Source organism: Sarcophilus harrisii, chromosome 3 (assembly GCF_902635505.1).
Source record: "Sarcophilus harrisii chromosome 3, mSarHar1.11, whole genome shotgun sequence".
In the NCBI taxonomy this organism is placed as follows: Eukaryota; Metazoa; Chordata; class Mammalia; order Dasyuromorphia; family Dasyuridae; genus Sarcophilus; species Sarcophilus harrisii.
In genome coordinates, this window is record NC_045428.1 from 551,095,982 (window position 1) to 551,220,934 (window position 124,953).

Sequence of the window (124,953 nt, forward strand, 5' to 3'; positions counted from 1 at the left end):
CTCCCTGAATGTCCTATATACCCAGTCAACAGCTAGAGACAGAATAAAGTAGAGATAATGAATCTAGGGAAGGCTCTAGCACAGAACACCAGAACAAAGGGCAACTTCAAGGAATCAATAAGAATGAGTCATGTCTTGTCAGAGTTCACCTCCTGTTAAGGAAAAGGAGATCTGTTTTCTCTGAGCTGTGCCAGTCGCATAGAGCTAGATATAAGGGGAAAGTTCCTAATCCTTAGAATCGTACTGAAGGAGAATGGATGGCTTTAGAGGTGGTGGGTTCTCCTTCAGAGAGAGGTTCAGGGTATGGTTGGGACAAATGATTTCTAAAGTCTCTTTGAACTCAGAGAATCAAGGACACTTGTCACAGAAGAAAAATAAATTCAAAGAGTGGTATGATCTTGTAAGAATGGCAGGAATGCTAAAAACAAAACAAAAGAAAACAAAAAAAACCATTCCAGACTAGCTTCATTTCCATATCTGAAAGAGCTCCTAGCCTGGTAAAGGTAGGCATAGTATATCTGGATTTCAGCAAGCTATTCCTAACATTTTTGTGAACCACTCACAGAGATGTCAGCTAGATAAGCTTTACAATTAATGGGATTCATAGTTGTTGAGTGATCAGATTAGGGAGAAAAAAAAGTCTAGTAATATAGAATTTGAGAGGTGGAAAGAACTTTAGGGGTCATATAGTTACATTTATCTATGAAAGGAATCCCCAATATAATACACCCGATAAGCAGTTATCTAGGCCCAGATTTCTTTTTCATTCAATGGCATTTTATTTTTCCAAATACATGTATATCTAGTTTCAATATTCATTTTTGTAAGACTTTGTGTTCTAATTTTTTTCCTTCCCAAGACAACAAGCAATCTTATTTAAGTTAAACATAAACATATTTCCATATTTGTCATGTTGTGCAAGAAAAATCAGACAAACTCAATTGAGTCTGTATCCCAAAGAGATAATAAAAAAGGGAAAAGGATTCACATGTGCAAAAATGTTTGTAGCAGCCCTTTTCGTAGTGGCTAGAAACAGGAAACTAAGTGGATGCCCATGAATTGGAGAATGGCTGAATAAGTTGTGGTCTATGAATGTTATGGAATATTATTGTTCTGTAAGAAATGACCAGCAAGATGATTTCAGAAAGGCCTGGAGAGACTTAAAGGAACTGATGCTGAGTGAAGTGTGCAGAACCAAGAAAACAAGCAACATCATCATGTGATGATAAATTGTGATGGACTTGGATCTTTTTACAATAAGGTGATTCAGGCCAATTCTAATAGATTTGTGGCAAAAAGAACCATCTGCATCCAGAGAGAAGACTATGGAAACTGAACGTGGATCACAACATATTTTCTTCTTTGTTGTTGTTGTTTGTTTTCTTTCTTTTTTTTTTTTTTTTTTTGTAATTTCTATTTTTCCCCTTTTTGATCTGATTTCTCTTGTGCAGCATAATAAATGTGGAAATATGTTTAGAAGAATTGCACATTTAACCTATACTAGATTACTTGCTGTCTAGGAGAGAGGGAGGGGGAAAGGAAGAGGCAGGAAGAAAAATTTTGAACACAAAGTTTTGCAAGGGTGAATGTTGAAAACTATCTTTGCTTGTATTTTGAAAAATAAAAAGTTGTTATAAGAAAAGAAAAATCAAATAAAAAAGGAAAAAAAACAAGAGTAAAAAAAAGCAAGCAAACAAAGGTGAAAATACTACGCTTTGAGTCACATTCAACCTCCATTGTTCTCTCTCTCTGGATTCAGACAACATTTTCCATTCTAAATCTATTGGAATTATTTTGAATTACCACATTGCTGAGAAGAGCCAAGTCCATCACAATTGATCATCACATAATCTTGCTGTTACTATGAATAATGTTCTCCTGGTTCTACTCCCTTCACTCAACATCAGTTCATATAAGTTTTTCCAGGATTTTCTGAAATCAGCCTGCTCATCATTTCTTATAGAACAATAATACCATTACTTATCTAGCCATCCCCCAACTGATGGGCATCTCCTCAATTTCCAATTCCTTGCCACTTCAAAAAGAGCTGCTGCAAATATTTTTGCACATGTGGGTCCTTTTCCATCTTTTATCTCTTTGGGACACAGACCCAGTAGTGACATTGATGGATCAAAGGATATGCACAGTTTTATAGTAACTTTGGTGTTCCAAATTACTCTCCAGAATGGTTGGATAAGTTCACAACTCCACCAACAATGCATTAACGTCCCAGTTTTCTCACATCTCATCTTTTCCTGTCATCTTAACCAATCAAAAAGGTGTGATTTTATTCACACAATTTTCACACAAAGACAACAATTTCAAAGTTGTGTTAACTTGAATTTTTCTAATCACAAGTGATTTAGAGTATTTTTTTCATATGACTAGAAATGACTTTAATTTATTCATCTGAAAATTGTATTACATATTCATTGACCCTTAATCAATTGGAATGATTTCCATTCTTATAAATCTGACTCAGTTCTCTATGTATTTTAGAAATGCAGTTTTACTTTTTAGAACTTAATGTTAACCTGGAGGGAGGTTTTTAGCAGTGTGCTCCAGAAACCTGTCCTTATGGTCAACATTTTTATCAGTGGCTTGGAAGAAATGATATGCTTATCAAATCTGAAGATAAAACTATGCTAGAAGAGAGGGCTAACATGATGGATGACAGAAGTGGGGGTCCAATCAAATTTTGGTAGGTCAAAAAAATTAATTGAAATTTATAAGATATAGTTTTATTTCTCAAAATGATTGTGTGTGTGTGTGTGTGTGTGTGTGTGTGTGTGTGTGATTCAGATCTGTGTAGGAAATTCTTAGTACAAATCCTCCAGTCATGTAGATTGGCAACTAGTTTATCACTTATACCTCTAGGAATTGTCTGCAGGTAATTAAAATATTAAATGACTGGTTAAGAAGCTGGTTATTCCTCTTATTCCCATAATCACACAATGGACAGGAAAGACATGATCCCAGGTCTCTCTAATCCCAAATTTGGCCCTCAAGAAGGTTAAACGTAAAACTCTATACTCGGGCTCCAAAATCAACTGCACAGCTGTTGTTTGGCCATTTCCAACTCTTCTTAACCATATTTGGGATTTAATTGGCAAAGGTATTACAATGGTTTGCCATGACCTTCTCCAGCTCATTTGACAGATGAGGAACTGAGGCAAACAGAGTTAAGTGACTTGTCCAGGGTTACACAGTCAAGTAAGCATCTGAGGTTGGATTTGAACTCGTCCTTCATCTAAGATCTCCAAGAAAACGGATGGTCCTCAGGCTCCTCACCGACTGTCCTTCTAGACAAGCTGAGCAAAGGCCATGTGAAAGGACTCCAAGGAAGGCAGCAAAGACCTCCGTTTTCTTTAAGCCTTTCCTGTCTCTGTCAGATACAACCATGGAAGCCCGCATATGGCTTGAGCTGGATATCCCAACCCTGAAGACAGTACAATGCTACCTAAATGTCTAACTAGATCCAAATGGAGACTGGAGGCTCATAGCCAGTCCACAAACCCATCTGGTGTTCCATCTAAGCCTCATTGCCATAATTTTAGATTTTGCTTTCATATTACATACAGAGAATAAAAAGTGAATAGAAAATAATTTTCCATGGATGATACTTTGACGTTGATTTTTTTTTTCCCTGATAGTCACTGAAAATAGCAGTGTAGTGTTCTTTGAAAGAGAAAGGCTACACTAGACTGGATTTTCCATTTCCAAATTACATTACTCATTCTAAAAACAAACCCAAAAAAATTTAAAAATTGATAGTTTCTTGGGTTCACATTTATTTTTGTGATTTTACTAACTTTTCAAATCTCTTTTAAAAATGACACATTACATTGCAAATGCAGCTAGGTGGCGCAGTGACCAGAACATTGGGCTTGGAGTCGGGAAGCCCTTAGTTTGAATTCGGCCTTAAAATTATTGGTTGTGTGGTCCTGGGAAAGTCATTTAACCTAAGTTTTCTCATTTGTAAAATGAAGACAATATTATCACTTACCTCAAAGGGTAATTGTGAGGATGCAATAACATATGGGAACCTCAAATAGATCTATAAATGCTAGCTATTATCACTAAATGGTGACACTTTACACCAGTGTGGCAATTTTCTATTTATGTAAATAATGGAAAGTTAAAAGACATAATAGCATATAATTTTGATATTCAGCATTAGCAAATAAACAAGAAGGGAATCCATTTCGTTTTTCTTCTCCATCAGAATATAACTTATTCACGTAAAAAGCCTTCTCCAATTTGAATTTAAATTTTTTCCTCAATAGTATTTTATTTTTCCAAATACATGTAAACAGTTTTAAATGTTTATTTTTTGTTAGACTTTGTTTTCCAAATTTTTTCCCTTCCTCCCCTTCCCCCCTCAAGAAAGCAAACAATTTGATATAGGTTAAAACATGTGTAATCCTTTAAAATCTATTTCCATATTTGTCATATTGTGCAAGAAAAAAATCAGACCAAAAGGGAAAAAAACTACTAGAAAGAAAAAAAACAAACCACAAAGTGAAAAATATTCCACATTCAATCTCCATAATTCTCTCTCTGAGTGCTGATAGCATTTTCCATCCCAAATCTATTGGAATTTTGACACTTTCTCCTAGTTCTCATACTTTTAGAGGCTTTCCATCTTTGGACATTCATGGAAATTAGACTGTTTTCTGAAGTTACAAGATTGAGATGTCCTGAAGGTAGGACTTGGCAAAAGATTGGTTATTCAAATGAGAGTGGTGAGAGAGAATATGGAATCAAGAATGGCCCATAGCTTATACCCCAAAGAGATACTAAAGAAGGGAAAGGGACCTGTATGTGCAAGAATGTTTGTGACAGGTCTCTTTGTAGTGGCCAGAAACTGGAAAATGAATGGATGCCCATCAATTGGAAAGTGATTGGGTAAATTGTGGTATATGAATGTTATGGAATATTATTGTTCTGTAAGAAATGACCAGCAGCATGAATACAGAGAGACTTGGAGAGACTTACACGAACTGATGCTGAGTGAAATGAGCAGAACCAGGAGATCATTATATACTTCAACAACGATACTGCATGAGGATGTATTCTGATGGAAGTGGATTTCTTTGACAAAGAGAAGATCTCAGTTTCAATTGATCAAGGTTGGACAGAAGCAGCTACACCCAAAGAAAGAACACTGGGAAATGAATATAAACTGCATTTTTGTTTTTCTTCCCAGGTTATTTTTACCTTCTGAATCCAATTCTCCCTGTGCCACAAGAGAACTGTTCGGTTCTGCACACATATATTGTATCTAGGATATACTGTGACCTATTTAACATGTATAGGACTGCTTGCCATCTGGAGGAGGGAGTGGAGGGAGGGAGGGGAAAAATCGGAACAGAAGTAAGTGCAAGGAATAATGTTGTAAAAAATTATCCTGGCATGGGCTCTGTCAATAAAAAGTTATTATAATTATAAAAAAAAAAAAAAAAAGAATGGCCCATAGATTTTGAGTTTGGTGACTGGGAGGATAGCAATACTTAACCCACAGCTTCTTATACTATAGGGTCTTATAACAACGTGGAGATCGCAAGATTATTGTTTGGTTCAGAAATGGTGAGGGGTCACCATTTAATAAAAAATTTGGAGAGCTCTTTAGAAGCAAAGCAAAGTTTATTATACATTCTCGTGAGAAGGGGTCCCATCGAGCAGATAATCGATGGGAGGAAACCCCGTCGGGGGCAGGGTCAACACTTTTAATCCCTCACGCAAATACCCCCTCCCACCATTGACCCTCATCCTTATTGGCTGAGGATCTTACATTCTAAACTCGGGAACTACCCAAGAATTTGAACTTGGCCTATTAGTACATAGTTGCCCATATTTCACTGAAATAGGGAGCCGCTGATGTCATGGGAGGATAACAAGGGGACTTAAGTATGCACTTAGGGGATAGCAGGGAGGGGACTTATGTATGCCCTTGACTCGATACTTAAAGTCCTTCAGGCCTACTCAAACTCTGAAGTAGATGAAGCCTTACTCAATTTTCACAACTGTCTTGAAAGATCTTATTTCATCTCGTTCAGTATGATTTATTATCAGTAAATGTTTAATTTCTATACTTATACGCTCAGGATCACATAAAGATATCCCAGGCAAAAAGGGATCATGAGTGGGAAAAGTTTAAGAAGCCCTGCCCTAGACATGAGAAAAATTGAAAATTAGGTAGGATTTAGGAGGGAAATGTAATGGCTTAAGTTTTGAACATGTTGACTTGATTTGACTTGAATATGTTTGTAGGACATGACCAATAGGCAGTTGGAAATAAAAAATTGGAGGTTAACAGAGAAGTTACAGCTGAGCAAGTAGATTTGAAAATCATGATGAGATCACCAAGTGAAATAATATAAATGGAAAAAAAGAGAGCCCTGGACAGAGCTCTATGGGAATACCCATACTTCACAAGTGTGACTTGGATGAAGATCTAGCGAAGACAAATTAGAAGAACTAGGAGAGAACATTGTCATGAATAACTGGAAAAAAGAGAGATTCTTACTCTTGAACTCTCTTCAGCTTTTGATACTTTCCCTTCCTTCTAGATGCCTTCTCCCATGGCTCTCACTTTTTTCTCTATTTGTCTTACTATTCAATTTGCACTCAAAATTCATTAATTCTTTTATGGGGGGTGGGGAGGGTCAAGTGACTTGCCCATCATCACACAGCTAATAATTAAGTGAAACTGAATTTGAACTCAGCTCTTGTGCTCTATCCCCGTCATCTAGCTGCCCCAATTCATTTGTTCTTTATGTAGTGATGGATCATAAGTCTCATCATGAATCTTATGGATTTGTAGTTAGTCATTAGTTCCATCGATTAATGTTTATAAATCTTTTATAACAGAAAAATACTTTTTTTTATCTATGAAACTGACTCTAAAGAAGACAGATTATCATTTGCCGAGATAGGTAAGCTTTTACTTTGTCAGGCTGTGGTCCAGCCCTCCTAAACCAAATCTCTATCTTCCCATCTTTGAACCTCTCCCTTTCCAGCTTCCCCTTTTCTATTGTCTTCTCACGTTAGAATGTAAGTGTCTCAAGGGCACTTTAATACAATGCCTGATAGAATGAATGCCTAATAAATATTTTATCTCTATATCTCTCACTCTCTCTCCGGGTTCTGTCTGATTTGCTACCGAAACTTTCCATTATCTCCTTCAATAGAAGTAGAGCAATTAGATGGCTCAGTGGATAGAGCACTGGCCGTGGAATGGGGCAGGCTCATTTTCATGAGTTGAGTCTAGCCACAGACACTTATTAGCTGTGTGACTGAGCAAGGCATTTCATCCTGATTGCCTCAGTTTCCTCATCTGTTAAATGAGTTGGAAGAGAAAAAATGGCAAACCACTCAGTAACTTGGGCACTGAAAACACTGGGCCACAAATTAGAGGGAATATTATCTCCTTCAATTAGAAGGAGAGCTGCTTCCCCAGCATTTAGCATAGTACTTTGCATATAGTAAGTGATTCACAAATGCTTTTTCTCTCATTCACTCGGTATTGCTTAGTGTATTTCTGGCAGTAATTCATTTACCTGGATTATGAAATATATGTTTACTTGTTGACTTTCCAGTTTCTGGGTTTATTTCCTCTTGGCAGCTCACACCTTCATTGGGCCTCTGTTTCCTCATCAATAAAATAATAGGATTGGAGTAAGTGACATATAAGGTCCTATTCAGCTATAATTCCATGACTTTTCGGATCAGCCATCAATCAAATATTTGTTAAGCGCTTACCATGAGATAACTTATGTTTAAGGCTTTGCAAACCTTAGCGTGCTCTGTAAGTGCTAGCTATTATCTTTGAATGATAGGACTTTTAACACTGGTACTATATGTAGCCAGGCAGAAATAGAGACAAATTGGGGAAAACCAGACGACCAGGGTCAGGGAAGGGCACAGATGCTCAGATTTACTGGTCTAGAGGATAGGATATATGGAGAGGAGTTCCTTTCCAGCTGAATGGAGCCATGTGGTTGAACATCTAAGGACTCTGACCATAGCTTTTCCCTTTCTCCAGGGGAAGGTCAAGCAAGTATTCCTTCCCCCCCTCCCCCACCAGTGGATTAATTAACATTTTATTCAATGGAGCTCAGTCTTTGATTGGGTGGGGATGAGTGGACTGAGTCTTGAAAATACTGAATTTCTTATCTTTTCAATTCCTCTTTCCTCCTGGGGAAACTAGGCTCCTCCCCATGATCTTATGGATCACCTCTTGCTGAGCTTTCTGATTCTTTCCTTTAGCCAAAGCCACTCCCCCACCTAGTTACCATGGAAACATGGAGAATGATGTCACCCTGTTGGTAGAGCTCCCGGAGATGGAGTCTGGGCAGGGTCTATTGCCTTGCCAGATGTTGCCTTCACATCTGGGAGTAATCCAAGGGCGATGATTGGGTGGAGGAAGCAGACAGAGCTCAAGCCCAGGATGCTTTGGCTCTGACTCCCACCCTCTGAAAACATCCACTTGCTCTGAAAACCCAAGAAGAGTAAGGGAAGAAAAAGGGACGAGCAGAATGATGGAGATTAGGAGCAGGGGAAATGGGCACGAGCATGGGGGTGGTGGTGGTGAAGAGGACATGGAGACAAGGGAAAATGGGGTGGGGAGGACATAGAAATAGAAGAGAGGAAAGGACGAAACTGGGGGGAAGGGGAAGAAGGGAGAGGAAATGGAGAGCAGAGGGTTGGAGATGCAGGGGTAGATGGGATGAGCTGTGGTCGGCCTGGAGACGCGCTTATTTCTCCAAACCTTCTCCTTTTGGAGAAAAGCAGACACTGTCGATTTAGCAGACATGGAAACACACTCCAAGGAGTAGGGCCCTCAGCAGGGCAGAGTTAGGATTAGAACCAATTCCTTGGACAAAAGTTCCACCTTGGGAAGGCCAGGACTCGAGTCTGGAGGTGGGGAGGTTCTATGGAGAGTTCAGGGATTCCTTTTGACCCCTGAGACACCGGGATCACTTTCTATTGGAACACTCGGAGCTCCAGAGTTGACCTTTAGAGTCCTCTAGCCCTCCCCACCCTTCGGATTTTACGGATAGGAAACTGAATTCCAGGGAGTTTCCATCTATCGAGCATGCGGTGTTTTTAATAGATTCAGAGATAAGAGAGCGTGGAACAATATGACCAACAAGGACAAATGCCGCAGGAAAAGAAAGACCGTAGAGAGGCGGCTGGATTTGGCTGTCGGGAAGTCGCTGGTACTTTGGACAGAGCAGTTTTAATGGCGTGGTGGCGAAGGAAGCCAGGCTGGGGGGCCAGAAAATAAGGGGCGAGGAGTTTGCGGAGGATGAGACAGAAGGAAGGGTGGGGTCTGCGGATGGGTCTGAGGAAGCCGTTGGTGGAAGGGATTGAGGCTACAGGGTCTTCGCCATCCCCAAGTTCCCTTTCTCTTTGGGGAGGATTTAGAAATGGGGAAGGATCAGGCCAAGGCATTTCTGTACAAAGGGCGGGCAATGGGGAAGGAGCGCGGGTCTCCCTCCCCATCTCCGCAGCCCAGGATCCCCCGCTGTGGGGCTCGGGGGTCCGCATCCCCAGGGGCGGGGTGGGCCCGGCTCCTTTCCTGGGCAGCCGAGAGCAGAGGCCGAGGGGTGAGAGCCTCTCGGGCGGACCAGTCTGGGGAGCGGAGCCGGTCCCGTCCGCCCTGGGGCAGGGGGCGGGGCCGGGGGACTAGGTGCTGATTGAGGGGCCTGACGCAGGTGTGCTGGAGGGGCGGACTCCCCCGCTCTCCTTTCCACCGCGCGGGGCGTTAGCCTGGGAGCCTCCGAAAGAACGGGAGGGTGGGGCACCAGAGCAGCCCCCTCCTTTTCCCTCCCCCAGGCGCTTCTGCCCAGCCCGCCCCTCCCCCAGCTTGCGGCCCGCAGTCCCCGCCCGCTTGCCAGGGTCTTCCTATTTCGGGAGCCTGTCTCCCGGGCTTTCTTTCCATCATGTGATTCGGAGGGCTATTTAAAGAGACCGCACTGGCGGGCGGCTCAGAGCCCGAGCCTCTCCGCATCCCCACTCTTCTCCCCGCCCGCGGCTAGCCCAGCCCAGCCCCGCGCACCGGACCCCGCGCCTGCAGCCTCCCAGCCCGCCCGGCCCCGCGCCCCAGCCTCGCTCCTCCGGCCCATCACCATGGCAGACGCTTTCGCTGGCACCTGGAAGCTGATTGACAGCAAGAACTTCGATGAGTACATGAAGTCCATCGGTGAGCAGGGAGGGGCGGCGGCGGGACTGCGGAGGGAGGCTCCCGCTCCATCCTCCGGGGCTGGCCGGGAGAGAAGCCGGGGCTGGGCTGCGGCTTCCCGGGTCCCCGGGCGCCCGGGGTGCCTTGGAGGACGGCAGGGGACGCGGCGAGGGATGGGCTGAAGGAATCTGTGACTAGAGGGCTGGGAGAAGGCAGACAATGGTCCGCTGCAACCGCGCTGGCTGCATCGGCGGGACCCCAGCTTTGCCCCTCTGAGCCCTGGGGGAGAGGAGCTAGGGATGGGGCATGGGGGGGGGGAGATGGGAGTGCCGCAGGGTATGGGGGAGATGCTGAGGGGCTGGGGGGAACGCCTAGGAGGGAGAAGGGGGGGGTGCTGCAGGGTGGGGATGCAGAGGGAACGTGGCCAATGGCTGGCGGGTGTGCGTGTGGTGAGCGAGGCGCGCCCGAGGGGACGGATCTGTCCATCTCTCCGATCCGCTCGCGCCGTGCTCCGCAGGCTGGAGCAAGGGAAGGACGGCCCCGGCAGTTCCAGCCTTGTCTCCAAAGCAGACACCTTCGTAGGTCACCCAGAAGGGCTCTCCTTGAGCACTGCTTCCACGCTTGACCTTGTCGGGTGAACGCATGTGCCTGGGTTAATCATTGGCACCGAGTGCCTGTCCAAGAGAGGCACAGACCCACAGACTTGCCAGCCATACGGGTCTGCCACCGCCTGGAACTTCTCCCGGCGGGGGTGGGGAGGGGGGTCCCAGCTCTCCTCCTCAGGAGGAACCGTGCCTGGGCTAAGGAGCAAGGTCAAGGCTGGTCGCCCCCGGGGGAGAGGAGAGGTGGGGAAGGGGGCAGCCGGAGGGAGGAAAGAGCCGCGTACTTATGTTGCAGTGCTTCTCAGCTGTCTCCCAACCCATGCCCGACCCTTAGGATATTTCCCAGGGTTATGCAAAGCAGCAAGTTTGCCTATTAGTCCAGTTACATTTAAGGCTAATTTGTTCTCTGTAGAGAGGGTCAATCTGGCCCCAGGACTTTGGAGGTCAAAAGCTGGAATGACTTTCATTAGAGGCTCAGGACTAATCAGTGCCGGAGTCTGGAGTTTTCTGGACAGATAGTCATCAATTCTAGGGCCTTCTGATCCCGTGCTTAACTCTCCTGACCTTGGGAGCTCAGGATGGAGGTTAAAGGTAACCTTCCCTTCCCTTAACTCTCTGATGTTTTAGGCTATACAGAGGAAGAATTCACTGATCACCTTTGTAGGTCCTTTTCCTCTCTGTTGGAGGGATCTGGCCCAATGACCCAGAACTCCCCTCATCAGCTTATTCCCCTCACCAAATCAGGCCTCTCCTGACATCCCATCCTTTTTAGGATCAGAGAACCATTCTTTGGTACCGAGGAGAGTGGGGTTGGGAGGAAACAGAAGTGAGGGCAAAGAATCACTTCAAATATGGGGATGTGCCATTTCCTTTTAGTCCCGATTGACCCTCTGGAAAGCATAGTTGTATAGGAGGAAGAAGGGCAAGATTCCCTGCATTTGCCTGGCTCTTCCAGTTGGTGGGGAGGGGGCATTCCCAGGCCTCCTAACCCCACCTTTGGTTAGCATTCCCTGTTGCAGGGACAAATTTCTGCCCAAAAATGAAGGAGGCCCTCTGCGCCTCACCCTCCAAATCAACTACTTCAGTCTCCAGATAGTGAGGATTTTTGGTCTCTGCCTTCTGGCCGCTGTCTTTTGCCCAAGCCCGATCTGTGGCTGTTCAGACAACTCAACAAAGCTGTACTGGGAAGCTACCTCCCAAAGGAATGGCTGTCATTACCAGCCTTGGACCAGACTCACAGCTCTCAGAATCAGTTGTTCCAAGGAACTGGGAAAATCAGAGAGAAAAGAATAGGGAAGAGGGTCAGTTCTCTGGGAATTTTCCAGAAGCTGGACTGCAGCTTTTACCCTCTTTGGAAGAGGAAGAAATTCTAGCAAGTATTCCAAAGCATTTTACAACTCAAGCCTTTTTACAGGGAGCAATAGGGTCTCAGTGTGCCTTGTTTTGTGTGTGGGAACATTCAAACCTGGGATTTCATCAGCATTGGGAAATTCCTTTGTGGAAAGGCTAGAAATGGAGAGACTGGACTTGAACCCATATATCTCCCTGATGTGGAGGCCAGCCCTCTATTTACAATACTATCTTAGAGACAGGGAAATGTTTTTTGGGTGTGGGTTTTTGTTTTTGAGGCAATCGGGGTTAAGTGATCATGCAGCTACTGAGTGTCTTGAGTCTGGACCCTCTTACTAGGAGGCCCATGCTCTATCCCACTGCACCACCTTCAGGAAGGGGGAAACTGAATTAAGGGTTGGAGAAAGGCAGTTTGGGGCCTTTATCCTCCAGTCCAGGGCTCTTCTACCTATGATCCCTTTTCATCTAAGAAATTTTTACATGGTCCCAAGTATATAAAATAGGCATACAAATCAAACATTGACTGATAATACATCATAATTTCATGAGCCTCTCCCCCCCCCCCCTTCCACATTCAGTTATACAATCCTCACAGGGGTCCCACACTTTAAGAAGCTGCACTCTAGTCGCGCACTCTTTGGCAGGAACATGCTTACTTCAGAAGGTTCGCTAGGTGTCCAGGGCTCTTGCCTCAGATTTACAGTGCAGCTCCCCTGTGAAGTAGCTTTGAGGTCCACCCCTCCCTTCTCCCCACTCTGACTCCAGTGTTAGTCACACGGAATCTTTTCAGGGCCTGGGCCCATATCCAGAGGCCCTCACCCCTCCACCTGCTTTGTAGCTTATCGGTATGGGATGGGGGAAAGAACATTGAGCTACGAGGCCGGACACCAGGGTTCTGTTGCAAAGATCTGTCAAGGTTTCTTTGAAACTGGTTTCATTTGCTTCTCCCACTAGACTTTAACCCCCTCTTTTCTGGACCTGAGTTAAAAATCTGCTCTTAGACACTCACTAGCTGGGTGACCTTCAACAAATCACTTAAGCCGTTTCAGTTTTTTACACCATAAAATGGAAGTAATCCCAGAGTTGCTCTGAGCATGAAATGAGATATTGGTAAAGTACTTAGCACATTTCCTGACATATAGTGCATACTACACAAATAAAATGAGGGGTCATTATTATAATAAGAATAATAGTGAGGCAGCTTGGCCAAGATGACTTCTCATATTCCTTTAGATTCTGGGGACGGTTTTCCAAGCCAAACTGTATTGTAGGGGAAATAAGTCACTATAAACTTCATATCAGAAGTCGACTGTCTTCTGAAACGTTGGCCAATGATGGGACAGACTCCAGGACAGACTTGCAGTTATACAACTCGCCTTTATCTAATGGTGCTTTAGGGTCTGCCACTGGTAGCATAAGAATTGTTAATCTTTTTTAAAGAGGGAAAAGGGAGGCTTTGGGAAGTTGTGACTTTGCTCAGTTACAGTGCTCTTCGATGCCAGCCTTCTTTTCACTGTCAGGGAGAGAAATGAGCAAGTCACAGGGGGGGCGGGGGGAACGTGTGTGTGTGTGTGTGTGTGTCTGAGAGAGAGAGAAAGCCCATAGCTTTTCTTTCTTTTTTGCTAAGATAATTGGGATTAAGTGACTTGCCCAGGGTTACCCAGCTAGGAAGTGTTAGGTGTCTGAGGTCAGATTTGAACTCGTCCTCCTGACTTCAGGGTTGGTGCTCTCTCCACTGCACCCCCTAGCTAGCCCCAGGTCCATAGCTTTTTAATGACCTTTTGTAGTAAAAGTTTTGTGTACCGGGAAATCTTTGCCACCAGGTAGTCCAGCTTGGGAAACATTATGTTACTCTGACACTCATTCTTAGCTCTGATATTAAACTGGGAGACCCATGTCACGCATCACATGGAGGCGGGGTTTATAATGCCTGCTCCAATGTCTCACAAAGCTATCTGTTAGGGCCAATTGAGGTAGTGTGGTCTAATGGCTATTGCTAGATTTGGAATGAGAAAGACCTGGGACCAACCGAGGTTTAAATGTCACTGATATTAACTGGCTGTGGGATCTGGGACAGTCATTTCTCTTCTCCCTGTTGCCTTATCTGTAAGATGAAAGCATTTCTAGCATCCACCTCAACCTTGCCTGTGAAGCACAGAGGGAGATGTTATAGAAATGTCATTTTGGACAATCGCTCTATCCATTATGATGAAGGCTCTGCTTTGAAAAATTAAAATCCCACGCCACTTTTCTGATCAATTAGAAAGCAGCACGACCCAGCTTCCCTCCCTAGTCCCACTTACCTAAGGCCACTGAGGGCTCCTGCCCATCAGCCGAGACGCCACTCCATCTCACCGTTGGGGGCCCTGTAGTCCACAGGGAGGGGGAATACTGTGGGGTGGTGAGATGGCCTCAGCATGTGGTAATTAGGATGGGCACCTCTGAGAGACTCCTGGGAAGAAAAGGTTGGGGGAGGAGAGGATCTTCAGAGGTGGCAGGAGAATGGCTGCTCAGGGAGGCAGGATGTTTCTGGTTGGGGGCATTCCATTTACAGAACATGAGAGAAGCAAGGTCCAGACCCCACTTTCCTCTTCCTCCTCTCACCCCTCAGTTGGAAAGAGCAAGTGCTTTATTGAATTGGAAAAAGCCCTTTAGCTTCTTGTCCTAGCTCTGACACTATTTGGGGTGTATGCTCCGGATCTTTGGGATTTCATCTTTGAAATGGGGATAATACCCACTCTTCTGATTTACTTGTATTAGGATTTTTTAAAAGGGAAATTATAAAGATGAAAGGGATTAAAAAGGTTTTAGACTGAGAGCAAGAAGCAGTTTTGGAGGCTAAGTCTAACTCTCACTTTATGGCTGAAGAATTGAGACACAGGATGGCGAGTATGCTGCCCAAAGTGATTAATGCAGTCTACAGTCACATGGTCCGGGTTTGAACCCAAGCCATAGGACTTGGTTCCTGTGATTCCAAAGGCATTTTTTTGTTCCGATGATTATTCCTGTCATTAGGGTGGGGTTGGTGTTGTACAGGCATCTCTACTTTTTGGTGAAGATTCAGAGAAGACTGGTCCTTTCTACCCAAGGAGTTTCATACCCCTGCCCTGTGATTAGTTGATTTTTAAAATCAGAATTACTGATGCCAATGTCTGACAATTAGCTGTATAACCCAAGGTTTGGGGGGGGGCTAAGCCTATTTAGTCCCTCATTCTTCAGACCCTTCATCTTCCCAGGGCCAAAATGGGTAAAAGCAGCAGGTTCTTCCTGCCCCTGGCCTCGAGCGCCCTTCGCCGAGCCCAGCGTCCTCTCCCTCCCTCACCGATCTCTCTCTTCCCACCCCTGCAGGTGTTGGCTTTGCCACAAGGCAGGTGGCCAACATGACCAAGCCTACCACCATCATCGAGGTCAACGGAGACAACATTACTATCAAGACTCAAAGCACTTTCAAGAACACTGAGATCTCCTTCAAGCTCGGAGTGGAGTTCGATGAGACAACGGCCGATGATAGGAAGGTCAAGGTGAGCCAGGCAGCCAGGACGTGGCCGGCATTTCTATCCAACTTGGCTCTGAAATGCTCAATCTCTGGTTTCAAGCAGTTCCCCTCCCCACGAGGAACTATCTTTGTTTCTAGGAACTTATTTGCAAAAAGGAAAAAAAAAAAAAAAAAAACAGGTATGAAGGAAAAAGTTTTTGGACTCGATTCAGAGCAGGAAACCTGGCTTTAAGCTTTGGTCCGATCCACTTGCCAGCTAGGTGACCTCAAATAACTTGCCCCTTCTAAGCTTGTTCCCTCATCTGTAAAATGGGCATGACATCTGCCGCAGACACTAGCTGTGTGACCCTGAGCCAGTCATTTAAACCCCATGTCTACTCTCCACGCCCACGAAAAAAAATGAGTCTACTATATTATGTGAACAGTGTAGAGGAAGGACTGTAACGTGTTATAAAAATGTAAGGGAAGCGATTTCCAGGGGACCAGGAAGACGCTGTCATGGGGAGCAGGAAGCCAGGTTCCCATTCGGTTTGCTGCCATCCACCCAATACTTGCTTATGGTGGACAGCTAGGCAATTTCAGGCAACTCATCAAACCTCTTTGAGTCAGGAGTTGAGGAGTTTGGCCCGCTGCCCAAAACTCGGGACCCTTATTTAGCCAGGCACCCAGCCCAGACTGCGTAAGTGGATGGCTCTTTGTGGTCTCTCCAGGCTCAGCTGCTTTCCCCTTCTCCCCCCTCCAAGTCTGGCCATTGACCCTGAGAAACTATTTCCAACATGTCAGCTGATGGGCAGGAACTGCAAGGTCCCAGATAGGGTGTCCTTCATGGCTCTCTGGGTGACCTTGCACGCCAACCCCTGTCCCCCCAAGGTCTTTGCCAAGCCACTGCAGCTGGCCCTAATAGGGCTCACTCAAGCACTTGGGGGGACGCTTCATCTACTTCTGGGGGTTTTCCAGCTCCTTCTCTTTCCCTTCAACCTTGTCACTTCCCCTTCAACCATCCAGGTCCGAACCCTCCTCCCCTGCCCCCCCTCTCAGCTGCCATTGGGTAAGGAAGGAACAGAAACTGGTTTCCCCTGCCATACAGAAAGGAAAGCTGATACTCAGATAGGAAAGAGCCTTTTCCAAAGTTCCAGGATATATGTGGCAGTATCAGGACCAAAGTAAGCTGCATTTCTAGTTTTGTGGCTTATTGAATCCACGACACCCTGGGAAGCACTTATAACTTCCATTTTACAGATTAAGAAACTGAGGTTCAGAGACTGTTGTGCTACAGGTTGGTTAGAACCTGACTTTGCACTCTGGTCTCCTAGCTCCTACTCTTAACATTTCTCCCTCTCTCACAGGGCATACCCCACTCCCCACAGGAATGGGTTTGGAACTGGGATCCCCAACCTTTGCGGGAGCACACAGACCCCAAAATTGTGGGTGGTGGTTCTGCCTTTTTTTTTTTTTTTTTTGCTGAGGCACTTGAGGTTAAATGACTTGCCCAGGGTCACACAGCTAGGAAGTGATTTGAACTCAGGTCCTCCTGACTTCAGGGCTCTATCCACTGCGCCACCCAGCAGCCTCCCTGCACCTATTTTTGAGCCCATCCAGCCCCTTGTCCAGTGCTGTCAGCCCAAATAAAACAGCCCCAAGACACCAGGTCCTATGGAGAGCAAGAGTCAACTTCCTACTTACTCAGGACTGGGAATAAGAAGGGGCAACCTTTAAAGAGAGCACTGAAGAGGGGATGTTAAATGTATTATTGACTCTCATCTGGCTGGCCACATTGCCAGGGTTAATGGACAATTCCAGTGACCCATACCCATAAAGTGGACTAGACAAAATCCCAGCTCAGGGTGTGGCGAGAGTGACCCTAAGCAGCCTGGAGATGGACAGTAATGACGGGGTCACACATGTGCTCCTGGGAGCAAACAACCCTTCCACCACCGAGGGCAGAAAAGAAACTGAGGTGGGCAGTGATTAAGTGCCTGGCCCAGAGTCCCTTGTCTGGGTTACATGGGAATGGTCACTTCCCTAGCAGCTGTTTCCTAACAGCATCTGGCTCCTGGGGCTGTTGCAAGGACCGAATAAGACATTTAGGGAGGGCTCCTTGCCCTCTCCGGGTGACTGAGCCTCCCGCTGGCCCCATGCACTGTGGGGGGCAGGTGATAGCTTATATCTGCCAGCCCTGAATCTCATCTCTGCTGCCTTCTCTCCCCAGTCCATTGTCACAATGGATGGAGGCAAGCTGGTCCATGTTCAGAAGTGGAATGGACAGGAGACCACCCTCACCCGGGAGCTCCAGGATGGAAAACTCATTCTGGTAAGGTGGGAGGGGAGGGGGCCATCTTTCCTGGCAGTAGAGGCAGCTCCCTTGTGTAGCCATCACCCCAGCTGCCTCTGCAGTCTCAGTGAGGTTTCAGCCTTCACTGAGACACAACACACAGGAAGAGGAGATTCTAGTTCTCCTGTACCTCTCTTTAGTCAGAGAAAGGGACTGGACTTAGAGACAAAGTCCAAGGTCAGATGTTGAGGGGAGGGCAAGGCAGTTAACCTTATTTCTTGGCCTGCTTCTCCACCTGTAAAACAAGTTTGGACTCGGTAGTCCAGATGGCCTCAGACGTCCCTGCAACACTTAAGCCAGTGTTCCTCAGATCAGGGGCCTTGCATTCAGTTCTGGGCACCTAACCCGTTCTGAAATCCCGTGGTTGACATCACTTAGAGGTCTGTTTACAGGGTACTCTGCATACATTAGCTCACAGAATCTGAACTGGGGGTAAAATAAGTTTTTACCAATTTTACAAATGAGGACACTGAGGCCCACAGAAGTGATTTACCTATAGCAACATAGTGCCATCAGCAGGATTCAAATTCAGTGCTCCTAACTCTGCACGCAGTATTCTTTTCAGTGTCTGTGGGCTGTGCAGAGCAACCAGAAAGTTGAAAAGTTTGAAATCTTTTCATGAGGAATGATTAGAGAAATTCGTTTAGCCTGAAATAACACCTAGAGGAAACATTTCAGTCTTGAAATATTAGGCTGCCATGCTGAAGAATTTACTTTATTCTGCTTGGTGTCAGAGGGGAGCATCAAGATCAGCTAAAAGACAGATTTCTCTGCTTCCGATGTAGGGACTCGAGCCATGATGTCCTCAACATAGGGAACTCGGACAAGCCACAGTCTTCCAAGCAGGTGGGGAGGTGGGCCTTTCTTGTGCAGCTTAGTCCTAGATTGCTGTCTGGAGCTCGGAGAAAACAGGTGGCTTCTCAAGATCCCAAACAGGGTCATAGGAGAGATCTGAACCCACCTCTTCCTGGTTATATTATACCGCTTCTCTGCATTCAACTCCATCAGTAGAGGAAGGAATTTTTCAGCAATAGAGCTGTCCCAAAATGGAATGGGCTGCCGTCTCAGAAGCTGTGATCATTTAGAGAACAGGTCATGCTTCAGGCAGGTGAGACTAAAGGAGCTCATGGCTTTCTTGAAACAGGGCCAGGTTAGATCCCACACTTGAGATGCTCTGCCGGAGAGGACTCTGAGCTTATTCCAAATGTACCAGACAAGATTTTCAGGGGTTTCATAAATACCTAAAAAACAAGGCAAATGTCTGTCCTCCCTGTACCATCCGTCCTGGCTGGGAACACCCACTGATCAGAGGAACTGTGGGCTGCACCATCCTTGTGGTGGTCATCTCATCTAGACTGGGGCAGAGCCCTCTGATCCTGGTGGCTGGGCGAGACTATGCCCCCTGGTTCCAGCCCTGCTGGCTGCCCCTGCAGGTTACTTTTCCATTGGGTCTCCTTGTGTCACATTGGTTGTTGCCACAGGGCACAAGTGGGCAGAGGAGCTCTTTCTTGGTGTGAACTATCTTCTGGTACTCTTAAGGTTTGCCTAGAAACAATCCCTTCTTTGCTCAGTGTTCCTGGCTGCCTGCCTGCATTCCCACCATGGGAGGTGAGGAATGCTGTCTCTATCCTAAGAAGGGGGTGGGGATCTCCCACATTTTAGAAGAGCTATGCAGGACTGGAGACTTTCAGGGTATGAGAGGACTTGGCTCCACTCTCTTAAGGAAGGGGGTAAGGGACCAGGAAAAAGCAGAGAGAACAGCTGAGTAGAAGGGAGCCAGTCTTGGCATTGCTAGGCTTTTCCCAACAGGACAGCTGTCCCATTCCTTGGACTAGAAAGGAAGTCCAGTATTTTATCCCCTTCCTCCAGCATTCTTAACAATGTTCTTTCCTTTTAGACACTAACCCATGGCAATGTAGTCTGCGTTAGGACCTATGAGAAGAACACAGCTTGAAGCCAGCCCACCTGTTCACTGTCAACTCCTCTGCCGACGGCTACCACTGAACTCAACACCAGATTGCCTCATTTCTGCACCCCGTCCCCCTCCCCACCCCAGTGTTTTGTACCAATTGACTCTGGTCAAGGAACCCTCCAGAAATGGAAAACATGGTGCTGTCCTGGTCCTGATTGAAGCCCATTCTGTATTTTTTTTAAAACTGCATCTGATGGCTGGTCCCAAGCCAATAAAGCAGATCCCACAGTCAGTCATTCAGATACAGCAGCTGCTTTACTGCCTTTGTCGTGGGGGTTGGGGGAATGGGGAGGGTTCCATGAGCAAGGCCTATCTTTGCCAAAGAGGCTGCTGGGGCAAGTCAGACGTTGGCCAAGTTGGTCTGAAGCCAAGCCCAAGTGGCAGTGATTCCAAGCCTGATGCAGCTGAAGCAAGACCACTAACAGATAGGCCCAAGGAGAAAGCAGTCAATCTCTTTTTTCCCTATCTACAGCCCTTTCCTCCTTCCCTTCACTGCTTACCCTTTCTTTACCTCATCACAGAATCATAGGTGGAAGGGGCCTCCACACTGGGAAGTTCCTCTGTATCCCCAACAAGGGACAATGTCTGGAGACAGACCTGCTCGAGCAGTCCACTGTATTCTGGGATGGTGCTCAGAAGCCTTTCCATACATTAAGCTGGAGTCTGCTCATTATGTTCACCCATTGGTCTAGACAGGGACCGTATCATCACCCCTTGAGGCTTCTCTTTCAGACTGACTTATGCCAGGATAGCAGGCTTAGCTCCAAGCCTTGTATCGGATCCTTCATCCTTAGTGGCCCTTTAGCCTTCTATTTCACTGGTGGGTAGAGAGACATGAGCAATGGCTGTGGCTTCTGCCTTGAGGGCTCAGACTTCATAGGGATGTGTTAACAGAAGGCTCTAAGCAGATCCTATGTAGGAGTTTTGATTTTGGTTTTTGTTTACCCCTTTGAACCATGCCGGTGCAATGAAAGATGCACTACTGCCATCTTCCTTCTGCACACTACCACGTACCACCAGAGAATGGAAGTTATTTGATAATTACAGGGGAAAACTTGGGGAATTCTATGAAGGTTGGCTGTGGGACAGGGACCTGCTAAAACTCCTCCTCTGAAGAAATCTTCATGGAAGGACCAAGCAGGGCAGACCCTGTAAATTATCTAGCTATGAAATTTCAGAAGATACTAAGTTTTTTAGAAACTCTTCACCTTCAAAAAAAAGGTTTTGTTTGGGAGATCTTGCCTAAGCTGGGAATGCAGCAGCCACTGGTGGGCCCAATCCAACTATTGATAAGCACAGGAGCTCATTTCCAACCTAGGTGGGCTCACTTCCTTAGGCAGCTTGGTGATCCTGGGGCTCCCCACATTGGTACCTGACAGTGTGAATACCTGACTGGCTGGGACCCTTCTGCAGCTCAGGAATTTCAGAGATCACATGATCCACCAGCTTCAGCCTCCCTATAAGCAGATAAGAAGTGGGAGGTGGGGGCATGATACCCAATCCAGGAAATGTTAAAACACCAAGCCAAAGGTTCCAGTGCTGCCAATGGAGAGAGGAAATTTAGAAGTCATGGCTCTCCGCCACTCGCCCCACATCAGTGAGTGCTGAACAATAGCCCTGTATGTTTAATCACCTAAGGGGATGAGACCACAAGTTCTGAAACCTTGCAGTTTCTTCCCAGAATCTGGCTAAGCTGGTGCCGTCTGACCTACTGCTGTTGAGGGAATATGAGCACCAGAAGGGACTGGTCTGCCTGTTGCCAAGAAGAAGCCCTCTGGCTCTGGCCTGGAGGCAGAAGAGCTCACTGACTGGCTCAGCTGGAGGTGGCCATCTGTGCTCCAGCCGGGGGTTCAAAAAGCATATCTCTCCCTGCAGCAGTGTCCATGGCCAGGAGTCTACAGCTAGCCCTCAAATCTTGAGGCTGGGCCAGAGGAATTGGACAAAAGAAAAACGTTAGCTTCAGGGGTTAACATGGCTTGCTGGGTCAGGAAGCTATCCTGACACTGTCCAGAGCAAGCAAGACTAATTTGTGGAGGATACAGCCCTCAGTGGTAGGGTGGGGCAGGGAGTCAAGGTACTGGTGAAGAAGGCTCCCTTGGAGGGTAAGGAGTAAGGAGTTACTCCTGGGTCTTCTTCCTGTGCTTTTTTTTCTTCCTCTTGCTGTCCTTTGCCATGTGTCTCGACTTCTTGCTGGCCGATGGACCTTCACTGCTGTCAGAGTCTGAGCTACTGGATGAGGATGCCTTCCTGCTCTTGTGTTTCTTTTTCTTTTTCTTTTCCTGGTTAGAGGGGATGGACAGAAGACAATCATATTCATATCAGTGACTGGCCATATCTCTAAACACCACCCCTGTAAATAACAAGAGTTTACATTTATGTCGATTGTGGTTTATAAAGCACTTTATGTATGTTATCTCACCTGATCTGGATAACATTCCTGGGAGGTTGGTGGGGAAGGTTTTAGCCCCAATTTGCTGAAGGATAAACTGAGTGATGCTCAAAGAAGGTCAAGTCACATAGCTTGAAAATGGTAGAGCCACAGCTTGGATCCAGGTCCGATTTAACACCCAGTGTCTTTTCTACTATATCATACAGTTCTTAGGTTTCCCAGCATCAAAGCCAAGAGTAAGGAGAGGCACATGCCACATGGCAGGAGCGAGGATACAGTGACTTTATAAATGGATAATTTTGACACCAGAAAATTCAGCTGTTTGTGATCTGAAGAGATCTATTATGGGATAAGTGAAATTGGAAGGGTTGCCCTGCCAAGTCAGAGCTTGTGGGGATAACAGTAATAATGTGATAATGTGAGCTTGGGAGGAGAAAAGTGAAGGAAAAGGAGGAGGAGGAGGAAGATGGTAGTTTCCAAATGTCCTGGCTGTGATCAAGACATTCCTAGGTCTCAGGGTACTGGTGACTGCTTTCAAGATCATCAGCCTTTGTGTTCTTCCCCTTTCCTCCTCCTCTTCCCTCTCCCCGCCTCTCCCCCCCCAGGCACTGGACTGGGACACTGGGACACAGCACAGAATATCAGATGAGCTTAACACTTTGGTTGCTCTGGCTGAACTTTCTTTTTTATTCTTCATTAATGCAACTATGTATTTAACCAGGAGCTTTGAGTCACTTTATCCCCCAGATCCTTAGGATCCCAAATGGGAAAAAGGGCTTCAGGATTAAAACGGCTCCCTTGTGCCTAGAACAGTACTGACTAAATCTCTTCTCTCACTGGCTTCTCATTGAGAAAAGCTGGTATGAAAGCAGGTACGAGGGTGCTAAATCATACTGACCAAAGGCTGGGAAGGGGGTTAAATGAAAACGTTTACTGCACAGTGAATGAATTTCCATGGGGCTGGGGCAAAGGGGCCAGAGATATGGCCCTTGGAATCTACCAGTACCAATCTGGGTGGGACAAAAGGGCCACAGGAGAAAGTGAAAACAGCCAACTCTGACACTTAATACTTCCTGGGTAACTTCCTAGAACACTGAAAGGAGGACACCCTGATGAATCGGGGCTCAAAGAGGTTCCAGGGTTCAGCCCTTTTGGTGGGTCACCCAGAATAAATAAGCAAGCCAAAGTGTAGGGTCTGGTGACATCCATTGGGATAGATGGGGGAAAAGGTTGGTCTCCTACCCATGGAGTCAAGGCTGCTACTAGGGGAGAAGAGGTGAAAGACTCAGGAACTAGGAATAGTTTTGGTGGCTTTGAGCAAATGCAGAAGATAATGGTGAAAGCAAGTTTTCTCTGGGTTCCCATTCTGCAGCAGAGGCCTGGATCCAACAAAGACAAAGCAGCCCTCCACTAGGAGGAGGTGTTTTCACATGGTTTGGCAGAGATGGAGAACAAAGAGGAGTAACTTAAAATATACTAGCATAGTAGGAGGTTGATTAAAAACTATAAAAATTTAAAAAGGGAAATCAGAAGGAAAGTTTATTGACTATCTATCCTCCATAATACTACATCATGGAAGGCAATAGTAAGTGAAGAGTTAAAATGACTTCCTGGGTTGTGAAGGGAGGAGGAAGGAGGAAGCAGAAAAGAAGAGATGAAAGCATTTTCCGAATCACTTCCACAAAGGCATTCCAGGAAAAACAAAGTCAGGGAAGAGGAAGTACTAGGGAGGCCGAGATCTGACCTTCTGGCCTTATTTATTCCTTTGTAATTTCTGAGAAAGGCAACAGGATTGGGAAAAGGCCTACACCTAATATATTGGCAAACCTTTGATTCTGAATGGGAAAAGGGACCTCACCTAACTTAAGGTAGTGGCTAAACATCTTAAATAATGACTTAGGGGTTTAGGAAAACAGAGGGTTATCTTTTAGCTAGGATCTGCCTGTAAGTCAACAGCTGACTATCAAGTGAATGCTAGGGACAGAACAAAAAAGAAAGGCCCATTAAATAACTATTTCCTGAGACTAAAGGGGGAGACAAAGAAGTTTATAATCCATTTGGAGAGATTAATATACAAGAGAGGAGGCAAGTGCCAACTTAATGGCACCTTAATATGCTTCTACCCCTTTTCTCTGTTCACACACACCTCCATCTCTTCTCACTGGGGATAAAGCCCATCACTCCTATGTAGGTGCCTCTATTTCAGTTCTCCCTCATCTTCCCTAATCTTGAGCCCAAACCCCTGCAGACTGATGTCAGATCAGATCATGAGGCTACTTATGCTGACTTAGGAAAGGTTGGTTTCAGTGTTGTAGTCTCTGAGAGAACAGCCTTTCTGCTCATTAGCAGATGATAGAGCCCTGGACCTGGAGGCACTTACTGTGTGACTCTGGGCAAATTATTTTGCCTCTGTTTGCCTCCATTTCCTCAACTGCAAAATGAGGATAGTAATAGCACCTGCCTCCCAGGGACCCTCTGAGAATTAAATGAGATAATATTTGTAAAACACTTTGCATAATTAGTTGTAAAACAACTGATTAGGTAACGTAGGCCAGCTGGTCCTAAAATAATAATCCTCTCTAAAGAATTCCCCACAAGATACCATAATGGGAGAGAGCATTCTGAAGACATTGTTGTCTGAGACCACTGAAAGACAGAGCTTAGCCTGGAGTCCAAAGAAACAGAAAGCTGATTCTTGGTGCCTCGGAATGGCAGGTGGTCTCATACATCTTTGTGAATTGCTAAGGGTAGGTATTCTTTCCATGGATGCAGGGCACAAAGCTCTCTGTTTTAGAGTTGAGAAATTCATTACTCAGCGAGAATAGCTTCCTAGCACCCCATCTCTCCTGAATTAAGTAACATAGTTCTTAGAGACAGATACACAGTATGAGTCTAGGCCCATCCTCAAATCCTTCTTGGCTTGAGCTCTACTAATGTGTTTGGAAGGGCCCCTCCAGCCAGAAAGAAGCAATGGAGCAGGGCCTCCCCACCGGCTCTGTGTGCATTAAGGTGAGAGATGGAGAAGCTGAGTATGCTCTCTCTCTTTTTAAGGAATGTCGAAGGAAGTGGCAAGCCAGAGATCCATATACAGCTTCTCTCCAGGGCTCTTGCACCCGAGATTTAGATCTGGAAAGAATGGCAGCACCTTCACTTTATAGATGAGAAAATAAAAACCTAGTGAGGGCAAGTGATGTATTCAAGTCACAAACATGCCTGGAATTGAAGCTCAGAGGCCCTCTGTTACAATCCTTCATGTTACAGATATGGAAACTGAGGCTCAGAGATGAAGTGGTTTGCCCAAGATTACAGAGGCACGTGTCCATGGTTGGTTTAGGACCCAGGCCCTCACTGTACCTCTCCTCATTGTCACCCTCACTGTCTGCCAATGTTTATGGACTTGTATTTCATATGGTTTTTCTCTGACTGGGTTTCAGGATGAGCAGGAACAAAGGGCTATGATGGGGCCTCTCTCCCCACAGTTAGGCTTAAGTATTTCTGGCATCATAAAGATTGCTTGTAATGTTAGGATTAAAATGTGATGACTTCTCAGCTTTTAAAGCTCCTTTACATTCTGTCTCAGGATACAAGCAGCACACTTGGCTTCTCCATCTCTAAACTTAGGAGGGGCCCTTCCAAACACATACTCCACTTGCCCTCACTAGACCTCCTCAAGAGCTGCTCCCCTGCTAAACCCCAGGACACAAAGAAGTGGGGGATCATCAGAGGGCAGCAGCTGAGCTGCAAACAGAAGCAGGAGGGTTCTAGATGAGGCTTCAGAGACACCCAAAGCAGCTGGTTTCTGGTCCTGGTGAGGAGTCCTCCCAGAACAAGAGATTTGGGGGTAATGTAGGAGGAGTTCATAGCCTCCTATTCAGCAGCTAACTTCTGAGGGTAGAGTCTGAAAGGAGGGCACTGCTTCGGCCATTCTTCTGACTTAAGACACAAATTCCAACCGAATAGTCTGGTCAATGCCTGATGTGTTAGGAGATATCCTGAACAACAAAGGCTGAGTCCTGCAGCCTTTCTTCCTTCTAAAATTAGAAAGGATATTCGCCTCAGCAAAATCCACATTGAATGTGGAACTAAATATTGAACAGAACCACCCCTGACCAGAGTTACGGGGGTAGGTCTCAGTGGCCTGTGTGAGTGCTTCAAACAAGGGACTCTTTGAACATCCTGGTGGCTTCCTTCTGACTCTTTTGGGAGCCCTCCCTGCAGGAGCTCTCAGCTCACTCAGGTACCAACCCGGGCCTCTCTCCTGGATGGACACCACCTGGCACCAATTTCTCTACATTCTATGTTCTACTCTGAAGTAATTCAATTAACATTTATTAGTACTTAGAGCACTGTGCGAGGTAATGGGGGGAAGGTGGTACTAATGTTTCCTGGAGAAGGTAGCATTTGAGTTGGGGTTTTAAAGGAAGGATATGAATTCAAGGAGGCCATTCTCCCCATTACTCCAAAAGCTCCTTCTGCAGTCCTCATTTTCTATTGAGCTCCAGACCTCCTACCTTCTAGATTCTCTCTGGAAGTTCCATAGGCCCTTTCTGTGTATTTCCCCCAAAGCTTCCTGGAAGCAGGTAATGTCTCTACTTTTCCCTTTGTATCCCCAAAACTAAGCATGATTGATTGACAGCGAGCACTTAATAATAAATGACTTTCCCTTTTATTCATTCGTTCATTTATCTCAAATGTCTAAAACATGTCTAAAACAGAACATGTCTTCCCCCCTAAAACCCAATCCCTTCCTAACCTTTATTTCTGTCAAGGACACGGTCAGTGACCTCAAGATGGAGCTCCAAGGCAGCCTCGGCCAAAGGAAGCTGGTGGCAGCCTTGTATGTAGCTATCAAGAGGGCTGATGTAGCACAATTAACCTGTCTACAACTGGATACCCACAGGAAAGATGTGCTTCAACAATGAGATGCAGACCGATCATGCTTTGTAATGGGCAAAAAGAAGAGATGACAATCTTGCTCTATACTTGGGCCTGACCACTGGGCTTTACCATCTGGCTAGCCACCATGCCCTCCTTAATGTTCTGTCTCTTCCCTATTAGATGAGCAGGAATCATCTCACTTTTCTATATGTGTCTCCCCAGGGCTCACTCTGGTGCTCTGCAAATACTTCAATACTGCAAGTGCTTTCAAAGCTGACTAAATGGCTGATTAGATGACTTCCCCTCTCTCACAGAGATGTCTAGCTTCTGTCACAGAACACCAGGAATACAGGAATTGTTGTATCTCTGTTTTATCCATAGCACCTAGCATAGGGCCTGGAATACAGCACTTAATAAGTATTCTACTCACCTACCTACCTACCTACCTACCTACCTACCTGCCTGCCTGCCTGATAAGACAACATTCAGATGATTCCAGTTTTCAGAGATTGCCTCTAGTCAGTGAAAATGGGAGCGTGTTGTCTTGTATCACTCTTCGCAGTCCACTTTCCTTTTTCTGCTGGTGGTAAGATCTCTGTGAACCCAGAGATCCAGACTCATCCCTGCCTTCCTTTCACTTTTGGCTTTATTCTCCCAATCTCCACCCCCATTGCCACTGCCTGAGCCCAGGCCCTTACCCCCTGACTGGTCTTACTCTCCTTCCAGGCTCTCCCACACAACTCTCTGATCATGAAATTCTCTTGCAAAACCTTGTGATGTTTCCTCAAAGACAAGTCAATTTAACACCCATCTGTTAGGAATCTTTGGTACTAGTCTGTCCTTGTGCTGACAGTAGAAACGATTGAGTTTCAGATGGCATGGTGCCTTGGCCACAACTGCTAAGTGTCTAAGGCTGGATCTGAACTTCTAGCTTTCTAAGTCCAGGTACACATTCTGTCTGCTGTGCTGCCTCTCTCCACTGAACAGCAGCTCTTTCTCCTGAAATCCCCAAACATTTGCTCTTCTTAAGCCCAAAATACTGCCTCTTCATCCCTTGCAGGGAGAATGAAGACAATTTATTTAGCACTCCCTTTCCTTCTCAATTCCACACCAAATTACCTCTCCATCAACCTCAAACTCTTTTCTCCTTTTTTCCAATCTCTGGGAAGGGAGTGGACCTTTTCGTGGCAATTCTAACCCCTCTGCTTGGCCCCTGTCCCTATCCTTTCCCATCTCCTCCCAGTAAAATGCTCTTTCAATCACCCCCTCTTTCCCTGGCTCAGAAAGTTAGAGACACTCTCTTTGCCCTTAAGATAAAATACAAATTCCTCCCCTTTTTTTCCCCTTTTGGGGAGAGAAGTTTTAAAAAATTCTTTGCCCACTTTTCCAGGCTACATTCCACACAGGACTCCCCTTAATCCTAAATTGGCCGACTTCTTCGTCTCCAGATATAACATTCCCTCTTGTGCTACTGTGTTTTTTGGAACCTCCTACTCCCTACCAAGTTCAAACCAAGGGCCATTTTCTTTAGGAAGCTTTTGCTGATTTCCCCAGTTGTTAAAGCACCTTCCCTCTACTCCTCCAATCATTACATATTTATTTTGTAAATTGCCAGTATTTACTTATCTGTGAATATCTTGTAAATCTCCCCTACCCAAAGAGAAATAAACTCCATGAGGGCAAGGGCTATCTTACTTTTATATCTGAATCCTCTGCACCTAGTACAGAATAGGCTTTTATTAAATTTTGGTAGATCAACTGGTTGTTCTTTCCACTATGCCACATTTCAGTCACAGATTGGTGGCTGCCCCATCCTGGCCACCACTGCTACTTGCAGGTCCTCTCTCTGCTGCCTTCACTCAACCTCATTTCCTTTGAAGCTCACCTATCCAGATCCTCGTCATGGTCATCTGCCAATCCACAGTTCATTCTTTCTGAAGGTATTCTGTCTCATAGCCTTCTCTATCAAAGTTCCTGCCTGATTGTTAATGCTGTAAAGTTACCCATGTATATATCCTGTAAATAAAAGGCTATTAAATTAAAAAAAAAAACAAAAAAAAAACAAAGTTCCTGCCTGCTTTTTTGAGCACTTCAACACATATGTTGATGTCCTCTCCTACAATTTCCAATTCCTGGATCTTTTCAACTCTTAAGACCTAAACTTTCATACCACCTCAAACACAAAGAGATGATCATGGCTCCAGGATCCAGAGCCCTGAAATTCATCAAACTCATCAATGGCAGAGGTAAAGCCAGAACTTGAATTTTCATTGTTTAATGATAAACTTAAATCCTCACTAGATGGGTTATTATTTTTAAAATATCCTGCAGGTAGAACAACATCGACCTTTCTATAAGTGAGAAGTTCCTCAGTGCTGAAAAAGAGAAGGGCCTCCTCTTGGGCTCTGGTGCTTCCTGCCTGGTCTGCCTAGAAGTAACTAATGGAGAGAGGAAGGCAGCACCCACCTTCTTTCTTTTCCGGGAAGTATTTTCCGTTTGTACAGATTTCTCCCCTCCCTCAGTTTCTGCCGTTTCTTCTTCTTCCTCTTCAGGTACTAGGCTGTATTTGGTGCCTCCTGGTTGCATGAAACAGTCCTTGGCAAAATGACCTGTGGGAAAAATGTGGGAAAGGTAGGAGAGGAAGCTGGCCCTTCCCTCCCCACTCTAGTTGGCAAGTGAGTCTTTCCTGAGAACCCTAGAGGACACATCCAGAAAAGGAAGTCAGAAGCAATGGTCTAATCAATGGATGGGCTCCTATATTTCTTATAATTCTTGAAGCCTGAGAAAACTGGACAGAGAGGCTGGGCTTTGACTTTGGAAAAGGCAAGAGCCATTTGGATAGTGGCATCTCTACCCCTCCATTAGAACTGGAGATTTTTGATTTTTAAAGAAGTCTTTTGGGTCTTCTAGCAATGGAAAGCTACAAGTGAGTATGAGGTGTCTCCGCAGAGGAAGATGGGGGTAAGAAGTTAGGTCTAGATTCTGTTTTAGCCATTAGACCTGGAAAAGAAGATCCCAATCCTATCTCTGGGGGACAAAAAACTAAAACACTAATCACTAAAGAGCATGGTTACCTCCTCTGTTATGGCATAATTCTGCTTCCCATTATTCTACTTTGCCTCCTTCCATGCCTGTTTTCCTTCTTGTTCCGAGTTTGTAGATACTGGCACTTTGGATACATAATTGTCACTGCTAGGACAGCCATATACACGAAATGAAAGGGTTTCTTCATGCCTTCTATCACTCCCCTGGGGAATTACATTAGCCAACCCCTAAAGCCACAAAGAAACCACTCAGAGCAAGTCAGCCTCATTAGCTGAAATAGGAACAGTTGTGGTATAATGCAGGGATTTAATAGATTTCTAAGGGGACCATGGGACCATGGACAGATTTCAGGGGATTTATGAAGTTGGATGGAAAAAAGATTACGTCTTTTTATTTGCCAACCTCTAACTGAAATGTAGCTTTTCCTTTAATTTTAGAATTCCCCACATTCTCCAAACCTAAACAAACAGAAAATGAAACATTCTTCTGAGGCCCATAAACTTTTTCAGCCTCTTAAAGAGCCTTGACTCTATTAAGAGGGTTAAAAGTCCCTGTTATAAGAAAGGAGAATTAGACTCAGGCTGGAGGACCCAGTTCAAATCCCAGCTTGGCCACTGGCTCACTGTGAATTTGCTAAAATCAGTGAATCTCTAGGACTAGGAATTTCCTCTTCTGCATATCAGGGAAACAATACTTGGTCAACTATCTCTCTCCTAGGACTGTTACAAATTCGAATTAGAATGAATATGAACATACATAAGTTTTTCCCAGACCTCTAAGGTCATTACACTAGGTAACAGTTAGTGAAGGGTTTCATCTCCATGTGGAGGAAGACTTTGTGTCTATACCATAAAGCCTTAGAGTCCACTTGGAACACTGAAAGTTAAATGATGGCTAGGGTCACACAGCCAGTTTATAGCATGGGTAAGTTTGCACCTACAGATTTTCTTGATTCCAAGCTTAACTCTCCATATCAGATATTATTATTACTTAGAATAAAAATCCAACATGAAATTTTCTCGGATCTAAGCCATGTTCACACTCCCTCTGAAGAGGTCAAAGAATCTTCTCTTTCATAGGTCAATTTTCCCTTCTTAGAACTGACATGTTGGGACATAAATATGTCAGTAGTCACCAGAAAAGCCAAAGGGAGGAGAAAAACAACAATTATTTGAGAAGGATGAGCGCTTGAAGTAAAAGTAGAAGAGTTGACAAATTCAATTAACTTTGAAGGTCAGAAACTGACAGAGATAAATGCTGGAGGGGCCAGGAAAACAGAAACACTAATGCACTGTTAGTGGAGAGGGTGAACTGATCCAACTATCTTGGAGAGAAATTTGGAATTATTCCCAAAGGACTATAAAACTGTCCATATCCTTTGATTCAGCAATGCCATCATTAGTTGAATCCCCAAAGGATCAAAGGAAAAGGAAAATGACCAATTTGTATAAAAATATTTATAGCAGTTCTTTTTTTGACAGTCAAAAATTCGAAAATGAGGGGAAGCCCATCAAGTGGGGAATGGATAAACAAGTTGTGATCCATGGTTGTGATGGAATACCATTGTGCTATAAGAAATAATGAGCAGGATGCTTTCAGAAAAAAAAACAGGAAAAGACTTATATGAACTGATGCAAAATGAAGTGACCAAATCAGAACAGATGATGATCAACTGTAAAAGACAATTTCAATCCATGACAATTCGAAAGGACTGATGATGAAAATTGTCTCTACTTCCAAAGAGAGAATTGATGAAATCTGAATGCAGGTTGAAGTATAATTTTCTCACTTTATTTTTCTTGCCATATTTTGATGACATGGCTAATATGGAAATGTTTCATATGACTTCATCTGTACTGAAATCTTGCCATTTTGAATGGGGGAAGAGCTGGAGGGAGGGAGAATTGGAATTCACAATTAAAAAATGAATGTTAAAAAAAAAAAGCCAAAAAGGGAAGATAGTGTAAAAACATAGCTCTTAACTATGTGTGTAACTTGTGCAATGATGAAGAGAACCATCTATATCCAGAAAGAGAACCATGGGAACAGAGGGTGGAACACACCATAGCATTTTCACTCTCTCTGTTATTATTTGCTTGCATTTTGTTTCTTTTTTCTCAGTTTTTCTTTTATTTCCTTCTCGATTTGATTTTTCTTATGCAACCGGATAACTGTGTGAACATATATACATATATTGGATCTGGCATGTATTTCGGCATATTGGCATGTATTGGAATGCCTGCCAGCTAGGGGAGGGGATGGCAGGAAGAAGAGGAAAATTTGTGGCAGGGGGTTATGCAGGGGTCAATGTTGGAAAAATTACCCATGCATATGCTTTGTGAATAAAAAGCTTCAATAAAAATAAATAAATAAATATGTATGTAAAACTAGAAGGAACTTGAGAAAACGAATTAGATGGAAAAATGGCATTCTCAATGTGAGAAACTGTTCAGAACCTGGAATTTCAGCAGTTTAAGAAAAAAGTGAAGAATAAAAAGTGTTTTCCTGGAGAAGGACTTCCAAGCATGAGAGAGAGAAAGAGAAAGAGGGAAGAAAGAGAGAGAGGGAGAGAAAAGAATCCCAGAGAAAGAGAGGGACACAGAGAGGGATGGAGAGAAGAGAGAGAGGGATGGAGAGAAGAGAGAGAAGGATGGAGAAATTCAGATAGAATATAAGCCCTCCCTACCTTTGCAGCCACATTTCTTGCAAGTTGTGTTCAGGACAGCTTCAAGGATAATCTTCTGCCCTGTATAATCCTTGAAGGACCTCTTCCGCCTTTCTTCTTGGCTGAAATGAAGCAAGATCAACATTAGCTGTGGTTCTCTCAATAGAATGAGTTGAAAGAGCTTTTGTAGATTCTAGTCTCTCTTTACTATTGATTTGATGGTAGAAGACAGAGACAATGCGACCCATTTTGCTCAGGCTTAAGGAGACCAACCTATCTCAAGCAAAATACATGGTAGGGAACAGGCTAGAGAGAGGTCTTGTGGGAGATGTAGGTGATGAGTTTCATACCAGGAAAGCCTCTACAATCACTTCCCAAGACAGAATGATATGGGCACAAGTGTCCTCATCCTTATTTTTTAAAGTGTGATTACTAAGCCACTGAAAGCTCTCAGCACCTCAGCCCAGTGCATCTCATCACAGGAGAGATGTTCCCCAATGAAATATAGTTAAAAATCATTATTTATGAGACAAAGCTACTTGTTTTATGGGTCTCATTTGAATGGAGAATAAAGTTTTTTGTTGGTTTTTGTTTTGTTTTGGGTAAGGAAACTTGAAACTCTAAACAACAATTAAAGAGGATTTTGGCAATTTAACTCTTATTTAATCATGCACTCAATCCCTGTGCTCAGCATTCTGCTTCAGATCTCCTCAGATTCCTGTCCTTTGCCCTAGGACATACAGGAATGAGATCAGATGTCTGGTATGGACCCACAGGAAATAATTCTCTCAAAATAAAAAGTAAAGCCTAGCTCACTCTGAATACAAACATAATTTCCAGGTCTCTATTTGGGTAATTTATTTACATTTCCCTGGACCTCGGTTTCAACTAATTAATCAACAAATATTTATGGACACTTACTATGTGCAAGGCATTGGAAATAGAGATACAAAGAATGAAACAAATTTTTTGCACTTGCTTAGCATTTGCTTGCATTTGCAAATCGTAGGTCAAAAAGTATTCAGTACAACCAAATTAAAAACTCTGGATTTTGATAGATTACAGGTCAAATAATTTCTCCCATATAATACTCAATTCAATCAAGCAAATATTCATCTCCTCAGCCCTAGACAAATTGGACATCTTGCTATTTTCCAAACAGACCAGCTGATTTCCTGCTTCTATCCCTTAGATGTTCCTATTGGAAATGTAGTTTTATGTGCTTAGATCCCCAAACAGTTCAAAACCCAACTAACAGTCCCTCCTTCATGATTGCCCTAGTTAGATGTTTGTTCTTAACACTTTTTCTTTACTACCACACATCTCTCTCAGAGTTTGAGATCATAAACTTCAAGAGTAGGGACTTCATGCTTGCTTGCCCAGAGGAGGATCTTAGATAAGATAAGTGTTTGCTGAAATGCTGCTGTTTACAACAGGCTACATGAGAAAGAAGCCCCCTGCCTGAACCCTGGGGGTTCCTTCCCATTTTCTGCCATTGTGTTAGGAAATAAAGGGGGTCTTTTATCTTCTTTGCTTTGCCCTTGTGTAAGGGCGTCTCTGGTAAACCTCACTGCTTCATGAGGCTGCCTCAACTATAGCTCTAGGAAGGGAAAGTGATTGATGAGAATGCAGTTAACACATAGGCAGTTAGCCTATGTGTAAATCATGCCCCCAGAGTTTTGAGTTATAATGGGTTTCTAGTCTAACTGGCATGTAATCTGCCAATATCCAGTATTACCAAAAAATGGAGAAATAGGAAAATCATCAGGAGGCACGTAAAAATCCCTAAACACAAAGCAATTTAGCCACAGTATTATCAGTAACTAAAATAACCAAATGGATCTCTTGAGACAAGGAGTTGGTGGGACTACTCAGCAAAGGAGCAATCCTACCCATGACAAGGGCAGATGACACAGGTAATAAGAGACTGGGGATTGGAATTCATGTCCTCTGACCAGAAATCAGTGGGATCAGTATATTGCTCCAAAACTGGCCAAAAAGCTCTGATGCTTCAGAGCATCTTCAAACAAATTGCAAAGAAGACCCAGGAAAGGCTCCATTGCAAAGTACAAATGCTAATAGGTATCTGGGTTTTAACTTTCATTCTCTTAAGAATCAGGGAGAGGGCAAGTATTCTGTGTCTCCCTTTCCTTGATTCTTAATGTAGGCTGCCCAATGTTCTCCTTATTTTTTTTTTTTTTTTTTGGAGGGGGAGGTTTGGTAAAGAAACCTGAAGCTTGGAATCCATGTACAGATTTCAGTGTAGTTATAACTTTGGATGGGATGGATGGGAAAAATATTACATTTTTATTTCAATATAATTCTGTACATTATATTTCATGTATTTAAAAAAATTATTCTGAGAAGGGTCTACAGACTATAGTCTGCTCAAACAGTTCAGGATACAAAAAATGGCAAAGGATCCTGGTCCAGGAGGATGTCTAGGAGTAACATTAAAAACTTAACTACCTAAGTAACTATAAGGTCAAACCCCATAAGAGTCCAAAAGACAGAAGGTAATAGCATATATGAGTGCTCCCCAAACAGGGTGAAAAAAATTTGTTTTACTCCTAAAGTCAGGAGTGCCACTACACAAGTGTACCTCAATTCCCTTCCTGATGGTCTAATCTCCAAGTCATAGTCACAGACACAATTAGTGTCCATAGGATAGATATAGAGCAGGATCACAAAGTCAAATATTGGTCAACAAGCTAATTCAAAAGACAGAAAAGAGCTCAAAAAGGTTGAGTGGGAGGCTAATTTTTTCTGACCTAATAAATCATTCAACTTACTCAGTAATGATATTGTTGGGGTCAAGGTCTTTTCCAGTCCCTTGGTTGACAACTTTCATGGAAAGGGATAGCTTAATCTTGTCATCTTTCATCTGTAGGAAGCAAAAGCAGAGTCATCAAAAAGAGCTCATCTACATCAAGAGATTTGCTAGTGAAGGTGATAGCCTGCAAATTACTTGGCAAAGTACATTCACCTAAGTCATCAGCATCAAAAGCATCCACTGAGTGTATATCGTGGTGGTAGGGCACTGCTGTCAGTGTGGAGGTTGGGGGAGTTATGCATAAAGAAACTCAAGAAACCACTTCTGTCTCCCAAGAACCTATCTTCTAGTTGAAGAAACCAGACATATAAAGCTGTTACTAAGAACTAGGTTTTGAAGGTAGAGGAGAAGTTAGATGAATGGAGAGGAAAAAGGAAGGCATGAATTTCAATAGACTTGGTATGGTAAATGCCATCCACTTCCAGAGGGAGAACTATGGAGACTGAATGTGGATTGAAACATAGTTTTTTCAACTTTTTTGTTTTATTTTTCCCTTTTGATCTGATTTCACTTGTACATGACACATATGGAAATGTTTAAAAGGACTGTACATATTAAACCTATCTTCCATTGCTTGCTGTCTTGAGAAAGGGGGTAGGGAGACAGAGAAAAATTTGGAACACAAAGTCTTACAAAAACGAATGTTGAAGAAAATAAGATAAACATGCAAGAAAGGAAGGATAACATGAACATGTACATAAAGTGGGATGACTACAGCAAGTTTAGAAACAAGGATGAGACTAATCTATCTAAAGATGTAGGGTCCTGCAGGGAAGGAGAGGTGAAGAAGGTTGGAAAATAGGAAGAGAATAAGACATGTGTTCTCAGACACGGTCAATGTCTTGATTTCGTTTGCTTCATTATACATATTTGTTATAAGGGAGGTTTTTGGTTGATGAGGATGTGGATTAGCAGCTAGTGATGGAAATGAAAGAAAATCAGCAATAAAACATTTTTTCAAATGTACAGAAGAAAGAAAAAAATATGGATGGGGACACAGTACTACTTTGTTAAATAAATATCTCTATATAGATATATTTAAAAATTATATGGAATAGAAATGTATGGTTTCTTATACAATCTTCTACCCTGTCTTTGGCATTTTCAGATGTTTGCTGATGACGAAATTTACATTAGAAAATAATTTTTTAAGAAAAAGAAAGTATAATTAGAGGTCTAGAGCTGGAAGGGACCCTAGAAACCAACTGGACCAATCTCACTTTAAAAATAATTTGAGGGTCAGGAAGGCTAAGTTGCCCAAAATTATGACACCGAGGGTAAATATCAGAGTTAGGATTTAAACCCAGGTCCTTAGACTCATAAGCCTGTGCTCTTTACATGCTTCTTAAGTAAAGAGCAAGCATTTATATATTCTTCTGCAGATAACTAAGAAATTTTTTTCTATCATTGTCAAGACTTTTAGTTGCCAAGGATTGGATAGCATCTGGTCATACACATTAGGTCTGCAATGATAACCAGTGAATTTGGAATCAAAGAGCCTGGATTTGAACACAGACCATACTGATTCCTACTTATATAGAAGCCTTCAGCAACCTCTCTAGGCCTGAGTTTATCATTTGTAAAATGAGGGGGTTGGCCTTCAGGGTCTCCTAAGATCTCTTTTAGCTCTAAATTGAGGATCCTAGGATCTTGACTGGGGTCAACTTAGCTCAAGGTGTCTAGATTTATTGTCTGTCCTCCACAATGGGCACTCTGATACCACTGCCTTGTGATCTCACGATTCCTTTGTGTCTGTCTGGTCTCAATATAAGTTTGCCTTGAACTCTTTGAGCAAGTATCCTTTAAAAGAAGGCCCGGTATAAATATCTGACTATTGACTTACATCATCCAAACCTAGACAGAGTCAGTTGTAAAATGGGTTGTCCTGATAATGCTTAGGTCCATGACAAAAGCTGTGAGAATGGCAGCAAATACTCATTTATCTACTTCCTGGGGATAGGACAGACTAGTGACTTTTTTTCTTTTTTTTTTTTTTAAGCTAACAGAATTCACTATATATTTGCAAAACTTTTGGAGTTTTGGCTGGATAAAGGGGAAATGGACTAAAGAACATTCTGAGATTCCTTCAAGCCTAGAGAGTCAATGAATGTCCAAGTTAAGTAAGTATACCCAATCCTTCTGGTGTGGAAACGGAAGCAGCTTTGGTGAGGCTGGAAAGGAGACAACATCATAGTTGCATAGCTCAAAAGCAAAATCACCCACTCTGAGAAGATGACCAGTCTGTCAGCTTCAGCTGAGAATCAAGTCATCATTCTTCCTACTCCTTTATATTCCTTCCCACTTGCAGACAAGGCACAGAATTTTACCTCCCGGCCAATAAGCTTCACCCACACTTTGTCACCGACGTCCACTATCTCAGAGGGCTTGTCCACTCGACAGGATGACATGTGGGTTCGATGGACCAGGCCTTGAAACAGAAAAAGGGAAACATTTAACATATGCCTGGTACCTGATCACTAGTCAAGGGGGAAATCACAAAGGAAAACCAATGTAATCTTATACATGTGCATTCCATGATCACAGAGGAATCCAGAGAAAAGTACAAGGCCCCAAAGCCAAACCCCTGCAAGAAAAGAATTTTTAAAAATTAATATTATTTGTTTTCACATCACCTATATTTCCCAATGCATCCCTGTTTTCTTCCCAAAAAGCCATCTTTTATAATAAAGAAAACCCCCCAACATTTCAGCAAAATTAACCAACATATGATTAAGTGTGATATTATATGCAGAGTTCTAGAGTCCCGTAACTTTGAAAATAAATTGAAGAAGGCATTTTATTATGTCTTTTCTTTGTGACTGATTTGCTTATTGTAGTTTCACCTCATTCAGCTTTGATGACTTTGCTTTAGTTTTTAAAATTTTTTTTTTATTTTTTGTTACATTTTGAGTTCTAAATTGGCTGCCTCCCTCCCTCCTCATTCCAAAGAATGATACCATTTTAATCACACACACACACGTAAAAAATACTATATGTACTTCTACTTCTCTGAAAGTAAATAGTATCTTCTTTCATAAGTCCTTGGTAGTTGATTTGAATAGTTATAATACTGAGAATAGCTTAGTTAAAACTAAATTAAAAATTTTTTGTTATATTTTAAGCTCCAAACTGTCACTTTAGTTCTTAGCATTCACATTGCTATTATTTTGTATACTGTGTCCTTGGTTCTGCTTACTTCACTTTGCATCAGTTCTTTATTCTTTCTATATCTTTGTATCAGTATCTCTTTCCAGTACTCATCAGTTTCATTACTTCTTACAGAACAGTAATATTTCACGACAGCCCTGCCCTACCATCTTTTTAACTAGTCCCCAGTAAATGAGCATCTACTTTGTTTCCAGCAGAGAATTGTTAAGAACTGCTTTGTTTAAGCTTTTGATACTTAATCTTGTTTATACACCTGAGGAGCAGGCTTAGCCCACTCACGGGTGTAATAAACCCTTATTGGTACAAGGTGTCCTACTTGAGTGCCTATTAAAATGCATTCAGACAACTTGAAGAAATTCTTGCCATTTTTCAATCCAGACACAAAAGAATTTGCTACACTGATATAAAGGATCACCTGACTGTGCAATACTCTGTTAAGGTTAATTTACTTCACAACTTCCATCAGTAATGGAATAGAAAGAGAATGAATCTAAAATGTTAATCCACAGTTCCAGGCAGAAAGCTGTCCAAATGAGAGTCCACCCTTATCTATTGTTTTTCAGTCATTTTTTCAGTTGTGTCCAGCTTTTTGTGACCTAATTTAGGGTTTTCTTGGCAAAAATCTTCTTCAGTTCATTTTACAGATGAGAAAACTGAGGCAAAAAGGGTTAAGCAACTTGCCCAGGATCACACAGCTAGTAAGTCCCTGAGGCCAGATTTAAATTCAGGAAGATGGGCTTTCCTAACTCCAGGATCAGCACTTTGTGCACCATGGCATCATGTAGCTATTAACTCTTATCTTTAGGGCTCTCAGTTACCAGAGAAATTGCCACTAACTGAATGCAGTATTGTTGGAACTCTCCCACTGGAGAAATATGGCTACTTTTATCCCAGTAGCTCTACTTCAACATCCATTAAGGTAGAAACTCCTTGAAGTCTGCGACTCTACCTCTTTGAGATCTGGCAACTCTAGAGTGGAAAAAAAAAAGGGTCATATACCCAACAACACAAAAATAATTGATGGGATGGAAACAATGCTGGAAAAGATGAGCTTTCCCAAAGGATTAGCTAAAGAGTGATTTCTTAGTCCAGTCCTGTGAACATGGTACTTAGTTTCTTTGTCTATAAAGGGAATCATAACAAACTGAGGAAGTAATTACTCAGTGACAAAATAAATCAGTGGCAGACCAAAGGATTAGGATTCATTGACTTTCTAGTTAATTGCTCATCTCTTAAGAGTCCAGCTGTCCGGTCCCAGAGATTCACCCCTAAGCAACCAGATTTGGATGAATGAAAAAGGCACCTTACTTCAAATCTGTGCTGTAAATTAGCTCCCTAGAAGCTAGCTCTTCTCTAAAAAGTTCTTTTCTCTCCCAACTGAACCAACAACTTGTATCAGGACCAGTTCCTCCAATGATTCCTCTACATATCAGGGCAAGACAGGTAAGGAGGCAAGAGACAACAGTGGCAGGTGGATTAAAAGAATAGTTTTTCTTCAAATTTAAGAAAGCTTTGGACTAAAGTTTCAGCTCATTCAATTGTAGTAGGGGGGAAAAACCCTGAGAAAATTCATTCTTGCTCACTGATTGCCTACCTTAGGAAAGCTACTGGGAAATGGGTTCTGGACAGAGTTGACATGTTCTGCTTAGAAGCCCTCAAATTCAGGTGTAAGCAACATTATTCCATCAATTAAAAGGAAAGAACAAAGTTTGTAGGGGAAGAGCCCTGTGGAATCATCAGTTATATTCAAGTCAGATCTTGTGCTGCAGAACCTGTCTGATGGAGAAGCCTCATGGCAAAGCACCAAGTATAAATGGGTCGAGAGCTTGGGTTTTACTTCTAATTCAAATCCTGACATTTGTAGAGTAGTCTGCTGTTTTCAAAGTGCATTCCTGCCCCACATCTTGACTGATTCTTTACTATTGTGAGAGATAAATAAGAAGAGACAACGTGGCCTTGTGTTAAAGAGCACCATGGAGGGAAAGGGGAGTCCTGAACTTCCAATCATGACTTTGCCACATTCACTAACAGAGTGAATGATGTGTCCTGCTTCAGCTATCTTAGATCAGTTTTTGTATAGACTCATAATAGCTCACATTTATATAATGCTTTAAAAAGTGATTTACTAACAATCCAGAGACAAAAGTAGTACAAGTATTACTGTCCCCATTTTATAGAGAATTAAGCAATTAATCAACAAGAACTGAATCAGGAATAACAATGTACCTGGAACTTTGCTAAATGCAGAGAAGTTAAGAGGGGCAAGATGGCTGAGGAAATGAGGCAGGCCAACCTCACTCCCTAGCATAACTACACCAGTGAAGAAAGGGGAACAGCACTAGACCAAGTGGTAACAGGCACATTAAGGAGAAAAAATTGTGAGGGGAAGCCCAGGGATAGAGCCAGAGGCCTGCTGGCATTGGGTCCTGCCAAGAAGTCTGCTAGAGACTTAGGCAGGAAGTATGGACAAAGGAAAAGTCTAAAACTGGGCTGCTCTGGCTCAGTACTCAGGTTGGGGAGCTTTTCAGTCCACAGAAAGAGCAGGGGATGATAACTATCTAGTTGTTCAGTTTTCATCTTGGAGAAGACCAATGACATTACAGGTGATGTCTTGACTTGCTTGAGATTTTTATTTAATGAGACAGACTTGCACAAAGTCATCAGTCTCATTGTTTTACCGCAAGTCCAGTGATAAGACAAAAGTCAAGATGATCAGTGATGGCTCAGAGAATGATCTTGATGTCTTTGATGTCTGACCAACTTCTAATCACTCCGCACTGTCTGCTTTAGCCATTTTCAAGGAACAAAATGTTCTCATCTGCTCTTTCTGCCAGGGAAAGTTTGCACATTCCTGGGGTAGCCATCCCCCAACTTACTGATGAGTTTGAGATCAGCCATCGGCCGAGATGGTTTACCATGGACTGGTTGCTGGGCACATTGCAGCTTCTTGGAGCCACGGATGAGAGTTGAGTGTCAAGTGGACACCAGAGGTAGATGAGCAGCCCTGAAAAGTGCTCAGCAAACCCTGACACCAGAGGTGCTAGTCCTCCCTGAATATCCACACATTTTGTATACTAGCTGTCTACTAGGACAGGGAGGAAGGACCAAGGGCAAGATGGCATTCTGTACCTCTGATCCACGTAGCCTTCAATGCACTGATAGAGCTTGTCTTTTCAAGTTATGACCAGGGACAAGCCTATAGTTGAGTTACCTAGACCACTAACTGGTTTTGGGTAACTACAAAGTTTGGTCCAAGAAGCCAATAATCAGACTAAGTCCTTGAATAACCTTCTTAGAAGGCTGGTGAAAGACTGGTGAGCTGCCATTGAGATCCTTGATGAACAAAGCATCAATATCCATATGAAACAGCAGCAGGACCCAAAATAATATAGCTCAGACTCAAATATAGCTCCACCATTCTTTCCAGAAGAGCAGAAAATCCAGACCTTATACAAAGCTTCAATTTAGGATGGAAAGCTGGAAAAAGAATAAATAACAGAAGACACCAAAAATAAAGAAATATTATGGATTCAGGGATGCCCAAGACACAAATTCAGGAGGAAAGAATAATTCTACAAAGTCTTAAAAAAAAAAGTCTTAAACAAAAACACAACTTGGCTATACGAAATTCCTTGAAGAAATGAAGCAAGAGTTTACAATTATCATAGAAAGGGAAAAATTTAAGAGGATAGGATGAATGTGAATGGGATGTTTATGAGCAAAATAGAAGAGAATAACAAAACAAAGAAAGTAGAATCCCAAAATATGCTATTTACAAGGAACACACATAAAACATAAAGATTCACAAAGAGATAAAAATAAAGAACTTGAACAAAATCTGTTAAGCCTTAGCTGCCCTCAAAAAAGCAGGGTTACAATCTTAAGTTCAGACAAAGCCATAGCATCTAGGATATATCATAGGATCTAAGCTCAAATCCTGGCTCAGACACATAACATTTTCTAGTTGTATGAACCTGGGCAAGTCATTTAACTCCAATTGTCTAGCTGGGGGGAAAAAAAGATAATTGGGGGAGGACAAAATAACTTAATCCTAAAGAACTGGTAGATCAAAGAATAAATCTTAGAAACAAGAGACAATTTCATAAAGGAAAAAAAAAAGACAACAATGACCCGAAACAACAAAATTTTATAGATGCAACCAAAGCAGTCCAAAAGGAAAAATGTCTATCTCTAATGACTTTTATCAAGAAAAGAGAGAAAGAATAATTTAATAAATTATGCATGAAATAAAAAAAAAAAAAAAACCTACGGAGAAGTTAAATGTTTTGCCCAAAGACTAGTAAGTAGTAACATTAGGACTCAAACTGTCATAAAAAACAAATGAGGTCGAGGATGTGCAATGCCTGCTAAAGGTAGAGTGTGACTGTTATTCTTGATGCCTGTGCCCAGGCTGCCTCTGTCTGGGATGTCCTCCTTCATCTTTGAAGCCTCTTGGCACCCCACTTTCCTCCAAAGTTCATGTCCCGCCCCCTTGTCCAACAAAATTTTTCCTGATCCCCAGACAGCTCTTCATTCTTGACCTTGATTTTGTTATTATTTTGAATATACTCATATGTACATACTGTTTTCCCAACAGTCCTGTATGCTCCTTAAGAGTAAGAACAACTCAACGTTTGTGTTTGTAGGGGCAATTCCTAGCACATAGCAGGTATATAATAAATGCTAATTGATAATGATTTTATTTCTAAATGTGAGATAATCATCTCCAATCCATATTCCAAAGTAAGATGACAATATTCCAGTTGGTACTCAGAAAGGCAGCCTGCCATCCTGAGAGGGTCAAAATTATTCAATTTTATTTGAGACTTGTCACGGTTTGAATGTTCTAAGATATCCAACCATGACAACCAGAGGCCTTTGTGATGTTTATCAGCTGTCAGAAAATTCACTGCCACAACTAGGATAGAATAGGATAAAAGGTAGTGGAATGAATTTCTCATTTCAGAAACATACCTTGCTTTTTGCAGCCTGGAATTTTAATAAAGGCTCCATATTCTGTCACTGTAACAACCTGACAAAAAAAAAAAAAGAAACATGTTCAAAATTTAAAACTCATTATCTTTCCCCCAACTCTTCCCCATTTCTGAACTTTCCCCTAATTATAATTATATATTTATAATTATCAAGGACACCATTATCCCCAGGCACTCAGGCTTCCAATCTAGGTGCCATCTTTAAACTCCTCACTCTGTCCCAAGCCTTTTACTCAATCTGTTGTCAAGTCCTCTCCCCTTTGACACTGCCATCTCTCTGGGACAGGTCCTCATCGCTTCAAGCCCAGACTATTGCAATAACCTGCTGGTGGGTCTGCCTGTCTCAAGTCTCTCCTCATTCCAGTCCATCCTCCATTCAGTTGTCAAATTAATCTTCCTAAACTATAAATCTAATGTTATTCCCTTATTCAATCATCCAGTGGCTCCCCATCCTTCTAAGACAAAACCTTGTGTTTGGATCAGATATAAAACCCTCTGTTTGGCATTCAAAGTCCTTCACTACCTGATCCTTTTCCACACTTATTATACCTTACTACTTAATCACCATGCATTCTATGAGTCACTGATACTGGCTTCCTTGCTATTCCTACAATAAGACACTGTTTCCCCACTCCATGTATTGTAAATGGCTATTTTCCACGAATTGAAAGCTCTCCCACCTCATCTCTGTCTCCTCATTGCCTTCAAATCCCATTTAAAATCCCATCTTCGTTAAGAAATCTTTCCTCCAATGAAGCAATGGATGCCAGAGTGCTCTGTAATCATAAAACACTACCGAAATGCTGGCTAATAGAATACTTGCTATGATGCTTCAAGGACCTGATTTCATCAAAATACTCCTTCCACCAAGACAGATTATTACACAGTCTTTTCAGCTTAGATGATGGTGTTTGTGAGTTGCCCTAGACAAAAATGTCATCACCCTGCAGTCAAACTGGTGATGAACTTCTAACAATTAGACTAGGCCTTAAGTCAAAGAGACAAAATCTATTTTTGGAACCATATTCAAAGTCTTTCCAGCTTAGTACCCATACCAGAGATTATGCTCTACAAGCTTAGTCTTCAAGAACCTAAGGGCCATTTCTGCACCATGAGGAAGCACATGAACTGTTATTAAATAAGAGTAAAATATGCAATTTAAAAAACTTGTAGGGATTATTCCTTAGTAACAGCCTTGTTCTTCTCATGTAGATGCCCACAAAATAACAGAGTATGAAAGCTGGCAGAGTTCTAGGACCAGGAACTGAGAAACATTCAATTAAAAATAAAACAAAAAACCTCACAAGACAAATGCCTATCAAATGAGTGAATGAATGAACTTTACAAAGCATTTTCCCATCAACATTTTTATTTGCTCACAAACAAGGAATTAGGATGAAATTGAATTTTGTAGCTAAATCAATCAGTAATCATTTATGAAGTGCAAAGTATATGTCAGACACTGGGAATACAAAGACAAAAATGAAGGAGTCTCTCCCCTCAAGAAGCTTACATTCTGTGGCAAAGATAATATTTAAATGTATACAAAATATTTACTAAATAAATGCAAAAGTTTTTTGGGTGCAAAATGACAGAAGATACTAATATCTAGGAGATCTTGTAGAAGTTTGAAGGGAACAAGGGAGTCAGCCTTTGAGGAAGAAAAGAAGAAGAATGTGAGTCAACAATAGGCAAAGGTAGGAAGATGGAAAATGGAATGTCCTTCAAGGATCAGGCTAGGGGAAAACATAGTAGCACAGAGATGCCATGTGCTTTGTCTATGGTCACAAAATCAATTGGCCTGACCCCAGATCCTGACTACTCACCTGGAGCTTCTCCCATCCCCAGTTTATTAATCTTAATTCTAACACAGCTAAAATGGCATGTTGTTAAGATTGATGGATTTAGAGTCAAAACCCCAAGATTCAAATTGCACTCATCACTTTCAGGTTTTTAGACCTTAGTTTCTTCACATGTATAACAAGGTTGGACAAGGTAGCCTAAAAGATGTCTTCCACTTCTCAATCCAAAATCCCACAGTGAAAAATTTTCATTCTTCCCATTTTCTAGTGGATCTATATTGATCAAGAATACTTGGTCAATGTTAGAACTCAGAATTCTAAGCTCCCAGGCTTAGGTTTTATTCAGGGGCCCTGAACATACTTCCAATGAAAAAGAAATTCATATCATCCAGTAGGATTGGGCAGTTATTACTTTTGTCAAGTCTTGGGGTTTCATTAGTGTGGGAAATCCTTCCAGACAAAATTGGAACTGCAACTTCCTAGAATGTTTCCTGGAGAACAAACAGAAAGGATCTGTCTTCTGAGTGCTGTTCTGTCTGATAACTCCAGTCAAAGCTTGGACTCTGCTGCTGTGGCTTTCAAAAGTCCAAGAGTCCCCTCCATGCGACTACAAAGCATCAGAGGATGCCAGAGGAGATGCTACTGTTATAGGATTTTCCCCACAAACTAAGTGCCCAAGACAAAGACAACACTTTGCCATTTTATTGCAAGAATGCCAAACATTCTGGGGAGGTCAAACAAGACCCTTTTCTTTAAAAAAGAGAGGAATTTTCAATACACAAAACAGGACAGGAAAAAGGATTATATATGAAACACAAATCTCTATGAGCAGATAACTTTTAAAAAAGCATATAATAATTCAACATTTTACTTCCATATCTTTTGGCCATTTATCTAATGGTGCTGTTATTCACATATGTTTGAATCAGGTCTCTTATATCTTAGCTAACAGGCTTCTGCCGTAGAAACTTGCTACAAAGATTTTTTTCCTAAGATATTTCTCTTTTAACTTTAACTGCCTTGATTTTGTTGGTGCAAATTTTCCAATTGTATGTAATCAAAACAGTCCATTTTATCTTCTATGATCTTCTCTATCCCTTGGCTTGCCATGAAATCTTTCTCTAGCCATAACTGAGAAGGGTATTTTTGTCCTTGATCTTCTAATTCAATTATGATTGATCTTTTATATAATGAGATCCATTTGGATTGTTTCAGTCTATGGCAGGGGTCCTCAAACTTTTTAAATAGGGGGCCAGTTCACTGTCCCTCAGACTGTTGGAGGGCTGGACTATAGTAAAAACAAAAACTTTGTTTTGTGGGCCTTTAAATAAAGAAACTTCATAGCCCTGCGTGAGGGGGATAAACATCCTCAGCTGCTGCATCTGGCCCACGAGCGTAGTTTGAGGACCCCTGGATGAGATCTTATTCTACATCTAATTTCTCACAGGCTGCTTTCCAGTTTTTCTAGCAGTTTTTATTGGATTTATTAGCTTCATTATGTTATGTACCTAACCTGTCCTTCTGATCAATTTTTCTATTTTTTAACTACCATTAAATGGTTACCTTGAGGCATAGTTTGAGAGCTGGTATTGGTAGGCCCTCTTTCTACTCTTTTTTTTTATTACTTACCTTGAGAATCTGGACCTTTTGTTCTTCCAGATGAATATTACTTTTTCTAACTCTCTAAAGCAATCCCTTGGTAGTTTGGTTTGGCACTAAATTACTAAATTAATTTGGGTAGCATTGTTTTAATTAGATTGTTAAGACCCACCCACAAACTTTAGTACTATAGGGAGTGTTTTGTAGTTGCATTCATCCCTACTCTTTCTAGGACCAACTGCAGGTATTAAGAGTAACATATACCTCAGGAATCTGTAAAAAGAGATGGTAAACACTACATTGTTTTAACAATTCTTTAAAGGTTACAATTATTTGAAGCTTCTGCTAAAGTACTACTCTAAAACCTCATCATGAAATGGAGACAATCTTGATATCTGTAAGGAGATGCTAACAGAGTACAATCAGATCATGGTAGAAGAGCCTCAAGCACAGGCTCAGGCATGTACTCTATTTTCTATTGTCCAATAATCGGCCTTGTTAAATCTGGGGAGGCCAAGTCAGGTTGCCTGACACCAACAGGTTTACCAGCAATTAATCAGTACTTTTGGCCAAGACAAAACTCACAGAGCAAAGTTGCTGATCTGTCTTGACTTTAGTCTTAACATTTTAGATATATCCCCAACAAACCAAACCACTTTTTGGTTTTCAAGCAGCTTGGTCTCTGGGCAGTATACTGAAGCTGCCAGTAAGTAGCACAACTGCTGGGAATCAGGAATTAGCCACACAAATTTCTTCAAGGATAATTGACCTCAGTTGGCAAGAGCAAGCCAAAAATTGAAAATTTTACTATTGTCTTTTCTTCTGCTCCCTCTCAGGTTCCTTTCATTCCAATTGAAAAGATTTGCCCATGAGTCCTTTCTGTTGTTGGTAATGTTTCCAGCACCATTCACCCAATTACAAGTATGTGCTTCCAGTGGTAAAAGGGATTTTAGAAGTCTCCTTGCCCAGTCTCTGCCTAAATACGAATGTCATTTACAATGTCTGCAATGATCATCTAAGTTATCTTTGAAGATATTCTGTAACAAGGAGCACTTTACTTACCTGGGCAGCCCATTCTAATTCTGAATACCTCTGAGTATTGGTCTCAGTCTAAGTCCTCCCCTTTACCATTTTCTTTCACTGCTTCTAGTGTTCTGCCCTCTAGAATTAAGCAGATCATGTCTCTAGAATAGCCCCTTTTAAATATTTGAAAACAGGTAGCTTGTCTCCCAAGTGCCTTCTAATCTAAAGATTCATACTCTCTTCAACTAAAACTCAGAATGATTTTGAGGCCCTATAGATCCTGGAAGATCCTCCTTAGATTCCTCCACTTGACACTCAGAAATGAGTGCAGGATTCTAGATGTGAACTACCTAGTTCCAGAGGCAGAGATCCCTCATTCCAGACCACAATTCCCAGAATATAGCCTCAGGCTGCATCTGGATTTTTGGTGGTTGGCCAGATCACTCTGGGGACTTATTAAGTGTGAAGTCTATTGTACCACCTAAGTCTGTGTCATATAACATATGACACCCATCTTGTGCTTGAGCAGTTGATTTTTTAAAACTCAGGTGTAGGATTTCACATTTACTCTATTAACTCTCATCTTATTAAGAAAGGCACAGAAATGAGTGCTGGAAAGTCTTTGTAATCAGGAGAAACTTTGGTATAACACTTACTTCCATGTGAACATAGCCATTTAGGCTGTCTTTCCTTACTATAATGAATTGCTGATCTATATTGTTATTTTAATTGTTCATGTTTTTATAGCCTATCTCTCCTACTACAATATACCCCAAGTCTCTGAGGTAGGAGCCTGGGGTTCCCCACAGCATTTAGTACAGGGTTGAGCACAAAAGAGGCATTTTGTAAAAGAAAGAAGAATGACTATTCCTGGGTAGTCCCTGGGTAGTTCCAGGCTATCCAAACATCCTCAACTCAAATTGTACTGACTTCAAGTTACAACCTTCAGAAGGGGGGAAGCAATTTGACACTTCCCAGGCATGCCCTGCTCCATGCATTTCATATACAAATATCTCATATTAAAGCAGAAAAAGCTGTCTCCTGGCAGTAGCTTCATTGAGGACTGGTTCCCAAAGAGTGGGATACACTGTTCCTCATTTAAGGCAGAACTTGACATGCAAGTTTCATAGAGGTTAGTGTCCCTGCCTCATCTATTCACTGGGACTACGTGCCTCCAAGGTCATGACCTGGGGGCTCCAACACCAGGAAAAGCAGCACTGCTTGTTAAGTGTGAAGCTGACAAGAAAGCGTGAGAGTCCGAATTTACCAATATCCAAAGGGCTGTAATGTCTTTTTTCTTACAAACTTTTTTATACCAACTTCCTTTTTAATGTTGACCAGGATCCCTGTATGTGTCTTCTACTGTAAAGTATTAATTCTAATCTCAGCAACTATCCAAGTCATAAAGACAATTGTTTTCCTTCATGTCTGGCTTAAAGATTTTTAGATATAGATCAAGAACTGGAAGGGACCTTAAGAGGCCACTGTGTCCAACTCACCCACACCATTTTACAGAGGGAAAAACTGAGGCACAGAACACTGAAGTGACTTGACCAAGGTCACAGACCTACTAAGTGTCTCAAGAAGGATTTTTAATTCAGGTCTTCCTCAGTCGAAGTCCAGCATTCTAGCTACACATAATGCAGAAAGGATGCCAACAAAGAAACACATCAGGAAATCAGCTTCTCCAGAAAAACCGAATTTCCAAAGAACAGAAATTTGGGCACACCTCTCCTCTGAAGATAGTGTAGAGGTCAGGCATATCATCCAGAGTCTCACATCTTCCAGGATTCATCCTCAATGCTCTTGGGCTTCTGAATTCTTCTTATAAGCAATCAAGCCTTCTGTTTTACTAGAAAAAGGACAGAAAACAATTAGATATATTTAACCTAATGATAGATAAATGAGTTGCTAACATAACAAGGTGGTTTCAGTAGAACTACCCAATTAGGTTTAACTCTCCTAATTCAGTGACTTAAATCTTGATCTTAGTGGGAGCTAAGATCTAAACTATCTATCTAAACTATCTATAGAGAAATTCAGTGACTTAGGATGTCCTTTTTGATTTGTATGGGACCTACAGGGAAGTCTCCTCATTGAGGGATTATTGGGGATTTAAAAATTGTCAAATAAATAAAAGGTGTGCTAATTATTTCTAGTCCAAGGAGACTACAAGTGGTTGAAGATTCATAAGAGGGAAACCAAAACCAAAACCAAGGGACTTAACGGAATTAAAAAGGTCAGTATGTAACTAGACTAGTCAAAGTCAGCAAAGATCATCTGCTACAGAATTGAATGGGGCCTTGAAGATTATTTAAACCAGTTTATATTTAATTGAAGCCCAGAATTTAAGAGACTTGTAAAAAGCTTTTATTTCAAGAAATCAACAGATATCAAATACTTACTATATATACAACTCTATGAAGAAAAAGTGCTGCACAGATCTGTGCAGCAATACCTCCCTGTTCTACAGACTAAGGAAAGAAAGGACAGATAGGAAACTGTTAAAAGTGTGTGGCGTTAAGACTAGAAAGAGTTAAAGAATAAGAGAGATCAGCAGGATTTGGAATAATGAGAGATGACTTCCTGAAAGAGATGGGACTTGAGTTCAGCCTTTGAGTACCCCTGCCACAGAAAGTCTATAACCTGGTCTAAGGATAAAAGGCCCTAACACAGAAATTACTTTGTACTTTTTGTACAGATTTGGTTTAATTTTTTTTTTTTATGGTTTCCTTTTGTTATTACAATACATTCATTTCCTATATCTCTTTTTCCATCCCTTGCAACAAAGGCAATTTTTAAAAAGCCAACTAAAAACAAACAATATGTCACATATCCAAAAGTAAATGCAATATTCTATATCTGTTGTCCCTCTCATCTGCAATGAAATGAGGAACATTTTCTAAACTCTTCTCTAGATCTAAGCTTGGTCATCAAAATTATTCAATGTTTAGCTTTTGACTGTTTCCCCCCCTTCATTGTTTATTTTGTTTCCCTAGTTCTGCTCATTTCATTTGACATCATCAGTTCCCATGAGTCTTCCAAGTCTCTTTGAACTCTTGCTATTCATCATTTGTTACAATGTAGTAATATATATCCCAAAGAGTTCATAAGAAGGGAAAGAGACCTGTATGTGCACGAATGTTTGTGGGAGGTCTCTTTGTAGTAGCCAGAAACTGGAAACTGAGTAGATGCCCATCAATTGAAGAGGGGCTGAATAAATTGTGGTATATGAATAATATGGAATATTATTGTTCGGTAAGAAATGAGCAACAGGATGATTTCAGAAAGGCCTGGAGAGACTTAACATGAACTGATGACGAGTGAAACGAGCAGGGCCAGGAGATCATTATATACTTCAACAACAATACTATATGATGACCAATTCTGATGGACCTGGCTATCTTCAGCAATGGGATGAACCAAATTAGTTCCAATGGAGCAGTAATGAACTGAACCAGCTACGCCCAGAGAAAGAACTCTGGGAGATGACTCTGAACCATTACATAGAATTCCCAATCCCTCTATTTTTGCCTACCTGCATTTTGGATTTCCTTCACAGGCTAATTGTACAATATTTCAGAGTCCAATTCTTTTTGTACAGCAAAATAACGGCTTGGTCATGTATATTTATGGTGTATCTAATTTATACTTTAATATATTTAACATTTACTGGTCATCCTGCCATCTAGGGGAGGGGGTAGGGGAAAGGAGAGGAAAAATTGGAACAAAAGGTTTGGTAATTGTCAATGCTGTAAAATTACCCATACATATAACCTGTAAATAAAAAGCTGTAGTAATATTCTATTACATTAATGTACAATAATTTACCTAGTTTTTCCACAATAGATGGGCACTTACTTTATCTCAACATTCATTTTTATAAGATTTTGAGTTCCAAATTTTCTCTCTCCCTTCTTTTTTCTCCTCCCTCCCCAAGATAGTAAGCAAAGATAGTAGATTATACAGTACAATTATTTTAAACATATTTCCATATTAGCATGTTATGAAAGAATCAGAACTAAAGGGAAAAACAACAAGAAAAAAATATGAAAATAGTATGCTTCAATATACATTCAATTTCCATAGCTTTTTTTTCTGGTTGTGGATAGCATTTTCCATTATGTCTTTTGTAATTGTCTTGTTTAGCTCAATTGCTGAGAGCTAAATCTATCATAGTTGATCGTCACACAATGTTGCTGTTACTTTGTTTCTAAGTGTTTGCGGCTATGCAAAGGACAACTATGACTACTGAGATATAGGTGGAAACTTTCTATCATTGAATTTGGGCACGTGCATAATAGTGGAATCTTAAACACATTAACTACATTTTTTTTTTTTTGCACAATTTCAAATAGTTTTTCCAGCACTACTGGAAGAATATACAGCTCCACCAACATTATATTAAATGATCTGTATTTTCACAGTTTCTCCATTATTGACTACTCTCTTGTCATCTTTGTCAATTTGGTATGAGGGGGGAAAAGAGCTGTTTCAATATATTTTTCAAGTTAGTGATTTAAAACAATCTTTCTTTAGTTATCAATAGCTTGTAATTCATCTTTTGAAAACTATTTTTGCCCATTTGCTTCCTGGGGCACTAGATCCTACATATTTTTAATTCCTTATATACTTTGGATATAAAACCCTGAGATTATTCAGGCAAAGTTTCCTTTCTGTGGAAGGTGGAATATCATGCATGGGGAAGAGCAAATAAAACACAGTAGAAAAGAATTTAGAGGTTATGAGGGAGAGTAATGTGAAATCAATCTACAAAAAGATTAGAGCCAAACCCCAAAGGATTTTAATTGCCAGGTTGAGGATTTTATATTTTATCCTTGTGGCAAGGTAGCTGTAGTGTAATGGAAAGAGCTAGCCTACAAACCATGAAGCCCTGGAGTCAGATCCTATCTCTGGACATGCTGATTATGTGAACCTGGACAAGTCTCTCAGTGCTCCAGGCAACTTGCATTGGTGGAGGAAGTGTCCCTGAAGTCACAGGTCCAGTCTCTTCCCCGATCTTAGAGGTAACAAGAAGCCACTAGTTTTTTTGAGCAGGATACCAAGTTGGTTAGACCTATACCTTAGGAATATTAAATCTGTCAGTTTGTGGGAAGACTGGAAAGACATTGAAGGGAGATCGATTAGGCCGTGCTTTACAAGCAGGGAGAAGGGAACATAAACGAGAGATGCCATGGATATAGAATTAACAATCCTTGTCAACTTAGTAATATGGAAAGGAAAGAGAAGGAATCCCTCTGAATCATTTATTAAATATCAGGAAAAAAACAAACAAACCTGTGGTTCCTTCCTTACAGGGATGTTGTTAAGCTCAATTATGACAATAATGTGAAGCACTTTTTAACACCTTGCAGCACTATGTAAATGTAAAAAACAAAAGTTTTCTTCTTATTCTAGCTTTGTTGATTTTATTTGCACAAAACTTTTCAATTTCATATGGTCAAAATTATCTATTTTATCTTGTAATCAGTTCTATCCCTAGATCAATAAAAAACTCTCCCTTAGGACACACAACACATCTACCATTGAATTTGATTGATGTATTTGATTAGTTTTGCTGAATTTCTTTCAGACCCCCACCCCCTTCCTTTTAACCTATTTAAAGGTTCCTTTATAAGAGAGGATTCTTCAGTTACAGGAGGAAAGAAAGATAAATTCATAAGATGATATACAAACAAAAGATATTAATACATTAAAAAACAAAAAACTCTTTCCGGCCATTTTTGTGAAAGATCCATTCATTCATTTTCCTCCAGTTTTTTGATGGCCATTTACTCTGTATATAGTTTATGTTTATTTTTGTGTTTCTGTTGTTTTCTCACAACAAAATGTGAGTCCGTTATTGGCAAGAACTGTTTTCTCTTTATAACCCTAATGACAGGGATAATGCCAAATACATAATAAGTATTTAATAAATACTTGTTGAAAGAATGGAGAGTAATCCTCTCTACAACATGACCAGAAATGGCTCTCCAATCTTTCCTGAAGAGCTCCAATGGGGTGGATCCCAATCTGCTATGGCATCATGCTGCCCTTTTGGATCACATTGATTGTTAGAGGGTTTTCCCTTTTGTCAAGTCCAGCTTTGCCCATTGCAGTTTGCACTCATCCCCCCTAGATCTATCTTTTGGGAACATGTATGTGGTAGAACTTTCTCTAGGACTTGCTTTTTGGCATCCTGGCTACCCTTCTCTAGAAAACTATGCAATGACCTTCCCACAACCATCATTCCTCTGGAGAAGGGATCTACTCTCCCTGCTTCCACCACCATAACTACCAGAATCAGCACTACCATCAGCAAACCAACTGTGACCAATAGGAAGGCATTTGGAGGGAGGGACCGAAAGAAACATGCACCAAGAAGCTAAGCCACCACCATCTTTTTTCTTTTTCTTTTCTCTCTCTCTCTCTCTCCTCCCCCCCCCCCCCCCCCCCCCCCCCCCATGCTTCCAGCATGGCTCCTGTAGTCAACATCTGGGGCAGCAAATCCTGGGAACTCACTGCCCTCTCTTACCCCCAAGAAAAAACGCAAAACAAATTATAGACTATCACCCCCACATATCTCTCAGACAGCAAGCTATCCCCTATATCTATCTCACAAGGGACCAACCTTTGTGAAGATGAGAACTGAAAACTAATTGTGCAGGTGCTAGATCCTCTGCCTCTGCCTCCTCAGAAACCATGGCTACTGAAGAATCAGAAAATAAAGCTTTAACCATTAAAAACTTTGACATTATCAAATAGTGTGGTTTTTATCAATGAAAATAGATGATGTACCATCTGCTTTGCCCTCTAAAGACCACTGGGTCTTTCTGTTCCATTTGTAGCTGAAATCTCTTGTAAGAGCTATTTCCCTCTCTTAGACCATGAATATATTGAGACAGTATTTTTTCCTCTTCTCTTTTTGACTCTAGATCATCTAACATGTTGGCTAACCCCTGAAGTATATATTGAGACAGTATTTTTTCCTCTTCTCTTCTCTTTTTGACTCTAGATCATCTAACATGTTGGCTAACCCCTGAAGTCTTGTGTTATTAAAAATTTGTTGAGCATGCCATTTATTCAAGTCCTTAATAAAAATATCAAATAGCATAGGACCAAGCACATAAGCAGAAATACCCTCATCAAATAAAGTTCAAAGGAGTACGGCAGAAGGGAAATTGGATAGGTAGAAGGAGAAGGTATGGTTAACATAGAGATAGATTAAGAAAGACCAGTCTTCAAGTTAAGATGACCTAAATTCAAATCCTGTATAAATACTAAGCAGTCACTTAGCCTCTCTCAGGCTCTCTCCTCATCCATAAAATAAGAAAATAATAGCATCTACCTCACAGAGTTGTTGTGAGGAGCAAATGAAATAATACATGTAAAACATTTTGCAAACTTTAAACACTCACTATATAAAGTTACTACTATTATTGATGGTGATAACAATAAAAACTTGAAAAAGCAAAAATTTTTCCACACCACAACACAGGGTAATGACACATAATAATAGTCAGAAAAATAAGTCAGTTTCTGAAGAATGCCATTGCCTCAAGATTTCTATTATTTAAGGAGTCTAATTAAAAATTACAACAGAAAGAAGAAAAGGTGTCTTTTATACAGGATTAACGCTGATGTTTTTATTCCACTTATTGGTCATAGAATACAGAGAGCAGGACTTCAAGGGAGGCTATCCAGATGTTGTCATTTACAGATTACATTGTACCAGCTTCACTGAAACCATGAGAACTACAAAACCTCTGGAGAAAAAAAGTCACTGAAACATCCACGCAATTAGGTGAGCCTCCCTCAAGGCTAAAAAAAGTGACTGCCTATCATACATTGCCAACACCATGACACAGAAGTGGGACAGGCTGTCCACTGATTACTTCCATTGGTACAACTTTGATAGTGTGTTTCAGAAAGTCAATGAGCTGTGTCCAGAAGTCAGTAGGAAGGCAAAACTACACTGTATTTAGGAAAATGTTCTATCTTTCCATTTACACACAATCTCTCACTGCTGTAAAAGCCAATCTTCTCAAGACTAGCAACCTCCCAGCGATGACAGATGCCTATGATTACGGAACATCACATTCTTTGGAGAATCAGATAATCATATCAAACTTGCCTAATCATTGGTATGATTTACTTTCTTTGTCAATGTTGCTTTGTGGGCTGTGGTTTCTCAAGTTTGGTTTTTTCTTGACTTTCTTTTCATGGAAAAAAAAAAAATCTATTTCCCCCTGATTTCCTCTTCCGGGATTTTTATTTATTTATTTATTTTTTAAAGAAAAAGTTTTTCTTCTGTCCTTTATAAGTGCTTAACATATGTGAAGGCTTTTCCTCTCCAGTCTATATTGACTCTTAAATCCCCCCTCCTCAATACAGTCTCCAGTCTAGCCTGAGATGCTTCACTGGTATTATCCCACATGCATTGCTCATGTCCTCTTAATCTTTGTTTAGGCTATTCCCATAATTTGGAATGACCTCACCCTTTCTTTCTTTTTCAAATGAATCTTTTTGCTAATGAATAAGCAGTATCAAGCAAAACAAATCACACATTTGCCAGGTCCCAAAAATGTCTCTCATTCTGCACCATTCTGTTGGGATAACCTCACCCCTTCCTTCCAACTTTCCATAGATGAAAGATCTGTTTAAGCTCCATCTCTTTTATAAATTTTATTCCTGTACTATTTGATGTCACTTCTTTGAATAAAATTTAACTAATGAATTTTATCTTTTGTAGTATTCTCAAGTTCTCACCTGAAACTCCTGTTTTCCTAACTAAGAAAGAAACTCCTTGAAGGTGGAGACATCTATCTTCAAATGGAGGAGGAAGAACACTGTAGGAAGGAAAAACTGGCCCTTGAATCCCATCTCCATGACTTGCTGGCTGGGTGCCCACTGACTTCAGCCCTTTATTTGTTAAATAGGGACAATAAAAATGGCAGTATTTGCCCCACATAGTTGATGTGAATGAAGATCTAATAATAAAAGGGATGCAAAGCTTTGAAAATCTTCCAGTGTTATATAAATGTACTCTTCTGCACCTCTACTTCGTACAGAGCTGAGCAGAGAATGGGATCATGGGAGCAGTGCTTCAACACTTTAAAGAAGTTTTCTTTATGTCAACATACTCTTCCCCAATGCAGATTACAACCCTATGTAAATTAGCTATCTTAGATGAATTTTTCTGCCTTAAAAAGAGCATCACTTAGAGGCCAACCTTCTAGTAATAAGCTGTTAATGCACATAGGAGATTAATAGTGAAAATCTGAAGCCTCCCCAGCTTGTTAAGATCAGAGTCAAAACTTCTGCTTTATTGCCACTATAAGAACCTTGGGGTTATTAGAAGTTACCAGAAGAAAATGGAGGGCAAGAATAATTACACTTATACAACTCTCTACAGGTTAGGCAGTTCATTACAATCTGAGAGGCAAAGTAATGCCATGGACCTCTTACTGTTTCAAGTAGTTGACAGCTATTTGACACTGGGAAAGGATGTCATTTTGCCTCTGTCTGACTCAATTTGCTCACCTGTAAAGTGAATAACTAAAACAAATGACTTATGCTGGATTTGGAGGCGGGAATCACCCAAGTTCAAAATCCACTTTGAACGTTTATCAGCTATGTGACACCATGGCATACTAAAAAAAAAATTTAGTGTCAGGAATCAAAAACACTGAATTCTAATTCCAGCTCTGCCACTTCTGTGTGACATAGGACAAATCATCTGATTTCTCTGGGACTTAGTCTTCCCCATTTCTAAAATGAAGGGTTTAGACTTTGTGCCCTCTTAAGATAAGGTTTAAATCTATACTAGGGTTCTCTGCCTTCAGAGCTTCCATCTCTTCATATGTAAGGGGAGGTATAATAATATCATTAGTCTTTACCTAGTGATGAGGATCAAATATAAGATCGGGAAAGTCCTTTGTAAACCTTAAAGCATAATGTAAGTAAATATCAGTTAGAAAGGCTCCTGGCTAAGCACCTTCATGACAGATGGATCTGAACTCCAGTTCTACATCAGACACATACTGGCTATGTGGCAATGAGACAATCACTTACATAGTCAGTACCCCAAACAACCCTGGCCACGACCAGTGGATCAAGTTCAGTCAGGAAGACTGGAATTCAAATCCTGTCTTGGACACTTAGCAACTGTGTGACCCTGGTCAAATCACTTGATCTGTCTACCTCAATTTTCCCATCTATAAAATAGGGATAATAATAGCACCTACCTCGTAGGATGGTTGTGAGAAATGAACAAGATAATGTTTGCAAAGTGCTTGGCAAATCTTAAGTGTCTGTACCATTTAAATGCTGCCTCTAATTATTGATTCCACTATTTTAAATTACAGGTAAGCTGTGTTTTGTACATGGAAGAAATTACAAGCCTGATATATATTTTTTTAAAAATCTGTTGCTATTATCACACTACACCATAGATGTTGGTTCATTATTTATTACATATAAGCAGTGAACAACCTTATTAAGTTTCTAAAACTCATACATAGTCCTTATTCTATCAGTTTCATGGTATCCAGTCTTGTCAGGTAGGTCAAGGATTATTATTGCCTCATTTGACAAATGAGAAAACTTTCCAAGATCACACAACTATGCCACTATACCTTTCTGAGATAAGAGACCAGTGACCTGACATGTTCAGGAGTGATTTTTGTTTCTCTCTTGGTTCCCCCCCTTCCCCCCCCCCCACCATTTCTTTCCCTGCCAATTAATAGTATTTTATTTTTTCCAATTACATGTAAAGATAGTTTACATTCACTTTTTAAAGTTTGAGTTCTAATTTTTTTTCTCTTTCTTTTCTTCTCTCCCCCTTTCCAAGATGGCAAGCAATCTGATATAGGTTACACGTGTACAGTCCTATTCAACATATTTCCACATTAGTCATGTTGTGAAAGAAGAATCAGAACAAAAGTTGTCCTTCACATTCTTGAAGATAGCCATGACACCAGGGAGATGATGCTATGACATCCAAGTGAACTGGATTTAAGCAAGGGAGCAGTTATATAGGATTAAGAAAAATAAAAGCAATCACCAATCTTACTTTCTTCTCTGGAGCTATTTGGGTTCAATGGACAGATATAGATCAGGACTATGTATGGGGCAAGCAGCAAAAGAAGACTTGCTTTAAGATTGCAGAAATTTGAATCTATTCCAATCATATCATCTTACAGAAGAAACAATGAGGGCCAGAAAAGGGAAGTGCCTTGCTGAACATCACACTAATGAGTAGTGCCAAATCCAATACTCAAAATCAGATCTCCTACTTCCCCACTCTTTCTCTTCTTTGGTCCTCATGACCACCAAAGAACTGACAGGAGAGGTAGGCACGTTGAATACTTCATACAAAAAGATCTAAAATTAGAAAGGCCCCTAGAAATCATCAAATTTTATGTTCACATTTTATAGATGAGGAAACTGAGGCTTCTGGAAGAAGAGAGTTGCATAGTTTCACAGATAGTAAGTGGCTGCCTAACTGATCTCTCTGCCCCATCTCTTCCTCTCTCTAATCCACCCACCACATAACAGTCGAAATAAAATTTCTCCACAAAACAGGTCTCATGTTCCTTCTCAACTCAAATAGTTTGTAGGTTCCCCATGGTCGCTAGGATAAACTATATCTTCCTTTCTTTGACATTTAAAGCCTTCTACAAACTAGCTGGCTTTTCTAGGCTGGTTTCACATTATTCGGTTTCATGGCTCTATTCCAGAAATTTATGTTCTAACTAAATTGGATTCCTGGAGGTTTCCCAATGTGACCCTCCATTCCTGGCTTCTTTTGAACAAATTGTTCTGAAATCCTAGAATAAATGCACTTTCTCTTGTCTTTGACTCTCAGAATCCTTAAATTCTTTCAAGGACCACTTCATGAATTACATGAAATCTTTCCCAATCTCCCTGACACTAGAGCTTTTCAATTTCCAACAAGGGAACCCTGACACTGGAGACTATGAAGGCTATTGGTATCTTTCTATCTCCAATAAGGAATGGACAAGAATAGAGCCAAGATGGCAGAGTAAAGTCAGGAAGCTACTCGAGCTCTCCCAGTTTCCCTCAAAAACCACATGAAACCAAGCCTCTGCACAGAGTCTGATAGAATGAAACCACGCTCCTGTTCAAGATAGATTGGAAGGATTTCTTTTCTTTTCTTCTCTTTCTTTTTTTTTTTTTATTTTTCTTAATCATATATATATATATATATATATATATATATATATATATATATATATATATATATATATATGTGTGTGTATACACACACACACAATTATCTTGCTGCACAGATCAAAAAGAAAAAAATGAGAAAGAAAATAAAATACAAGCAAACAACAACAAAAAGAGTGAAAATGCTATGTTGTGATCCATACTCAGTTCCCACAATCCTCTCTCTGGTGGTTCTTTCATCACAAGATCATTGGAACTGGCCTGAGTCATCTCATTGTTGAAAAGAGCTACGTCCATCAGAATTGATCTTTGTATAATCTCGTTGCCATGTACAATGACCAATGAATGGTTCTGCTCATTTCACTTGGCATCAGTTCATATAAGTCTTTCCAGGCCTCTCTGAAATTATCCTGATGATCTTTTCTTTTTCTTTCTTTCTTTCTTTTTTTTTTTTTTTAAAGCTTTTTATTTTCAAAACATATGCGTGGATAATTTTTCAACATTGATCCTTGCATAGCCTTGTGTTCCAAATTTTCCCTCCTTCCCCCCTTCCCTAGATGGCAAGCAATCCAATATATGTTATACATGTTAAAATATGTTTAATCCAATTTTGTAAACATATTTATACAATTACCTTGCTGCACAAGAAAAATCAGATCACAAAGGAAAGAAAATAAAAAACAAAATGCAAATGAACAACAACAAAAAGAGTGAGAATGCTATTTTGTGAGCCATACTCAGCTCCCAGTCTTCTCTCAGGGTGTAGATGGCTGCTATCATCTCATTCTTGGAAAGAGTCACATCCATCAGAATTGATTGTCATATGATATTGTTGTTGTTGAGTACAGTGATTTCCAGGTTCTGCTCATTTCATTTAGCATCAGTTCATGCAAGTCTTTCCAGGTCTCTCTGAAATCATCCTGCTGATCATTTCTTATAGACCAATAATATTCCATAACATTCATATACCATAACTTATTCAGCCATTCTCCAACTGTTGGGCATCTATTCAGTTTCTAGTTTCTTGCCACTACAAAAAGGGCTGCCGCAATTTTGCACATGTGGGTCCCTTCCCCTCCTTTATGATCTCTTTGGGATACTAGCCCAGTAGATCATTACTGGATCAAAGGGTATGCACATTTTGATAGCCCTTTGGGCATAGTTCCAAACTGTTCTCCAGAAGATCAGTTGGATCAATTCACAACTCCACTAACAACGTATCAGTGTCCCAGTTTTCCCACATCCCCTCCAACATTCGCCATTATCTTTTAGATTGGAAGGATTTCAAGAAAGGTCATTGGGGTGAAAAGGGTGTTCAGCCCAGCTCAGATAGACTATGGAAAAGTCAATGAGTGGTCTTAATCACAGCAAATCAATAACTAAGCCCCTAAGTCCTGGATCAGTAGATGAACAAATCAGTGGAGCAGCTTCCAATCCCAGGTCAGAAGACAAACTTTGGGAAAGCAGGCTGTTTCCTGAAAAGAGATGAAGCTACTTCCTGCAAACACAAGGGGCCTCTCTGCTCAAAACCAAGGCTCAGAGCTGCACAGAAAGTTTGGGACAGCGTTCCCTATACCTTTACCCAAGGAGCAGAGCTTAACCATAAAAGTAAAAAAAGGGGAAATACCAAAAGAAATGAAAAGAAAATGATTAAGAAACAGAAAAGAATCCAGATCATAGAAAACTACTATGGTGATAGGGCAAATCGAAACACAAACTCAGATGAGGACAGAATGTCCACAGAGAAAATCTCAAAGAGCGATATGAATTGGTCTTAAGCCCAAAGAGGCTTTTTAGAGGTGCTCATAAAAGACTTTAAAAAGCAAATAAAGAGTCTTCTGGCCAAGATGGCGGCGAGGAGGCACACAGCTGTGTAAGCTCCGCATTTTCTCTCAGAATTTATCTCATTACAAGCCTCTGAATTAATACCTGACTGGAAAAAAAAAAACCCACAAACAGTTACCAAGAGAAGACATCCTTGAGATTCGCCAGGAAAGGTCTGTTTTTGCTCGAGGGTGGGACGGTTTTAGATCGGGCACAGGTTGAGGGCAGGCAGCAGCAGCCGGAGCTCAGCAGGCAGCTCACAGCCGAGCAGACCGGAGGGCGTTGGGGTGTGATCTCAGCCATCTCTGCGGGGAGAGCTTCACTAAAGGATTGGATACTTTGCCCTGGCAGCAAGTCAGTAGCCCAGCAGAGAAGCTAAAAACACCGGGGGTGAAGAATACAACCCCAAACAGCTGGAGTTCCTTGAGACCGGCCACCCCTCCCCAACAGCGTCTCAGCACGCTCTCAGAGTCTCAGAGCGCAGGCGCAGCCCAGTCCTGCTAGTGCCTTGCTGCTGCCCCTTCAGTCTGTAGAGTAAGCTTGGTAATGCCACCCAGCCCCTCCCCCCAAAAAGCAGATTCCATTTGGGTTTTTTTTCCTTTTTTTTCTTTGCTAGTTTGACTCTGATTCTTCTCTGACAAAATGAGCAAAAGTTAAAAGGACTTTAACGATTGACAGCTTTTATACAGAGAATAGACTCTAAACCCTGAGGAGACTAAAAACATTATCTTCAGGTGAATCCCCACAGGAGAAGATCATCTATTCCTCAGCACAGATGAATCTCATAGAAGAAATTAAAAGGCTCTCACAAGAGAGCTAGAAGAAAAATAGGAAAAGGAGAGGGAGGCTTGGCAAGAGAGACTGGAGAAGTCATTCCACTCATTTAACGACAGAGTAGATAAAGAAAACAAATCCTTGAAAAATAGGATTAGTGAACTGGAACAGAAAATGGCTCTCTAAGGAATAAATTAGTAAATGGAAAACATTCCATAGAACAAATTGGACAATTAGAAAAGATATAAAAAGTGAGTGAAGAAAACACTCATTGAAAATAAGAATAGAACAAATGGAATTGAATGACTCTAGGAGACAAGAAAAATCAGTCAAGCAAAACCAAAAAAACCAAACAATGGAGAAAAATGTGAAATACCTTCTGGGGAAAACAACAGACCTGGAAAACAGGCCTAGGAGAGACAATCTGAGAATCATTGGACTCCTAGAAAAATACGATGAAAAAAAGAGCCTGGACACTATTTTCCAGGAAATTATCAAAGAGAACTGCCCAGAAGTCATAGAAATAGAGGTAAATAGACATTGAAAGGATTCATCGATCACCCACTGAAAGGGATCCTAAAATCAAAACACCAAGAAATATAGTGGCCAAATGTCAAAACCCTCAAACAAAGGAAAAAATACTCTAAGCAGCTAGAAAAACCCAATTCAAATATAGAGGAGCCACAATAAGGATCACCCAAGATCTAGCAGCATCCACATTAAAAGATCGGAGGGCCTGGAATATGATATTCCAAAAGGCTAAGGAACTCGGTATGCAAAAAAATAACACCCAGCCAGAGGAGCACTTTTCCAGGGAAGAAGATGGTCATTCAACAAATAATAATTTCACCTATTTTGGTGAAAAGCCAGAACTTAACAAGAAGTTTGATCTGCAAATATAGAACCAAGAAAAAACCAAAAAGGTAAAAAAAATCTTGGGAACTATATTTTTGCTTAAAGATGTATAAAAAATACATGTATACCTTGTTTTAGAAACGAGGTGGAAAGGACATTTTAAAAGGGTAAATGGGGACTATATCTCACAAAGGGAAAAAAACCCATTATACTGGGAAAAGAATGGAGGGGAAATTAAGGGGATTTTACTGCCATAAGAATTGACTTTAAGAGAAAAAATTTTTGACAATTCAATATATGGGAAACCTCCCATCTCATTGAAAAGGAAAGGGGAAAAGGAAAAGGGAAGGAAAAAAAACAGAAGGAATAAGAAACGAGAGGAAAGGAGCAAGAAGGGGAGGAACCAAGGGGGAGGGATACTAAAAAAGGGAGGGCTGTGAGAACAAGTGGGTGCCAAAGTTTAAACGGGGGGGGTAAGGGGGGGGAGAAAAATAAAAGGGGTTTGGGTAAGAAACAGTTGGTAATTTTAACAAAAGTGAAGGGGTCCCCCAAAAAGGGAAGCGTTCAGAATGGTTTCCCGAATCCTAAAAAAGTTGTTTACAGGAAACCATGGAAGCATGCAGAATAAAGGTAAAAGGATGGAGCAAAATCATATGCTTCAGGTGAAGTCAAAAACAGGGTAGCCATCCTGATCTCGATCAAACAAAACGAAAAATTGACTAATTAAAAGGGGACAAACCCTTAGTAAACTGAAAAAAGGAAGAGGAAAACAAATTGTTATCTTAAAAATGAAAAGGGAGAACTCCACTAATGAAGAGGAAATGAACAATTTAGGAATTACTTTTAACTTTATGGCAAAAATTAAACTTAAATGAAATGGAAGAATACCTTAAAAAATGCTTGCCCAGATTTGAGGAAGAAGTAAAATCCCAAAAGTCCCATCTTAGAAAAAGAAATAGAACAAACTATTAACCAACTCCCAAGAAAAAAACCCCAGGACCAGGGTGGATTTACATGTGAATTCTACCAAACATTTAAAGAACAATTCCCCACTATATAAACTATTTGAAAAATAGGACTGAAGGAGTCCACCCTTTTACAAAGACATGGTATGATACCTAAACCAGTAGGCTGAAAACAGAAAAAAAATTATAGACCAATTTCTTTAATTTTGATGCTAAAATCTTAAATAAAATATTAGCAAAAAGACACAGAAAATCATCCCCAGGATAATACACTATGATCAAGTAGGATTTATACCAGGAATGCAGGGGTTGGTTAATAGAAAACTATTAGCATAATTGACTAATCAATAAGCAAACTAACAAAACCAAATCATCTCAATAGATGGAAAAGCATTTGATAAAATCCAACATCCATTCCTAATAAAAAACACTTGGGTATAGGAAAAATGGACTTTTTCAAAATAGTCAGGGAGCATATTTTAAACCATCAGTAACATCATATGTAATGAGGAAAACTGTAATCTTCCCAATAAGATCTGGAGGAAGCAAGGTGCTCTGTCACCATTATTATTCAAATTGTATTAGAAACCTAGCCTCGGCAATAAGAGTCAAAAGAGATTAAAGGAATAGAATAGGCGTAAAACCAAACTATCACTCTTTGCAGATGATAAGATGGTATACTTAGAGAACCCTAGAGATTCTATGAAAAAGCTATTAAAAAACCAAACTTTAGCAAAGTTGCAGGTTATAAAATAAATAAAATCCCTAGCATTTTTATACATCCCAAAATCCAACAGCAAGAGATACAAAGAAAATTCCACAGAATAACTGGAAATAAAAATTTGGGAATCTATCTAAAAGGAAAGTCAGAATTATATAGCTTAAATTACAAAAACTTTCCACACAAAAAAGTCAGACTTAAACAACTGGAAAAATATCAAATTCTCGGAAGGTGGGAATATAATAAAGTGAAACCCCTAAACTAATCTATTTATTTAGTGTATGCCAATCAGACCCAAGAAAAATATTTTAATGATCTAGAAAAAAACAACAAAATTCATATGGAATAATAAAAAGGTCAAGAATCTCAAAAGAATTAATGAAAACAAAATCAAATGAAGGTGGCCTAGCTGTCCTGATCTAAAACTATATTATAAAAGCAGCACACCAAAACCATTTGATTCTAAGAAATAGATTAGTTGATCATGGAACAGGTTTAGGTTTAAAGACAGAATAGTCAACTTAAGCAAATAGTTTTGACAAACCCAAAGATCCTAACTTTGGGATAAGAATTCATTATTTGACAAAAACTGCTGGGATAACTGGAAATTAGTATGGCGAAATTAGGCATGGACCCACACTTAACACCCGATACCAAGATAAGATCAAAATGGGTCCAGATTTGCATAAAGAACAGATTATAAACAAATTGGAGGAACATAAATGTTTATCTCTCAGACTTGTAAGAGGAAGAAATTTGTGACTAAAGAAACTGAGACCATTATTGATCACAAAATAGAAAATTTTATTACATCAAATTAAAAGCTTCTGTACAAACAAAACTAATGTAAAAAGATTAGAAGGGAAGCAAAAACTGGGAAAAACATCTTCACAGTTAAAGGTTCTGATAAAGGCCTCATTTCCAAAAAATATAGAGAACTGACTTATAAGAAACCAACAATTCTCCAATTGATAAATGGTCAAAGGATTGAACAGACAATTTTCAGATGATGAAATTGAAATCATTACCACTCATAGAAAGAGGTTCCAAATCATTATTAATCAAGAAATGCAAAAAGACAACTCTGAGATAATAACCATTCAGATTCTAAGATGACAGGAAAAAATAATGATTAGTTAGATGGGAAAACCATTGTTTGGAGCTTGAACAATCCAACCATTCTGGAAGCAATCTGGAATTATGCCCAAAAGTTATCAAATCTGCATACCCTTTGATCCACAGTGTTTTCTACTGGGCTTATACCCCAAGGGGATATAAAGAAGGGAAAGGGACCAGTGCCAAATGTTTGTGGCAGCCCTGTTTGTAGTGGCTGAAGCTGAAACTGAGTGGATGCCCATCAATTGGAGAATGGTTGGGTAAATTGTGGTATATGAATGTTATGGAATAAATTGTTCTGTAAGAAATGACCAGCAAGAGAATACAAGAAGCTTGGAGAGAATTAGAACTTGCTAAATGAAATGAGCAAAGAGATTTAATCGCCAACAACGATAAATGAAGATGTAATCTGATGAAGTGGATTTTTGACAAAGAGACCTAATTCAGTTTCAATGATCAATGATGGACAGAAGCAGCTACACCCAAAGAAAAAACTAAATGAATGTAAATGTTTGCATTTTTTTTTCCCCGTTATTTCTACCTTCTGAATCCAACTCCCTGTGCAACAAGAAAACTGTTTGGATCTGACACATACATTGTATCTAGGATATACTAGGACATATTCAAATATATAGGACTGCTTGCCACTAGGGAGGTTTGGGGGAGGGAAACGAACAGAAGAATTCAAGGGATAATGTAAAAATTACCCTGGCATGGATTCTTAATAAAAAGTTAGTTATATAAAAAAAAAAAAAAATAAGAGGGGAAAGAAAAATGGAAGAAATGGGGTATGAAAGAGGCTCTTTCTGTTTTTGTGGGGGAAGAAAAAATTTGAAAAAAGCAACCAAACAGTAGAACTGAACTAAAAAGGTTAAAATAATGAAAAATTACATTTTAAAAACTAAAACAGGCCAAATGAAACAGCAATAATCAGTCAAACAAACTAAAAAGAATGAAAAAATGGAAGAAAATGTGAAATACCTCATTGGAAAAACAGCTGACCTGGAAAATAGATCCAGAAGAGACCATTTTAAAATTATTGGACTACCTGAAGGTGTGACCAAAAAAAGAGCCTCACTAGCATTCTACAATACAAGAGATTACTAAGGAAAATTGCCCCAATATTCTAGAAACAGCGGGGGAAATACTGATCAAAAGAATCCATCAATCACCTTAAGAAAGAAATCCCACAAAGAAAATCCCAAGGAACATTGTTGCAAAACTCCAAAACTATAATCTCAAGGAAAAAATACTGCACGCTGTTAGACAAAAAACAATTCAAATATCAAGGAGCAACAGTCAGGATTAACCAGCATCTGGCAGTTTCTACAATAAAAGATCGGAGGATCTGGAATACCATACTCTGAAAGGCAAAGGACCTGGGGTTACAACCAAGAATTAACTATCCATTGAGACTCAGAATCATCTTTGAGGGGAGGTGATGGAGCTTTTATGAAGTAAGAAACTTTCTATCATTCCTATTAAAAAAAAAAAAAAACAGAACTAAACAGAATTTTAATTCTGTTTAAATTTAATTTAAACTAAAATTTTAATCTACAACACAGGACTTAAGAGAACCATAGGAAGGTAAACAGGGGGAAAATATGTATTATTTAAATGTTGTTGGGTTTTCTGGAGGTCTTGGAGCAGACTTCCTTTCAGCAGATTAATCACCATAAGAATAGCCAGCTTTTAAAGTCCAAATCCTTTATTATCTCCTTCACAATCTTGTCTCTTTTCCTGGGACCTGGTTAGCTTTCTTAGAGTCTTGGTTTCAGTAGAGAAGTGCAGGAGGCCAGGCCAGCCACCGTGAAGCTGATGAAGATGGAATGAATCTGTCTCTCCTAGACTCTGAAAGCTTGAGCTCCCTCCTCCAGTCTGCTTGTCTTCTCTGGCTCTGACTCTGGCTGAGGCTCCCAGCTTAAATGCTCTCTTATAATTACATTATCATAGGTGTGAATCTTATAGAATTATATTAAGTACTAAGCCCATGTATTGAACTAGAGAACTATTAAACACCACGCTAAATTACATAACCATTGTCTTTATCAATTCCACTGGGTTAACACCTTGAGTTCTGGCCCATAATAAAAGGTTAAATTGTTTACATCCCTAGATGGGAAATAGTGTCTGTGACTCTTGAGAATTGTATCTGTTACTAAGGTGTGTGTGTGGGAGGCATCATATGAATTGGGGGTGTGGTTGTAAATGGACTCTGATGTGATAAGAGTCAAGGGGTAGAAAAAGAGGAAATGGAAGGTATAATGGGAAAATAAGTTCACATGAAGAGGTGCAAAAGACCTGTTACAATTGAGGGAAAGAAGGAAGGGGGATGAGCATTGTCTGAAGCTTGATCTCATTAGTTTTGGCTCTAAGAGGAAATAATCATTCATTTGGGTATACAAATTCATCTAACCCTATAAAGAAGTAGGAAGAGAAAGAGGAAAAAAAGGCAGGGGGGAAGGATAGAAGAGAGGGAAAAGGTAAGAGAAGGGGGAAAGGGTTGATAGAAGATAATGGGTGGAGTGAATTTAAAAAACACTAAAAGAAGAAGAGAGGGTGATAAGAGATAAGGTAGTGAGTGGAATGGGTAAAAAACATCCGATTAAGGACAGGGTAGAAAGAAAACAAAAATATATACAGGGGAGAGAATAGGATGGAGGGAAATATAGAGCTGGTAATCATAACTGTGAATGTGATGAACTCTCGCCCATAAAATAGAAGCGAATAGCAGAGTGGATTAAAAAACAGAATTCTGCAATATGTTGTTTACAAGAAACAACATATGACAAGAGAGACATGAAAAGTAAAGATAAAAGACTGGAACAGAATTTATTATGCTTCAGCTGAAGTACAAAAAAAAAAAGAAAGAAAGCAGGGGTAGCAATGCTTATCTTAGATAAAGCAAAAGTAAAAATAGATCTTATTAAAAGAGACATGGAAGGAAAGTACATCTTGATAAAGAGTACCATAAATAATGAAGCAGAAACTAAATGTGTATGCACCAAGCAGGCAAATTCTTAGAGAAAATTTTAAGTCAGTTACAGAAAGGAATAGACAGCAAAATTATTCTAGTGGAGGGACCGCAACCTTCCCCTCTCAGAATCAGACAAATCTAATCACAAAACAAACAAGAAAAAAAACTAGGAAGGTTAATAGGATCCTAGAAAACATAGATATGATAGATTTCTGCAGAAAATTGGATGGGGACAGAAAGGAATACACCTTTTCTCGGCAGTACAGAGCACCTACACAAAAACTGACTGTATGTTGAGGCATAAAAACCTCACAATCAAATGCAGAAAGGCAGAATTAGTAAATGCTTCCTTTTCAGACCACAATGCAATAAAAATTATATTCACTAAAGGGTCAGGGAAAGATAGACTAAAAACCAATCAGAAATTAAATAATCTAATTCTAAAGAATGAGTGGGTCAAACAACAAATCCAGAAACAATCCATAATTTCATTCAAGAGAATGACAATAAAGAGACAACATACCAAAACCTATGAGATGCAGCCAAAGCACTTCTTAGGGGAAAATTTGTATCTCTAAAGAGCTACATGAAAAAAATAAAGAGGAGATCAATTTGCCATGCAACTAAAAAAGTTAGAAAAAAGGACAAAGAAGAGATTTTTTTAAATGGAACTAAGAAAACTAATGAGCTAATAAATAAAACTAAGAGTTGGTTTTATGAAACAACAACAACAACAAAATAGATAAACTTTGGTTAGTTTGATCAGAAAAAGTAAAGAAAAAAATCAAATCACCAGCATCAAAAATGAAAACAGTGAACATACCACCAATGAAAAAGAAATTAAAGCAATAATTAGGAGTTATTTTGCCCAACTCTATGAGAGCAAGCCTGACAATCTGAAATGGATAAATATTTACAAAAATATAAATTGCCCAGGTTAACAGAAGAGGACATAAATTATTTAAATAGTCCCATTTTAGAAAATGAAATTGAAGAAATAATTAATGAACTCTCTAAGAAGAAATCTCCAGGGTCAGATGGATCCACAAGTGAATTCTACCAAACATTTAAATAACAATTAATTCCAATACTATGTAAACTATTTGGGAAAATAGGTAAAGGAGTACTACCAAATACTTCCTATGACACAATAAACCAGGAAGAGCCAAAACAGAGAAAGAAATTTGTATCTTCAATATTCAGTAGCAGTGGTGACTATGTTTTTTTCTTGGTATGGACCTGTGATTTTATCAATATAGGTTCCTCTTAGTATGGAAACTCCCTTCACTGATACCGACAGAAAAATCATTTTTGATTTATAGTCCTGGAGAGTTGTCTGGGATTAAGTGACTTATCCAGAATCGCATAGCTACTAAATGTCTGCGGCTGCCTTGCTGCCTATATGGGGCAGGAGTGAGGACTGGAATCAGTCTTGCTTCCCCTGCGTCCTGGCTCATTACCTTTCCCCTAGAAGCTTTCTCTTCCCTTCTGACTTCCCTGTCACTGTGGAAGACACCACTATCCTTCTCTGAGGTTGTAAGTCATCCCCCTCCAAACCCAGACAATTTCACCTTTGCACCATCTCTTGAACACACCTCTTCTTTCCTCGGACACTGTCCCCACTCTAGAGGAGCTCCTCATCATTTCCTGCCTGGGCTGTTGCAATAACCTTCGAGGCGGTGTGTCTGCCTCCAGTCTCTCCCCACTCCGATCCATCCTCCATTCAGCCACCAAAGTAACTTTCCTAAAGCTCAGCTCAGACCGCGTTAGGAAGATGAAAACTGTCCAACCTGCTATAAAAGAGACCGAGGCAGAGCTCTGTGCCACTGGCTCTTTATTAATGATCCTCTCTAATGAAATGGAACTCAGCTGTTCCTCATGCTCTGAGATGCCCTTTTCTTCCAGGACCTTTTTTGATAGAGCAAAAGAGGGTGAAATATAGAATCTCACTGGGTGATGCAGAGATGCCGCAAGGATGACATCAGCAGCCCCGGGCCCAGCCTGGATGGGGGGAGGGGAAACAGCAAATAGAGCGGGATAGAGGGAGGTGTTGTCACACTCTACAGCAATAGGGGAAAGCGGAGCTGGGTATAAGGGGAAGGACGATGAGCTCATCGACAAAGTCGGGAAGGCATGAGTTCTTTCCTGCCAGACTCTAGCTGTCACAAGTCACTTGATCTCTGCCTTGCCTCAGTTTCCTCAACTGCAAAATGGCACACCTTCCTGGCAGGAAAGGAAAGATGACGTCATCCTTGTAAATGGCTCAGCCCGGTGCTCGGCTCTTAAGCAATGCTTCTTTCGCTCCTCTGTAATTTTTGTCTGTTTTAATTGGTTCATTTAAAAAGATAAATGCTCAGGAAACACAGGCTTCCGAGACCGACTGCCAAAGAGGGCCTGGACAAGAACCGGAATCGGAGCCCTTGGGCCACATCGCAGTGACTAGTCCCGGATCGTTATTCCGGGAAGTGAGGGGAACCCTCGAAGTCCGACCCGAATATCGAGAATGTCACTTTTGCAGCGGGGTGGGGGAGGGACTGAAGAGAGACCGATTGGGAAGCAATTGCAACATAGGACCCGGGGTTCTACAGGGATCCTTTTCTAGAGCCTCCCTGACAAACTTGAATTCTCGGAGCATGGCACACAGCAGGCGCTTAATAAATGCTTGCTGCACCACTGATTGATCCCTTCCCTCCCCGGCCAACATGTAGGGCCCAAAGCCTCCCAGGGATGGGAAGGAGGCAAACAGTCTTGAGCCCCGCCCGGACGGACCCCAGCCCACAACCCTGACAGTCCCCGACACAGTCCCCCGCACTCACTCAGACAGGAGCCGCAGGATCTAAGAGGAGACCGCCATGAAGCAGCCACAGCGCAGCCAATCCCACGCCGCCGTTCTCCCACAGCCAATCCGTTAGCTATTGTCCGTCAGGCACCGCGCGCTTGGAAAAGAGCCGCCTCCAGCCGGATACAATGACCAATCACAGACTGAATCTCGCGGTGACAGCCCGGCTCCTCATCCAATAAGAAGAATGAGGGAAAAGTTAACAAAAGTCGTCTATACAGGAAGTTTATTGGTGTTCCGCCCTTAAACATCTTCACCAATCACAGCCCGATATTTTTCGTGAAGGCCGAGGCTTTTGTCCAATAAGAAAGTGTAAGAAGGAATTAATAAAGAGAGACCCTTGCTCTGGGGCATATGCGGGAATTGATTGGTCTGGCTTTGGACGGAAGTTCCTGGGTGGGAGGGGACAATCTCAGCCAATGGGAGCCGGGCCGTAGAGCCCCGGCGCGGCCTGTGGACTGAGCGGCGCGGACGGCTAAAGGCGGCCATGATCGAGCAACACAAGCGGAAAGGTCCGGAGCTGCCGCTCGTTCCGCTCAAGCGGCCCCGGCATGAACTGCTGTTGGGAGCGGCGGGACCGGGGGCCGGGACCGGGCCCGCTGCGGGGCAGCAACCGCCTCCGGGGGCGCTGCTACAAGCGGTACGTAAGCCGGCGAGGGGCTGCCGGCCCCATCCCTTCGGTCCTGTCAGGTCTCGTCTCCTTCCCCCTCCCATTCCTCCTCCTCCTCCTCTGACTGTCAGCGGTAGAAGGGATAGAGGGAAACCGAGGCTTAGCGAGGTTACGCACTCGGAGGTGACCTAAGACACTTCCGGGCCGGATCCCTCCAGTTAGTGATGGTGCACCTGAGGCCCTAGGCGCAGGCCCTGACGTGACCATCCAGCACCCCCTTCGGCGGGACAATTGGCCCGGGGGGAGATTTCAGTGTCTTTCCATTGCTGCCCGTCCTCCAGTTCTCGAAGTTCGGGTGTTGTTGTTGTTGTTGTTGTTGTTGTTGTTGTTGTTGTTGTTGTTGTTCTAGTGAGGTGAAATCTACAGCTTTCCAGTTGATTGTAGGTGGGACCAAGCAGGAAAATCTTTTCTATATAACTTGTCCCGTCTTGGCTCCTCCTCACTTACTGCTCAAGGAAACTGGAGGAAATCTCAAAATCTACTCTACACCGTCTCACGTAATCTCCATTGGCTTTCAGTGCTGCTAGACAATTCTTTTGCACCTCCCTAATTATTTACTATCCCACTCTCCGTGATGGCGCTTCCAAACATCTTTATCACTCCTCAAACCTCTCATGACTCCCTTGCTTCTCTCGGGAAATTTTGCAGAAAAAAATTGAGAGCTCTCTTCCCTCCTCATTTCACATCACTCATATGTCTTGCGTCACTGTCTCTCCCACGATGAGGTGGCTGGCCCTCTTTCCTTGCCAAGGCTAACCTTTCCTTTTGCATCTGCGATCCCATTCTATCCTGTCTTCTCCAGGTGATTGTTCTTGCTATGAGCTCCTTTCATCCGTTCTCAGTCTCTTCCTCTCCATTGGCTGCTGAAACATGCTTTCCCATCTTCAGGAAACCCTTGTGTGATAATTTATCCTTTCTAGCTGTTTTTCTCAATTTTTCCTTCTGTTTGTGGCTAAACTCTTTGAAAAGACTGTCCTCCATTTCCTTCCTCTCACTTCCTTAACATCATACTTTGTTTTCAGAATTCATCATTCAGTTGAAACCTTTCTCCAAAATTACTAATGATCTTTCAGTGGACAAATCCAATGACTTTTTCTCAGTTCTCATCCTTCCCGACCCCTTCAGCCTTTGATGGTATTGACCATTCTCTTCTCTTTCATACTCTTTTCACTCTTGGTTTTTGGAACAGTACTCTTCTCTTACTTATCTTCTATGGTCTTTCCTAGTTCTCCTCCTAGCTCTTAACTATTTTTCAGTCTCCTTTCCTGAATTTTCTTCCAGGTCACACTCACTGATTGGGAGTAATCCCATAGGATTTTGTCTTGGTCCCTTTTCACTTCTCCCTTTATACTACTTGAGTGGTGATCTCATTAGCTTCAATGGATTTATTTATCATCTTGCTGATAATTCTCAAATCTACCTATTTTGCCCTATTTTCTCTGCTGAGCTCCAGTCTTATATCATCAATTGCCATGTTTCTTAAGGAGTATCTTACATTTACCCCTTTTTCTCATCTTGACATTGCTACTACACTAGTAGAGAGGTCTTCTTCATCTCAAGGCTGGACTGTTGCAACAATTTATTAATTGGTCTTCCTATTTCGTCCTGTCCCACCATTCCATCCTCCACTCAGCTGTTTAAGTTATCTTCCTAACGTGAAGGTTTGATCATAACATCCCCATTCACAAAAGTAAAGTGGTTCCCTGTGATGACCCCATATTTTAAAATCGGCCGGAGTCAGGAATTCAGGTTAGGGGAAAATCGTCAATCTTTAGTCTCAGTGAAGAAAGATCGGAGGTGGAAGAGAATGGGCAATAGCAATGTGTGCAGCTGAGTCAAGAAGCTAGCTAGACCAGAAACAACGAGACCAGCACCACCAGAGTAAGAACCCAGTCCCAATCTCTCCCAGCCTCTCTTCCTGTCTCTCTGCCTCCACCCACCAAAATCGTCATTTCCTATACAACACATCAGGGCTTGCACAGAGAGTGGGCAGGGGCCATTCTTTATCCAAGCATGTATATTAATAGAGTATAGTCCAATTACTATTTAGCCTCACGTGCTTGGGACCTCAGTGCATCAATTCAAGCCTCAGCCCACTGCAGTTCCCCATCATCTCCAGGGTCAAATAAAATCCTATTTCAAATTCAAAGCCCTTCATAACCTAGCTTCACCTCCTCACGTAAAGTGTAGGTTTGCTTTCTGGAGGACTTCAGGATCTGCCTGAGTCCTCAGTCTCAGTGGAGGAGTCAGGGAGGCAGGACAGCCACCACTAGACTGGTCAAAAAGGGAATGAATCATTTCCAGTCCTTCTCAGCCCTTATATACCTTAGTACAATTACATCATTACAGCATACTGAATGTGTATGAACTAGAGAACCATTACATCACCATGCTAAGTACTAATCCCTCTATACCCTTAGTCAGGAACCCCTTTCCCCTAGTCCCCTTTCTAATTTTTTCATGTTTTATGCAACCTTCCAGTGACACTGGTCTCCTGACTCTTCTTCCTGACTCTTTCCATCACCTATTTTGGGCATTTTTACTGCTGGAATTCTCTTAATCTCTACTGTAGCCATCAATCTCAGCTACAGAAAATCTTTTCCAATCTCCCTTAATTCTAAGACTTTCCCCCTATTGATTATTTCCTGTTTATCCCGTGTGCTTATTTATATATAGGTGTTTTGCATTTTCTCCCTCATCATATTGGGAGCTCCTTGAGAACAGGAACTATCATTTATCTTTGAATCCCTTTCTATTAGCACAGTGTACCTGATAGGTACATAATAAATGTTTATTGATTGACTGAAAAAGACCTTATGAGCATATGTTTTAGTAATTAAAAGGATCTTAGACACTATTTGGTTCAATCCTCAGATTTTTAAAGGGGCAAGCTGAAACACAGAGTGTGGAACTGACTTGTTCAAGGTAGTATGGAGCATGAAGAAATCAGACCTCGACCTTCAGGCCTTGGATTGAGTACTCCCCTGCTATCTGTGGACAAAAGGAGACAAAACTGATCTGGATGTCTGCTGTTCGCATAGCCCTTTTAACTTAGGAGCATATGATTTAAAGCTAGGAAGATCCTGAGATATGGACCTCAATTTATACATTAGGTGGTTCCCATATAGCAGAATTTGAACTTACACATTCTAATTCCAGTTCCAGGGCTCATCCCCTGATCATCTTGCTACTTAATCATCATTCTGCTTCTTTACATCTTGAATAAACTTTATACACACCAATGTATTGGTCATGTAGCACTGTATATATCCTAGTGCTCTTTGTCCGTGTAGATAAGGTCTTTCTTGGTTCTGCACCAGTCACTTCAACTCTGAGTCTCCAGTTTCTTTGTCTTGAAATGGGGATAATAATGTCATTTCCCCTCTATATAGTTACTGTGGGAAAAAGAGCTTTGTAACTTTAAAGGCATATTACCTCAGCTATAATAAAGCATAGTCACAAGATACACACTTCTTGCTTATTGACTGATTTCTTGGGAGTAGAATATGTGAGACTGTTTTCAGTCAGTAATGTTTTGGTTATACCTTAGATACCCTTTTCATACTTCAAAAATATGGCTTCATCTCTATTGACAAAGCTGCCATTTGTGTAGTACTATAGGATCATTTACAAAGAGTAAGTTGAACCTAGAGAAATTAAGTGATTTGCCTATGGGCCATACAATTAGTATCAGAAGTAGAAGTTTAAATCTAGATCTTCCTGTCTCCAACTCCATTGACTCCATTGGACCATGCTTTTTCAGTAGTTACTCCTTAATTGATACAGGTATCTAATCTCTTTCATAACTTGTCTTTTTTGCTGCTTCATCAATTTGTAGTTCCTTAAATTTTGGTGTTCCCCAAAGCTCAATCTTTGATTGTCTTCTTGCTAGATTAGCTCTCTTTTAATAATCTTATCCATCAGCATAAATTCAATTCTCATTTCCATGCAAGTGGCTCTCCCATCTATATAATTAACTCTAATCTCTTACCTGGTCTCCAGTCCTAGCCCAGCAGGATCTGCCAGGTATCTTAATGTCCCATTAGTATCTCAAATTCAGTGTACCCATAAATGGAACTCAACATCTCCTAAATACAACCCTCCTCAAAATATCCAATTTTTGTTTCCTCCTAATCATTCAGGTTTATAACCTTAGAGTCATCCTTGATTTCTAACTTTCCTATATTTCAGTTGCTAAGTCTTATCAAAGCTAAGTTTTCCAAAACGTCTCTCACATTTGTGCCATTCTTTTCATTTTTTGGGGGGGTGTCAGCATCCTCTTTCAGGTCCTTGTAATTTTGGTATTGTAGACTATGAGAGGAGCCTTCTAACTTGCCTCCTTGTTTCCAGGTTTTTTACATTCCAATCCATTCTCATATAGCTGCTAAAATATACCCAAGGTATATTTCTGATCATGTCACTCCCTTGTACAAACCCTTCAGTGCCTTCCTCTTGCCTCACAGATGAAATACAAATTCATCCCTCCACAATGTAATTCCTACTGCCCTTATTTTTTTTTAACTTTATTGATACCTTTTCAAAACATGTCTCTTTCTAATAATCTACTGCTCTCTCCCATAGTACTTTCATATAATGAAAAAAAAAAATCATTATTATAGTTGATACATCATCTCTGCCAAAGTGCAACATTCCAAATGCATTATCCATTGCTTCTCTGTATGGAACTTACCAGAGTTTCTTGCCATAGTTTAATTTATTAATTAAAGGCAGTGTGGTGTGATGCAAAGTGTGCTGGACTAGAGCCAGCTGGAACATGAGGTAGAATCTCAGCCCCGCTTCTTGCTAGCTTTAGGACTATGGATAAATCATAGTTTTTTCCACCTAAAAAATGAGGATAATACCAATAGTACTTTCCTTACTAGATTGTTATGAGAGTCAAATGAGATAATCTTGGTGAGATATAGTCTATAGTGATTTTTGTTATTCTGCTACATGTTATCTTCCAGCTGTGCTGAATCATCAGATGTGGCCCATTCTGTCTCCCATTCCTAGAGTGTACACCTTCCTTGTTCTTCCCTTTCATAATCTCTATTTTCCGCCATCTTAAGTGTATCTGCCATGAAATTCTTCCCTGCTTCTCTAGAATCCCAGCACTACCAGTTGTTAAAGCCACCTCTCCTCTCCTTCACTTCTCCTACTCCCCTGCAATATTAAATTGAACTAATTTATCTATGCATGTGTTATATGCCCCTATCTCTAGGATACTGTAGCCAAACTTTTCAAAATAATTGGACATATTTTTATCTCATTAGCATAGCAGTCCTATGAGGTTGTTAGGATAGTGGTTAACGTTCTGTACATAATGATTTAACAGGTTATTTAAATTGAGTTACTTGTGGAGTCTGGTCTCTCTATCCTCTATCTGTGTCTCTATTCTCTCTGTCATTGCGTGTGTGTGTGTGTGTCTGTCATACACGCTAATCAACATATTCTGGAAAACATTCTTATTTAGCATTTAAAGCCCTTCCCAACCTACCCCTCTTCTGTCTCCTTAATCTTTACTCTGTGGTCCAATGAAGCCAGCTCCCTTGCTGTCTGGCCCATCTGAGTCTTTACCTTTTCCTTCTGTGTTCCCTCTGTCTAACCCATTTTCCTTCATTCCCCTCTTCTGGATTTCTTCAATATAGGCCAGACCCCACCTTCTGCAAGAGGCCTTTCCATGTGTTCCCTATAATTCTCCCATTATTACTTTCTTTCCTATGAATTGCTTCTCAGTGTTCTGTATTTGTTCTGTATATAGAAGGTAATTTGCATATCATCTCACCCATTAGGACATAAGCTTCTTGAGGACAAAAACTTTTTGTGTATTCTCCATCACTTTCTAAGATTGACTCACTTTTCCTGGAGACAATTAAGACTGAAAATAAAGTAAGAAAGACACAATAGTTTTGATTCATAGTTAGTTGTGATTTAGGCTTCTGTTAATTTGGGATTAAATTTGTTTTTGTCTATTTGATGTTAAATTTTTTTTTAAGTATTTTTTTTAGTGACTTTTTTTTTTCCTTGATCTATCCCCTTCTTCCTCTCCATTCCCTCCTCTCCTTTCCCCCTAAAACAACCACTCAACTTCTCTTTAAATCCATGGACATTGCCACTAATCTGTTTTTCTCTTGTGTGTTTAGGGTCCTCCAAGATGTTCCTCCCTTCAGGCTCCTATTATGCTGCTCTCAGGACATGAAGGGGAAGTGTACTGTAGCAAGTTCCACCCCAATGGATCCACCTTAGCATCTGCGGGATTTGACCGGCTCATCCGTAAGATGTTGTTTATATATCTTCTTTAATACGTTACTTTTAAGCATGTGTGTGTGTGTGTGTGTGTGTGTGTGTGTGTGTATAAACAAATAAAAGCATAGAGGGAGAATCATACAAAAGGGAAAGGGGGAGAGGGAAAAAGGTGAGAAGAGAGAAAGTAAGAAAGAGAAGGGAGAATCAAAAAAGAGGCAGAAAGTAGGGAAGGTGGCTAGGTTGCTGTTGGTGCTCAAGGGGACCCCAAAAATGTTGAAGTACCAGACTAGCATTGTGAGGTATCTCAAAAGAATTTGCATGCTCAGACTCATCTCCAAGTCAAGGAGTAAAGTTCATCATAACTGTAATGCCAATTAAAGCAGGCTAAGTTCCAAAAGATACTAGCAAAGAGCTAGTAGCAGGGAGATAAATTTATAAAGAAAAGTTGGAGAACCCTGGTACTTCATATCCTCAACATGGTAATTTTGTGTCTTAGAGATGGAGTTGAGGAATGGTCTGGTTCTGACTTTGTGCACAGGTACAGCACCCATAGTTCTCTGGATAGAGCTGAAGGAGAAGGAAGGGAACCTTCTAGAGGCATTTTTAGGCCTGAAACCATTAGGTCAAGTGGCGGGCACTCAATATTGTTCTGCACCTGTGTCAACTTTAAGCACTTCATTATTGTTGTTCATTTTTCTCAGAAACTCTGTTCTCACGGACCAATAGACCGTTATCTGAAAGCCAGCAATATTTATGACCTTAGTATCCTGGTCATATAAAGTAAACTGGGCAGGATAGCCTAGGAGGAGAAATATATCATTTCTAACTATATCACTCCCAGGACCAGGTGGCCTGAAGGAGCTGCACTGCATCAAATCTTGAAACTGAAAATAGGGTAATAGGTGGAAATAGAAAATAGGATATGACTTTATAGATCCAAAGAATAACTCAATCTGACTCCTGACTCCATCTTTATCTAAGGATTCAGTTATAAAAGCATGTTTTCATAATCATTACCGCTATTACCTGCCTCTTTAAGACGTATGTCAGATTTAAACCATAGCCTATATATTACAAGTAATTTCTCACAGAAATCACTTAGTATGTGAAAAGGTGAGATTATCAAGAAGGAATGGTATGTAGAAGAGAAGAATTAAGGGAAAATAGAAAAGATAGTGGGATGTGTTAAAGTCACTGGACTTCAATTTATGTTTCAATTCCACTCCTATTAAGGAAGTATTATTTACATTAGCTCTAAATCTGCCTTTCTGTAATTGCCATTGTTTCTAATTCTTCCCTATAGGTGCACACAGAATACATCTCATTCCTTTTCTTCTCTAAATTAAATCCCCAGTTCTTTCATTTGACCTTTTATAATATAAGCTTCAGCTCTTTTCACCATTCCGTTCACCCTTCTGAATGTATTCCAGGTCTTAACCCTTGTTCTTCTCAGAATGTGGTACCTGGGGCAGCTAGTTGGTGCAGTGGATAGAGCATCAGCCCTGAAATCAGGAGGACCTGAGTTAAAATTTGGCCTCAGACAGTTAACACTTCCTATCTGTGTGACCCTGGGCAAGTCACTTAACCCCAAATGTCTCTGCAAAAAAAAAAAAAATATGGTACCCAACCTGAACCTATCATATGTGCTCTGACAAGAACATTGTATTGTGAACAACTTAGCTTCTTATCATGGAGACTATGATTTTGTGCATTTTAGGACAACTTTAAGTTTTTTTTGGATTGCTGTGTCATACCTTGAACTTGGTCTGAGCCTGGCAATGCACTGAAATCATCAGATCTTTCTTAGAGGATATCTGATGAAGCTAGATAAGAAGTTTGCTAAAATTTTGTTTACTTCCAGCTTTCATTTTATTAAGGAATGTGAGAGAGAATAATATATAATCAAAAGAAAGGTGCCTTCTGCTACTATCTCCTCCTTTCATGCAGTCTCCCATGATTAAGTGGCTTTATTTCTTACCAAGGGTAACCCCCTCTACTCGTTTGAGCAATCCCATTCTATCCTGTCTCCTCCGACAAATTGTTTCTTCTGTCATCTCTGATCTTTCACTTATTTTCAATCTCTTCTGTCTGCTGTTTCATTCCTTATGACCTACAAACATATCCATGTCTCCTCTATCCTGAAAAAATCCTTACTTGACCCTTCTATCCTTGTTAACTGTTATTATTCAGTATGTCTTCTAACTTTTCTAGCAAAGCTCATTAAAAAAACATCTAAAATAGATCTTTCTACTTCTTAACCCCTTACAGTCTGACTGCTGACTTATTCCACTGAAACTTACCCGCGGCCAAATCCAGTGGCCTCTTCTCAGTTCTCATTTTCTTTGATCGCTCTGCAGTCTCTGACACTCCTCCTTGCTACTCCTTTCTCCCTAAGTTTTTTACTCCTGGTTCCCCTTCTACCTGTCTCACAAATCCTCTGTCTTTTTTGCTAGGTCTTCTTCCAGATCAAGCCCTCTAACTATAGGCATCCCACAAGGGTCTGTACTGGGCCTTCTTCTCTTCTATACTAATTCACATAGTGATCCTATTAGCACTCATGGATTTCATTATGCTGATGATTCTCAAATCTACCTATCTTACCCCAATCTCTCCAATGACCTGTAGTCTTGCGTCTCCAGTTGCCTTTCGGACACTTTGCACAGGATGTTCATTTGACGTCTTAAACCTAATGTGACTAAAACAGAAGTCATTATCTTTCCCCTTAAATCCTGCTTCTCTTTCCCTGTCACTGTAAAGGGAATATTTTCCTCCCAATCCTTCAGGTTTATAACTAGGAGTCATCATGAATTCCTCATCATCTCTCACCCTGTATGACACGTCCTCCCCCATCTAAGCTGTCTCCAAAACCTGCCTTTACCCTCTTTGCAACATCTCTTGAACATGCCCCTTCTCTTCTCTGACACTGCTACCCCTGTAGCGCAGGCCCTCATCATCTCATGCTAGGAGTATGGCAATGGCTGCTTGTAGGTCTGCCTGCCTCAAGTCTCTCCCCACTCCAGTCCAGCCTCCATTCACCCATTAAGGTGATTTCCCTAAAGCATCAATTCAGTCGTAATACCTCTCTTACCTCCACCCCCAGCATTCAGTAAACTCCCTTGACTTCTTGTCTTCAGGAGCAGATACAGAGTGCTGTAAAATTACTGAGTGATTTGCTGTTTTCTTAAAAAAAATTTTTTTTGTTTTGTTTTCAAGAGAGTTTTTGTGGATAAGGGAGTGTTTTGTGTAGTAAGGAGAGAAATTAGGTATTATTGATGATGAGTGGAGAATACCAACATTAGATAGGATGAACATAGAAGCGGTGGGGAAAGGTACAAAGAAATGCCTGAGAGTGATGTTAAGCATTTTGTAGGGGGTTTAGCTACTTTTGGGTTAGCTGAAGGCTTGAGACAATCCCCTAGAAAAGGGGAAAGTCACTAGCTTCAATTTCAGAATCAGAAAGCTGATCTGCTGACTTCATTCCCCTAAGCAGTGAGAATTCTCCAAAATGAGATGGCGGCAGATTTTGCCCAAGAAGTCTTGTCTCCTGGTTGGGGATATCAGTGCTGGGAAAAACGATGTCAGAAGGTAGAAGACTGGAAGTAGAAAATTAGAATACACCTGCATTTCCTCCAGCCACAGGTGCCCCTAGGACCCTCTGAGTCATCCATAATTGCGTTCTGATAGCTGAGAGTCCCCAGATCCACGGGGAGGGGGCAGGACTCGGGGCTCGGCCTCTTGCGTTTGAAGACACTTCTCTGTTTACTTCACAGTGTTGTGGAATGTGTATGGTGATTGTGATAACTATGCCACCCTGAAAGGACATAGCGGGGCAGTCATGGAGTTGCATTATAACACAGATGGAAGGTAAGTGTTGGTGTTATAAGAATGATTGCTTATTTAATACTGACTCTTCTCATCCCCTCTTGGTAGCTCATTGTGAGTCTCTAATGTACAAGAGACCCTATTGTCCAAAGCCGCTGCTCTATTTTGTCACCCGGTTTTCTTGCATGTCACAATATGCTAAAACATAAAATGATACTCTGGAACACAGGTGCATTTCTTTATTTCTTTATTTTGAGTGATTGTTTATTTATAATATTAGCTTTTTATTTTTCAAAATATGTGCAACATTGCAGGGCTCAACATTGACCCCTGCAAAACCCAGTGGAACACAGCTTTAAAGACATTATTCCTTGCCCAAACAGGGGGCTGTGATATATAGAAAATGTATACCTATTTTTACCCTTTTAGAACTTTTTAAGCCTCACAATATACTGGGTCAGCCTCTGTACCATTATTTTTCCTACTGATAACTTAATTCTCACAAAAGTTCTTCTCCCCATCTTGATGTGCAGGGCATCCTAGAGTCTTGAGGGATGTGTCAGTGAATTATAAGCTCTGCCAGATTTTCTCCAGCTGGAAAGACCTCCAGAATAATATTGATTCTGGGTTATATACCTATGCTCCAAGGATCAGCCTGATTGGTAGAATCACTCATCAATACACTATTGGCCACAAGATGATAGATTTATATCTTTTTGGCCAAGAGCTGTCCATAAAACAAAAATTAAAAATAGACTTGTACCGTGCAACCCCCTTCCATGTATGTAATTATTGAAACAGATTGACAGAAAGTAGTTGAAAAGATACTAAGAATTCTGTCCTTTTAGATATTTTATAAACTTTAGTTTAATTGTGTTGTCTCTGTCCTATGATTCCCATGGACACAACATGATTAGTTGATCTGAATCCATATTGACACTTCTTTTAAATGAACCTAAAAGACAAAAAGAAGATGCAATCAAGTGAGATCACTATGATTTACGGATTCTCCTTTATAATCTGATCAGAGCTGGTGGCTTTGTATTTCCAAGACTGAGAAGAAACACTTCATAGAATACTGGTTATTTCATTTTGCTTGCTTTGAACTTAAGCAGACAGACTGTATTATATATAATTAAATATTTATCTATATATAATATATAATAAAATGATTATATCATTGCATCTCCAATTTCATTTGCAAAGAATATAATAGTATGTCTTGTTCTTTAATTTCTCTTTAAATTGTAGGCATAGAGGCAGATGGTACAGACTTTGCTGGAAAGATGACTTGAGATCAAAGAATTCAAGTAGCTAAAAATTCGAGTTGTAAAGTAAAAGTCTAAAAATAAACTATGTCTGCTTTATTTGAGAAAAGTAAAGTGCTGGATAGTATTGTTTGGTGTTTCCCCTCCCCCTCTCCCGGGCAATTTAAGTGATTTGCCCAGGATCACAAGCTAATTAAGGGTTAAGTGTCTGAGGCTGGATTGGACTCAGATCCTCCTGACTCCAGGGCTGGTGCTCTGTTCACTGCACCATCTAGCTGTTTGATAGTATTGTTGAAAAATAAAATGGACTATATTTTAATAGATAGAAAGTGACTGGATCATTTCACAGTCTGTTACTGGTAATTGTCAACTTAGGTTATCAGCTGATTTGAGGAACAGTTAAAATAAATATCACATGAAGAGAAATCAAGCTTAAGAGAAGACAATGGAGCAGTTATAGTGACTCCATCCTGACCTCTGTAAACAAATATCCCATCTCTGCCTCTTGCCTTTTTTAGAAAAAGACATTTAATGGATAATAGTTTTGTTTCAAGGAAAAGAGCAAAGGAGCTCAGAAACTACCTGGACTGCCAATAAATTTGACAAACAAAGGCAACTTAGACCTACAGCTTTTTTTTGTACAATATTATGAAGAAAAATCATAGAATACTATGAACTGTGTCATATCACAAAACATCGAAGAGTATTGAAGAAAGAAAGCATCCCCATAGAGATCTTTGTATGAAATCCGACTTTCAGATGGTCCCAAGAGCATTTGGTAAACTCAGAAAAGAGGCCAGCCACAAGCACTGGGAGTTATTTGCCTTTTTTTTTTTTTTTTTTTTTTTTTTTTTTTTAAAACAACAGTCTCTCTCTCTCAAGGGCCACGATGGTGGAGTTACCACATTTAGACTCATAGCATCTCATTCAATATCTCTAGTTAGCTTGATGTATGAAGAAGTAATGAAGGCATTTAAGAAGATGCTGTCAAAGAGTGAGTGCCTGAATCAGACCAAAGTCACAGCCTCCTGAGCTGGATGCACTGCAATGCCTTTCATTCAGGGAAGAGTTTTTCCAGGTTATTTCAAAGGAGGTTTTTTAAAAATAGAAGAGATCACAAATAGTGCTTGCACCTAAAACAGCAAATGAAAAGATATCAGTTACTGTAATCCCTTCATGAAAATCTGAGGTGTTAACATCACAGAACTTGTTGACTTTTTTGTTAAAGTATTTAACATAGTTTAAAAAAAAAAAAAAGACTACCTTAAAGGTTCTGTAAGGAGTCTTCCCCACACACACACTTCAACATCATATAATTCTATGACAGATGTGATGATTTGAAAATAATTTTGTTTAATGATCTACCAAACTTTGACATTGATTGAACAGGATAAATGCTCATTTGAGGCATTTACCAGGATAATGGAAAATACTCTATTCAGAATCCAAAAGTTTTCCTTCCTAATGTTTAAGTTCTTCAAATGATCCTATTCAAAGTAGACATTGTTTTAATTGTATCAAATTTTGTAGCATTTCAAAACTTAATCCATAGTAGGAAAATTATATGGGATAATTTTATATAATTCATAGTAGGATTAATCCAAAAAATCGTAGAATTTAGAGTTAAAAGAAATCTTGGTGAACTTGTCCAGCATTTTTAAGATGTGGAAACTGAAATCCCACTGAGGGCATAGAGGTAGTAAGAAATAGAATTAAAACTTGAACTTGAACCTGAAGAGCTATCTAGTCCCTTTTCTACATGACAGCTCTGGAAACTTTGCTGTCATGTCGTCCCATCCTATCTCTTTCAAGTTTTATACTATATAAATAATCCCTGGCCCTTCTATCATGATCTCAAGAATTATAGGACTAGGAATACAATATGAGAAGGATCCTCAAAGGCCATCTGATCCAAATGAGACAGTGAAAGAGGTTTAGTTGACTAGCCCAAGATGACAGAGCATTAAACAGTAGGTTTTGAATCCAAGATCTCTTCCTCCAAAACCATTGGTAAATGGATCTGATAAAATAGAAAAAGCAATCTGGTTATTCTCTGGATGCTTGCTAAATTATCAATATTTTTCCTCAAATATAGAACCTAGAACTGAATCTACTCCTGTTATCTAAGGATTACTGCCTTTCAGTGCTACACACTGCATCTCTTCTGTAGCCAAAAATGACATTAGATTTCAAAGCTGCTTTCTCATATTGTTGACTTGTTACACTTAGGTTCTGTTTACCCTCCCCTTGGTCTTTTTCAGACTAGTTGCTACCTAGCAGTTTATTATATTTTAACCACCTGTATGATTTATTATACTTGCTTTACAGTAATGGCAAATGGATAGAATAAAATTTAGTGTCTTTTTTAACCTAAAACTTTCCCTCTCTCTTTTTTTTTTTTTTTTTTTCTCTTTCTTATCCTTTACTATTCAGCATGCTCTTCTCAGCTTCCACAGATAAGACTGTTGCTGTGTGGGATAGTGAGACTGGAGAGAGAATTAAAAGGCTGAAGGGGCACACTTCTTTTGTGAATTCCTGTTACCCTGCCAGGAGAGGCCCCCAGCTAGTCTGCACTGGCAGTGATGATGGCACTGTTAAGGTGGGTATTTTGTGTGACTTACCAGCTTATGAAGTGGCATAGTAGCATTCAGATATGAATCTTTCCTTGGCCTTCACCATCTCCTAATGGGTTCTTTCTAAGTAGGAATGCTTCCTATAGTCCTTCGCTTCTAAACTTGGCCATAATGCCATTTCTCCCCCCTGAAAGTTTTCTGTTTTTGAGAACAAAAAGTTATAACAGGTGATGGGTGTACAATGCTGTGTTAGAATCTTAGAATGTTAAATGTATACATAGGCAAACATTAAATAAAGCATAAAATATTAAATATTTGGAGACTTTAAAAATAATTTAAGAGATAGCCAAGGTTATATAGTTAACTCTGTATGTAGTATAGAGTTATCATAACTATCTGAGATTATGTTTGTGCTATCATAATAATGAAATTTAGACCACTATAGTTTGTTTGTTTTTTGTGTGTGTGTTACCAAATTTTGAACTCTGGGTCAGTTTTGAGCCAAAGGGAATTATAAGACAGATTGCACTTAGAAACTGCACAGTTCCTTTGGTGGTTAAACTTTTAAATGAATGCACTGACTCCCACATACACAGATTATGTCAACTACTGAATAGGATATTTGCATCTAATTGTATTTCCTATAATATCGGTAATTATTTTCCACCAAAATTAAATCTGATAGCCTTTTGTCTGACTCTGTTTTGACCAGTGACATACTTGCTAAGCATCTGGATTTAGAATGCACAGAATCAGTCAACAAACGCAAACCCATGTGGAGTGGAGGCCTACAGGTTGGTTCTAGCCCAGGCGATATAGCACAGGGATAGGGAGTAAAAAAAGACCAAATTCAAATTCCACTGATATCATTTACTAGATGTATGACCTTCAGCAGATTTAGTTTTACTGCACTTCTGTTTCTTCATTTGTAAAATGAGCATGGTAGGACTTTACCTCCCTTCCTCAAGGAAGAATTGTTGACAAGTGCAAAGAAGGACATGTACAGAGTACTTTGTGACTCATTTAGGGCTCTGGGAGTCTAAGCTACCAAGGGCAAATCCGTTTGCTCTCTCCCAAGCATTAATAACACTTGGCTCCTGCTGGGCCCCCCACCCCCACTCCAAATCCCCCTGCACACTTGTGACCTCTCCCATTTCTGTTTCTGGAAAGCCCCCAAACCGAGTTTTGGCATTCTCCAGTTGACACTGCATATTTGTCTGTCCATCTGTAAGTCGTGCTCTATGATTCTTCTTACATACATAGTAATTCTGGCTTTAAAAAGTAATTTACTCAAATGTCTTTTGAGCACATGGTATGATTGTCTTAGTAATTTAAAGAATTCCTTCTGATATGCATTTTCAGTTATCAATAATGGTATTCCAGGAGAATATTTATTGCTCTTCCGAGAGCTTAAATCAGTTTTTTCTGGCCCTTTAGCTACCATCTCCTCTGTAAATGAAGTACTTTTTTTGTGTATACAGTTAGTTAGATTTACTTATGATAGGATTGATATGTAATGATGCAAAGGCCATGACATGAGACCTTCTCAGAAGATGTACTGAAGTGTTAAGACTCCAGGTCTTCAGAAAAGAGGTGGTCTGGCTGGATACAAGGAGCTCCAGGTTGGGACCTAGAGGCCTGGCTTCCATTTCCAGTTCTGACCCTTGTCAGTGATGAGTCATGGGGTAAATTAAGGAAGTCATTTGAGCCTCAGGCTACTCATGGTTTAGGGTTTTTTTCCTCTCTTTTTTGAGATAGCCCCCAGCTCCATAGAGAAATGACTCCTACTAACACTTCACTTTACCAAAATCAGTGAGCACCTTCTGTGCAGCTTAGTAGTCCTCTGAGCCTCTTAAGAGGTCATGGGTCTTGCCCAGGGTTCCACAGTCAGTAAGAGGTAGGGTTTGAATCTTGGTTTCCCTAATATCTAAGCCAGATTTTTTTGCTATACTCTATAGTCTTTGAACTCATTCATAGCACGGCTTCTTTAACTTTTTCTATATGTGACCCCTTTTTGCCTGAGAAACTTTTATATGACCTGGGATATGTAGGTATATAAAATAAGCATACATATCCAACATTTAATAAATCATGAAGAAATTTATTTTTAAATAATTCTTTGTTTTTATGATTTTATCATTTATTAAAAATGAAAGCAAATTTGCATACAAAGGAGATGGATGTGCTTGCTTATTTTTCATAAAGAATTAAGTGGAATATTTAATACCTTTAATTTTGCTAAATTTTTCCATGACCCCCATATTCAGTTACATGACCCTACATGGGGTCGTGACCCACAGTTTAATAAACTTTGATCTGTAAAAAAGGAGAAAATGCTACCTGACCTTCCAACTGTCAAGGCTCTTATGATGATTAAATGAGAAAACATTTGTAAGTGAAAATGCTTTGGAAGCCATAAGTTGGTGTAAGAAAATAGGGAGAAAAATGCTAGCGTTGACAGGACTTCATGATACCAGAGGTCCATTGTTTTCAATAGATGGACATAGAAATTTTCTTATTCTGGAGCTTGTAGAAAACCTTTTTGAAAAAGCCAAATACCAGTACACAAACATCGTGTCTCCATTATTTTATTCATTTTTTTAATCCAACTTTTTTCCAGCTGGAGATAAGAGGTTTGGAGGAGAATTCAGAATCCCCTAAGGAAAATTAGCAGGGAGTAGGGAGGCTTATTTTATTTTATTTATTTTATATCTTTTTCACCTCCTAAGAAAGCTTGGAACAACAGTAATAATATTTACAAATCTAGCAGTGCCTGAGAAACAATTTGTTTTTAAGTAGGGGGCCTTTTCCCATGCCTGATGCCATTGCGTAGTGATCTGCTTGTATGTAAAACCTGCCCTGTAAGTGGCTGGAAATGAGCCCTAGAACTTGGTATGAGAAGTACACTTTGGAAATTACAAAGCAGTACTTTTAGACCTGTAAGAGTCCTCTGTGAACTTCTGGTCTGGCCCACTTGTTTTCTTTTTGAAACTCAGAGAAAGGAGTGAAGGGTGGCCATCTTTGTCTTACTTCCTCTGATTCCCTATATCCCTACTTTTGGAACTGTCGGTCAAGGTTCCCTCTAATCAGGAAGCATTTTGAAGGACAAGAGAGAAACAAGAAAGAAAAGTAAAAAGATAAGTTCATTTGCAGTATTGAAAATAGAGTGTCTCATGAATGGAATGAGATTGCCCTTGTGTATAATTCATGTACTCCTATGGGCAGGCAAAATACTCAACCACTTTCTTTATGGATAAAATGAGATTGTTTAGCTGGATGTTCATTTTGTTCATCTGATTTTAGACTTTTACTCATGCCACGAGTTTGATTAGTCAGCTAGCTTCATCTAATTCAAAGGAGTATTTACATTCTCAATTAATTAATCCTCACCTGTGAAATTTCTTTGCTTCTTTGCTCATGGAACCATGTACCTGGCTGACCTTTGTTTACCTCTCCTGTCTTCTCTCTACCACCATTCCTGGCTCCCTTGTTCTTCCCAGAGAAAGCTAGGCTGCAAGCAGCCAACCTTGCCATAGGTTCCTGGAGTTGCCCATGTTGTTTCTGCTTTCCATTTCTGAACCATAAAGCAGGAGGACATGGGTCTGTTCTTGCCTCCTTCATTCAGTTCCTAAAAACAAACTGTTTCCTAAGTAGAGACCAAGTGTTGTATGGGGCTGATGAAGTCTCCGAGCAGGTGCCTGGAAGGGGAGGTCCATGGCTTTCTGGATAGAACCTCCACCATGCCTTCTGAAAGCCCTGGTAACGTGTTGTGGTTTCTAGGGAGCTAGACGGTGATTCTCTGCAGAATGAAGGCCAGTTCTTGGGTGTGTCATTGGTTCCCAGTATGCTAATCTTCTCTCAGATGATTTTCTTTTCTGTTGGCATGGTTGAGATGTAGTTAGACCCCTTCCCTACGTTGTTGTTGTGCTTCCCGTTTCAGGGATAGACATCAGAGGTGAGTTCTAGAAGATCTCTGCCCCAAAGTTCCTTGTCCAGATCTCCCCTATTCTGAGTTTATCCTGTTCATTGTTGTCCTTGGGAAATCAAGATCAATAAATCCTGACTCTGCCTGTGAGTTGTTTCTCTGATTTTCTCTGTTACTGAATGTTATCTTCCTAAAAAGTCTAATATAGAATTATTATTTCTTTGTATTTCTGTTTCCCTCTCTTGAATTTTGTTTACACATATGGGCATATGTCCTCTTAGTAAATTCATTCTGAGAACTTTTTTTTTTGGTTCCAACCTCTGATTTTATTGGTGTAGGGGAACTCCTGGTGAGGAACGTCCTCCACCAATGCAGATCGACACCTGTTCTGCAACTTCTAGTCTTAGAGAGTTGCCTGGGGCTTCGAGAGGGTAAGTGACTTGCCCAGGGTCACATAACCCATACATGTCAATGATGGCAGGTGAGCCCACATCTTTCTAAATGAGAGCTGTCTTGTCTCCTGTTCCAAGAGAGGTTTCCTCCTCAGCAGGGTGCTCCTCAGGTGGCTGGGTGGTCCAGTCAGAGAGGTGAGATGGACACAGTTCCAGAAGAAATACTAGATCCCAAATTATTTGCACGTACTGAGAGCAGAATAGGGTAATGGCATAAAGTTGTAGCAGCAGAGAGGATCATTGCTGTGATATTCCCATGGCATGTTAAGGTTTCCATGCTGTTTCACATGCATTGTCTTATTTGAACCGCATGAAAGCCTCTGAGGTGGCTCTTTTGACAGCTGAGGAAACTAAAGTTTGCAGTTTGGGGAGATTGAGTGGGATACCCTGGGAGCTCAGGTCTCTCCTGTACATGAGTCTAGCCCTTTCTGTACCAGCTGGTGCCACCTTTCAAGCGTTCCAAGAAGTCTGTGTAGCTAGGGTGCTCTACCTTAATTCATGTCACTCAGCCTTTGTGTCATGTTCTTAATTTTCTTTCTTCTCAAGCTTCCAGCCTCCATTTCTCATTCATAGGATGTATATGGAATTTCAGGTCTGCACATGTAACTTTAGAATCCCTTTAGTCCCACTTCTACCTAAACAAGGTCTTCATCATTTGTTGGCCAACCTTCTGGTGATGAGATTCTGAACTTTAGTCAGCTGGTCCTCCAATAGGCCATTGTTATTGTCCATCATCACACAAGATAAATACACATGTGTAGCCTTCTCAATATTATTGGAATCTCTGAGAAATGGATTACAAGATCTGTACATAGAATTTTTTTGAGTAGCCAATTCCATCCTTTCTTACCTCATATGAGCTATAATTTATTTTCACTTTTGATGTAGACTTTCCATATATATGACACACAGCCCCAAATTTACATTTTCATGATATTTGTATAAGTCTTTGGAGAGAGCAGATTTTAACATTAAAACTGCTTATCTCAAATTGAAAGGTGATGTCTCATTTTGTAGGTTGCCAATAATAATAAGACATTCCCTAAAAGCATAATTGTATTCTAGATGCAGGTGGCCATACTATATGCATGAATTAAATATCTTACATCTCTTCTCAAATGTATTGTGAAGCTCCTGATACTCCCATGATAAATGTTATGTCACATATATCTCTGTTTCTATTCATAATGACAACACAATATCTGACAATAGTTACCCAGTTTGTCTGTTATTTAAATTATATCATTGATTACATGAAGCAAATGAATTTCAAAATATTAGAGTGCTTCCATTTGGAATTTTTTTCCCTTCATTCACATTCAGACTTTTCAAACATATGGATATAAGAATTTTACTGATGAAGAATTCAAATGAAGATCATAGATTTAAAAATACAGATCATTTAATTCAACCCCTCATTTTACAAAGGAGAAAACTGGGGCCCATAAAAGATTAGGTGACTTGGTCAGGGTTACATGTGTGTTCAGTCAGAGCCAAGTTTTGAATGCAAGTGTGCAGACTCCACAGTGCATTAGGCTGCTTCTAGCAAATGCTCTCTAGAAACTTGGCACCCATGGGGGAGGCCCAGAAAAAGCCTATAGCTAAATCTGCCACCTAGAAAAAGCTCAAATAGGTGATCTATACCTTCTTGTAGCATTAGGAGTGGAATAAAACAGATGATTTTTATCAGGTCAGCTAGAGTTTTACAATCTTAATTCGTTGCCTAATCAGGTGAAAACTTGTGTGATGTTCTATTTTGATAAAGTCTTCCTTTTCTTCTGCCCCACAGTTATTACATGTTAACAGTGGCTGTTTGCAGATTAAAAGGTAAAGGAGAGAAATGGGTTAACATATGCTTTTCAACCCATTATTAAACATATGTTGTACATTTGCTTGGGATCTAAAGATCTTGGTTCACATCCCCATTGTGCTACCAGCCTACAAAATGATATTGTGACAAGATAACAAAAGTGACCAAATTAGGCAGCCTCGGTTTCCTCATTTTGGAAGCAGGAATCGCAGTGCTATCATTGCCTACTTTACAAGATTGTTTGAGAAAAGTGCTTTGTAAACTGCTACATAAATGTGAGCTAAATAGTAAACATATATGTCCACATAGTGACAAAATCAGCATATTTGTCTTGGAATTTTGTAGCACCTGTATATGTTAAGTTCTTGCTTTGAATTAAACAGCAATTGAATTCAACCAATAAGTGTTCAAGACATTATGCTGTAGGACTGGGCCTACAATAGTCAGAAATAAATCTGATTCCAGGGAGCTTATAGTCTTATAAAAGACAAAACTTTATTAATCAATATACTCTTACATAGGTAACTTAGTCCCAAACTTTCTGGTATATGTATATTGTACATAATCATATTTAAGGAATTAATGAATTTCGGAGAAAACATTTGTTTTCAAATTGTACAAGTTAAGGTTAGGGCAGTAGCTTTCCAAAAGACAAAAGATAAAGTCTTACAACCAGAATAACCTATTCTGTAAAGTTAAATATAATCCTGTAGAGAGGAAAATAGAGCTTAAAAGGAATAGCAAGTATTTCAAAGTATTTCTGATGAAAACACCAGGAATTTTGAAATGCTAACCTAAGAATAAAGAGAAACCTAGAAAAGTCTATTTAAAACAATCAGAAGGGACAGTAGGATATTGTGTTAATATTAAAGGGGAAAAATTGTCCTTTTAGAACTTTAATATCTTTAAAGAGTGTTGAGGAAAAAAAGAGTTAGGGGTGCATTAATTTGAAGAAGGGAAATAGCTTGGAAGGTAGAAGAAGGAAAAGCCATATTTTTCAATTGATGTTTTTCAATTTCTCATCATTGGAGCACATGAAAAGAAGACCATATAAACATAAAAAATTGGATGGGAAGAATAGACATCAGGTAAACTCAAAAAAACAAACAAAGGAGTGTTGGACACACACACACACACACACACACACACACACACACATATGCGTGCGCACATACAGAATTTGGTGTAGAAATACTTTGAAATCAAAAGGGGAGGCTCTTGAAAGGGTAATTATAAAGAACTAGTGGGAGGGGGCCAAGGAGTACATGACTAGAATCCAATAAGGAGATGCTGTCTCTTTGTTTTAGAGAACTGGAGAAATGGCTGAATATATTGGTATTTTGTTTGTTCGGTTTTTTTATTAAAGCTTTTTATCTTCAAAACTTGCATGGATAATTTTTCAACATTGACCCTTACAAAACTTTATGTTCCAAATTTTCCCCTCCTTCTCTTCACCCTCTCCCCTAGATGGCAAGTAATCCAAAATATGAACAAATTATGAACATAATAGGATATTAATAGTCTGAGAGAAGTGACAAAACATATACTTTAATAAAATCCCAAGCAGTAAGAGTTAATGAACAATGAGACAATGAACAATGAACAAAGAGAACAATGAACAAAACTTGGAGAACAATTTATAAACGTACAAAAACATTGTAGAGAAAAACAGATTTGAAAAATTTAAGAACTCTGAATAAAGCAATTATTTCCCCATGTGTCCAAAAGTTATGATAAAACATGTTATCACTTCCTAATAGAAGGACGTAGACTTACATTTCTGGATGTTGCTATCATGTGAATTGTTGTTTGATTATGTTAATTTGTTAAAATGTTTGTTTGAAGTAATGTGGGGCTAAAGTGGAGGTGGGAAGTTAGCAGCAGTGATACCCAAATTAATTCCATTGAAACATTCTTTTAATATTCAAAACACACAATTTTGAAAGTGTGTGAAATTTGCAGTTTGCTTTAAAAAACTAGGTAGTATAAAATAGATTCATGGACTCATTTATAATTCTCTTTTTGTGTTTGCTATATAGAATTTTTGGGTGTGTGATTTAAAAATCATTAGGAAACCTGCATCCTGTTCAAGACTAGCCTTCAGAATAGCCTTCAGTCAAAGCCTTGCAAATTCTTGTTCACTAGCATCACCCATATTCATCTGCTGGTTGTGGCTATGACTTTTACATTTTCTCTCTCCTCAGCATGGTTTCTTTGTCATGTGAGGCATGGACATTACAGTGCCTAACTCTAAACCTCACTCTTGGTCTTACATATTTAATTGCCTACATATTTTGACTACTGAATCTTTATCAGAGCTTTTTGATGCAAAGATATTTTTCCTATGAGAACATTAGTTTTTTTTAATTCCTAAATAGGTTAAATTTGGGGTACAAAAACTTTCATATAAATAAAATAAGTTTTATATAATGGAAATTGTTTTATCTTTTATTTGGTAAGGATTCATCCCCTTACCCTTAGCCAAGAAATACAAATAATCTCCTATTCTGAGTTTTTAATGACATGATCTTTAATATTCAAATCACTTACCTAGCTCAAATTTTTTGTGAATTATGGTGTTGGGTGTTGCGCTAAGTCTAATTGCTGCCAGACTGCTTTACAGTTTTCCCAGCAGTTCTTGTTAAATAGGGAATTATTTCCAAAGTAATTTATGTTTTCAAGTTTTTCATATACTGAGCTATTGAGTGAAATTACTTTGATTTGCATTGCATTTTAAATCAAGACAGAGATTCGGTTTAAAAAAGAAGAAGAAGAAGAATTGAGGGACTCTATTTTAGGGCTATGGGACAGCCAGTGCAAAGGAGTGACATGTGAGAACAAGCCAGTTTGACTGAATCATGGAATGCAAAGGGGGAAGTAATGTCCTTTAAGGTTGTAAAGATAGGTTGGGCTATTGTTCTGAGCTTTAATTGCTAAATGGAAGAGTTTATATTTATCCTAGAGGCAGTTGGAAGCCATTGGAGTTGATCAAATAAGTCACATGATCAAATCTGCACTGAATGAAAAAGTCCGGTTTGAGTAAGATGAGCCAGCTGCTTCATTTGGTGGGTCACTGGGAAATTATACCAGAAAAGAATCTTGAAGTCAGTAATGGAGGGCCGCAAATGTTCTCCAAGAGAATTTAGACTTTATCATACGAGCATTAGTGATCCATTGAAGCTGTTTGAGCAGAGTAGGAGATACTATGTGCAAAATGATGTTTTAGGAAAATTAATATGAGCTAATAGGGCCTAAGAGTTCATGGAATCACATGATTTCTAGCTGAAAGGGACCTTGGCATTTATTCCAACCACCTCATTTTACATTTGTAAAAACTGGGGCCTAAATAATAGAAGGGCAGAACTAGTAAATCCCAAGGTTGGGATTTGAATCCAGGCTATCCTACAGGATCTACAATTCCTGTGGTCTTTCCACATTGGACTTGATTGAAATGACTGACCACAGCAAAAAGCAGCAGAGGTGCTAGACAGACTTAAGTAACAGGGGCAACATGGAATTATAGAAGGAACATTAGACTCAGAAGGCAGACCTGGGGTAGTTTACTTTCTGAGAGTCTGTTTTGTGAATAGGATCTATGTCAAAGGGATACATGTTTGAGGCCAGGTATGTATGACCCACCAGGTCAATAGAGTTGTAGCTTTCTCCCCTCTCAGAAATACCTCTTCTCTTTCCCCTCCCCTTCATGCTACCTGCCTGGCTTCTTTCCCAACTTCCTTCCCACATATCTTGTGCATCTGAAATAGAGCTGTGTTTTCCTTAATGTAAGAATCTTGGGGGGAGTGGAGTGGACAGGGACTACTTCCAGCAGTTCAGGTTGGCATTTTCTCTGCAGCTTCAAGTCTTAGAGAGCTGCCTAGAGTAGTGACAGATGAAGGGATGTGCCCAGGATCTCTCAGCCTGGACACTTGGGAAGGCAGGTTGAGCACCTCAGCCTTCCTGACTTCAAGGCCAGTTCCCAGTGCTTTGTGCCACTTGGTGCCTCTTTGCTATCTTGTTTTTTTTGTTTTGTTTTGTTTTGTTTTATTTAATAGCCTTTTATTTACAGGATATGTACATGGGTAACTTTACAGCATTAACAATTGCCAAACCTCTTGTTCCAATTTTTCACCTCTTACCCCACCCCCACCCCCTCCCCTAGATGGCAGGATGACCAGTAGATGTTAAATATATTAAAATATAAATTAGATACACAATAAGTATACCTGACCAAAACGTTATTTTGCTGTAGAAAAAGAATCAGACTCTGAAATATTGTACAATTCTCTTTGCTATCTTGTAATGTGAGGGTGGGGGTGTGAAGGAGTTGTCTCTCCCTCACTAGAGGGTAAGCTTCTTGAGGGCTGGTGGTGTTTCATTTTTGTCTTCATCTGCTCAGTACCTGTGCGGGTCTCTGGTATACTGTAAGTGCTTAATCATTGCTTGTTGCATTTGACATGAATCCTCAGGAGCCCTAGAGAGTTTAGGGTCTGTGTTTTAATTACATTGTGCTTTAATTACCCCTGAGACCTTAAACTGAAAGGATTTTGTAGTGGGAGTAAGTTATGTTGTTAATTGAACATATGGATTCTGTCATTTCAGCTTTGGGATATCCGGAAGAAAGCAGCTGTCCAGACGTTTCAGAATACCTACCAAGTATTGACTGTGACCTTCAATGACACCAGTGATCAGATTATCTCTGGTGGCATCGACAATGATATCAAGGTGTGTCTCCTTTGGAATCATCCCCATTTTCCTGCCTCCTTTTCACAACAAGAAGTTGATCTTTTTAAATATAGAAATTTATGATATAATACATAATAATAATATAATAATATTCACATAATACCAGTGAAGCCTTTTATGACTTGGAAGTGAAACATTTTCCAAAGTGATTTCTTGGGTTCCTCTTCTCTTAGTTATCTGTGCATCATTGTAATGATGATCGCCAAGATTGATATGCATGTGGTGTGTTCAGTTTTTACAAAGTTGATTTGATGCAACAATCATTTGTAGACACTCCTAGGCACTTCTTATTTTCTTTCCTGAGACAATTAGAGTTAAGTGACTTGCCCAGGATCACACAGCTGCAAAGGGTCAAGTGGCTGAGTCAGAATTTGAACTCAAGTCCTCCTGATTCCAGGGCCAGTGCTCTATCCACTGTACTACTTCATTGCCCCCTGCACTTATCATTTACAGATGAAAGAACAGAGGTTTAGAGAAGTATAAGGATCTCCAATTCTGCCCTGAGTCCAAGCTGAGAGGTGTTTCCAGTATAACACAGAGTATTTTCTTTGATTATTTTTATATCTTCCAGGGAGATTGATTCAAGTTATTAATTTCCCATTTTGTCAATTTGGATAATTTATATTTTAGTATGTAATCAACCATTTTGCTTGGATTCTCTAATTTGTTAGAATATTTTTGTACAGTATTCCCTAATGATATTCTTAATTTCTTGTGTGCTTGTTATAGTATTTTCTTTTTGCTTTGCAATTTTGTTGATTTGTGTTTCTCACTCTCCTTTTTTTTGTTTGCTAATGACATCCATTTTTATTAGTCTTTTCAAAAAAACAGCTTAGTGTTGTTTATTAATTAAATTGTTCTCTCATGTTCTATTTATTTCTGCTCTTTTCCTTATCTCTGTGGACTATTTGTTCCTTTTCTAGTGTCTTTAGTGTAGGTTTTTATTTTTTTCGCTTTCTTTCTTATTAATGTTGGTATTCAGCACCATAAATTTGCTTCTAAGAACTTTTTTGCTTGTACACTATAGATATTTATTATAGATTTAGTATTAGTGTTCATTGTTTTATAAACATTCTTTTATCATTATTGTGATTTTTGTAGATTAATTTTCATGTTCATTTATAGCTTTTGTTCATGCTGTTATTTAATTTTGTTGTATTTCATCTTGAAAATACAACACACATGAGTTCTGATTTTTTGGATTTACCAAACATCTTTTAAAAAGCAAGCTAGGAATCAATTTTTCTGAGAGTTTTATATGTACTTGAATGGAACATCCAAGAATTCTTTGCTTCATAATTTTCTTTATTTGCCTCTTATTTTCAGCTTATTCAATAACAAGTTTGTGATTTCTTTTATCTTCTCTTAAATAATCTGCTATTGAAATGTTGAAGTTCCTTACTATATATTACTTTTTCTTTTAATTCACAATGACAGTAGTTTATTTAAATATAAAATTAAGTATTTTATTCATTATTCCTGTTGTCATAATTCCCATGGTTTTTTGGTTTGCATTCAACTTTCTCTGAATTATTGCCACTTAGACCATCTTCTTAATTTTGATCCATTTATGTCTTTTTATGTCACATGTTACCTGTAAACAAAACATTTACAGATTTTGTCTCTTGGTTCATTCTTGGGTTTTAATCTTTATTAAAAGAGATTGGCATTTATTGTTACAAATGTTAAATTTGATCTGTCTTCTCACATTTCCAACTCTCCTCTCCCATCTTCTTATTGTTCTTGATGTGTCTAAAGGGAATAAAGTCTATTTTAATTTTCTATAACTATTTCTACTGTTAAAAACCAATTAGCAAACCAAATTAAATTCTCTAATTGAAATTACGGAAACGAATTCTTATTCCCTGAGGTTTGGCCTCTTTTAGATAGATAGCTTTTAGGAGTGCCAGTTCACCTTTCTCTTCTTTTTTTGTGATTTCTCACTATGGATATATCTTTAGTCTTCTTCCTTTCTGTGCTTGTCTTAATATATATATTTGTTCATTCAAACTGCAACTTAAACATTTCTCATGGTTGTAAAAACTTTTTGAAACAAATAACTACATATAACAACATATTTAAAGTATATTATTGTTCCTGTTAATTCAGTTTGAAATTTTTGTAATACTGGTGGATATTTTACTTTCATTTGCTTATTATTCATAATTCTAACATCTATATTCTATACTTTTAACATCTGATTCCATGTTTTTAAAGCTTTCATGTAGACTTGTCCAGATTTGTTAATTGTCCCTTATTTTTGAAAAGTATATTTTTCTTGACATTTAGAGGTCTTTGTAGTTCCAAAACTTAACAATTACATGCTTTGGAGATTTGTAATTAGAATTTTTTCACACTGAATTCTGGTATCTTCACTCTACTTGCAGGATGTCACCTTTTCTTGTCTATTTTGTAGAGTTTTTGTTCTCAGTCATGGTCTAATGATTTTCTTTCCTTTTTTTTTTTTTTTTTTTTTTTAATATCTTCAAGAATTCTACTCTAAAGTTCCCAATTCGACTTCTATCTCCTCTTACTTTCTTCTATACATCTATTGGTTGTCATTTGAATTTTCTTGTTCTTTCATGGTCTTGATAATTGAATTTTATTTTCTCTACTAATTGTCCTTCATTTGACTTTATTCTACTACTTGCTGCTGCCATTTTTTCAGTGTTACTTTGCAGTTTTATTAATTGTACCTTTGTTTCTTTGTGCACTTCCTTTCCTCAATTGGAGTCTTCTTTTAATGTATTTATTAATGCATTTTAATTCTAAAGAAGTTTTATCATCTTGTTTTTATCACATCATAGAATTTCTACATTGTGATAGAATTTGTCTTTCATTTTTTCTTTCTTCATGGAGGACATTGGCAGTAGGGGTGGACTTCAAAAAGTTGTTCTGGGTAAAAAATTGAATTGCAGTCTTTCTAGGGAGCAGGCTTGCAGTGGAGCTGGGAAATTAGCCTTCAGGTGCTTGTTCAGGACCTGGACTGTTAACCCATTTGGTGACAGGAGGTAGGGGGTGGGGAGGGGGAGCCAGGAGAGGATGACCCAGTTTAAACAGCAGAGGTGAGTGAACAGGCTGGTCCAGGAGCTCCAGCCAGGAGCAGCATCTAAGTGAGCAGCCTAGAATTTTTTTGGCTCCTTTCCTCTTTATATGGATGTCAGAAAAGGCACATTTTCCCCTTTGGGAGGGAGGGATTAGAGAGGGAAAGAGATATCTTTTGTGTTCTTGAATTGACCAGAACTGGCTTCTCTAGTCCTTTTTTCTTTGTTGGCCTCCATACTTTTCTTTTGTGTGCCATAAGATGATTGTGTGGGATGGTCTTTCACTATCCCTTCCATGCTGCTATTATCACACAAACTCTCTAGGCTACTTTTATTCTGGGTAAGGGAGTTTTGAGGGTGGTGGACTAGGAAGAGGCAGGCTTGTGAGGTCAAGAGGAGAGAGGACTTGCTGCTTCAGCACTCTTTCCTATGTCTGTTTCCTTCCATGATTCTTCTCTCCTCACCTCCCCAGCTGCAGTGAGTGCCTATGGGCTGGCTGCACAAGGAGGCATTGATCTATATTGCCTTCCAGAAGATAGGCATCAAGATCCTTGGTGACCCTCTGGTCTCTGCTTGCCTCAGCTCCAGGAGCTGAGAATTTCCTTAGCACCCTTGGGTTTGAGAAGAGTGAGTAGAATGAGCCAACTCCAACCCAGGCCCTGCTAGTGCTCCATCTGCTTCCTGCCAGTACTGACAGTGGTACCAGGCAATACTTATAAGAAGGAAATTAATCTATACCCTTATTTTCATTGTTATATATTTTAGCCTAGAATGTCTATTGTTTTTTGTAGCAATACTTTTATATACCCCCTGCAATGCCTCTTCTAGTGCTGATAAGCTGCCTTTCATAGTAGACATTTGCAGTCATCTCCTCAAGTCATTTTTAAATTTGAACAGTCTTCCTATCTAGCCTATGTACTGTTCCATTAACACATCTTTGTTCATCCTGTGATGTCACAAATTTTTGTCATATTTGAACCCAGTTTCTCTGACTTCTGAAACAGGCTGGAAGATATGGCTTTGAGTTCTGATTTTGTCATTTAAAGGCAAGTTATTTAATATCTCTGAGACTAGCTTTTCTCATTTGTAAGATGGTTTTAATATATTTATACTACCTATCGCCAAAAAAAATGCCTACATTTTGATTATGTATTCTTAAGTATTTTTTTTTTTTGACTGAAGAGACTTAATTTTTTCTTCTAGCTCTAGCTCTCCATGATCATTTTCTATTCCTCTTCTCTGAACCTTTTTTTATACTAATATTGTCCCTTTCATGAGAGGTAGGAACTAGAACTATATATATATATAATGTTCCAAGAACAGAAGTTTCCATTTTTGTAGCTATCTTCTATTCCAGCTTTGGACACTCTTATCTTGTTTCATTTCCCTCTTTTAGGACCTCATTATAATCTCTGCTTTCTCTCCTGCTTTAAACACGCTTAGAGGAGAATAACGGCAATTGATCAAAGGAGAAGCTGGCCTCCATTTTTAATGATCTCTTCATGACACCGTTGAGCTCTTCTTTAAAAGCCCACCACCAAAGGAAGAAATTAAATCCCGTTCATTGGAGGATCATAGAAAAGTAACCGTAAAGATCATTTAACTTGGAAATTATTGTCCTTTTTCATGGACAAAGACGTAGTCCTTTTTTTTTTTTTTTTTTAATTTCATAATTGGAAGAAATGCTAGATTTCAAGCAGAGCTAATGAAAATAAAAAACTTCTCCCCTGAAAAACTGAGACTAGAGAATCTTCCTAAATCATATATATATAGTAAGAGAGTCAGAGCTGAAAACCATGTCTTTGTAACATTTAGTATAGTGCTCCTTCTGCTCTACCACACTACCCTTAAGGAGTCACCAAGTATTTTTGTTTTCATTCCTTTTATTTATTTGTTTTAAACTTAAATACAAAATAGGAAAAGAAAAAATATTTCCATGTGCACAGGAGAAAATAAGAGAATTCAAAATATAAAGCAATAAATTTCCATTTCAAGAAAGTCTATATAATAAATACTATACTTTGTGTTCAGAACTGTCCATCTGTTAGTTAAGCCACTCCTCCTCATACTCTTTCCCCCATTCTTTCCCCTTGACCTCTTGTTTCTTTTTGAATTTAGAAGACTTTTATGGCTTTCCAAATATATATACATATATGTGTTATTTGGTCTTTATCCCATTCCTGTTAATCTACATACCTCCCCTTATCCTATTCTCTCACCCTCTTATTTCTTTATAAATTTAGAAATCTTTTATTTCCTTCAGAATTAACCCAGATTTAATGTGAATAGGGTTCTCTCTGAAACTTCCTTCCTTATCAATAACTCTTCCCCCTTCCTATTCTATTAAGATATTTCTATTCACTGTGAATTTAGAAGACTTTTATGTCCTTCTAGATATATATGCATTGTTCCCTTTTTAACTCATTCCCAATGCAAGTAGGATTCTAAAACTACCAACCCTTCTCTCCACATCTAATTCTTTTGTGTCAGTTCTCTGTATAAGACTTTTTTTTTTTGCTTTTTTTTTTTTTTTTTTTTTACTTTCCCTGCAAAGCTTTACTTTTTAAATCACATCATACTCAGCTCTACCTCAGATTTTCTTTCAAACTATCCAATTACTAGTGACAATCTTAGGCATATGGTTTATATTTCCACATCTGAAAAGTAAACAGTTTGTTCTTATTGAATCCCTTGTAATTATTTTTTAATATTTATATTTCTCTTGGATCTTTATGCCAAATTTTTTATTGTGTTAAAAGTCTTTTTGAAATAAAATCCTTCAGGATTTTCAGATTTTCATTGAATGTCCAATGTTGTTTTTTTGTTTTTCATTCAGGGTTATGCTTAACTTTATTGGGTATGTTATTTTGGGTTGTAACTTTAGTTTTTGTTCTTCAAATATAGTTTTCTAAGTCATTTAATGTAGTCATTGTTAAGTCTTGTATAATTCTAACTGTGGCTCCACCATATTTGAATTGTTTTTTATCTTGTTGCTCACAATATTTTTTCCTTGATCTGTAGTTTTTGAAACATGACCATGATAGTCCCATCAGTTTTTCTCACAGGATCTCTTTCAGGTGGTGATCAGTGGATCTTTTCTGTTTGTACTTTCCCCCCTTAGAATTTCTAACACTTCGGCACAATCTTCTTTAATTATCACTTGTTTAACTGTATAAAAATTCTTTTTTTTTTTTTTTTTTTTTTGATATAGCTTTCAAGTAGTCCACGTATTCTTATGTTTTCTCTTGATCTTTTCTCCACATATGATATTTTTCTTATGAGATGTTTCACATTCTCTTTCATTTTTTCATTCTTTATATTTTGTTTTTTTATTTCTTGGTCTTTTATAACTTTGCTAGCTTCCCCTTGTCCAGTTGTAATTTTCAAGGGGTCATTTTCTTCAAGATTCTGGATCTCCTTTTCCAGTTGATTGACTTTCTTTTCATGATCTTGTTTTTCTTGGATTATTATTTTTTAATTATTCCTCATTTCTTTCATTTGATTTTTAAAGGTTTTTTTTTTTTTTTTTATTCTTCTATGAATTCCTTTTTAGCAGGCAACCATTTAATATTACTCTTTGAGGAGGAGAGGCTTTTTTTGCTTCAGTATCCTCTGAAGATGACTCCCAGTGTTCCTCTATTCCATAGAAGCTTTCTAGGGTCGGATTCTCCTTTGCCTGCTCCTTTATTTATTTATTTTTTTAAATTTGTAGTAGCTTATTATCGTAGTCCCTTCTAATCCTGGGATGCAGCCATGGGATCTCTGGTCTCAGGTACTCCTCCAGTTCTTCCTTCTGGCCTGGCCTTCTGCTCTGCTGTATGTTCCTGCAGCCAGCAACATCCCTGACCCTGCTTCTGCACGCATGGGATGTGTGTGCTGGTTCCTTATTGCTCAGGAGCTCATCTCCACCGCGTGGGCCTGGCATCCATTACCAATAGAGGTTCCCCACAGCATCCAGGAGTGGGACTGAGGCTCCCTTCTCCGAGGCTAGCCCCAGGGCTCTCACCGGGCTGTTTCGGGGAGCTAGCTTGGTTGTTTACACTTCTACAGGCCACACCTCCAACCTCAGAGCTTCTCAGGTGGTCTCAGCAGGACCACTATTCTGCTCCTGCTCTGGTTCGTTTTTACTACTTTGTGTTTGCCCTGAGGAACTGTTTTATCTTGTTTATGGAGGAAATCTGGAAAACTTGGAATTTTCTGGTCCACTGTTCCACCATCTTTCCAGAATCCTCCAGTACTGAGGAAATAGACACGATCAGCAGGGGCTGCTGGGAAGGCCCGCCGCTCTGTGAGTTACGTCTCCTCAGAGAACAATAAAATTGAGCCAGCATTATTTTTCTTTGCTCTTCTGCAAGGTATTTGAGTCTGCCTTGCAGGCAGGGACTCTTATTTTCATCATCATATTATATATAACTGCCATACCTGGCATCCACTAGGTGCTCTGTCAGTGCTTCCTGAGTTGAGTGGAATCTCAGTCTTCTGTAGGTAGCGGTGGGCATTTGGGTATTCCAGGAACCATGGTGGGTTAGGTAGAAAAATGGGACTGGAGTTGGGAAACCTTAGATTAGGCTCTTGCCTCTGAAACTTATATGCTGTGTAACTTCTCTAAGCCTCAGTTTCCTTAGCTCCAATATGAGAATAAAATACCTAAAGAACCTGTCTCAGGATATTTTGAGGCTAAAATGAGATTATGTCTCTGACATCACCTTTTAAACCATAAAATGCTATATAAATATCAGCTATTACCAAAGCAAGAACCGTGGTTAGAAAATTCTTTCACCAGCCTACAAATGCTCTATACAATACTTAGATAAAATACAATCCTGCTGATTTGTTATAGTTTCTTTGTTCCAAAAGCTAAGGATTAAGGGCAAACCAGTTCTCTCTGAAGCCCATTGGGAGTCTGTTTTGCCAGGCAACATGAAGAAAGAGACTAAGGATAGGGAAAGCCGAGAAAAGAAGGAAATTTGGCTTGCTGGGTGGCTGGCCAAGTGGGGCTCTACCTTTTCTGAAGTCCCGATAGAAAATTGATTTGGGGTGAGAAACAACTGAATGGAATTTTTTTTTGCAGGAATTTGGCAGAAATAAGTGCCTGGCTCTTATTTTTCGGTGAGATCCCAGAAGTATTTTGGCTCTAGACTTTTGTTAGACAATCACTTCGTTCTTAAGGAGGGAAAATTTGGAAATGGAGCAGCATCTATAGTTTGGTTTTGGCAAATTTAATTCTTACCATGTTGCTGCTGAGCAGATTTCAGTGATGCCGATAGCGAAGAGCAGCAATGACAGTTCCAACAAATTGTTCACCATTCTCAGCACTCTTGAGTCCTGAGGCAGCAAACAGCCCGGCAAATAAATTCTTAATAAAGTCTGTTGGGCTCTGTAATGGAAGATGCTGGTGATGGGGAAAGGGGAATTGTTTGCCTTCTGGATGGGCTTGATTGCTGGCACCTGACTTAGTCCCCAGGCCAGTAAAACTGCTGGTCTGCTTTTCCCTACTCAGGCAGATGTGCAATGTTTCAATCTTGTATTTAAGATAAATGTTAGCCCTAAATCCAGATTTAAAAGGCAGCTAGAGAGCATTTCCAAAGAAACTGATTTCCCTAGGAGAGTATGTATTTATTCTTGCATTTCTATCTTTCAACTTGAATTCTAGAAACATTTTTAGAAGTAATTTAATATTATTAGTAATAATCTCTCTATATAAAAATGAATACGTAAAATGAAATTGGGCTAACATTCCAAATAAAAACAAAACTATTTACTTTTGAGTAAAGGAAAAAGTAAAAACTAGTGATAACAGCCATTCAGTACTTTGTCTCTGGGATCTATTTGATGTACTACTCCTTCTAGTACTTCAACTCCACATCCTCTGCTGCCGTGGTCTGTGACCTCTTTTCCTCTACAGAAAGTTCACCCAATATAGTAGGACTTTTGATTAATATCTTGCTACTACAGACTAACATTGAAGTGGAGAGGCAATCTCATATTTTATGTATGTGTGCGTTTTATGTATATGTGTGTATACTCATACACACACATGTATTTAATGAAATTCCGTTTATCCTTACCATGTCCCTTTTCCATTGCCCTTTGGAAATAATGACAACCTATTTATGAACTCTATGTATATGTGTGTATACTCATACACACACATGTATTTAATGAAATTCCGTTTATCCTTACCATGTCCCTTTTCCATTGCCCTTTGGAAATAATGACAACCTATTTATGAACTCTTTTATCTATTTGATAGTAAAATTGTGCTGCCTTTTTTAGATAGTCCTGATCAGTGTGTATGTTCTAATTCTATTTTTTCTGTGACATTTCATATAAATATTTGAAAATTTGTCTATATACTAAAAAGTATATAATTAAAATTTTCACATTCTTTTCTTTTCTTTTCTTTTCTTTTTTTTTTTTTTTTTTTTGTAATTTGGGGGCATGATATCACTCTATTCAATCAGTATACTACAGAATTTTAGGCCATTTTCTTAACTGCTGGCCCTACAGGCTTATTTCTCATGTTACAAAGCCGCTGTAAATACATTTTGCTAATACTTTTGTCTCCACTCAGGTTTGGGATTTGCGCCAGAACAAGCTAACATATACCATGAGGGGACATGCTGACTCTGTAACAGGCTTAAGTCTAAGTTCTGAAGGGTCTTATCTGCTCTCCAATGCAATGGACAACACAGGTACCCCTGGGGAGGAAGGCACATTGCCAATTTTACCATCCTAGAAGTACCATTAAGGAGCTATTTAATGGCAATTAGGTCACAGAAACATGGTCAGAAAGACACCCTCCCTCCACTTTTTCCTCCCCTAGGTAGGATCAGAGACAGACTTCTGAAACCTCCTTTGGAGAGTCATTTTCAACTGATGAGAAGTGGACCAGATTTTTCAACTTGTATGTGAAGTGTCCCTTTAATCCATTGAGAAAATTAGATTGATAAATTCTTGTTCCCCTTAGCCAGCCTTTCATTGGAAGGGTAGAAATGTGGTTACCATGTTAGAGGAGGGAAGTAGGAGTCTATATGATGTAGAGGTAGGAGCCAGGGACAGGAAAGAGACAGGTTTCTCCTTACTTTGTGCAGTTTGTGCTTGGATGTTCCAGACTAAAGGATGTTCTGAACTTTAGTAAATTGACATCAAACATTGTCATCTTAAATGTCCAATATTCCTGATCAGCTTTGATTCTTAATCATTTTATTTTATGCTGATGAGTTTTTTCCCCCTAGAATAAGCTAAGATCTCCTTAGATTTGAGGCTAGTTGGTTTAGAACTTTTAAGAGTCTGAGATGATATAGTCATTTGTGAGACCATTCTATAACAAAAATATTCCTTCCTTTTTTGTTTGTAAGTTTTCAGAACACTTTCACAAATGTTATCTAATTTGATCCTCACCAATTCCTGTCATTTCCTTCTCCCTATCAGCCTGTAAATCCATCAAGGGCAGAGATTATGCTATTTTTTCAACTTTGTAGTCTCAGGATATGATATGCAGTTAATAAATGTTGAATTGTATGCCTTTGCAGGGAAAGCCTAGGCTAAGTATTGTTTTTCCTATTGTACAAATATGGAAACTGAGTTAAAGAGAAATTAACCTATATTCAAGATTTCACAGCTCATCTCTGACATTGTCAGCACAAGGACCAGAGCCTACTGGCTCTCCTCAGGACATTGACTATTTTATATCTTTTGGGAGTTTCTGGATCAGATGGCTAAAACCAATTTTCAAATTGCCTTGGAATTCATGGATTCTGCAGGGAAATAGACTAAAATTGCCTCCTTCACTTTTGAGCCTTTAAGTCCTTTGACCTCTCATCCTTACCATCCCTGCTGTGCAGATCTGTACATGGGCTTTCCCAAGGGTTTTTTTCTAAAGAGTGGGGGCACAGGAGCCATACTCATAGCTTTTATGCAGTTCAGTAAATGTGAATGTTTGGGTCATGTCTTTTATCTTGAGTGTTTGCCACCAGTTTGTATGAAGAACAGACCAGTGGTGTTATTGGAAATCAATAGCAGAAGCCACAGAAACTAAGGCACACATATGGACTAAAAAAAAGTTAATTAGTCTCAGAACAGAAAAAAAAGAAGTGAGAAACTTGGGAGGAGCGCAGAATGGGAATGATTTGGAAATTGCATCTAATTTAGACTGAACTGATGAGCTCTAATCATCCTTGTTTGAAGTGCAATTCAGGAGTCACAAAGGGAGCTGGAGTTATTAGAAGGATAAGCAGATCCGTGTGGGTCTGCTTGTGGGAGCGAGGCCTGGATGCACAGACACTCCAGAGGAAGGTAGTGTCAGAATGGGAGACAGCCAGGAAGAGAGAGGGTGGGGTCAACCCTCCCAACCCGGGCTGGTGGGGGGCTCTGGGCTGGGCTTGGCCACTAACTCAGTCTCTCATCTTAGGCAGGGCATTTTTTCTGAGCCTCATCTGCAAAATAAAAAAGGTGGGACTTAATGAGTATTATTGTCTCTTTTAATTCTAGATACATACATACATACACACATATCATAGGTATCCATACACACATTATGTATATTGTAGTATTTTTTTCTTTAAAGTTAGGGTGGGGATATCTAGATAGGAAGGGTGGAGGTTAGGTAACAGGAGTACCCCAACTACTGTGGAATAGGATCTCTTTAGAGGGCACATTTGTGGTCAATGTGGAATGATCTTTTTGGGTTTATTCAGCCTAGTACCCCTAGGTTATATTAAATTATTTCAGAGAGAAGAGGTGAATAAGCTGGGTTAAATAGTTAGATATATTCTTAAGGAATATATATCAGGTGACTGCTGCAGATCCTGAAATACTCAGGTGTGCTCTACCTATTCTAAATGCCAGTGACTAGTGAATTGAGAAGGGTTGGTTTAGTGTCTGTTCTTCATTTGGTCTCATGGGGGAAAAGCATCAGTCACTTTTAGTTTCAGAGCAGTTTGTTTGACCCTGAATTGTTTGTGGCTCCTTAGTCCATTTAATGAGAGCCAAACACATCCACTTCCCTTTCAGTGTCAGAAGAACCTAAGAAGGTGCTAGGAGACCTTTCTACTGCCCCGCTCATCTGTCACTCAGAGAAGGCAGGAAAGTTGGCTCTGCTCTGTCCACATTGGTTTTTGATTGCCATGCTTGTTTCTTTGCAGTCCGGATCTGGGATGTCCGACCTTTTGCTCCCAAAGAGAGGTGTGTGAAGATATTCCAAGGAAATGTACATAACTTTGAGAAGGTAATTTAGTATGACTGAGCTAATACTTTCTAATAACGTTTCTGTTAATGTTAATAGCAATTGTTTTCCAAAATTTCATTTCTGGAGAGAGAGATATCTATGGGAATTATAGCAGTGCATTTTGGGAAGTGGATTCTGCCCCTGCCATCCCTCAGCAGATGAAGGTCAGGATGAAGGAATCAGCAAGTATTTAGCTTGGAAAAGGCTTAGGTGAAACAATTCATAACCAGCTTCATATATCTAAAGGCTGTCACGTGGAAGAAAGATGAGTCCCAGAGAACAAGGAGCAGTAAATGAATGGAAGTCTCAGAGAAGCAGCTTTAGATTGGAAGCAAAGAAAAATTGCTCTAAATAGAGCTGTCTGAAAGGGCATGGGCCTCCTCAGGAGATAGCAGAGACACGGTGGCCATTGAGGGATGTTGGCAAATGGAAGCTTCTGGAGGACAGACATGGATTTATATTTTCTCTTTTTAGTCCTACCACTTAACACATAGCAAGTGTTTTTATTAAAAGTGAATTAAATTAATTTATAGAGGGGATTCCTGTTAAGGTATTTATCAGAATTCAGTAGCTCTAGATATCTCTTCCAGCTGAGATTTTTTGAACCTATGACTTCTTTCTTCCCTTTAAAGAGAAATAATGGACTTGAGGCTCTTAATGGAGTCTCTCTTGCTTCTTCCCTAGTTGATGGTACCCTAGCTGGTTCCCTAGCTGATGACACAAAAGGTAAAACCAGGGGTACTGCTTGCATTCCAGCACCAGAAGGCAGATGACCTGATGGCCAGGCTAGTTGGCTCTGCCTCAGGTTGTCATGTTGTCTGTCCTCAAGCCATGTAAGTCTAAGACAGTGCTGCTTTCCTCCTTTCCTCCTTTCCTCAGCTTCTGGCCCCATATAGTTAAGTGTTAGGGAAAGCAGGAAGCATTTACCCTACACTTTTCAGTTTCCAGGGAGAATTAGTTTAAAGGACCCATGTTGTTAGGATCTTCCAAGAATAATATACTTGATCTGTGAGTTCACTGGGACTCAGATTTGTTCTGTAAATCAGCTCTAGGAGTTTTGTTTTTTTAAAGAGAAAGAAAAAGAGTTTTAATAAGTACCAAGATGAATAGAGCAAAGGGAGCTTCTCTTTGTAGGCATAGTAACAAGATTTCTTTGCCAGGTATAACTCTAATTGGTTACATGTGAATTAAGCATTTTTTATATTTATTATATATGAGTTATGAAATTGTAACTCATTGGTGTTTTAGGTCATAAAATATAAGCCATAATTGCTGATCATTTTCCTAGGGAAAACAATTAAAATGTAACTTAAAGGTTCTCAGTGATTTCATTTTCAAGCCAAGGATGTTTATCCTAGACTGACTTAATTTTTTTAGCTGTCTGCATTTCCCTTCACCCTCTTAGATTGTGAACCCTCTAAGTATGGAGACTTTGTTTTATTCTCTTCTCTTCTCTTGCCCCCACAGCTCTGAGGTGTTTAGAAAATTTGGGTTATTTAATTAATGAAGGCCTTGGACACAGAAAGGGGATAGGAGCAGGCAGAAAAATAAGTAAATGGTGCCAAAGAAATCGTGATGTCTTATAGTGTGCTTGGGGTCAGGTCCAAAATCTGCCTGCCTAACCCAGATCTCCACATCTGGGGATCTAGCCACTAGGCAAAAGGTACAGCTGCTAAGATGCCACCATCAGTGACTTGGTGTGGGAAGCCAGCAAAGGTCTGATTTACTTAGAGCCTGCCAGTGAATAGAAGGCATGCTATGGGAAGAAGAACAGGCAATCCAAAGTCAGAAGACTGGGATTTGAGTTAGGATCTGCATCTTGAGCCCATCTCCTTGCCCTCCATGGATTTCAATTTCATCCTCTGTAAAATGAGAGTATTAGATTGAATGACACCTAAGTCCCTTTCAATTCTGCCCTCCTTTGCCTTGATGAGCATTTGAAAATGCTGTTCTTAGCACTTTGGACTGATGCCTAAAGGGCCGTCAAACTTTATATACCTTTTGATCCAGTAGCATCCCTACTGGGTCTCTATTCCAAAGAGATCACAAAGGAGGAAAAAGAACCCATGTGTGCAAAAATATACCAGCCCTTTTTGTCATGGCAAGGAACTGGAAACCGAGTGGATGCCTATCAGTTGGAGGATAGCCGAATAAATTATGGTATATGAATGTCATGGAATGTTATTGTTCTGTAAGAAATGATAAGCAGGATGACTTCAGAAAAGCCTGGAAAGACTTACATGAACTAATGCTGAGTGAAGTGAGCAGAAATGGGAGAACATTGTACATGGTAACAATAAGATTGTGTGACCATCAGCTTTGATCCAAGACTTGGAATGGAAATGTCATCCCAATCCAAAGAAAGAACTATAGAGACTAAACACAGCTCAGTTTTTTGTATTTTCACTGTTTTAGTTGTCTTTTCTTTCTCATGATTTTTCTCTTTTCTTTTACATGACTAACAAGGAAATACATTTAAAATTATTGTACATGTAAAACCTGTATCAGATTGCTTGCTATCTTGGGGAAGGGGGATGGAAGGAAAGGAAGAAGAAAAAAATTTTTGAACTCAAAATCTTGCAAAAGTGAATTTTGAAAGCTGTTTTTACATGTAATTGGGAAAAAATACTATTGCATGAAAAAAATAAGGAAGGAGAAAGAGGCAAAAGAAAGAAAATGCTGCTCTTTTCAATGGACCTTCTTTGCTCATTGTTGCAGAATCTCCTGAGGTGTTCCTGGTCACCTGATGGAAGCAAAATTGCAGCCGGTTCAGCCGACAGGTAAGAATGATTGTGATGTGAGATAAAAAGAATGATGCAGCAGAGCAGGAGTTGTCTCATGTTTAATACATGGAGCGCAGGGACAGCCAGGGCAGATGTGGAATGATGGCTGTGATTGGGAAGGGAGAGACTGCACTGGCTTGGAAGCTTTTTAAGTAGTGATCCACCATCCCTTTTCTTTATTCTGGTGATGGAATTTTGGGCTACTGGCCCTTCGTGGCCGGGTCCCCTCCAAGTGGGCTAAAGTCTGGTGGTGAGAGGGCAGGTGAAAGCTTTCCTTGATGAATGAATAGAGACTGACAAGAGGCCCTTAAATGTTTCACTAGAAGAGAGTCCAGCTAAGATGGGCCAAGCTCTCCCGAGAAGGGAAAGCAAGTCTGTGTGGGATATACTTTTAGAGTCTTTGACAATGATCTTCATCTAGAAGGGAGGTTGGAGGTTAAATATTAAGTCATTCTGCTGTGGGCGATGAGGAACCAAGCTCCCAGGTAGGGGAGAGAGAAAGACAGGGTAGTCCTCAGTGATCTATGCTGCTGGTGCCCCCCACAACCCCTTTGAAGTGGGGTGGCAGATTAGGGAAGGGCTGCAGTGGGTGGCCTTTGCCTCCTGGGAGGCCCTTGCCTCATGGCTGCTACAGCAAAGGGGTCATCCTGTGAGACCTTGGCACAGAGCCTGTGGCACCATCCTCCTGGCTACAGAAGAGGAGGACGTAGCTTGGGCCCCCAGTCTGTTCTCAGAGACTCTGAGAGTCATTAAATTAACTCAGTGCCACAAGGAAGCCAGATTGAATGCTGCCTTGCATGCTTGTTTGTCTCCATGAATGACCTACCCCAGAGGAGCACAGGAGGTTGTTGGGAGTGTAGTGCCCTGCTCACTGCAGACCCTCCAGCTCCCCTGGCCCTAGGTGGTCCACCTCCTTAGGCCCCTGGTGAGCAAGAGGGTCTCAGAATTGCCTTCTAGTCTTGACCGTGTATGGACCCTAAATGACAAAAGTTGCTTTTTCTTCCTCAACAACTCCCATGAGATGCAGAAGAGCCACAGAAACTTAGTGCTAACAGGAAGTTCAGCAGCCAAGTTGCTAATCCAACTTGGACCAGACTGAAAATCCCCTTTATGTTGTCCCTCTTGTGGGCTTATCCAACCTTTGCCTGATGACCTCTAGTTGGCAGGGGTGCCAAAGCAGCATTTTCTAAGTATTTTCTCACCCCAAGCTCCAGTCTGTCTCTCCATCTCTTGGGACTCTCCTCTCTTTGATGACAGCCAGCCCACATGTCCTCCTGACATGGTCTGCATGCCCTTCCTGTCCTATGTCCCTCCCCTTGCTTGCCCATTCTTGTCCTTCCTAAAATGTGGAATCCAAAACTAAACACAGTTCCTCAGATCATTACCTCCTTCAGTTCTGGATGCTGCTTTTCTTAGTTGGTCCCTCCTGATGGCCTCTCCTAGGCAAGGGAGGTTGGTTACCCCGGGCTTTTCTGAATACTGGGTTCCCATTAGTTACTATCTGGAGAAGATGTCCACAAACTGAAGCCACATTGATTCTTACTGACTCAAAATGACTTTGATTGTTCTTATAATAATCATATCTCAAATTCTTATTCAGAAGATTACATCCTTTTTATTTAAGATACTATGCATTTGTATTTACATAAGCTTTCCTTCAAATCATAGTTTCATCTGACCTCCCATTTTTTCCCCTTCCTAAATTGCTTGCTACTGGAGGGGATTTTCCTGGACACCCTGACAATACCAAATAGATGTTGCTACTTTATCACAAAATCTGAAGGATGACAGAAGGAGCACTCTTCCTGCCACAGGTTTCCATGCCAAAACAAGGAACTGGCAATAAAGCCTTCTAAATTTAGCACCTAATTGACAGCCACCTTTTGAGAATCCTTCCTGTACATCTTTCAAGGGCTGAGGTTCCTGTTGCCTTTCCTGTACCCTAAAAATGGAGCCCTTCCAAAAAGCAATGTTACAGGGTTTGGCCTTTAATGTAGGAAGTCTCCCTTTCCCAAATGATTCCTCTCATTCTCTTAAAGTTGATCGCCAGATTTATAGTTGAAAAGGACCTTAAAGATCATCTCCTCCAAATACCTCATTTTACATAAGAGACCCAGAAGGAAAGTGAAATTATAGAGGCTTATGAGCTAAGAACAGAGCAAAGGGGTTCCGGGGCCCTGCTCCTCTTCTCTCCTGTTCAGGGGTCTCCATGTGGCATAATTAAACAATATTTTATACAGTATCCTCATTTCCACCATCTGCCCTCACTGTATAAGAGCCTGTGCTTCATTATAGCATCTTTAGGTGCTATAGAGTGTTGACTAGCAGTCTCGTCAATTAATAGTTTTGGGGGGGGAAGGGGAGCCTGATAATGCCCATTTGTATATTGTAATTAAAATCTAACTTATTAGCATTGCCATTGCTACTGCCATATTTTTGTACTGCCCCATAAATATGATGCCCCTAATTTAGTCTTTCCTTCAAGTAACATAACTTGTTTGAGGGGAGGAGAGAGGAGACTGAAATACACAAAGGAAGGGACTTGCAGAAGGTAATACCGACGTCCTCAGGGAAGTCAGCGGTGGGGAGGTGTCACTGATAAGCCAGCATAGAGAGACACCGCTGACTTCTGCTGAATGAGCTCCAGACTGGAAGTCTCCTGGAATGGTCAGGAATGCACCTCCAAGTCCTTCCAGAATCCCTCACGGAAAAGATGGGCAGGGGAGGGTTAGCCGCCTTTCCCCCTTACAGGCCCTGGATATTCTCCAATTTAACACCCAAGCAGCTTTCAGAAATCAGAATCCTTTAAGGTAGTTAAGGCAAAGGCTTCAGGAGTACTCGAGGGACCTCTTCACTAAGGGAGGTAAACTCGGAGTCCATGACCTTTTTTTTTCCCCTGAAGCAATTGAGGTTAAATGACTTGCCCAGGGTCACACAGCCAGGAAGTGTTGAAGTGTCTGAGGCTGATTTGAACTCAGGTCCTCCTGACTTTAGGGCTGCTGCTCTATCTACTGCGCCCCCTAGCCGTCCCCTCTGAACTTTAAAAAAAAAAAAAAAGAATTTGATCACTTTATTTCAGTATAACCAGTTTCCTTTGTCATCCCATCTGTTTTCTGTCACGCATTTAAAAACATTTAAGGGTCATGGGCTTCACCATATTCTCTGGGTGTGCAGGATGCCACAGTGATTAAGAAGCAAGAGTCTTTAATGAATAGAGCCTTAAGACTGGTCCTCCTGCTCGCATGTGGCCACTGCCATAACTACCGCTGCATCCTACCCCCAAATCAGTCAAGTGGCTTCTTCAGAGAAGTGCTCAGGTTACATGAGAAATGGTCAGTTTCCTCCTCCTTCTTCCTTTGATTCATAACAATGAATGAAAAGGCATAGCTGCTGCTTTTACCTCTTGATCAATGCTCTTGGAGTTTCCTGGGCTTCATTAAATGTGTTAAGATACTCACTGCTTAGAGGCGTGATAACTCAGGCCAGCAAATTATCAGTGACATGTTAAAATGATAATAGCAGACCTGAGCCCTAAGAGGTTCTCCTTTGCCTATGGAGGTGACTCCCCATCAGCAGAGCCTGTACTCCGAGTTGTTTCTTCACCAGTGATGAATTGCTGTGACCTGGCCATGTGCTTTCCCTCTCTTACCTTTGTGACAGGTGGTACCCATTGTCATCTAGCTGGCAGGAACAAGGATCGACATAAGCAAAACTAACATGCTCGTGACCTTTATTTACCTTCAAATTTTTACTTATTACTGGAGCTTTGCATTATATCCACCTGAGTGTATCATGCATGTATCCTTGGCAAAGAAAGCAAGTATCTAATGGGGGTGGGGGAATTTAGAGGGTATAGAATTAGGATCACAGTATTAGTGTGAAATGGAACGGACCCCAGATCTCATCTTGGCTGTTGTTTAACTGTGTGACCATGGGCAAAGCTTACCTTTTCTGAGCCCTCATTTCCATAAAATTAAGGGATCAGATTATCTTTCAGGCTCCTCCTGTTTCCAACCTTCTAGTTATCTATAGCATCTAGTAATAGTTGGCTCAGATATTTGCAAAGAACAGATGCCTTTCCCTTTCTTGGATCCAGGGATAGATTTATATCTGAGCATATTTTACCCGAGTCTGTAATTTAGCTTTTCAACAAACAACTAAGTTTACTTCCAAGGTATTCTTACCTAATTGGAGGTTAACAATAGCCAGGTTACATTGGGCTTGCTTTCTGAGGGGGGAATGTGTCTTCTCTGTCAGCATGTTTTTGGGGTTTTTTTTTTTTTTTTTTTTTTTCCATTTGGGAGTATGTTCATTAAAAATGACTTCTTATGCTTGGGATAAAAAGCTAGAGGGGTATGGGTGCTTCCTGCTTTATCCCATTTTCCCCTCCTCACCTTTCTAGGCCCAAAACTTACTTCCTATGATGTCTTGCAGGTTTGTATATGTTTGGGATACCACAAGCAGGAGGATCCTTTACAAGCTGCCTGGCCATGCTGGCTCAGTCAATGAAGTGGCCTTCCACCCAGATGAACCCATCAGTAAGTTTCTGTAGTCTTTAGCAGAGAGGGAAGCAGTTTGCCTCTCCCTGTAAGAGTGACTAGGCCATTTAATGTTCACACCAGCTTTGGATGGGGGTAGGAACTGTGGACTGTGTTCCCATACCAAGAGTAGCCTCAGATGTACAATACTGCTGTATCTGTTTCCTTGGAAACACTCCTTGCAGGTACCACTGAAAGTCACACTACTATTTTGAATGGGACTGGGGGGCAAGGGAACGGGGGAGGGAAATGAGTGGGAGTTGCTTTCTCTTTGTCATATTCAGCCCACATTGTGACCATTTAGAGCTTGGAGCTTTCAAGAGATTTAGTGGCCTTAGTCAACCAGCTAACCTTTTAAGTGCTATCTCTGTGCCAAGCATAAGTGTCAGGAACACCAGTACAAATGTAAGATGCTCCCTCATTTCAGGGAACTTACATACTGTTTCTGAATCAAGAATAGCTTAGATTCAATCCATGTTTCATAGATTTATTTTGCTATGGGGAATCTTCTAAAATGTAATCAAATGAAAGTTACATTTTGACTTTCGTTGGCTATTTTGCTTATGTAAATAATAAGAAAATAACTAATTTTTCCACTGATAAACACACGGGTTTCCAAATACTTGGTTTTTAGCTGTGCATTCCTGCTGCACATATGATAGAGACCCTGAGCTTGCCTTTCTCCTGGGGTGCAGTAACTCAGACTGGAAAGAGATAGGATAGGATTAGAAACAATTATAACTTGATAAACTTTCAAACTTAACTCTAGTACATTAGACTTCAGAATTGTGGGGCTGAAAAATGAGGTTGAAAATTTAGGCAGAACCCAGCTATTCTATAACTAAACAGTCCCAGAAGTCACTTTGAAGAAGCAAGATTAGTGTGTGGAGAGTTTTATTTTTTCTTTCACAAAATGTTACTTCACTGATTTCATCTGCTGGCTGGCCTGCAACTCAGAATATGAAATAACATTAAAGATGCATTTTTTTTTTTAAGTTAGACAAAACATCATGTGAATCACTTACATGAAGGGGAGGAAGATTGAAGCTAGATCTAAAATATTTTTAGATAAGAATTGGCTCTTGTTGCCAAAGTCCCTCCATTCTTCCCTCTTAACTTCCTGTTTTCTTGTCCTTTGTTCCCTCTCCTCCACAGTTCTCTCTGCATCCAGTGACAAAAGACTTTATATGGGAGAGATCCAGTGAAGATTTGAAGTGGAAGACTCAAGAGTTATTTGACCTTGAGACCTTGGTTTGCGGAAGCGGGATTTAATTGAATGGCATTGGCTAAGTGTTCTCCCTTCTGATAAAAGACCATTACTAGCCAAAGGTGGAGGGTGAATTTGCTTTCTAAGATAGCCTTATTTCCAAGGTGATGTTTATCCTGACCAGGGTAACATAAGTGACCTCCACTTACCTCAAGAAACCATATACAAAATTTCCCAGGTTTATTGAAGAAACAAGGCTTCTTCCAAGGGACCGGCATTGTGTTAGTGTATATTTCCCACTCAGGCAGAAGGTTGGGACAGAAAATTTGAATGAAATGTGTTAGCTTTTTGTTTTATTTTGTTTTATTTTTTGATTCAGTAACTGGCTTGTATGATATTTTCTGTCACTTTCTCTGAGTCATTTTCTATGAAAAGCTGAATAGATGCCTTTTGACAAGAGTGTGTGGATGGAATTTATTGCTGTCTTTTCTTGGGAGCATGAACACCATAAATCAAAGCTGGAGCTGTGATGTGGACAGGGATACAATCCATATAGGCTTCTGAGAAGCTGTGACTTAGATTTTTGTTTCTCTTCTCTGTGTGTTGGAAGGTTTACTCTACACCATGAAAATGACAAACCAGGAATTTGTCATTGACCAAATCCCTTTCTCCTGTTGAGAACTGAGCAACCACGAGGTGATGAATAAAATTCTGAAAGGCCTTGGGCGCTTTACTTGTTCAGGATCTTTAATGGACATGGCCTGAGTTGCTCAAGTCTGCTACTGCCTCTTTTTATTTGTCCACTCTCCCCAGAATTGGCGAACTTAAGGGAGCCCCTCATTAAGGAGGGTGTCTTGGCTTGGAAACCAAAGCTCATCAAGCTCATTGAATCTACTGTCATCATTGTTCCAGTGCCATATATGATTCCAGTTCATTAAAGACATTAGGCCTGTTTTCTGAGAGGACATGAAAAAATAGCAGTAGATATCTCAGTAGCCATTCCTTTATACATGTTGGTATCTGGCTCAGGGCATCAGTCATCCACGTTTCTAGAGTATTTGGAGGTATTTGGGGATCCCTGAGACTATCCCAATGATGTTTAGACAAGTTTTCATCACTCGTATGGCCCTGGCAATAAGGAGCCTTCACACCACAAACCCATACTAAGAGTATTTCATTTTGCATGTATTTATATGAAAATCTGGAAGATCCAGGTTCCCAATAGTTCTGGTACTAAAAAAAAGGGTTGTTAATTCTGGACAGGAGTTGCCAATCTATGGAATACAGAATTCAACAAACTGATCACCATACGTTCTCCTGGGCCATTTCAGCTGTTTCCATAAGTTACTCTTGCCCTGACTCTCCCCTTGGTTTTGAGAGAATCTGGTCATACAACACCTTCATTGTGGACCAGCCATTGTCACCTTTCAAATCAACTTCCTCCACTCCCCAAGTTGTTAAATGTTTTCCTTAATATGAGAGAAGAGGGACCAGAATTATAACGCCCCAACTTTCCAAAGGCTGCTGACCCCTGATTCATTCAACAGGAAGAGGAGGAAAGGCCCTGGAAACAGCCAAGATCCCTACACCTGTTCCCAGCCCATTCCCCAGACTAGACCTCTCCAGGCTTTGGGGGAGCCCCTGTGGTGATGGAGAGCAGGGAATGGTTTAACAGTGGTGAGAATGTAATCCCAGAGTCTGGGGAATAGACTTTAGTGTAAGCTTCCCTAGAGGATGTGAATTGTATCTCTCACTTTGGGAGAGATAGATGGCCCCCAAATGAGTAATGGCATTTCTGGTTTGCAGTTAATTTCCCTTTATGACTTTCACGGCCTCTAGCAGTTAATACTGCTGGTACTTAAAAAGCCAGACTCCTTTCTCAGATGGTGGTTGGGTGGGTGGTTGTTTCCAGGGGGGTTTTCCTGCATAATAACCTGAAGATGTGTCTGAAGGCCATTTCTTTATACAAATCCTGCTTCCCCAGAAATAAGGTTTGAAGAGCTCTTAAACTCTAGCCAGCTGTATGCAGCCTAGTCCTGTCTTCCATTTTTCTTTCAACCGTGTAGTTAGGGAAGGTCACTAGCTCACACTGCAGAACTCCTTCCAACAGTCGGTTTCAGGGACTCCAAAGTGACCCGTTTCCAGCAGTGTGCATTGGTGACTTCCCCATTCACTGGGCGAAGAGTCTTTCATTGACTTCAGCTGTCTTCCTTTACAAGGTTAACTCTTCCTAAAGGTTCTTCCCAACCAGTGCTGGACTCTGGCAGAGCTTTGGCTCTTTCTTCATCTGGCTGTCCAGAGGGGAAGGCAGAGGGTTGTAGTAGCAGGAGTCATCGAGCTATCATCTCAAGTCTGTCTGAGGTGGTGTGGTGGTGGGGAGGTCTCCTATACAAGAGTTTGTACAGATGGCTTCCTTCCAAAGGAACTTGGAATTTAATTTAAATTTAATTTGTATACTTAAATTAATTTAACAATTTGGAATACAGGGAGTTGATTTCTCCAGGAAAGATGAAAGAACTACTGGCCAGATGAGTCCTCAGGACATTTCTGTTTCTACCTGATCAGTCAAAATGAGGGCTAGGTCAGACAAGTTCTCCATTTTAAAGATGAGAAACTAAGAAGATAGATGGTCTGCTCTATAGTACGTCGATCTTACCTCAGTGGCACAGTTGTGCTGCTCTTATATCACTGAGTTTGGGGGTATGGAGTGGAGACCAGGTCTGAGGTACAGCTAACCTTCCATGTTCATTGTCTCTTTTCACCTCCCTGACTTGTGTTGGGCTTCCTTGCCACCATTCTCTGATCATGGCCTAAAAAGTCAGTGTTTTCCTGTTCTCAAGATGAGCAGTTGAAAGACAGCAATTTACAGAAAAGGATACCCACCTTTATATTAATGTTAACCTGACCAGTTTCAGCCCTGGGAAACATGACAAAACACACCTTCCTTTGGTAAAATGGTTGGGTTAGAATAAAAATGTAGACTATTACACATGATACTTGGTTTTGTTTAACCTTTATTTTGTTATATCGTAGAATTTATTGGCAGGTGAAGGTAGGGTTGGAGATTATCAGGAAGTGATTTTTAAAAGAAATGGCATCAATAAAATTTAGAAAGGTTAACCTCTCAAATAAAGGAAATCCTAATTGAAGCAACTTTGGTAACAGTTCATATGCACCATATAAAATAAATTAAAAAAAGACAATACTGATGACACTGGAGATATGAGTATACTTACAACATTGCTGGTAAAATTGCAAATTGGAATCATTTTAGAGAAAAATCTGTTAATACGTCTGTAATAGTTATTAAAGTAATTTTATGTTTGACCAGGATTACTGGTTAAATCCCATTACTATTTTAATTTCTTTTAATTAATTTGCCAGTTAATAACTACTATGATGAGGAATTTTTCCAAATCCCCTCTGAAGATATTTGCAGCAGCATTTATTACAAATTAAAACAACAACAACAACAACAACAACAACATGGAAGCAACCTAAATGATTAACAAGTGGAGAAAAGCTAAACAAACTCAGACATAAATCAAATAGAATATTACAATATAATTACATTATAAATGAGAATTACAAAGAAATTGAGACAGGAAAAACAAGTTAGAGCCAGAAGAAAGATTCTATGATAAGGTAGCGGGAGCAATGGATTTAGGACAAAAGGCTCGGGCTCAAATCCCATTTCTCTTATTCCCTATGTCATATTGGGCAAATCTTTCATTGTGTGAAGTAAGAGGATTGGACTTTTGAACTCATTTGTAAATTCATAATTGTGATTATGCCTTTGTTTTTGTTTTTTTTTAATCTGTTTCTACAAGGATCAAACATCAAACAGACTTGGAGGGGAAAAAAGAATGGTTTAGATTAAGAGCTGGGGATTTGTAGGTTCTCCACCAAAACAGAGACAGAGTCAGACACACACATACACAATGAGAACAGAGAGAAGACGGAAAGAAGGGAGGAGAAAGATGGGAGAACAGGAAGGAGAAAAGAAAGCTTATAGCCAATCTGAGTCTGAGCCTCCGGTTCTACATTTGTAAATAGGAAGAGTGGTTGGTACATAGTAGGTGCTAATGTTTATGTTTCTGCTGGTCATGTGTTGTCTCTCCAGTGACATTTTGGCTTAAGTATTCTGAGATGGTATCACAGTGAATTTCTTAAGCGTTGGCCACAAGGGGCTAGTGCTGATAATACGAGAAATAATAGGGCTGGATACCTAGATGTAGGAGTCATCTTCATAGAGAGATGATGATTGAAACCATGAGAGGTGATGGGTTCACATAGAGAGAAGTATAAGTAGAGAAAAGGAGAGGACTCAGGACAGAACCTTGGGGGGATGCCCAGTGTTAGTCGGAGGCAGATTATAAATAATTCAGCAAAGGCTACTGAGGAAGAACAACCAAGGAAAAATGTTCAGGAGATTAACAGTGTGGAAAAGAAGCTATGAATGATTAGGACTGAGAAAACACTATCCTATTTAGCAATTCCTGACTCCACGCCCAACACTTTTGTCCCCTGCCATGCGGGCTTTCCAAAAGTGTCAGGATTGCCCAGGACTCAACACTGTTTTTAGGAACTTTGTTCTGAGGGGAGAAGGCTAACCTGGAGCTCTAGGCTGCTGTGGCTAACTTTGGGGCTAAGGAGCTTGGGATGGAAGGATGAAGGTGCCCCTCAAAATTAGGGCTCTCAGGAGCAGCTAGATGGTGCAGGGGATGGAGCACCAGACCTGGAGTCAGGAGGACCTGAGTTCAAATTTGGCTTCAGATACTAAGTGTGTTACCCTGGGCAAGTCATTTAACCCCAATTGCCTCCAAAAATAAAATTAAGACTAATCAGTTTTCTAAACCATCAGAAGCAACATTTGGACTTGGACCCCAAAGATGAGTTCAAATCTTCCCTCTGCTATTTAATTACCAGTGTGACAACAGGTAAGTCACTGAAATACTCCAGACTTGTTTCTTCATCTGTAAAATGAGGGGTCTAGTCTAGGTGGTCTCTAAGTTCCCTTCGAGCTTAAAATCTAGAATCCAAATATAGAATCCAGGTCTAGAAGGGACTTAAGAAGTCTTGTAGCTCCACCTCCCCATTTTACAGATGAGAAAATGGAGGCTTGATTAGCTGAAGTGAATTATACAAAGTCACTCAGCTGGCTGACTACAAAGTTATGATTTACAGCTCCATCTTTTGAATATTCTTGAGCATTTTCAGTTTTTCCACAGATGATTTTATCTTGAGAGAACTCTAAAAAGCATCTGCTAATCATGTAGTATCACAATGATTTGCCCAAATTCCCACAGCAATTTGATGGTAAATATGGAATCCTCTTTTCCCTTCTAGTGCAGAGTTGAGGAGAAAGTGGTGCACCCTACTACCCCAATCCCTTCCTCCAAATTAGCTGCCCCTCCTCAATCTCCACTTAGGTCCTCCTTCAGCCTCCCTGGACAAGTAGTTATCCAGGAGAGAATATTTCAGCTAGGAAGATAGCAGCACAATCCTTTCCAGGGACCTAGGCAAAGATAACATCTATAGCCCAAGGCTGGTGAAGATGGGTCCAACATCCAGCTAATCCAAACTCAGCTATAGTTCCCAGGAAGGACTACGAGGAGCATTTGTTTTATTGAACCTCAATTAAAATCTCACTAGGGGAAAAAAAAACTAAAATTAAATGGCAAATAAAAAGGGAATATGTATTTTGTGATGCCTTGGGACTCCAAGGCCCTTTGAATATTATGTAAGAGCCTCGTAATACTGGATCAAAAGTCAGATCTCAGATCACATTGTCTAATCTCTAAGTTATGAATTTAACAAAGCTGTGACCTTGTATAGTAATATCTCTAGTAATGTTGATAGCCTTCTATGGACATCAGAAACCTCATTACCAAGGAGAAGAATTATCTTAGTGCCACAGTGATAGCTTCAAGGATGTGTTGATTCCCTCTCTGCTGTTCTTCAGTAAGTGAAGGTCAAGAAGAAACCATGGATGTTTAGTTGGTTATTATTCACTCTTTTTTGACTCTTCATGACCCCA

At 40.2% G+C, this 124,953-nt stretch overlaps 3 protein-coding genes across 3 annotated transcripts; 2 read left to right on the plus strand and 1 right to left on the minus strand.

The window, feature by feature from the left end:
* Nucleotides 1–9,978: 9,978 nt before the first annotated feature.
* On the plus strand, nucleotides 9,979–20,181 carry FABP3 (fatty acid binding protein 3). Its single transcript, XM_003765490.3, has 4 exons — nucleotides 9,979–10,210; nucleotides 15,490–15,662; nucleotides 17,847–17,948; nucleotides 19,867–20,181. Exons 1-4 carry the CDS (start codon nucleotides 10,138–10,140, stop codon nucleotides 19,921–19,923), a joined length of 405 nt encoding a protein of 134 aa, XP_003765538.1. The 5' UTR covers nucleotides 9,979–10,137; the 3' UTR covers nucleotides 19,924–20,181.
* ZCCHC17 (zinc finger CCHC-type containing 17) lies at nucleotides 20,178–72,689 on the minus strand. Its single transcript, XM_012546013.3, has 8 exons — nucleotides 72,581–72,689; nucleotides 50,067–50,189; nucleotides 43,894–43,951; nucleotides 38,079–38,179; nucleotides 35,711–35,802; nucleotides 32,940–33,040; nucleotides 29,675–29,817; nucleotides 20,178–22,220 (listed from the first exon to the last, which is right to left on the minus strand). The coding sequence occupies exons 2-8, from the start codon at nucleotides 50,130–50,132 to the stop codon at nucleotides 22,059–22,061; spliced, it is 723 nt and encodes a 240-aa protein (XP_012401467.1). The 5' UTR covers nucleotides 50,133–50,189; nucleotides 72,581–72,689; the 3' UTR covers nucleotides 20,178–22,058.
* A 125-nt stretch (nucleotides 72,690–72,814) lies between these two features.
* Nucleotides 72,815–119,372, plus strand: SNRNP40 (small nuclear ribonucleoprotein U5 subunit 40). Its single transcript, XM_003765491.4, has 10 exons — nucleotides 72,815–73,243; nucleotides 79,417–79,546; nucleotides 83,290–83,383; nucleotides 87,043–87,208; nucleotides 97,969–98,091; nucleotides 107,731–107,851; nucleotides 110,303–110,385; nucleotides 113,104–113,165; nucleotides 117,603–117,706; nucleotides 118,862–119,372. The coding sequence occupies exons 1-10, from the start codon at nucleotides 73,091–73,093 to the stop codon at nucleotides 118,909–118,911; spliced, it is 1,086 nt and encodes a 361-aa protein (XP_003765539.1). The 5' UTR covers nucleotides 72,815–73,090; the 3' UTR covers nucleotides 118,912–119,372.
* Nucleotides 119,373–124,953: the final 5,581 nt, after the last annotated feature.

Coding starts and splice junctions, on each gene's coding strand:
- SNRNP40 (XM_003765491.4), top strand. CDS start 73,091: ATGATCGAGCAACACAAGCGGAAAGGTCCGGAGCTGCCGCTCGTTCCG. Junction 110,386..113,103: donor ATGTACATAACTTTGAGAAG/GTAATTTAGTAT, acceptor TCATTGTTGCAG/AATCTCCTGAGGTGTTCCTG. Junction 117,707..118,861: donor CCACCCAGATGAACCCATCA/GTAAGTTTCTGT, acceptor TCTCCTCCACAG/TTCTCTCTGCATCCAGTGAC.
- FABP3 (XM_003765490.3), top strand. CDS start 10,138: ATGGCAGACGCTTTCGCTGGCACCTGGAAGCTGATTGACAGCAAGAAC. Junction 10,211..15,489: donor TGAGTACATGAAGTCCATCG/GTGAGCAGGGAG, acceptor CCACCCCTGCAG/GTGTTGGCTTTGCCACAAGG. Junction 17,949..19,866: donor AGGATGGAAAACTCATTCTG/GTAAGGTGGGAG, acceptor CTTTCCTTTTAG/ACACTAACCCATGGCAATGT.
- ZCCHC17 (XM_012546013.3), bottom strand. CDS start 50,132: ATGAATCCTGGAAGATGTGAGACTCTGGATGATATGCCTGACCTCTAC. Junction 29,818..32,939: donor CAAGAAATGTGGCTGCAAAG/GTAGGGAGGGCT, acceptor TTTTTCCCACAG/GTCATTTTGCCAAGGACTGT. Junction 22,221..29,674: donor CTTCCCGGAAAAGAAAGAAG/GTGGGTGCTGCC, acceptor CCCTCTAACCAG/GAAAAGAAAAAGAAAAAGAA.